The sequence below is a fragment of the Bos indicus genome, chromosome 11 (genome assembly GCF_029378745.1).
Source record: "Bos indicus isolate NIAB-ARS_2022 breed Sahiwal x Tharparkar chromosome 11, NIAB-ARS_B.indTharparkar_mat_pri_1.0, whole genome shotgun sequence".
In the NCBI taxonomy this organism is placed as follows: domain Eukaryota; kingdom Metazoa; phylum Chordata; class Mammalia; order Artiodactyla; family Bovidae; genus Bos; species Bos indicus.
The window spans coordinates 45,409,861-45,554,039 of record NC_091770.1 but is presented as its reverse complement, the minus strand read 5'-3'; the positions used below and the strand labels follow the sequence as shown (position 1 = coordinate 45,554,039).

General features: G+C 45.9%; 2 protein-coding genes and 1 non-coding gene across 5 annotated transcripts; 1 reads left to right on the top strand and 2 right to left on the bottom strand.

Moving 5' to 3' along the window:
* Positions 1-11,359: 11,359 nt before the first annotated feature.
* Positions 11,360-21,072, top strand: ECRG4 (ECRG4 augurin precursor). The gene is made up of 4 exons (XM_019970244.2): positions 11,360-11,853; positions 16,499-16,546; positions 18,464-18,621; positions 20,702-21,072. Exons 1-4 carry the CDS (start codon positions 11,430-11,432, stop codon positions 20,858-20,860), a joined length of 789 nt encoding a protein of 262 aa, XP_019825803.2. The 5' UTR covers positions 11,360-11,429; the 3' UTR covers positions 20,861-21,072.
* A 50,335-nt stretch (positions 21,073-71,407) lies between these two features.
* LOC139186027 (U5 spliceosomal RNA) lies at positions 71,408-71,519 on the bottom strand. The gene has a single exon (XR_011569596.1). It is a non-coding gene; the product is annotated as a U5 spliceosomal RNA (small nuclear RNA).
* Positions 71,520-72,140: 621 nt separating this feature from the next.
* On the bottom strand, positions 72,141-128,681 carry UXS1 (UDP-glucuronate decarboxylase 1). 3 transcript variants are annotated; one of them, XM_019970242.2, is made up of 15 exons: positions 128,516-128,680; positions 114,806-114,833; positions 113,561-113,624; positions 112,547-112,590; positions 108,542-108,602; positions 95,457-95,637; positions 88,856-88,960; positions 86,565-86,624; positions 84,877-84,998; positions 81,669-81,788; positions 81,126-81,169; positions 77,732-77,792; positions 76,084-76,141; positions 74,299-74,402; positions 72,141-72,348 (listed from the first exon to the last, which is right to left on the bottom strand). In XM_019970242.2, the coding sequence occupies exons 1-15, from the start codon at positions 128,607-128,609 to the stop codon at positions 72,217-72,219; spliced, it is 1,278 nt and encodes a 425-aa protein (XP_019825801.1). In that variant the 5' UTR covers positions 128,610-128,680; the 3' UTR covers positions 72,141-72,216. The 3 variants fall into 3 exon arrangements, with proteins under 3 accessions (XP_019825801.1, XP_019825802.1, XP_070654866.1); XM_019970243.2 differs by having other exon boundaries at positions 113,561-113,609; positions 128,516-128,679; XM_070798765.1 differs by lacking the exons at positions 72,141-72,348; positions 74,299-74,402; positions 76,084-76,141; positions 77,732-77,792 and adding an exon at positions 78,677-78,854 and having other exon boundaries at positions 128,516-128,681.
* Between the last annotated feature and the right edge of the window lie 15,498 nt (positions 128,682-144,179).

Genomic DNA, 144,179 nt, shown 5'->3' with positions numbered 1-144,179 from the left:
CTGGGAACCGGGCTCTCCCCGCAGCCTCTGCGGGGAGCACGTTCCTGCCCACACTTTGATATTGAACCAGTGAGACTAACTGAAGACTTCTGGCCCCCAGAACTGTAAGAGAGCAAGTGTGCGTTAAATTAAGCCAGTGAGTTGTGGTAATTTGTTACAGCAGGCCTAGGGAGACACACACACACACACACACACACACACACACACACACACACACTATACACAGCACTGAGAGGATCAGAGCTCACAGGTAGGATTTTCCCGTATCCCCCTTTCTCTCCACAGCCCTGGGGTGAGCGGGTGGGCATTGGGAGGGCCCCCACGCCACGGATGAGCAAAGTGTTGGCCGCTGTTCCACTGTGAGTAGCAGACAACTGGGACTTCTCCTTCCAGCCCTTTCAAGGGTCTTTCTTCATTTTAGTGATTGCTGTGTTCATGCCTTTTCCTTTCAGGAAAAAGAACAGTTGATATTTCATTTTATACTAAAGGGATGAGAATTTAATAACTGATCCTTTCTGGGAGTACTTAAATGTTTAGAAATAGCCAAACCCTCTCCACCTCCATTGCATTTCTAGGTTTCTCTTTGGTTTGCTGTTCAGTTGCTAACTTATATCCAACTCTTTGTGACCCCATGGCCTAGCAGGCCAGGCTCCCCTGTCCTTCACTATCTCCCGGAGTTTGCTCAAACTCATGTCCATTGAGTTTGTGATGCCATCCAACCACCTCATCCTCTATCATCCCTCTTTTCCTCCTGCTCTCAATCTTTCCCCGCATCAGGGTCTCTTCCAGTGAGTCAGCCCTTTGCGTCAGCTGGCTAAAGCATTGGAGCTTCAGCTTCAGCATCAGTCCTTCCACTGAATATTCAGGGTTGATTTCCTTTCAAACCTTTGACTGGTTTGATCTTGCCATCCAAGGAACTCTCAGGAGTCTTCTACAGGACCACAGTGCCCTTAAATGTCAGTTTCTTTGTAGGTTCTCTCTTAGGCACTCACCTTCCCACTTTAGGCCACCTCCCTGGGTAAATCTCTCCAGTTATGTGGAGTCAGAGACCCCTGTATACTGACAGCCCCTGAACCATCTCCAGTCTGCTCTTTCTCGAGATCCACACCTGCCATGGAGATCTGTCTACCCACTGGGCACTCCTGCTGGGTGAGTCACAGGTCTTTCAACTTCAGCACATCCACCCTCTTGCCCCTCCCTCCATCCCAACCTCCACAACCCATCACCAACTCTTGTCCATTCTCCATCCGGTATTCTGAGGTCTGTGTACATCTCTCTGTCCCTCCCAACACTACCCTCGTCTACCTCCCTCATGTCTCACCTGAAACAGCTCAGGGCTTCCTGATCAGACTCCTGTGTCTTCATCAGGAGATTCAAGACACAAAAGCCTCTGTGTGCTTATTCACTCAGTCTTGTCCAACTCTTTTCGACCCCGTGGACAGTAGCCCATCAGGCTCCTCTGTCCATGGGATTCTCCAGGCAAGAATACTGGAGTGGGTTGCCATGCCCTCCTCCAGGGAATCTTAACACAGGGATCAAATCCAGGTGTCCTGTATTGCAGGTAGATTCTTTACCATCTGAGCCACCAGGGAAGCTGCAGTGATTCTTAAAACTTACTTTCTATTTATTTATTCCTTTTTACAATAGTGGATAAGTTGTGATGTGCACAACCAAACTTGAAAATGTGCAGAATGACATCTCTGAACATGACAATTGCTTTAAATTCCTTAAAAGACTTATGAGGGGCACTTCCCTGGTGGCTCAGTGATTAGGACTCCATGCTTCCAATGCAGAGAGCACAGGCTCAATCCTTGGTCAGGGAACTAAGATCCCACATGCTGTGTGGCACAGCCAAAAAATAAAAATAAATAAAATGACAATAAGAATAATATAATAATTTTTCTAAAGAAATACTTTTTTTAAGACTCCTTTTTTTAATAACCTTTTTAAAACACCTTTTTTTAATACCTTTTAAGACTCATGGGAAGAGCATCTCTCACAGGCCATGTCCACTTGCTAGCACAGTCTGTAGGTTTCATTTCCATCCCATAAAGAGGTCTCTTGTTGAGATTTTTGTTGTTGTTTTGGGCTTTTTGGCTGTGTGTGTGTTTGTAGTAGAATCTTCATGGTGGAAGTGCACTACAGTTTCTACAGTAAGTCCCGGTAATAACAAGAGCCTGGCTGAAGCCCCCCCTCCACCCTCACCCTCCCACCCTCACCCACCACATTTGGGCTCTGTTGGCAGTGGTGAAGGTCACCGTGTTTGCAGCACTGCTTTGGTTCACTCCCAGCTGGAGCTTTGATGACCCTGCCACCCATGTTTATTTACTGATTATAGTCCTGTCCCCACTTTTCTCCTCTTGAGTCTCTGCTTTGGTTGTTTTTGTGGGTTTTTGTCTCTTGGCTCTCAACCACTACCTTGATGACAAGATTCAAGGTTGGCTGAGTTTATTTATTCACTGATCTTCACCATGAGTCCTCTTGTGTTTTTCTCCCCTGAGCTGGTCCTGGAGAAGAGGAGTATGTGGAACCCCACCCACACATCCAAGCTCTCCTCCCATGACACCCTTGTTTCTTGACCTCCGCCCTGCTGGATACCAGAATAAGCTCCCCAGCCTGGTGGGATCAGCCCTCCTAATACAGCTCCTAACAAGTCCCGCCAGGTCCTTTCTGCACAGACTTCCCAGCTCCTGGCAGCCAAGCTCAACTACTCTCCAGCCAATTCCTTCAAACTCTGATCGCACCATGGACAACCAGTGGTCCTAAAGAGGGATGACCAAGAGTGACCGAGCCTGTGGCCCTCCAGCTGTTTCATCACAGGACAGGAAGGGTCAGTGGACAAGAAGCCCAAGGAAATGAGTCTGGTCAACGTTTCGGCACTGGAAGGGGCAAAATAGTTGTTTAAGGGACTAATCTTCACCAGACGGTCTCTTTCTCCTCCTTCATCTCTGCCTTTTTCATCCTGGTAACGGATTCAGAGGACAGTCAGCTCCATGGCATTTACCAAAAGACACGTGACTTCCTTGAATGAGAGTGGTCTCTTTAACAGTACATTTAAGAGCTTAAAAGAGTAGTCCTGGGGGACTTCCCTGGTGGTGCAGTGGTTAAGACCCCACACTCCCAATGCAAGGGACGCAGGCCCTGGTCTGAGAACTAAGATCCCATATCCCTCAGCCAAAAAAAAAAAAAAAATAGAGTAACATTCAAACAACAACAGAAAAAGAGTAGTCCTGGAAGTGACTGTTTTACATTCTAAAGAATTTGTCATTCTTTTTTGATCTGGAGTTGATTCTATCAATGAACAAACTTTAAATCCTCCTGCTTCTACAGGCAGGAAGATGGCTTATCTGCAAAGCATAGCCTGCATACCTTTAATCATTGATGTTTAAGTAATCTCCTGAGTGTTTGAGCATCTAATGGGCTTGAGGAAGTGAGAGGGGTTGCCTTATTGGAAGCAATGAGACATGCAGAGCAGAGTATGAATGACTGAATCTTCTTTATGGGTATCTTCGCATTTTTGCCATCATAGGAATTTTGATGAAGGAAAAAGAGCTGACCCAGAAAAAAATGCGCATCTAAGCTTTGTAAAGATAATTAGTTTCACTTGAATTCCATTGTCAGTAGTATTTAATTGAAGTCCTTTTCACCAAAATATTTGATAATATATCTTGTGTCAACTAAATATCTAGTTGGTTTAGGTATTAGATTTCATGGTATTGAAGCAGGTTCTTTTAAACAGAGCAATTTGGGGCCAATGTGTTTTTCTCTGAAATTTCACCAAAGTTATTTAAGTCACCCTCCATACCAGAGGCAGACATGTCCCCCCACACCTTGATGATTTAGTTGTGAAATCATGTGTCTGACTCTTTCGAGACTCCGACTATAGCCCGCCAGCCTCCTCTGTCCATGGGATTCTCCAGGCAAGAATACTGGAGTGGGTTGCCATTTCCTCCTCCAGGGGATCTTTCTGACCCAGGGATCAAACCAGGGTCTCCCACATTGCAGGCGAATTCTTTACTGACTTAGCCACCAGGGAAGCCCACCCCCTGAAAGAGCTTCAAACTATGACCTCGAAACTATGTACAGTTTTACCTATACATTCTTTGAGCTGCTTGGAGCTGTAAGGAAACATTTAACCCCTAGAATTTTATTTTCTTGCAGAGTATTGGAATACTTCTGGCCCTCTTTCACGCTGTGCAAAATATGACTTGATCTGTATAAAAACCAACTAATATAAGAAATCAAAATGCTTGGTATAATCACCACTGCTGCATGTCCTTGGGAGCTTAGAAGAGATGGAACCAATCATTATAGCCAAATCCAATTTTAAAAAAAAATTTATTGGAGTAAAGTTGATTTGCAATGTTGTATTAGTTTTGAGGGTGTAAGTCCAATCTTGGAAACAGGGGTCTGGGGGTATGTGAGGGGCAGGAAAACAGTTACTAGAAAGATGTCCCCCTTCCCGGAGAGGCACAAAATGCTTTAATGTTCAAATTACATGAAGGCCCCACCATTCAGTGAGGAGCCTGGTTGTCTCTCACTAATGAGACAGGCTCCATTCCCTGGCTGGCAGCCTCAGCCCTGTCGGCTGCCTGGAGTCAGAGCATCGGAATCCTCAGTTGCTAGCCTTGTGGGGGTGAGAGAGGAAGTGCAGAGTGGTTTTGGCCCAAGTGTAACTACGTGAACCCTGAGGGAGAACGCTCTGTGGGAGGGTTCCGTGTTGAATCAGGAGCAGCCTGTCTCTGGAAATTTCTGTGCATTGTGCCACTTTGGGTCTTAAGCCCTAACTCAGCCAGGGCTTGGACTGGTGCAGTATCACACAAGCCCAGGAGGGTCATGGACCCAGCTGAGCTGTGGGGGCCTGTGTGTCACCCCTGTCTCCCTTCACGGCTGCAGGCACATGCTCCACATGGCTGATGTGGGAATTAAAACTACCTCCCTCAAGTCAAACACGTGTGCTCCCCTCCGAGGTGACCTGCTCTCAGGCCTCAGCTGGTGAACCCAGGAGTGGGCAGCGGGTTAGAGTCTTTTCTAGAGTGATGTGTGCCGGACACACAGCTGCACACATTCCTGAGACCCCTTTGACCTGCACATTAAACAGTGTGCTGTTGCTTTGACTTCAGTTTCGCCCTAGTGCAGTCAGGAGAAAACATGGATGTGATTAGCCTCTGTTTTCAGGCTTAGACAGTCAGGGGAAGCAGGGGAAAGTTGTATGTGAGTAACTCAGAAGGTATTTGTCTTTCTCTGACTTAGTTCACCTAGCGTGATCATCTCTAGGTCCATTCATGATGCTATGGCAGATACACAACTGTGTAAAATAAACAACAGGGTCCTACCGTATAGCACAGGGAACTATATTCAATAGCTTGTAATAAACCAGAATGGAAAAGAATATGAAAAATAATGGATTAGAGGTATGTGCGTAATGGAATCACTTGGCTGTTCACCAGAAATTAACACAACTTTACAAGTCAACTGTACTTTAATGAAAATATTTAAAAATAACTCAGGTTGCATGATAGGGAGTGGGGCTCTAATAAAGACTTTATGTCCACTGACTGGTGCCTGGGGCTACCGGATAGAGGGAAGGTCACAGCATGGTCACACCTGCCATGGTCTTGCAGGGGGTCATCTTATGGCTGTGCCTTGTGAATTTTGTTGTTCCCATGTGGGGCAGGGCCCTTCAAGGAGAAACATGAATAGTGAATAAGGGTAACTGGGGTCCATCCCTGTGACAAGCCCCTTCCCCTCCCCCCAGTCCTGGAGCTGCCCCAGCACTCAGGGCCACCCCACCCCTTCCTGCGCATGCAGGCAGCTCTGCAAGGGCCAGGTCCTGCTGGGCAGTAAACAGTGACTCAGGATACACATCCCCAGCTTGGAGGGTCTGACAAATGAAATACAAAAATGACTTTAAGCTGCCTCCCTCCTAGTCTGCACCACACACACACACACACACGGGAGAAAAAATAGAGCAAAGACCAAATCTCCCAAAGGAAATAGCTAAATGAGTTCAAACTAGCATGCCAAGATGATATAAACAGCTTTATACCGACCAAAGGTAAAAGGAAATTTCCTGCGTAAATATCTCAGGTGACAAGATTCTTGAGCAGAATCTTAAGATGGAGGGACAAAATTTGGCAGAAAGACTTGACCCTCACTCCAGACCATGAGTTTAAAATAAAGAACTCCATGTGAAGGTGTTGATAAACCATCAATCACTTAAATAAAGCTTTATCATTCTTGTTCCTAACAATAGTAACCTTGATGGTTTGAGGACCTTAAAATGCCCATTGGGAGATAGCTTTCAAACAGCTGCAAAATCTACCTACAGTCCGCTGCTCCTGACACTTTAGTGTGTGTCCTGCTCCCTTTGCTAGATTGACAGTGTCCTGAGGACTTGAATCTGCCCCTACACATCCCCACGCAGGGCACCCAGCACAGCCTCTTGTCTCTGGGCCGTCTGAGGATGCATAGAGACCAGAGGAGTGTCAGAGCCTGGGCTGAGTCAGCCAATTGACTGACTGGCAAGTCACAGCCTTTGAGACCCAGGTTCCTGAACTGTAAAAGGGGGAAGGGTCACTCCTGCAAGCCCCACAGGTCCTGGGAAGGACTTGGGAATCGGAAAATACCGTTTAGTTGTAGGTTCTGTTTCCAAGGGCAGCCCTTTATGCCTAACAGGTGTCTACACCCTCGGAGGTGACAGAGGCTTGCCTGTGATGGTACCATGGCTACTTCTCCATCTCTGTGAATGGAGGATATCATACTGCTATAACCTAATCAAGAATATTTGTATTTGAGCAGAGCATCTTGAAAGTATGCTGCCTTAGCAGAAGGAATGAATCCCAGATGCTCACATGGGGGCTGGAGGGAGCTGGTTTGAACCACATTTTCAATCTACCCATAAGGCACTAGGGCTTCCCTGATGGCTCAGTGGTGTAGAATCCACCTGCCAATACAGGAGACACAGGAGACACACATTCCATCCCTGGATCAGGAACATCCCCTGACAGAGAAAATGGCAACCCACTCCAGTATTCTTGCCTGGGAAATCTTATCTTCCACAGGGTAACAAAGAGTAGGACACAACTGAGTGACTAAACACACACACATATAAGGCACTTACACGGCTGTCTTAAAATTCTGTGCTCAGTAATTCACAGCATCAACAAACAATGAAATGAAATAACAGCAAGAACAAAAGGAAACTGGAAGAGCCCAAGCGGCCTGGGGGAGCTCTATGGACTATGTGGTGATAATGCTCTAACTGGGCCCCAAAGAGACCCCAGCAGTGCTCAGTCACTGCTGACCCCTGACCACGGGAGCGAGGCCACAACAAGATCTTGTCCCATCGCTCTGGGATTCAGGGTGTCTCTGTTGAAGGTAATAAGACTATTTTGAGTCATTTCTTAAGGAATGTCACACTGGCTGATGGCCCTGTGGGTCCTGTGGCCCCTGCCCCATCTGTGCCCAGTCCCTGGACACCCACTATGAGGCCTGGTATCCCCACGACCAGGTGTAAAGAGCAAATCTCTGGCTGCGGTCTTGGTACCCAAGGCTGGGACCCCCTCCTGCCTGGAGCAGCTCGCCCCCATGATGATGCCCCCACAAGGACACCATCCTTTGCCTCCAGGTCATCGAACCACTGCTCTGGTTTTATACTGAGAACGTGCATGCTCCCTTCTCCACAGGACAAAGGACTTCAGGCAAAGTGCAGGGGGCTTGCTCCACCGTGGGCAGCTGGGCTACACTCCACCTCAGTGATCTGCTCCAGGTTTCTGGGGTCTCCTCAGCTTTGGTTAAAATGCTACAAATTTAACGTAGGAAGAGACTGGAAACTGGCCCCGTTTAATGTGCAAATCTGTTTTAGTATCGTCATCTCTTTTTCACCACAGGCCCCTTAGGGATCTGAAGCCCATTTCTTCAAGATGTTGACTGTCTTTATACCACAGCTGGGGATCTCGGTTCACCTTCACTAAGGACCATGTGGCCCAAGGGGTCCCATCACTAAGGTCCACGTTCGCCTATGTTCATCTTTACTAAGAACCACGTGGCCTGAGTGGCCCCATCACTAAAGATCACATCCTCCTGAGGGGCCCCATTACTAAATACCATGTATGTTTATGAGGCGCCATCATTAAGGTCCATGTCCTCCTGAGGGGCCCCATCACTAAAGACCACGTCTGTCTATGAGGCACCATCATTAAGGTCCATGTCCTCCTGAGGGGCCCTATCGCTATGGACCATGTGGCCTTTGGAGCACCATCACTAAGGACCACGTCCACTGGAGGGGTCCCATCACGAAGGACCATATCCTCCTGAGGGGTCCCATCACTAAGGGCATCCTCCTGAGGGGCCCCATTGAGGGTCTGTCTGTGGGGTCCTTGGCCCCTCCAGAACCCTGCTAAACGAGCCTTCCCGGGAGCTGAATTGTGCATAATAAGGACTCTGTCCTTCTCAGTATTTTTTTAGGCTGAAAAGAAACTTTCCTGCATTCCCTGCCTTTGGCTTTAGTTAGTTATTTGAAATGGCAAAAGTTATTAAAATTCCAATGTGGGAATTTGCTTAATAAACAGGAAGGGAGTTTTGAGGACCCACCACTGAGTATGCAGATTAACCCTGCACTTGCCAGTTCTGGGGTGTTGGCAGTTTCTACGCTGGCCTTGGAGGAGGGTCTCTACTCAGGGGGCTTTCCTTATACTGTTCCTGGGCTGCTATGCGTTTTTGTTATATGTAACATGTACTTTTTTAATAGCAAACTTAAAATAGACAGAAACATATGAAATGATCTCATTTATACAAGACTTGAGTAACTACAGATTCACCTCTCGATGGCAACATTTATTCATTCACCAAATATTTATTGGGTGTCAGTTTTACAGGGAAATAAAGAAAACAAACAACTTGAAGAGGTCAAAGAGAAATAAAGCAGAAGGAAAAAACCTTGAGGGGAAAAATAGGCCTGGAGGAACTCAGAGGGTAGTATACTCCTGGCCCCAAGGGGAAAGCAGGAGAGACTTCCTGGAGGAGGCAGCATCTGGGCTTGGCCTTGAGAAGTGGGGAGGACAGTGGATTAAAGACGGCCACACATTCTTTGACATCCTCCCACTGAGAAATGGCACCTTTGACCCTCCCCAGAATTTCCCCAGGTGGTGGGCTCTGTGACTGCTCCCATCAACAGCATGGTAGCATTGATGCGGGTCAGTTTCCAGGCCAAGCCCTTAAGGTGTCAGCTGCTTCCTCTTCTTGTCTTTTGGAAGAGCTGATCTTAGAATGCTCTCTCTGGGACCCCTGAGCCTCCCTGCTGCCCCTACCCTAAGGCCCCCATGCTGGACAGGCCACATGTATGCATGTCAGTGGAGCAGAGGCTGAAGGTGGCAGGTGGGTTTTGGTGGGGATGGGGACCCATAACGCACCCTGAGCACTGCTTGCATGAGCATCCCCCAGAAAAACAAAGACCCTTGAGCTTCACTCAGGACAAAGTGGATCAGAATCCCAAGGAATGCAGCCCAGGAACCTGCCTTAACAAGCACCTTGGGACTTTTAGACCCAATCTGAGAAACAGTGGAATGAGGACTAGACCAGCTTCAGTAGAGGGAAGAAGGGGATGGTGGATTTAAGTAAATAGGAAGAAAAGGACTTTTCGAAGCGCTTCATTTTATAAGCAAGTGCAGTTGAATAAGTAAACAAACAGAAAGGAAGGTGGATGTTGGAACAGGCACAGCATCTCCAGCTGGGCACTTGAGCTTGGCAGACCCCAGGAAGGTGGTAGTGGGGAGAGGGTTCTGCTGCTGACACAGGGCTGTCTCCCTGTGAATGAACATGGGGGATTTCATCACACATCACACCTGAGCCTCTTACTGAAGCAGCAGTTATGGCTCCTGGGGCCATCAAAGTCATCTTCCCTCCCCTGCCCTCCTCTACAAGGGAACCCTTCTGTGTTTGTGCAGGAGAAAGAGAAAGAGAGAGAGAAAGCCCAGTCAGTAGGACCCAAGCAATCAAAGACCTGGAAACAGACAAAAGATGGAAACAGACAAAAGACAGAGAGAGAGGAGGATGCAGGGCTTTGTGCGCTGTTACTCATGTTGATAAACGGTACTAATAATGTGTAAGGCAGACGTGAACATGGGAGCCAAAGACATGTCACTCTGGAAGACTGTTTATAGGAATGTCCACTGAACATCTTGAGAAACAGATATTGATAAGGATTGAACTGAATTAAATTGGATTCAATTGACAGTAATGAATCTGATCCTCTTAATCCTTTTAATCATTAGTGTCTTCCTACTGGTAACCAAAAGTATTTATTTTGAGGTTGTTGTTGGTTCTTTTCCTCTTTAAGGAAATGAAAATAAAATACCAATGAAGTGTTTTTAAAAGAGGATTACCTAAGGGACTGCCCTGGCAGTCCAGTGGTTAAGACTTCACCTTTCAATGCAGCGGGGTTCAATCCCTGGTTGGGGAGCTAAGATTTCACATGCATCCATGCCAAAAAACCCAAAACATAACAGGAGCAATACTGTTACAAATTCAGTAAAGACTTTAAATAATCTTCCCCCCTCAAAACAAGAGGATTGCCTCAAACTAAACTGTTAAGCTACATGTTGGGGTGAGAAGCTGGGAGGAACATCAGCTCCTGCAGAAGTGGGAAGGTAGCAACATCTCTATTGTGAAGTTACATATTTGATCTGCACACTTTTCTGTATTATGTTGTTTAGTCCTGTCGGACTCTTTTCGACCCCATGGACTGTAGCCCACTAGGCCCCCTCTGTTCATGGGATTCTCCAGACAAGAATACTGGAACCAGTTGCAATTTCCTTCTCCAGGGGATCTTCCCAACCCAGGGATCGAATCCGCGTCTCTTCCACACTGGCAGGCGGATTCTTTACCTGGTGAGCACAGGCTCAGGGTGCGAAGGTGTTAAAGGAGAAGTAGCCGCAGTGTAGATGGGCTTAGAGGGGTTAGTTCCCAGAAGACGCGCCGCCCGCGGGGTCCTCGTGTGTGCACAGGTCAGGGACAGGGGAGGCCGGCTCCAGCTCCCGTGGCCTCACGCGGGTGCCGGGTGCCCCTTTAGTGTGCGTGGATGGGGCACACGATGGAGACGTGTGAACACTTGCGGGGCTCATTCTCTCCTGATTACTGAAAGGCTCGTCTGTCGGAGTCTCTTGAGCGAGATGTTTTCCTGGAATGCAGCTCTGAGCCCAGAGCGTGGAGACTTAAACAGCACGAAGCACAGAGCTGCCAAAGGCATCTTTAGAGCTGCGACGCAAAGCCAGGACATTCCGAAGGCCTGAGCGGGAGGGAGGGAGCGGGCTGGAGGGACCAGGGCGCGCGGTGCGCAGGGGAGGGGACTGTGGTCGGGAGGGCCGGTGGCGGCGAGATCCCGAGGCCTGAGCGGGGACCCTCAGAGCACCCAGCCCTTCCCCCGCTGGATGCCGCGTCCCCTCCCGAGGCAGCCGGACCTCTCTTGCCCTTCGCCCGCGGTCTTTGGCGGCCCAGGCGCCCGCAGCCCCGCAGCCTTGGAGGAGCCGCGGCCGGAGAGAGGGGCGCGGAGACTTGGCACGGACGCTTGGCCCGCGGCCCGTCGGCACAGCGCCCGTCTGCCGGGTCCCGCCCCGGCCCGGACTCGGGGACCGCCCGCGCTTCCAGTACCCTTGAGCGCAGTTCTTCAGGGCGCAGTCCGCCGGCGCCGGGTCCTCCAGAACAAGCGCCTTCCTTATCCTTCCCGCGCAGTGGCCAAGGCGCGCTCATCTCTCTCCAGCGCATCCGCTGCAACCATGGCCACCTCCTCCGCCCGGCCCGCCTTCCTGGTCATGACCGCACTGGCGCTGCTGCTGCTGCTGTGCGTGGGCCCAGGTAAGGAGGCAATTTCACGGCGCTAACGCCGAGAGGAGGGCGCGGAGACCAAGGCGTACATCCCGAGTCCTGGCAAGGGCCAAGAGTTGAAAGCGGTCTTGGGTTCTGCCCTTGCGCGGTGGGAAGTGGCAGAGTTCAGGGTCAAGGGCAGGGTTTCAGGTGTTCGCGGCAACCTTGGGAAAAGAGGCGGAGGAGCCTTGGACAGAACGCTAGAGGCAGGGCGCAGTGGGCGCTGTAGGCAGGTGGCACCCAGAACTCAGAGGAGTCAAAAGGCCTTCATCCCCAGGGTCCCTTCCAGGTGTTCCCTTTCCGGCGCCTCGTCTCAGTTAAGTTCCAGGCCTGCAAATCTGCGCGAGCAGGAGCAGGGCCTCACCTCCTCGCTGGGGAAAAGCTCTGAAAGGAAATTCTTTAACATCTCTACTTCTTGGAGGCCCTCTTGAATGGGTTGGCAATCCCAGTTCTTTCCCTAGAAAATGCGCGCATTCACGCACAGGCTGCAGATGAAGTGGGTGGGGTGTGGACTTCTGAACCCTGGGAGCCCACAGAACCCACCTTAGGGAGGTTTCACCCTGAGTGCTCACTTCCCTCTTGCCATCCTTTATGGCTCAGGAGTGGCCTCCTGCAGGCAGGGGTGCCTTTGCGGGTGTGAGAGGTGGGGTGGTGACCCCAGGTCTACTGGGAAGATTCAAGGGCTGGAAGGTGGGAGGGTGACCTGCTCAAGAACCTGAGACTGAAGTTTCTCACACCACAAAGCAGCCAAGCAAGGTGGGTGGAAAGGCAGGACCCCCTTGGTTGCTGAACGTCTGTGTTTTGTGTGGTCAGCACAAGTTGGGAAGAGCAAACATAGGCCAGAGGAGCAATGGGAGCCCTGGGGGCCATTAGCACAACAGAGGGGCTGGGGTGACTGCTTTTCTAATTTAGGACCACAAGGGAGGCCAGTCAATCACTCCCCATCACCTGATTTATCACCTCCTGCTTGTTCCTCCCATTTTAAGAACCATAACTGAATACAGCAAGTGGACATCAGCTAGAAACCCATTCTTTTCAGGATTTGTATTTTATTTCATTTATACCAAGATTGCAGTGATAGGAGTTGGTTAAAATATTATGGTCACTGAGCTGGAATGTGAAAGTTCTTATGACACCAAATAAAAATCTTTATGTAAAGTCCCCAAGGTGATTTATGACACCCAAAAGCATTTAATGGAGAAAGGACCATTGCCCTTTCTTGATCAGTTTATCATGAGCTTCAAAGGGAGCATTTTAAAATTCCAAACCCGCTGGGAGATCGAATGCCAGGGAGCTAAACTTGATCAACTCAGGAGTGCGTATGAGCACAGCCTAAAAATGGTGACCAGTGATGTTGGGGTAGAAATCCATGATGCTACAAGACAAACCCCACAGCAGCTCATTCGTTCTTTATTCCTTTCTTCAAATAAAGTTAGCGTGGTGTCCACGTTCATGCATTGATATTTACAGTTCAGTGGGCAGTAATTGGCACCATGGCATCGCTGATATTTATCATTTTAGGACTTGTTCACCCTTTTCAATTGTGTAGCTGAATCTGATGAGGCTCACCTTTCTGGGTTAGTAGTGACACAGATTTGCTAGGAGAAATTGCAGCTTTAGCACAAATGCCACTCAGATGGTAAAGAATCTGCTTGCAATGCGGAAGAGCCAGGTTCAATCACTGGGTCAGGAAGATCCCCTGCAGGAGAGCATGGTAACCCATTCCAACATTCTTGCCTGGAGAATTCCATAGACAGGAGCCTGGCAGGCTCCAGTCCAAGGGGATGCAAAGAGTTGGGCATGACTGAGCGACAAACACTTTTCACTTTTCCAACGTCTGTTTCAATTCATCAGTATTAAAGTGCTCTTACAGAATACAGACAGAGAGGTGGTACTTAATTTGGCAGGCTACTCTGAGTCATTGGAGACTCACATATATTAAGATACTAAAATATGCTCAGATTCGTGCTCTGTCCATGTTGGCAAATGTAGATTCCTTCGCTGGCTCTTGAGGTTGGGAGGGAAGCACAGACTGAAAGTGGTCCCACCCCTTGTAACTGAACCTCCTGTGCAGCAGCCTCCCCAGTGCTGACTCACAACTGATGCCCTGATACCTCTAGTGACTCTGGATGGGAAGCTTCTCTGTTGATTTGCTCCAGCCGTGGGTGGCTGTCTGGTGCTGGCAGCCTGCTGCCCACCCATAGATTTATGGCACAGTGGCATCTTAGAGCCATCTATCGCTCTGCTCCCAGAAGTTTCTTTCCTCTAGTTTAACATCTATGTGTTTGTGTGTGTGTGTGTGTGTGTTAGTCACTCAGTCATGTCCAACTTTCTACAGGGCTACAGCCTTGTAGCCCACCAGGCTCCTCTGTCCATGGGATTCTCCAGGCAAGAATACTGGGGTGGGTTGCCATGCCCTCCTCCAGGGGATCTTCCCAACCCAAGGATCGAACCTGGGTCTCCTGCATTGGCAGGCAGATTCTTTACCGTCTGAGCCACGAGGGAAGCCCCAGTTAAACATCTAAATTACTTTAATTTGTTACCATACACACACACAGGCCGTTTGTTCCTCCTGGACTTTTTCCTCTTTCTAAACCTTTTTCCTTTTGCCAGAACTCCTGTTTTTCTGTGACCATCTGAAGGTCACATGTTAGTACCTGAACCAAATAGTAAAAGAGGTGGGCTGATCAGAGACAAGCTGAAACACAGGCAGGACAAGTATTTCCTTTCTGCAAGACGCTCTCCTTTTATTTACACAGCCTAAAATTGTACCTGCTTTTTAAACAACTGCATCTCTGTAGACTGACTGGAAGTGTAGATGATAATTCTGAATTCAGACCACTGCCCACTTAGCCCACCGCCCAGAGACACCAGCCCTCCTCTGAAGACATGAGGGTGGCCCCACTGTGTTCTCCTCTTGCAGTGGGATCCCTAGAGTTCCCCCCAGACCTGGCTCCCTATTCTAAAGGCAGGTGGGAGGCACCCAAATTCAAACACCTGTGGGGGGCTTGAGAGGTAAAGTGCTGTTTACAGACCCCGGGGTCTGCCAAGTGACCTGGGTCTGGAAACATTCAAATACTAAATCCGTAAACATGGGGCACCTAAGAAAACACACTTGCAGGTCACGTTTAGCAGTGAGCAGCCAATTTGTGACTTTTGGCTACAAATGTGTTTTTTTCCTCCCCAACGACATAATAAATTTTTTAAGCAGAGTTTCTTAGTCTTCTTTGGGCCCCACACACTTCTGAAAGTTTGGCTGGAGCTCTGGCTCCTATTCCCAGAAGACCACACCTTTGCAGTTGCAAATTGGTCCACAGTTGGGGAGGGCAGGACCTGCTGAAGGATGGATACCACCATCTCAGCATCTCCATCCTTGGGCCAGACTGTGGCTCATACACCTAAGGATGCTCTGCTCAGTCTTTACAAGGCTGTGCTCTCTCCCAGAGCCTCTGGTTCCCCCTCCACAGGACAAGCCTCATTCCTGTAAGTAGCACTCAGAGACCAGAGGCTTCCACAGTCTTCGAACCAGCTCATGGGCCAGAGGGTACGTTTCATGAGATCAAACTCATCATTTCCTATTAAACGATTGGGCAGGTTATAAACACTTCTAGATCTGAATACAAACCACAGTAAATGGTACAAATGATGCCTGATTGTAAGACAGTCAGGGCAAGTAACGATACAGGGCTGAACTTTGAGAGCACTGAGGCACGTTCCTTGGCTTGTGGTAGAGAAAACCCACTTCTGCCTTCATCTTCTCACGACTGCCATCTGTGTGGTGTCACCTCTTCTTGTAAGGACATCAGTCGTTGGATTTAGAGCCCAGCCTAAACCCAGCATCATGTTACCTCCGGACCCTTAACTCATTGCATCTGCAAAGACCTTATTTTCAAATAGGTTCCCACGCTGAGGTTCTGGGTGCTATGAATTTGGGGGGACACTATTTAGTAAAGTCTGCAGGCAGGTACATATGACAGCTGCCTGAATATTATTTAATTTTTTTAAAGTTTTATACTAGAATATGGGCTTCCCAGGTGGCTCAATGATAAAGTTTCAGCCTGCCAATGCAGGATTTGATCCAGGGTTCAATCCCTGGGTGAAGAAGATCTCCTGGAGGAAGAAATGGCAACTCCTCACTCCAGTATTCTTGCCTAGAGAATCGCATGGACAGAGGAGCCTGGTAGGCTACAGTCCATGGGGTCACAAAGAGTCGGAGACGACTGAACAACTGAGCACGCATGTATACATAGCCAGTTAACAATGCTGTGATAGTTTCAGGTGAACAGAGGGACTCAGCCATGCATGCAATACACGTGTATCTCTTCTCCGCCTAACTCCTGGTGACTGCCTGAATACTATGATAGAAGGGCTCAAAGGACAATGTTACTTTTCCTGGAGAACAGTTCAGATGGTCTCCAGTGGCTCAAACCTCAGCCATAATCCTTGTCACCAGTTTGAGCAACGGGCAGCCTGAATGGCCTTTTCTACATAACAGGAAATGCAGCAAGCATTGGATACCAAGTTGCCAAAGCAGGATAGAGGCATGAAGTGAGTTTTTTCCAATGTGGATTTTTGCATGTGAGAAATTTAAGGGTTCAGTACAATCCTGAAATGATTTCTGTCTTCATTCCTTTAGGTGGCATAAGTGGAAACAAACTCAAGTTGCTGCTTCGGAAACGAGAAGGTAAATACAGCCTACATGGATAAGGGGGCATTCTTCAGCAGGTTGCAGGGAAATGGGGATGTTGATGTGTTCACTGGAGGCTTGTGTTTGGAAAATGAAAAGTGTTTACTCCTTAAAAGGTTAACAGATAGAAGGGGTGGTTCTGTGGGGATGTGGTGCGGTATTTCATCAGATAAATATTATTGCCAGTTAATGCTTCTCTGAAAGCTGTCAGTGTAGATTCAGAAATAAAAGGAACAGAGCGGCAGTGTTCAGGGAAGGCTGTTTTAGAACCCTGGTGCCCTTTAGAGCACATGCCTGAGTCTGGAGCACACACTGCCTTAGTCCTGGGGCAGCGCAGAGTGGGCTTGTGGGCATCCTCTGTATCCAGGTGGCCCTTGGGAAAGGGTTAACCAGAAAGACTTGTGTTGCTGACACCTGTTGTGAAGAACATGCCTCAGGGAGTGGTGGTAGCACATGAACAGTCTGGGAACCATGCAGGTGAGTCCTGGCCCCTGCAGCGGGTTCCGTCACCCTGTGGTCCTGTCAACACCATTCTCCCTCGGAACATGTGTCTTCACCTGGAAAACAGGAAGTTATCTGTCCCTTAGAGTGAAGACTAAATTTCTGAGGTGAACTTTTAGCCACTTATTCTTTTCCCTGAGTTAATGGGGCTCCAGGAGGTTGAATTTGAAGTCTGTTCCCTGCTGTGGGGCCCCGGTGCTTATGCAGCTACTTCCCAGGGGGTCTGCAGTGACCCCTCCACCTGACACACACCTGCTGAGCACATGTGGTTCCTCTTGGTATGAAGAGGGACTCCCAGCATCTCCCCAGCTCTTCCAGCCGCTTCTGAGGCCTTCGTCCACCCCTGACCTCCCAGGCCCCTCAGACGGCCCCTTCCCTGGGCTGAGCAGCCATCTCCCAGGGATACCAGGGCTGATGGGAGTTCTGGCAGGGCCACCTGTGCAAGGGATACCAGAGAGAAAGTGACCGAGAAAATCAGGACTCCTCTGTGTATACCTTCAGCGTTTATCCAGCTCAAGCCAAGAAACATATACTGAGCACCTACTGTGTGTGAAACAGTGTGACAGGCCCAGAGGGAAATGCCCAGACGAGCAGGTGGAGAGAATACAAACGTGCTGGTATTTACCCATGTGAGCAAGGACACAAGGGCACTTGACTTCCTTTTCCTGTGCAACCTCCATGCCAACCTCAAGGCAAAGACCATCCATCCAGCGTCACAGATGAGGGAACAGGGGCTCAGAGGCAGTCAGCAGGGCCAGCCCAGGACCCAGAGCTTCCCTGAGTGTATCTGCAGGAGTGGGGCCCTTTCAGCACTGAGCCCATGAGAGAAGGCATTCAGGGAAGCCGTGGGAAAGCAAGGGTCACCCCATTATGAGGCAGTCCAATCATCAGTGGTCACACAGTGGGACCCCAGGTGGCACCGCTTGTCCCCACAGCCCCTGCTGGACTTGCCTGGCTGGCCGGCCCAGGGCCCCTTGTTCCAGCTCTCTCTCCCCTGGACTCCTAAGCAGCCCCAGAGGGCTCTTGTTTACTTGGATAGTGAACACCCACCAGGCAGCACTGGATACACCGTGGTTTCCTGACAGCAGAGCCCACAAGGAAGCACCAGCCCCTGTCCAGGGCTGGACCTGGGTCTGGGTGTGGCCAGGGGCTGCAGAGGAGGAGCTGAATTCGGTTCCTGCCCCAACCCCAGGCCTGTGATATGGCAGTGCCCAGAGGGCAGGGCTGGCTACCCCAGAGCCCAGGGTGGGACCTAGTGAGGGAGCCCCCACTGTACCCGTGTCCTGCAGGAAGGATATGCCAGACAGAGCATCTCCTGCCAGGCAGGGTGGGAGGGGATGTGGAAGAGCAATTCACCCCAGTGAGGAAAGAAATCATCTTTGTACTTGGTGGTGGGGGTACCCCTTGTTTCAGCCCCTGCTCCCACTACGACCCCGGTGGCTGTCCAGGAGAGCAGAGCCAAGGAGTTCCTGAGCAGCCTTAGGAGGCCCAAGCGGCAGCTGTGGGACCGCTCGAGGCCAGAGGTGCAGCAATGGTACCAGCACTTCCTGTACCTGGGCTTCGATGAGGCGGTGGGTGTCCCGGCTCCCTCGGCAGGAGGGGTGGGCCTGGGAGAGTGGGGGCTGGTGCAGACGCCTGGCTTCCTCTGGTGGGGATGAGGGTTGGGGGGGCAGAGGCCTGGATCCCGTGGGGGTAGGTGGGACAGAGGGCTGGCTTCCTACAGGGCAGAGTGGAGGTGAGGGGCAGAAGCCTGGGTCTTCCTGAGGGAATGGGGGTTGGGGGGCAGAGGCCTGGATTCCCATGAGGGTTGAGGGTGGAGGGGGGGAAAGGAGGCTGGCTTTCTACAGGGCAGGGTTGGGGGGCAGAGGCCTGGCTCTCCCTGGGGGGATGAGGGTTGGGTGGGGGCGGGGGAGAGGCTTGGATTCCCACCAGATGGTGGGAGAGCATGCAGGGAAACGGGCAGAGAATGAAGTTCTGTTGTTTGCCCTGAAGTCAAAGCCAGAGCTGCCAGGTACTGGACTACGTGACCGTCAGGTGTACGGTGTTGGCTGGAATTTTCCACCCCGCTGTGCCCAATGAGATCCCTCCCATCAGGGTTTGGTAGCAGAATTCCAGAGACTTCCCTGCCCAGAGAGGCTGGGACTTAGATTCAGGGAGAGTCTGATTTTCCTAGGAACCCTCTGACCGTATCTGTATGGTTTTATCTGAGTGTGAGTAAATGTGAGGATGCAGTAAGGTTCTAACATGCACAGATGGGACTAGAAGGACATGCACCCAGACACCAGTAGGGATTGGGAGTGGAAATAGCCCCTTTCTCTTTGTCTCCCTCCCACCGTGCTTTTGTAAAATGTGAGTCTGCATTATTTCTGTATTTATAAAATATTTTTTAAGTTTTTTGAAAAAAAGTTATTTTAAGGCAAAACCTTAAACAAGATTATAAAATTAGGAAAACCAAAGAATGAGGCTACTACCCTATGTGACAAACTGCAGTATTGTGAGTCAAGCAAGCCATCTTCTTTTAAAAGCAGAGACTGGTGGGGGTGGTAAGGGTGGTGGAGGTCGCAGCCCCAGGCCAAGCAGATGAAGAAGGTGGAATTGTGCCCATGTAGTCAGTGTTTGTGGCCTGAGTTGGTGCACCAGATCTGTTTGAGCATCACTACAGTTGTGAGAGAGTCACCACCAGACACTCCCTGAGGCTGCAGTATGATTCTGTTCACCACCATTTACTAAGCCCTGTGCAGCAGCCCAGGCAGGACTGGGGGTCAGCGTCTGCCACACTAGACCCCTAGTGCTGGGGGCAGGCCCAGTTGTTACTGCATTGGGCAGATGTCCGCTTTCTGTACCAAAAAAGAGAAGAATGCTGAAGTCTGGGGTATATTCAGAACTCGCAGGTAGGGGTTCAGGGGAAGGGGTGTATATGCCTTTGGGGACTAGGCTTTCAGCAGTGCTCTCCTGCTGGTTAGAACTGACCTCTGGCCCAGGGATGCTGTAGGCAGGAGTAATTATTTTTTTAAGTACTATTTATTATTTTTTATTGAAGTACAGTTGAAAAGTACTCTCTTATTGAAGTACGCTTGAAAGTCCCTTGAACTGCAAGGGGATCAAACCAGTCAATCCTAAAGGAAATTAACCTAGAATATTCACTGGAAGGACTGATGCTGAAGCTGAAGCTCCAGTACTTTGACCACCTGATGACTCACTAGAAAAGACCCTGATGCTGGGAAAGATTGAGAGCAGGAGAAGGGGGAAACAGAGGATGAGATGGTTAGACAGTATCACTGACTCAATGGACATGACTTTGAACAAGCTCTAGGAGATAGTGAAGGTCAGGAAAAGCCTGGTGTGCTGCAGTTCACGGGGTCACAAGGAGTTGGACATGACTTAGTGACTGAACAACAGTTGATTGTTGTTAATGTTAGTTTCAGATACACACGCACATATATATATGTTATTTTTCGGGTTCTTTTCCCTTATAGTTACCACAGGATATTGAATATAGTTCCTCCTTGTACTGTACAGTAGGACCTTGTTGCAGGAGTTTCTATTAGGGGTCATTCATTGTTAAAGAAAAACACCAGAGAAACACCACCAGTAAAATGTGCTCTGGGAAGTGGTGTCCTTAATCCCATCCTTTCTCACCCTCTTCTCCAGAAATTTGAGGATGACATCAGCTATTGGCTGAATAGAAATCGGAATGGGCACGACTACTACGATTACTACCAGCGCCACTACGATGAGGACTCGGCCATTGGCCCCCGGAGTGCCCACAGCTTCCGGCACGGAGCCAGCGTGAACTACGACGACTACTGACCACCCCTTCGGGCAGGTTCAGGCCGTGGGCTCCGCACAGCTCTTGGGCTGTGTCTGCCATGTCTAGTCTTGGCCCATCTTCCCTACTCGCTTTCTATGGCCAGAAAGGAAGCATTAACACAGAGAATATAAAGGCCTTTCGAGAGTCCATGCAAGTTCCTAACACTGCATTCCATTTAAAACTATAAATAAAAGCATTTTGTTTAAAAGTCTGAGTTTGAAAGTTTGAATGAAACTTAAGCTGGCGAGAGTTTTCCTTCCCTGGATGTTTCTCAACCTCTCAGAGGCACCAAGTGTGACCCCCTCCAAGAGTCCCTACCATCCCAAGCCATGGGACAGAGCAGGGGTCTTCAGTGTGTTAGAATTCAGTCCACACTAAATGCAAACAAACAAGCAAAGCCCAGCAAGAAAATTTATTGGACATCATTTAAGATCACAGAACACAGTTTGGAGGATCTAATCATTGGTGTGGTTTTGCAAGTTTGATTGCTCTTCCATGGCCCGAGCCAGAACTGGACCTATTTAATATTATTAGGCAGGAAAAATGGGTAATATAAAAACCACTAAAGTTCGGTTGACTTCAGAGCTTCACTTACCTTAAGAAATTGAACCTTGTCTAATGAATCCAAGATTTAAGAATATACTTTGCATCGTGTTTAAGCAACCTGAGTGAATGGAAAAGTGGGGGTGGGTGAAGGGAGGGGAGGGAGATGGGGGGGGGTGACACCTGCAGAAGGGATGGGCCCTCAGCATGGCTCTTGTACTCACAGACCCTCTGACAGCCTGCTGGAAGCCTTCTCACAAAACTGCTACGTGATTTGTACATAATCTCTGAGACACCCTGATATTCACAGGCTGCAGGTAATGAACTCCTGGGCTTGGTTGTAGATACCGGCTTCAGGAGAGCAGTGTTTCTGGACAATTCTTTGGAATCCCTACAACTTTTAAAAATTGGTGGTAAAACACACACAATATAAAATCCCCCGTTTTGAGCATTTTTTGGTGCATAGTTCAGGTGCATTAAGTTCATTCACATTGTTGTGCAACTGTCACCAATCTCCATCTCCAGAGCTGTCTCATCTTCCCCAAAAAGGTACTCTGTCCATGAAACCGTAAGTCCCCAGCCCTGCTCCACTTTCTTTCTGTCTGCATGGATTGGACTCCTCTAGGGACCTCCTGTAAGTGGAATCATACAGTATTCGTCTTTTGTTACTGACTCAATATTTCACTGAGCATTATGTCCTCAAGCTTCATCCCCCTTGTAGCATACCACGTTTCTTCCCTTTTTAAGGCTGAGGAATATTCTGTGTGCAGACCACTCTTTGTTTATCTACCAACAGATACTGGGTTCCTTCCACCTCCCAGCTGGTGTGACTAATGTTGTGAACACAGTCTGTAAATACCTCTTTCTGTCCCCACTTTCAGTACTTTGGGGCACATACCCAGAAGTAGAATTATTGGATCATAAAGTAATTTGTTTTGCTTTTTGAGGAACCACCATTTGTTTTCCACATCAGCTGTACTATTTTATATTTTAATATAAAAGAGTTGTAATTTGCTGTTCAGTCGCTCAGTCATGTCCGATTCTTTGTGACCCCACGGACTGCAGCACGCCAGGCTTCCCTATCCATCACCAACTCCCAGAGCTTGCTCAAACTCATGTCCATTGAGTTGGTGATGCTGTCCAACCATCTCATCCTCTGTCATACCCTTTTCCTCTTGCCTGCAATCTTTCCCAGCATTAGGATCTTTTCTAATGAATCAGTTCTTCATATCAGGTGGCCTAACTATTGGAGCTTCAGCATCAGTCCTTCCAATGAATATTCAGGACTGATTTCCTTTAGGATTGACTAGTTTGATCTCCTTGCAGTCCAGGGGACGCTCAAGAGTCTTCTCCAATACCACAGTTCAAAAACATCAATTCTTTGGCACTCAGCTTTCTTTATAGTCCAACTCTCACATCCATATATGTCTGCTGGAAAAACTATAGCCTTGACTAGATGGACCTTTGTTAGCAAAGTAATGTCTCTGCTATTTACCATCAGGGAAGCCCAAGAGTTGTAATAGGAAAGAGCTTTTGTGTTCTGTACAAGTTAGTCACTGAAGGGATGTTGCCTTTAAGCCTATATTATACATAATGGCCCATTTTGGGCACCCCTGCCTCCCAGATAATAAGCATGAAGCTAAAACACCTTTGTTTACCTCCCAGGAAACCTCCTGACTAGGCCCACCTGTAAGTGTCTACAGGAAGATGAAATTCACATGCCCCCTCCAGAGGCTGCTGGTGGGGGAATGGGGAGGTGGAACCGGAAATGCTTGGCTGTAGTCCCTCCCCCTTAATATAAAAGGAGCCTGACTCTAACTCAGGCAAGATGGTGTTCTGGGGGCATGACTCCACCATCTCCTGCGTCTGCTGGCTTTCTGGATAAAGTCGCAATTCTTTGCCCTGGCAAGTCGTCTCTTGACTTATTGGCCTGTCCTGTAGGTACGAGATTGGACTCTGTAATAGAGTTACATTCAGACTTTTGCTTCTGTTTCTTAACCACTACGGTGCTGCTCAAACCCCAGTGCAGTGTTGGGGAGGGGGCTGGGCAGTGATGGAGAGCATGTCTTAGTTTCATTCCTAATCTTAAATGTTGCTGTGCTTCTCCATAAATTATGTTTGCTGGGCGTTTTTGGTAGATGCCTTTTCTCAAGAAAGTTACTATTCTTTTAAAAATATGCTAAGAAGAGTTTAAAATGTCATATGGGTGCTGAATCCTAGATTATCTGTTGATAAATCATCCTTTAAAATCTGTTAATTAACAATTAAATTAATAGAATTCTAATATTAAGCAATTGAATTGTGACCCCGTGGACTGTAGCTGGCCAGGCTCCTCTCTCTATGGGATTCTTCAGGCAAGAATACTGAAATGGGTTGCCATTCCCTTCTCCAGGGTATCTTCCCAACCCAGGGATTGAACTCAAGTCTCCTACATTGCAGGCAGATTCTTTATTGTCTGAGTCATCAGTAAAGTGGAATAAAACTAACTTGATCATGATTTTTTTCATTGTTGGATCTGGTTGGATAATATTAGTTCAGAATTTTTTCATCCATGTCCATGAGGAAGATTGGCCTGTAGTTTTGTTTCTGGTTCTGTTGTGGTCAGTTTGGGTGTCTGGCTTATGCTGGATTCCTAAAATGAATTATTTTCTGATATTTCTCCATATAAGGATGGAATTCTCTGTCCCAAATGGGAGCATTCTGACAAAGCCATTTGTATGGAGTGTTTTCTTCATGGTATTAATAAAATTTTTGACTATTTGAATGCATTTATTTTACAGGTAAAGCATTATTTTAATTTTGTTTCTCTCCTTGAATTTGTTTTGCAAAATTCTATCTCTCTAGGTAGTGATTGATTATATGAAAGTTTTGAAGTGTGTTGAGAATTGCTCTTAATATCCTTTAATCTTTATTTCTCTGTAGCATCTGTGGTTGTTTTTCATTCCATTTGTACCTTTAAAAACATCTTTTCAAACATTTGTGCCTTTGTTTTTAATGAATCTTTTCAAACATTCGGTTTTTGCCTTGTTGCTGTGCTCTTTTGTACGTTTCTCTATGTCACAAATTTCTGTTCACTCAATTTCCTTTCTTCTGCATCTGTGGGTCTTTGATTTAGCTCAATTTTGAGGCTTATTTTTTTTCCAAAGGCAAATACTTACTATTCTAAGTTTCCTCTTCAAGAACTGTATTCCATGAGTTTGATGTGAAAAGCTAGATGATGAAATCACCTAATTTCAATTATAATTTCTCCTTTGACCCATGAGTTGATTATAAGTGTTATTAAATTTCCAAGTGAATGAATTTTTCTAATTATCTTATTGGCTTTGTTTTCCTACTTAATTGCATTGTGTGTGTGTGTTTTTAATGTAGTCAGATCCTAATTCTTTGAAGTATACCAAGGCCAGCTTTACATCTGAGTGTGTGCCAGCCCAGCAAGGGTTCCCGTGTGCCTGAAGGGAATGTGTGTTTCCCAGACATCAAATGTAGTCAAGCCATTAGCTCAAGCCCAATTGTGACATTGTTCACATACTCTATTTTCTTACTAATTTTTTTGGTCCATTTGATCTACTGATTCTGATAGGTATGTTGAAATCCAACGATGGATTTGACTAGTTTTTTTGTTTAATTTCTGTCAATCTGGCTTCATAGAAAGCTATGGTCTTCCCAGGTGGTTCTAGTGGTAAAGAACCCGTCTTCCAATGCAGGGGACGTAAGAGATGCAGGTTCAATCCCTGGGTCTGGAAGATTCCTTGGAGGAGGGCATGGTGACCCATTCCAGTATTCTTGCCTGGAGAATCCCATGGGCAGAGGACCCTGGTGGGCTACAGTCCATAGGGTCGCAAAGAATTGGACACAAATGAAGTGACTTAACATGTATACACATATTCACATGGGATATGATAAATTTTTCCAGTGAATGGAGTCACTTATTTTTATGCATCACATTGCCTTATTTCTAATAATGCTTTTTGCCTGAATTCTCTTTTGCTATTAATATTTGCCTACTGTTGACAACTAATTGCCTGTTCTCTCTTTTCCATAGTTTGACTTTTTATCTTCCTGTGTGCTTTAGGTGTGTTTTTTGTAAAGAGTACATCGCTGAAATCTTTTTTGCTTTTTTTAAAATAGAGTATAACTTTTAAGGTCTGAACAGGAGAATTTAGCTCATTGACATGTATTAGGATTAGTGATTTTTGTCTATAACATTACACTTTGAACTTGTCCCATTTTTCCTATCCTCTCCTCCCTTTTCCTCCTGTCTTGCCATCATTTGGACTCTTTTGTTTTCCTTTACATCTTTCTTTTCCTTTCACTTCCTTTGAAGGTTATATTGGATCTGTTCTATTAGTGTTTGCCCACTTAATCCATATTTAACAAGCTATAGGCAGTCAATAGCCATAGTCATCTCCTGGAAAAATACAAGGACCCCCAAATACTTCATTTTGCGATCTTCTCTCCCAATTTATAAGCTACAATAACTCAGCATTTAAAATCTAGTCTACTGGGCACTTCCCTGGTGGCTCAGTAGTTAAGAATCTGCCTTCCAAAGCAGAGGATATGGATTCAATCCCTTGTCCAGGAAGATCCCCCATGCCATGGGGCAGCTAAGCCCGGCACCACAGATAATGAGTTCACGTGCTGCAGCTACTGAAGGCTGTGTGCCCTAGAGCCTGTGCGCCACAACAAGAGAAGCCACCGCAATGAGAAGCCTGAGTACTGCGATGAAGAGTAGCCCCCGCTTGCCTCAACTAGAGAAAAGCCCATGTGCAGCAACAAAAACCTAGCATGGCCTAAATAAATAAATAAAAATCTTGTCTGCTTTATGTCCCCATGTTAGTTACCTTTGCCTCATTTACAGTCACTAGCTTGATTAGATGTCACATATCATATCCAGCCTGGCTTACTATCTCTCCTTGAGACTCAGACCCTGCATCTGAGCTCCTCTTCATTTGACTTTAATACCATCCTCAAATCCCTTTAGTGCAGGTCCTTCGACGGGCAATTCCCAAAGTCCACACGTTCCCTTGTGTTGCTCGGTTTAGGGTTTTGGTTGAGTTAATCAGCATTTTGGAGACACTATCCTACGTGAAGGGTTTCACCATAACCTGTCATTTTAGTTAGGCAAAAATTCGTATGTGTTCTGAAATATATATATTATACATATTTTTAATATATGTATACAAGAGCTTTTATACTACACTTGTCCTCCCCACTGCCTTATATAACAGATGCACCTCTTTTACTTACATCTATATCTGCGTTTTTGTATTGCTTGGGGTTATTGGGCTTCATCTCAGGGTTGCTGTTTTTCAACAAATTTGGAAAAATTCTATTCCTTTGAATGTTACTTCTCCCCCATTCCATTATTTCTTGAACTTTATTCAGGTTATAAATTTCACTATGCTCCCTTTTAAAAATATGCTTGAAAGAAGTGAAAGTTTTAGTCACTTAGTCGTGTCTGACTCTTTGCAACCCCTATAGCCTGCCAGGCTGCTCTGTCCATGGGATTTCCTGGCAAGAATACTGGAGTGGGTTGCCATTCCATTCTCCAGGGGTTCTTTCCTACCAAGGGATTGAACCCTGGTCTCCTTCATTGCAGGCAGATTCCAGCCTCTGAAGTCTTTGCAGGTCAATTCTGGCTGCCCCCACTGCTTCTTATTCATAGTGTCTCACCTTCTTGGTGTCATGTGATTTCTTTTTTTTAAATTAAATTTATTCATTTTTAAATGAAACAAAGATGGGTATTTTTAATGATAAAAGGTACAATTCACACATAAACAACTAACAACAACAATAAAAAAGATACATAAAGCAAAAATCAGAAGAAATATAAGGGAAAAGAAAGAAGTATATCATAGTGACATCTTAACATTTCTCTGAGAATATTTTATCAAGTGCAGAAAAAATAAGAATAGGAGCATCTTGAATTATGTCATTAATAATTTAAATATAATAGATTTCTATTTATATTAATCTTATATTCTACACAAATATATTTAAAATTTTATATCTCATACATTGTTAGATATCCATAGGGCATTTAGTAAAACTGGCAAAAGGGTAAACATTACTAAATTTCAAAAAGTAGAATTCTTTATTTTGTGATTCAGTTGTACATATACACATATATTATTTTTGAAATTATTTTCCATTATATATTATTACACTTACAGACTGCAGTTCCCTGTGCTATAGTAAACATTTGTTTGCTAGTTGCATGTCTATTTTTTTAAATTAGAAATCGAGCATTCTATTCATACTAAGTCAAACAAGTGGAAACAAAATATCATAAATGTTTTAGGCAAAAATTCATAAGTTTTTCTAAAATACATATTATTTTTATATATGTATACAAGAGCTTTTGTACTATACTTGATAAAGGCTTAAGAAAGAACATCAAAAAAAGAGATGGAGAAATTGTAAAACAAACTAAACAAAATGGCAGCACTGAATATGAAATAGAAAAAGTGAAACAAACTAGATAAAAGTAAAAGATCCTCATATAATCCAGTTGTTTGTAAATGTGGCTGCTCATTAGAAACATATCTGGAGCTCTGGTGAAATAAAAGTAATACCTAGACATTTGTATTTCTCAAAAAATTCCAAGATAATTCTGATAACATCTGGGTTTTAAAAAGTTATTACAGTTTTTTCTATTAAATGGTAGTTTTGATGATATAGAATTCTGTAATTTTTCTGTTGACCAATCATGATACAATGGTATTAAGTGAGTAATGGTTACATAATCACAATAGTGAAAGATGTTTCTCAGTTTTCATAATCAATAGGCAGACCAAAAATAAAAGATAATTACAATTGCAAGCCATAATGGGAACATGATTAACCTAACAATATAAAATAATTACGTACAATTTGGGGGGTCAAGCAGAGTGATGTGGTAACTAGAAGTGCACACATGCTTCCATCCACAGCCAGTCTATGTCTCATGGTTGGTTCATTTAATCCATTTACATTTAAAATAATTATCAATATGTATAATCTTATTATCATTTTCTTAATCGTTTTGGGTTTATTTTCTGTAGGTAAGTCTTTTCCCTCTCTTGTTTCCTGCCTAGAGAAGTTCCTTTAGCATTTGTTGTAAAGCTGGTTTGGTGGTGGTGCTGAATTCACTTAACTTTTGCTTGCCTGAAAGGCTTCTGATTTCTCCATCAAATCTGAAGGAGAGTCTTGCTGGGTAGAGTATTCTTGGTTGTAGGTTCTTTCCTTTCATCACTTTAAATATATCATGCCATTCCCTTCTGGCTTGTAGAGTTTCTGTTGAGAAATCAGCTGATAGATAGCCTGATGGGAGTTCCCTTTATGTTATTTGTTGTTTTTCCTTGCTGCTTTTAATATTTTATCTCTGACTTTAATCTTTGTTGGTTTGATTACTATGTATCTTGGTGTGTTCCTCCTTGGGTTTATCCTGCCTAGAATTCTCTGTGCTTCCTGGACTTGGTTGGATGTCCTGTGATTTCTACCCATAATGTGCTCATTATTTTTGGAACTTTTTTGTTCATGAATAACTGAAGCCTGAATTAAGTTGGCCTTTTCCAGTCAGCACTTGGATTTCTTGTTGCTTGAGGCCCAGAGTGCAGGTGCCAGGGCTAGAATGTGGGCATCTGCTAACTGGGACCCCTCAGTGTAGATTAACTCCACGTGTGTATCTGCAGACCCTCCCCTTGTGGTTCCTGTTCTCCTGATGCCCTCTCCCCACCCATGCATCCACCGCCTCCCAGAGCATCCTCATTGCACGTTTCAGTATGATGGATTCAATCTCTAAAAAGATTTTTTAAAAATCATATGTGGCATTTATTTGCTCCCATTGAAGCATTGATAGCCCAGATTATCTAATCTGCCCTACCACTAGAGACTTCCAGTTGATTATCTATTTATTTAAAAAAAAATTTTTTTTTGATGTTGACTACTTTTAAAGTCCTTATTGAATTTGTTACAATGTTGCTTCTGTTTTATGTTTTTCAGGCATGTGGGATCTTAGCTCCCTAACTAGGGATCAAACAAGCACCCCTGCATTGGAAGGTGAGGTCTTAATAAATAATATTTATTTATTTTTGGTTGCACTGGGTCTTCATTGCTGCATGGGTTTTCTCTAGTTTCAGCAAGTGGGGGTACTCTCTAGTGGTGGTGCATGGGCTTCTTATCGTGGTGGCTTCTCTTGCTGTGGAGCATGGGCTCCAGGCGTATGGGCTTCAGTAGTTGCAGTGTGTGGGCTCCAGAGTTCCGTCTTAGTAGTTGTGGTGTACTAGCCAAGCTGCTCCAAGCCATGTGGGATCTTTCAGTACCAGGGATTGAACCCGTGTCCTATGCACTGGCAGGCAGATTCTCAACCACTGGACCACTAGGGATGTCCCCTGACCATTTACTTAAAATCCTATGGTCTTCACCATTTTTGTGTGTCTGGGAAATCTCTTCTAAAATTAATGCTTTTTAATGCCTAAACTAAAATGTACAAGATTACAGATGAAAACAGTTATATTGAAAGAGTGATTAACACTTTAAAACATGAATTAGTGATATAGTAACAAATGTGCTTCTGAATGATACAAATAACAAGGTCTGCTGACAGCTATGTGCTTAGTCGCTTAGTTGTGTCCAACTCTTTGTGACCCCATGGACTGTAGCCTGCCAGGCTCCTCTGTCCATGGGGATTCTCCAGGCAAGAATACTGGAGTGGGTTGCCATGCCCTCCTCCAGCGAATCTTCCCAACCCAGGGATCAAACCCAGGTGACAGGTATTCAGTTCAGTTCAGTTCAGTCGCTCAGTTGTGTCCGACTCTTTGCGACCCCATGAATCGCAGCACGCCAGGCCTCCCTGTCCATCACCAACTCCCGGAGTTCACTCAGACTCACGTCCATCAAGTCAGTGATGCCATCCAGCCATCTCATCCTCTGTCGTCCCCTTCTCCTCCTGCCCCCAATTCCTCCCAGCATCAGAGTCTTTTCCAATGAGTCAACTCTTTGCATGAGGTGGCCAAAGTACTGGAGTTTCAGCTTTAGTGTCATTCCCTCCAAAGAAATCCCAGGGCTGATCTCCTTCAGAATGGACTGGTTGGATCTCCTTGCAGTCTATGGGTCTCTCAAGAGTCTTTTCCAACACCACACTTCAAAAGCATCAATTCTTCGGCGCTTAGCCTTCTTCACAGTCCAACTCTCACATCCATACATGACCACTGGAAAAACCATAGCCTCGACTAGATGGACCTTTGTTGGCAAAGTAATGTCTCTGCTTTTGAATATGCTATCTAGGTTTTGGTCATAACTTTCCTTCCAAGGAGTAAGCGTCTTTTAATTTCATGGCTGCAGTCACCATCTGCAGTGATTTTGGAGCCCAGAAAAATAAAGTCTGACACTGTTTCCACTGTTTCCCCATCTATTTCCCATGAAGTGATGGGACCGGATGCCATGATCTTTGTTTTCTGAATGTTGAGCTTTAAGCCAACTTTTTCACTCTCCACTTTCACTTTCATCAAGAGGCTTTTTAGTTCCTCTTCACTTTCTGCCATAAGGGTGGTGTCATCTGCATATCTGAGGTTATTGATATTTCTCCCGGCAATCTTGATTCCAGCTTGTGTTTCTTCCAGCCCAGCGTTCCTCATGATGTACTCTGCATATAAGTTAAATAAGCAGGGTGACAATATACAGCCTTGACGTACCCCTTTTCTTATTTGGAACCAGTCTGTTGTTCCATGTCCAGTTCTAACTGTTGCTTCCTGACCTGCATACAGATTTCTCAAGAGGCAGGTCAGGTGGTCTGGTATTCCCACAGGTATACTAGGTGACAAACTCCCAGGTAGGAACCAATACTATTGCAGTTTGTTGTCTACCATTATAATGAACAAAAAGCTAAATTTGAGTTGAGGGTTAGTAAAAACAAATAATGGGCTCCCCTGGTGGCTCAGGGGTAAAGAAACCGCCTGCAATGTAGGAGACGCAGGTTCGATCCCTGGGTCAGGAATATTCCCTGGAGGAGGAAATGGCAACCCACTCCAGTATTCTTGCTGGGAAATCCTGTTGACAGAGGAGCCTGGCAGGCTACAGTCCATGGGGTCACAAAGAATCAGACACAACTTAGCAACTGAGCATATACACACAAAAGCAAATAATGCAGTACTTTCCCTGACCTAGGGATGGAACGCTTGTCTCAGGCATCTCCTGCATCGGCAGGCAGGTTCTTTACCATGAGCAGCACCTGGGAAGCCTCATCAATATTATGTATAATAATATGTGAGTGTCAATCTCCAACTCCTAATTTATCCCTCTACCCCCTTCCCCTTTGGTAATCATAGTTTGTTCTCTATGTCTGTGAGTCTGTTTTGTAAATAAGTTCATTTTTTGTCATATTTTAGATTCCACATGTAAGTGATATGGTATTTGTCTTTATCTGACTTACTTCACTTAGTAGGAGCATCTCTGGGTCCATCAATGTTGCTGCAAATGGCATATTTCATTCCTTTTTATGGCTGAGTAATATTTCACTTCTATATATGTACCATATCTTCTTTATCCATTTGTCTGTATACGGACATATAGATTGCTTCCATGTCCTGGCTGTTGTAAATGGAAGAACACTGAGGTTCTTATGTCTTTTCAAATTAGAGTTTTCTCTGATATAGGCCCAGGAGTGAGATTGCTGCATCATGTGGCAACTCTGCTTTTAGTTTCTTAAGGAACTCTGTACTGTTTTTCATAGAGGCTGCACTAATTTACATTCCCATCAATAGTGCAGGAGGGTTCCCTTATCTCCATGCTCTCTCCAGCATTTGTTGTTCATAGATTTTTTAATGGTGGCCATTCTGACTGGAGTAAGGTGATACCTCATGGTAGTTTTGACTTGTATTTCTCTAATTATTAGCAATCTTGAGCTTATTTTCATGTGTCTATTGGCCATTCATTTGTCTTCTTTGGATAAAAGTCTCTTTAGATCATCTGTCCACTTTTTGATTGGGTTGTTTATTTTTTTCTGCAATTGAGCTGTTTATATATTTTGGAAATTAATCCCTTGTTGGTTGCATCATTTGCAAATGATGATTTTGCAAATATTTTCTCACATTCTGTAGTTGTCTTTTCATTTGTTTACAGTTTCCTTTGCTGTGCAAAAGCTTTTATGTTTAATCAGGTCCCATTTGTTTTTCATTTTTATTTTCACTTCTCTAGGAAATGGATCCAAAAAGATATTGATTTTTGTCTTCTCTAAACTACCCAGTCTTACATTTAGGTCTTTAATCCATTCTGAGTTTATTTTTGTGTATGGTGTCAGGAAGTGTTCTAATTTCGTTCTTTTGCATGTCCAGTTTTCCCAGTGCCACTTATTGAAGAGACTTTTTCTCCGTTGTATATTCTTGCCTCCTTTGTCAATCGTAGATTGTGTGAGTTTATTTCTGGGTTTTCTGTCCTGTTCCATTGATCTATATTTCTGGTTCTGTGACAGTACCATACTGTTTTGATTACATTGTAGCTATGTAGTATAGTCTGATCCCTGAAGGGGATGGCTACCCACTCCAGTATCCTTGCCTGGAGAATTCCATGGACAGAGGAGCCTAGTGGGTTACAGTCCACGGGGTCGCAAAGAGTCGAACACAACTGTGTAACTAGCATACATACAGAGTATAGTCTGAAATCAGAGAGCCTGATTCCTCCAGCGCTGTTTTTCTCTCTCAAGATTGCTTTGGCTAGTCAAAGTCTTTTGTGTTTCCACACAAATTAAAATAATTTTGTTCTAGTTCTGTAAAAAAAAAAAAAAAAGCCATTGTTTATTTGGTAGAGATTGTATTGAATCTGTGCATTGTCTTGGGTAGTATTGTCATTCTGACAGTATTGACAGTACCGATTCTTCCCATCCAGAAACACAGTATGTCTTCCCATCTGTGTCTTCTCTGAGTTCTTTCATCAGCATCTTACAGGTTTCAGAGTACAGATCTTTTGCCTCCTTAGGTAAGTTTATTCCTAGGTAGTTTATTCTTTTTGATGGAATGACAAATGGGATTATCTCTTTGATTTCTCTTTCTGATCTTTTGTCATTAGTGTATAGAAATGCACCAGATTTCTGTGTATTAACTTTGTATTCTGCAAATTTATTGAATTCATTCCTGAGCTCTAGTTGGCATCTGTAGGATTTTCTGTGTATAGTATCATGTCATTTGCAAACAGTGGCAGTTTTACTTCTTTTCCAATTTGGATTAGTTTTATTTCTTTTTCTTTGATTTCTGTAGATAGCACTTTCTAAACTATGTTAAATAGATGTGGTGAGAGTGGACATCCTTGTCTTGTTCTTGATCTTAGAGAAAATGCTTTTAGCTTTTCATTGTTTAGAGTATGATTTTAACTGAGTGTTTGTTACACATGGCCTGTATCACGTTGAGGTAGGTTCCCTCCATACCTGCTATCTAGAGAGCTGATATCATAAACAGATGTTGACTGTTTTTTATCAAAAGTATCGAGATGATCATATGGTTTTTATTCAATTTGTTGATATGGTGTTTCACACTAATTTGTGGATATTGAAAAATTCTTGCATTCCTGTGATAAATCCTACTTGATCATGGTGTATGATCCTTTTAACGTATTGTTGGATTTGAGTTGCTAGTATTTTTTTTGAATATTTTTATATCTATGCTCATCAGTGATGCTGGCCTATAATTTTCTTTTTTTGTGTGTTACCTTTGTCTGGTTTTGATACCAGGGTGATGATGGCCTCATAGAATGAGTTTGGAAGTGTTCCTTCTTCAGCATGTTTTGGGAATAGTTTCAGAATAGGTGTTGACTCTTCTCATATTTTTAAAGCTAAGTCTCTGAGAATATGACACATGAGAGAGGATGACAAGGTCATCCAGGGGACCCCTGCTTGGGATGTCACACCCAGAGTGACCTGGTCACTCATTTACAAACAACTGAAGGCTGTATGGAGAAGGAGTCTTGTTCTTGGAGAGCCCGAGGGCACAACCAGAACCCATGCCTGGATGCTCAGTGAAGCTGAGGTTAGCTCAGAATTCCAAAATTGGAACAGGCTGCTTCACAGAGTGAAAGTGTCCCCAAAAGAGTACGTGAACCTTTGTCAAGATTGTTTATTGAAAATTCTGCACTTGCAAATGAAGATCTCTTACAGTTTGAGGTCACGGGATGGACACCCATTGGCATTCTTCATGGGCAACACACTGTCCTCCACCCCTACAGAGCCTTTGTGAAGGGACCTGGCACCTGATCCCTCTGAAACTGATGAAAAGTTTCTCTGGGATAAAATTGTAACAGTGTTCATACAAAAGGAGCACAGGCAAGACTAGATATTGGAGGAAATGTTAGGGCCAAAGGAATTCACCTCATTCAGGCTGCAAAGCAATGAGTTAAGGTTGAAGAGTCTTGTTTACAACAGGCCAGTGCTTTTCTAAAATTTTCTAATGTTTCTAACTTTTGGGTTGACCCAAAAGTTCGTTTGGGTTTTTTCACAAGATCTTACGGAAAAACTCGAATGAACCTTTGGGCCAACCCAATAGTTTGGTGATTTATCTGCTTCTCAAATCAGGCTGAAGCATTTGTTGGTGGGGAGGAACAGGTGCATAAACCCAGGGAACTGAGATTTATAAAGAGCTGTCTTTTCATGGAATGTACATTTCTTTTTCTCATTAAACAAGCACCTATCACACCTAATATAAGCTGGTCTGGGGAGAGAGCAGAGATACCACTGCTGCCACCACCAGGGGCTTGCTTCCCTGGTGGCTCAGTGATAAAGAACCTGCATGCCAGTACAGGAGACACGGGTTCAATCCCTGATCCAGGAAGATTCCACATACCATGGAGCATCTAGGCCCTTGTGCCACAACTATTGAGCCTGTGCTCCAGAGCCTGGGAGCCACAGCAAGAGAAGCCACTGCAGTGAGAAACCCTTGCTCTCTACAACTAGGGAAAAGTCCACATAGCAACAAAGACCCAACACAGCCAAAAATAAATAAATAACATTAAATTAAAAATGAAACCAAGAAGCAGCCCATGTATGAGGCAGATGTTACAGTTAATGTATTTATATATAGCTAATATAATTAGGTATATTTAATATATATTAGAAAAGACCCCAATGCCAATAAAGATTGAAGGCAGGAGAAAAAAGGGGATGACAGAGGATGAGATGCTTGGATGGCATCACTGACTCAATGGACATGAGTTTGAGTAAGCTCCAGGAGATGATAAAAGACAGGGAAGCCTGGCATGCTAAAACAAGTATATAAAATTATATATAGTTAATATAATTATATATGTATTTATATATAATTATATTCTCTATATTTTATATATAATACAATATATAATTATATGTTTTACATATATATAATAGAAGAAGGAAATATAAGTATGCATGAAGTACATGAGGGGTTTGGAGGAATTAGGTTATTTCAACACTGACATAGTACTTAAAAATCTTGACAATGTATTACAAAAAAATTTCAGGGGATAGTTTAAGCAGAATTTCAGCTTTGGTGCTGATGATGGAGCTTTAGCTTCTTACTTGAGTCTTAGGGAGATTTATTTTTCCCCTTTTTTGATTTACAAGACTGAGGTAATAAATAAACTATGCAGACTCTTCATTTTAGGAGACTTTTTTTCCATGATACTAGTTACTGGTGTTAGTACTAGAATAGGGAAAAATACAGGGTTGATGCTCACTGTCTGATCATAATGATGACCCTGTTCTGCTGCTTGTCCTCCAATTCCTGTTAGTGTTAATAGGTCTGCTATTAGAATTCGGAATAGACATGGGATAAGGGGTCAGGTAAAGAATCCACCTGCAATGCAGAAAACAAAGGAGACGTGGGTTCAATTCCTGGGTGGGGAAGATCCTCTGGAGGAGGGCATGGCAACCCACTCCAACATTCTTGCCCGGAGAATCCCATGGACAGAAGAGTCTAGCAGGCTACAGTCAATGGGGTCACAAAGAGTCAGACGTGACTGAGCGACTATGCACAAGGGGTCAGAATGTTATGCTTCATTGTTTAGATGTACAAAGCAATGATATTAGTACTGATCAGGATAGAAAAGATAAGGGCTAAAACCCTTCCTAGTTTTTTAAGGATCGATCGAAGGACTGAATATGTGAATAAGAAATACTATTCATGTTTAATATGGTGTAGTGTATTGAGGGTGTTTGCTGGGGTATAGTTATCAGGGTCTCCTAATAAGTCAGGTGAAAATAGGGCTAATATTATTAATATCAGAACTAGTAACAAGGCACCTAAAATAGCTTTAACTGTATAATATGGGTGAAATGGTTTCTTGTCTATGTCAGATGAAATTCCTTTTGAATTATTGGATCCTGTTTCATGGAGGGATAGTTAAGTGGATGGCAGCTAGTGCTGCAATAACAAAGGGAAGAATAAAGTGAAAGGCAAAGGAAGAATTGTGCAAGAGTTGCTTTATCTACTGAAAACTCATCTCAGAGTCCCTCAACAAGAACTGTGCCAATACATGGGATTGCTGAAAGGAGATTAGCAATTACTTTTGCTCTTCAGAATGAAATTTGTACTCAAGGTGGTACATAGCCTATAAATGCTGTGACTATGTGACCAGTATTAATAGAATAGCCCCAATGTTTCACGTTTCTAAGAAGGCATAGTATAGGCCGTCTTACCTGGATGAACAGGCAGATAAAGAAAAGGGGAGCCCTGTTTGCATGTATATATCAGATAATTCATCTGTAATTTACGTTTTGGCAAATGTGTGTGATTGATGAGGTGATTATTTTATCTGATGTGTAGCGTATTTCTAGGTACAAGCCTATTAAGATTTATAAAATTAAACAGATATCTAGCAGAGAATAAAAATTCCATCATGATGAGAGATGTTTGATGGAGCTGGGAGGTCAATAAATGTATTATTAATAATTTTTAGTAGTGGGTGTGATTTTCTTTTTTTTATGGTATTTTATTTCCAATTTGTTTTCAAACTGTTCAAGACATTATTATAATTTTATACAACTGATTATAGTTAAATTAGTTCACATATTTGCTGATTTATTTGGTCAACTCTTTTCTTTTTTTTGGTCTCATTTGTTCCTTCTGAGTTGAAATTTCTTCTTTCTGGAGTTTATCCTTTAGTAATTTTTCTACTGAGGTTTGCTGCTGCTGCTAAGTCACTTCAGTCATGTCCGACTCTGTGCGACCCCATAGATGGTAGCCCACCAGGCTCCCCCATCCCTGGGATTCTCCAGGCAAGAACACTGGAGTGGGTTGCCATTTCCTTCTCCAATGCATGAAAGTGAAAAGTGAAAGTGAAGTCGCTCAGTTGTGTCCGACTCTTAGCAACCCCATGGACTGCAGCCCACCAGGCTCCTCCATCCATGGGATTTTCCAGGCAAGAGTACCGGAGTGGGGTGCCATTGCCTTCTCTGAGTGAGGTTTAGTTAGTGGCAAATTCTTTCTCCTTTATATTGTCTAAGTATGCTCTCTCAATTGGATTATTGTTTACCTGAGCTTAGAATTTGGGTCAACAATCATTTTCCTTAATAATTTCGCTATTATTATGCCATTGTCTTCTGCAAGTAAGTAGTGTTAGTTGCTCAGTCATGTCCAACTCTTTGTGACCCCGTGGACTGTAGCTCAGCAGGCTCCTCTGACCATAGGATACTCCAGGCAAGAATATCGGAGTGGGTAGCCATTCCCTTCTGGGGAATCTTCCTGACTCAGGGATTGAACCTGAATCTCCTGCACTGGGAAGCAGATTCTTTACCAAGTGAGCAACTAGGGAAGCCCTTATCTTCTGGTGAGTGTGATCTTTGGATGTTGGTCATCAGTATTCTTGCAGTTGAATAATAATGATGATTTTTCATGTTATTGGTCATAGTTAGATTAATAAGAATAATGATAACATACATTTATTTATTTTAGGTACTATTTTTGTGATTGGTTTTGTGGGTTTCTCTTAAAAACTACCTATTTATGGTGGGCTTGCTTTGGTTGTATGTGGTAGTATTGGTTGTAGTATTGTATTAAATTTTGGCGGGTCATTTTTACATTTAATAGCACTTTAAATTTATTTGGTGGGGATGTTAGTGGTGAGGTTTGGGTCTCCCATAAGACTGTACTGGGGGCATTTCTTCCTGGTTTAACTATGGAATTTTCAATAGTTTTCTATGCCTTAAAGAATGAGGAGGTGGAGATTGTGTATAAATTTAATGATTTAGAGGACTGAGTAATTTATGATATAGGAGATTCTGGATTTTTTAGTGAAGAAGCTATAGGAATGATTGGTGATTGCCACTGGTTAGTCATTGTTAATTGGTGTTGTGATTATGAAAATTACTCATGGAAATAAATTAGAATCGTGCTAAGGAGAAGGGTGATGAAGAATGCAAGGAAATATAATTTAAATTAAAGCCTTTCTGATCTAATACTAACATGGAGATTTTTATTAGAATAAGGAAGGTGGCTTTTGGTAAAATATTTTCTAATCAGATTAAATCTGGAAAGGTGAATGCTGATTTTTGGTTGTTGATAGATTTAGATAGGGTGCAAGGCAGTGAATAATGATGCAGATATATCCTAAGAAATTGAAGAACTCGAATGTATTTGATGGATAACTGATTTTAGGTTTTGTGTGATGCTATTAATTTCAAGTGCTGGAGTGAAACCTAGAATGGTTACAGCAATGGCAATTAATTGTAGGTAGTAAGATATCAGTCAGTTCAGTTTAGTTCAGTCGCTCAGTCGTGTCCGACTCTTTGTGACCCCATGAACTGAAGCACGGCAGGCCTCCCTGTCCGTCACCAACTCCCAGAGTTCACTCAAACCCACGTCCATCGAGTTGGTGATGCCATCCAGCCATCTCATCCTCTGTCGTCCTCTTCTCCTCCCACCCCCAATCCCTCCCAGCATCAGAGTTTTTTCCAATGAGTCAACTCTTCGCATGAGGTGGCCAAAGTACTGGGGTTTCAGCTTTAGCATCAGTCCTTCCAAAGAAATCCCAAGTCTCATCTCCTTCAGAATTGACTGGTTGGATCTCCTTGCAGTCCATGGGACTCTCAAGAGTCTTCTCCAACACCACAGTTCAAAAGCATCAATTCTTCAGTGTTCAGCTTTCTTCACAGTCCAACTCTCATATCCATACATGACCACTGGAAAAACCATAGCCTTGACTAGACGGACCTTTTTTGGCAAAGTAATGTCTCTGCCTTTGGATATGCTGTCTATGTTGGTCATAACTTGCCTTCCAAGGAGTAAGCGTCTTTTAATTTCATGGCTGCAATCACCATCTGCAGTGATTTGGAGCCCCCAAAAACTAAGTCTGCCACTGCTTCCACTGTTTCCCCGTCTATCTGCCATAGAGTGATGGGACTGGATGCCATGATCTTAGTTTTCTGAATGTTGAGCTTTAAACCAACTTTTTCACTCTTCTCTTTTACTTTCATCAAGAGGCTCTTTAGTTCTCCTTCATTTTCTGCCATAAGCGTGGTGTCATCTGCATATCTGAAGTTATTGATATTTCTCCCGGCAATCTTGATTCCAGTTTGTGCTTCATCCAGCCCAGCATTTCTCATGACGTACTCTGCATATAAGTTAAATAAGCAGGGTGACAATATACAGCCTTGATGTACTCCTTTTCCTATTTGGAACCAGTCTGTTGTTCCATGTCCAGTTCTAACTGTTGCTTCGTGACCAGTTTTCCAAATTTGCTGGCATATTGAGTGCAGCACTTTTACAGCATCATCTTTCAGGATTTGAAATAGCTCAACTGGAATGCCATCACTTCCACTAGCTTTGTTTGTAGTGATGCTTTCTAAGGCCCACTTGACTTCACATTCCAAGATGTCTGGCTCTAGGTGAGTGATCACACCATCATGATTATCTTGGTCGTGAAGATCTTTTTTGTACAGTTCCAATCCCAAAAAAGGCAATGCCAAAGAATGCTCAAACTATCACACAATTGTACTCATCTCACACGCTAGTAAAGTAATGCTCAAAATTCTCCAAGCCAGGCTTTAGCAATACGTGAACTGTGAAATTCCAGATATTCAAGCTGGTTTTAGAAAAGGCAGAGGAACCAGAGATCAAATTGCCAACATCCACTGGATCATCGAAAAAGCAAGAGAGTTCCAGAGAAACATCTATTTCTGCTTTATTGACTATGCCAAAGCCTTTGACTGTGTGGATCATAGTAAACTGTGGAAAATTCTGAAAGAGATGGGAATACCAGACCACCTGACCTGCCTTTTGAGAAACCTATATGCAGGTCAGGAAGCAATGGTTAGAACTGGACATGGAACAACAGACTGGTTCCAAATAGGAAAAGGAGTACGTCAAGGCTGTATATTGTCACCCTGCTTATTTAACTTATATGCAGAGTACATCATGAGGAACGCTGGGCTGGAGGAAGCACAAACTGGAATCAAGATTGCCGGGAGAAATATCAATAACTTCAGATATGCAGATGACACCACCCTTATGGCAGAAAGTGAAGAGGAACTAAAAAGCCTCTTGATGAAAGTGAAAGTGCAGAGTGAAAAAGTTGGCTTAAAGCTCAACATCCAGAAAATGAAGATCATGGCATCTGGTCCCATCACTTCATGGGAAATAGATGTGGAAACAGTGGAAACAATGTCAGACTTTATGTTTTTGGGCTCCAAAATCACTGCAGATGGTGACTGCAGCCATGAAATTAAAAGACGCTTGCTCCTTGGAAGGCAAGTTATGACCAACCTAGATAGCATATTCAAAAGCAGAGACATTACTTTGCCAACAAAGGTCCGTCTAGTCAAGGCTATGGTTTTTCCAGTGGTCATGTATGGATGTGAGAGTTGGACTATGAAGAAAGCTGAACACCAAAGAATTGATGCTTTTGAACTGTAGTGTTGGAGAAGATTCTTGAGAGTCCCTTGGATTGCAAGGAGATCCAACCAGTCCATCCTAAAGGAGATCAGTCCTGGGATTTCTTTGGAAGGACTGATGCTAAAGCTAAAACTCCAGTACTTTGGCCACCTCGTGTGAAGAGTTGACTCATTGGAAAATCCTCTGATGCTGGGAGGGATTGGGGGCAGGAGGAGAAGGGGATGACAGAGGATGAGATGGCTGGAGCATCACCAACTCGATAGACGTGGGTTTGAGTGAACTCTGGGAGTTGGTGATGGACAGGGAGGCCCTGGCGTGCTGCGGTTCATGGGGTTGCAAAGAGTCGGACACGACTGAGCGATTGAACTGAACTGAAGGTATAGTTATTTGGGGAATTGTTGGAGGAATGTTGTTGAGAATAATAAAACCAGTGAAAACACTTCCAATCAGTAGGCATCTAATATAATTAATTAGGAGGGGGTTGTTTTCATTAATGATAGCTAAGGCAGAGAATCAAGGTTGCCCTAGAGGTTCAAAGAGGATAATGCGGGTATTGTAGATGGCCGTGAGGAAGGTAGTGATTAGAGTTATTAAAAGGGGTCAGGCATTAATATAAAACATGCTGGGGGTTTTGATGATTAGGTCTTTGGAATAAAATCCAGTGAGGAAAGGTACTCCTGTTGGTGCTAGGCTGCCAATAATGAGGGCTATTGTGGTAAAAGTGTTAGTCGCTCAGTCATGTCTGACTCTTTGAAATCCCATGGACTATAGCCCAACAGGCTCCTGTTTCCTATGTCCATGGGATTTCCTAGGCAAGAACACTAGAGTGGGTTACAGTGCCCTCCTCCAGGGGATCTTCCTGACCCAGGGAATTCAACCCAGATCTCCTGCATCATGGTAAATGGTATTGCCTTAAATAGATGTCCTATTTTTCTGATGTCTTATTCATTATTCAGGCTGTGGATGATAGATTCAGAGCTTATGAGTAATATAACTTTAAGAAAAGTATGAGTACAAATGTGAAGAAATGCTAGGTAAAGTTAGTTAATGCCAGTTGTTACTATTATAAGGCCTGAATGACTAGAGGTAAAGAAGGCAACGATTTTTGGATATCATTTTGGTAAGAGTACATATTGCTGTAAATAGTGTGGTAATGGCTCCTAAACATAATATAATTGTTTGAGTAAAGTTGTTATTTTCTGTCAAAGGATAAAAGTGAATGAGTAAAAAAGATGACCTGCTAAGGCAATGGCACCCCACTCCAGTACTCTTGCCTGGAAAATCCCATGGACGGAGGAGCCTGGTAGGCTGCAGTCTGTGGGGTCGCTGAGAGTCGGAAACAACTGAGCGACTTCACTTTCACTTTTCACTTTCATGCATTGGAGGAGGAAATGGCAACCCACTCCAGTGTTCTTGCCTGGAGCATCCCAGGGATGGCGGGGCCTGGTGGGCTGCCATCTGTGGGGTTGCACAGAGTCAGACACAACTGAAGCGACTTAGCAGCAGCAGCAGCAGCTACCACTAGGGTACTGGAGTGGGGTAGGGCTGAGACTGAGGTAGTGCCTTCTACTGATGAAGGTAATGGGTAGAGGCCAAACTGAGTGGATTTTCCAGTTGCAGCTAGCAGAGGTAAACTGGAGTTATTTAAGTCAATCACAAAAACTTATAAATCCCATGAATTTTTGCTGAATAGGCATCATGCTATTGCTCTGACAAATTCAATATCTCCAATAGAGTTATAAAAGATTGCTTGCAGGGCTGCTGTGTTTGCATCTGCTCGTCTTTTTCATCATCTGATAAGTAGGAAAGATAAAATTCCTACTCCTTCTCATCCCATGAAGAGCTGGAAGAGGTTATTAGCAGTAACAGGAATTAATATTGTAATAAGGAGAAGATACTTAAAGAATTGATTGATATTGGAGTCTGAGTGCCTATATCATATTAAGAATTCTGTGATTGATCATGTGACAGTGCAACTGGTATTAATATTATTGAGAAATAATCTTTTTTGAAGCTGAGTGATAATTTAAGAGTTTGGATGGATAGTAATTCAGTGTCAGTTTGAAATAATTATTTCTTGGCCTGTATGAATAAATATTATTGTTAAGATTATGCTAATAATTAAGGCCTATGAAATAGTGGTTTTTACATTTGATTGGTATATGTTAGTTTTATAGATATTGCTACTTGTCATTATGATTGGTATAATTAACGTGAATAGAGTGGCTAGTGTGAAAGAGGAGAGTAAGTTTATCACTTTTATTTGGAGTTGCACCAATTTTTTGGTTCCTAAGACCAATGGATAACTACTGTCCTTTAAAAGTTTGAAAAAGCCGTGTTATTAGACAAGGAGGCATGAGTTAGCAGTTCTTGCAGACTTTTTCGAAGGGGGATAATTTTGTGTTACTAGATTCACAATCTAGCATTTTTTAAAAACTATGTTTACAGTATAGGGACCTAAAACAATTTTGGGATCTAGTGATAGGAGTAGGAAGGGTAAGACGTGGCGTGATATGAGGTCATTTTCTCATGTAAAGGATGATGAGATATTGTTGGTACGGTGTGTATATTTAACTTGCCGTGTTATGATTAATATGTATAGGGAGTATAAGGCAGTAATTACTATATTGACTCATATTAGAATAATTGTAATGTTTGATCATGAGAAAGATACTACTATAATTAATTATCCAGTTAAATTAATGGTAGAGGGGTAGGTTGCCAGGTTTGATAATAATCACCAGGTTGCTATTAATGAGAGAAATATTTCTAGGTCCTGGGCTAGAATTATTGTTTGGCTGTAAATTTGTTCATAATTTGAATTTGCCAAACAGAATAGTATAGACAATGCAAGGCCGTGGGCAGTTATTAGAGTGGTAACCCCTATATAAGGGCTTCCCTGTGGCTCTGATGGTAAAGAATCTGCCTGCAATGCAAGAAACCCTGGTTTGATTCCTTGGTTGGGAAGATCCTCTGGAGAAGGAAATGGCAACCCACTCCAGTATTCTTAAGTGGAAATCCCATGGATAGATGAGCCTGGGAGGCTACAGTCCATGGGGTAGCAAAGAGTTGGACACAACTGTGATTAATGATTTCATTTTCACCCCGTATATAGCTGCAAGGTATTTAGATAAGGCTAGCTACAATTACTAGTGCTATATGGTTGTCAGAAGAATATGCAATGGGTGATTTTAGGTCTGTTTGACGTAAGCAAATTGAACTAGTAACGATTATACCTCAAGAAGATAATATAATAAAAGGATATCCTATGAAGTCTGTTAGTGAATTTAGTATTATTGTAATTCATAATATGCTGTAGCCTCCAAGTTTTAGTAGCACTGCTGCAAGAACAGTGGAACCTGCAATGGGGCTTCTACACGTGCTTAGGTGATCAAAGATGAAAACAGTGTAGTGGTATTTTTACCATAAAGGCTATGATGCATGCTAATCATACAAAAATGTTGGATCAAGAGTTGGATATTGTTTGGGTTCAGTATTGAAGTATTAAGAAATTCAGGAACCCTGTGGTATTTTGGATAGGGACCAGTGTTACTACAAGGGGGAGGGATCCTACTAGTGTATAAAATAAGAAATAGAAGCCTGAGTTAAGATGTTCTATTTATCTCATCGAGCAATAATAAAAAGTGCTGGGACTAGTGTTGCTTCAAATAAGATGTAGAAGAGAATTAATTCTGTAGCAATAAATTTTGTGCATAGTTATGATTAGAAATAATTGTAGGTATAACTAATATGGTATTAACTAGAATTAATGTAATATATAATTTGGGGGGTTAATGCTTCTTTTAATAGGTGATATTGGCTAGCTATTATTATCAGAGGCAATAATTATGTTGTTAAAATTAGTAGTGGTATAGATAAGGAGTCAGAGGAAAAAACTAATGAAATATTAAGAGTATTATTGAATTGCTTAAGAAGTAGGGTTGTAAGACTAATTAATAAGTTGTGAGTAGTAGTATTTTTTTTAATTTAATTTTTATTTTTAAACTTTACAATATTGTATTGGTTTTGCCAAACATCGAAATGAATCCGCCACAGGTATACATGTGTTCCCCATCCTGAACTCTCCTCCCTCCTCCCTCCCCATACCATCCCTCTGGGTCGTCCCAGTGCACCAGCCCCAAGCATCCAGTATCGTGCATTGAACCTGGACTGGTGGCTGGTTCCATATATGATATTATACGTATTTCAATGCCATTCTCCCAAATCATCCCACCCTCTCCCTCTCCCACAGAGTCCAAAAGACTGTTCTATACATCAGTGTCTCTTTTGTTGTCTCGTATACAGGGTTATTGTTATCATCTTTCTAAATTCCATATTTATGCATTAGTATACTGTATCGGTGTTTTTCTTTCTGGCTTACTTCACTCTGTATAATAGGTTCCAGTTTCATCCACCTCATTAGAACTGATTCAAATGTATTCCTTTTAATGGCTGAGTAATACTCCATTGTGTATATGTACCACAGTTTTCTTATCCATTCATTTGCTGATGGACATCTAGGTTGCTTCCATGTCCTGGCTATTATAAACAGTGCCGTGATGAACATTGGGGTACACGTGTCTCTTTCAATTCTGGTTTCCTCAGTGTGTATGCCCAGCAGTGGGATTGCTGGATCATAAGGCAGTTATATTTCCAGTTTTTTAAGGAATCTCCACACTGTTCTCCATAGTGGCTGTACTAGTTTGCATTCCCACCAACAGTGTAAGAGGGTTCCTTTTCTCCACACCCTCTCCAGGATTTATTGCTTGTAGACTTTTGGATCACAGCCATTCTGACTGGTGTGAAATGGTACCTCATAGTGGTTTTGATTTGCATTTCTCTGATAATGAGTGATGTTGAGCATCTTTTCATGTGTTGTTAGCCATCTGTATGTCTTCTTTGGAAAAATGTCTATTTAGTTCTTTAGCCCATTTTTTGTTTGGGTCATTTATTTTTCTGGAATTGAGCTGTAGGAGTTGCTTGTATATTTTTGAGATTAGTTGTTTGTCAGTTGCTTCATTTGCTATTATTTTCTCCCATTCTGAAGGCTGTCCTTTGACCTTGCTTATAGTTTCCTTTGTTGTGCAGAAGCTTTTAAGTTTAATTAGGTCCCATTTGTTTATTTTTGCTTTTATTTCCAGTATTTTGGGAGGTGGGTCATAGAGGATCCTGCTGTGATGTATGTTGGAGAGTGTTTTGCCTATGTTCTCCTCTAGGAGTTTTATAGTTTCTGGTCTTACATTTAGATCTTTAATCCATTTTGAGTTTCTTTTTGTGTATGGTGTTAGAAAGTGTTCTAGTTTCATTCTTTTACAAGTGGTTGACCAGTTTTCCCAGCACCACTTGTTAAAGAGATTGTCTTTAATCCATTGTATATTCTTGCCTCCTTTGTCAAAGATAAGGTGTCCATATGTGCGTGGATTTATCTCTGGGCTTTCTATTTTGTTCCATATTTCTGTCTTTGTGCCAGTACCATACTGTCTTGATGACTGTGGCTTTGTAGTACAGCCTGAGGTCAGGTAGGTTGATTCCTCCAGTTCCATTCTTCTTTCTCAAGATTGCTTTGGCTATTCGAGGTTTTTTGTATTTCCATACAAATTGTGAATTATTTGTTCTAGCTCTGTGAAGAATACCATTGGCAGCTTGATAGGGATTGCATTGAATCTATAAATTGCTTTGGGTAATATACTCATTTTCACTATATAGATTCTTCCAATCCATGAACATGGTATATTTCTCCATCTATTAGTGTCCTCTTTGATTTCTTTCACCAGTGTTTTATAGTTTTCTATATATAGGTCTTTAGTTTCTTTAGGTAGATATATTCCTAAGTATTTTATTCTTTCCGTTGCAATGGTGAATGGAATTGTTTCCTTAATTTCTCTTTCTGTTTTCTCATTATTATTGTATAGGAATGCAAGGGATTTCTGTGTGTTGATTTTATATCCTGCAACTTTACTATAGTCATTGATTAGTTCTAGTAATTTTCTGGTAGAGTCTTTAGGGTTTTCTATGTAGAGGATCATGTCATCTGCAAACAGTGAGAGTTTTACTTCTTCTTTTCCAATTTGGATTCCTTTTATTTCTTTTTCTGCTCTGATTGCTGTGGCCAAAACTTCCAAAATTATGTTGAATAGTAATGGTGAAAGTGGGCACCCTTGTCTTGTTCCTGACTTTAGAGGACATGCTTTCAATTTTTCACCATTGAGGATAATGTTTGCTGTGGGTTTGTCATATATAGCTTTTATTATGTTGAGGTATGTTCCTTCTATTCCTGCTTTCTGGAGAGTTTTTATCATAAATGGGTGTTGAATTTTGTCAAAGGCTTTCTCTGCATCTATTGAGATAATCATATGGTTTTTATTTTTCAATGTGTTAATGTGGTGTATTACATTGATTGATTTGCGGATATTGAAGAATCCTTGCATCCCTGGGATAAAGCCCACTTGGTCATGGTGTATGATCTTTTTAATGTGTTGTTGGATTCTGATTGCTAGAATTTTGTTAAGGATTTTTGCATCTATGTTCGTCAGTGATATTGGCCTGTAGTTTTCTTTTTTTGTGGGATCTTTGTCAGGTTTTGGTATTAGGGTGATGGTGGCCTCATAGAATGAGTTTGGAAGGTTGCCTTCCTCTGCAATTTTCTGGAAGAGTTTGAGCAGGACAGGTGTTAGCTCTTCTCTAAATTTTTGGTAGAATTCAGCTGTGAAGCCATCTGGACCTGGGCTTTTGTTTGCTGGAAGATTTTTGATTACAGTTTCAATTTCTGTGCTTGTGATGGGTCTGTTAAGATTTTCTATTTCTTCCTGGTCCAGTTTTGGAAAGTTGTACTTTTCTAAGAATTTGTCCATTTCTTCCACGTTGTCCATTTTATTGGCATATAATTGTTGATAGTAGTCTCTTATGATCCTTTGTATTTCTGTGTTGTCTGTTGTGATCTCTCCATTTTCATCTCTAATTTTATTGATTTGATTTTTCTCCCTTTGTTTCTTGATGAGTCTGGCTAATGGTTTGTCAATGTTATTTATCCTTTCAAAGAACCAGCTTTTGGCTTTGTTGATTTTTGCTATGGTCTCTTTTGTTTCTTTTGCATTTATTTCTGCCCTAATTTTTAAGATTTCTTTCCTTCTACTAACCCTGGGGTTCTTCATTTCTTCCTTTTCTAGTTGCTTTAGGTGTAGAGTTAGGTTATTTATTTGACTTTTTTCTTGTTTCTTGAGGTATGCCTGTATTGCTATGAACTTTCCCCTTAGGACTGCTTTTACAGTGTCCCACAGGTTTTGGGTTGTTGTGTTTTCATTTTCATTTGTTTCTATGCAAATTTTGATTTCTTTTTTGATTTCTTCTGTGATTTGTTGGTTATTCAGCAGCGTGTTGTTCAGCCTCCATATGTTGGAATTTTTAATAGTTTTTCTCCTGTAATTGAGATCTAATATTACTGCATTGTGGTCAGAAAAGATGCTTGGAATGATTTCAATGTTTTTGAATTTACCAAGGCTAGATTTATGGCCCAGGATGTGATCTATCCTGGAGAAGGTTCCATGTGCGCTTGAGAAAAAGGTGAAATTCATTGTTTTGGGATGAAATGTCCTGTAGATATCAATTAGGTCTAACTGGTCTATTGTATTGTTTAAAGTTTGTGTTTCCTTGTTAATTTTCTGTTTAGTTGATCTATCCATAGGTGTGAGTGGGGTATTAAAGTCTCCCACTATTATTGTGTTATTGTTAATTTCTCCTTTCATACTTGTTAGCATTTGTCTTACATATTGTGGTGCTCCCGTGTTGGGTGCATATATATTTATAATTGTTATATCTTCTTCTTGGATTGATCCTTTGATCATTATGTAGTGACCGTCTTTGTCTCTTTTCACAGCCTTTGTTTCAAAGTCTATTTTATCTGATATGAGTATTGCTACTCTTGCTTTCTTTTGGTCCCTATTTGCATGGAAAATCTTTTTCCAGTCCTTCACTTTCAGTCTGTATGTGTCCCCTGTTTTGAGGTGGGTCTCTTGTAGACAGCATATGTAGGGGTCTTGTTTTTGTATCCATTCAGCCAGTCTTTGTCTTTTGGTTGGGGCATTCAACCCATTTACGTTTAAGGTAATTATTAATAAGTATGATCCTGTTGCCATTTACTTTATTGTTTTGGGTTTGAATTTATACACTGTTTTTGTGTTTCCTGTCTAGAGAATATCCTTTAGTATTTGTTGGAGAGCTGGTTTGGTGGTGCTGAATTCTCTCAGCTTTTGCTTGTCTGTAAAGCTTTTGGTTTCTCCTTCATATTTGAATGAGATCCTTGCTGGGTACAATAATCTGGGCTGTAGCTTATTTTCTTTCATCACTTTAAGTATGTCTTGCCATTCCCTCCTGGCTTGAAGAGTTTCTATTGAAAGATCAGTTATCCTTATGGGAATTCCCTTGTGTGTTATTTGTTGTTTTTCCCTTGCTGCTTTTAATATTTGTTCTGTTTGATCTTTGTTAATTTGATTAATATGTGTCTTGGGGTGTTTTGCCTTGGGTTTATCCTGTTTGGGACTCTCTGGGTTTCTTGGACTTGAGTGATTATTTCCTTCCCCATTTTAAGGAAGTTTTCCACTATTATCTCCTCAAGTATTTTCTCATGGTCTTTCTTTTTGTCTTCTTCTTCTGGGACCCCTATGATTCGAATGTTGTAGCGTTTAATATTGTCCTGGAGGTCTCTGAGATTGTCCTCATTTCTTTTAATTCGTTTTTCTTTTATCCTCTCTGATTCATTTATTTCTACCATTCTATCTTCTAATTCACTAATCCTATCTTCTGCCTCTGTTATTCTACTATTTGTTGCCTCCAGAGTGTTTTTGATTTCATTTATTGCATTATTCATTATATATTGACTCTTTTTTATTTCTTCTAGGTCCTTGTTAAACCTTTCTTGCATCTTCTCAATCCTTGTCTCCAGGCTATTTATCTGTGATTCCACTTTGATTTCAAGATTTTGGATCAATTTCACTATCATTATTCGGAATTCTTTATCAGGTAGATTCCCTATCTCTTCCTCTTTTGTTTGGTTTGGTGGGCATTTATCCTGTTCCTTTATCTGCTGGGTATTCCTCTGTCTCTTCATCTTGTTTAAATTGCTGAGTTTGGGGTGTCCTTTCTGTATTCTGGCAGTTTGTGGAGTTCTCTTTATTGTGGCATTTCCTCGCTGTTTGTGGGTTTGTGCAGGTGGCTTGTCAAGGTTTCTTGGTTAGGGAAGCTTGTGTCGGTGTTCTGGTGGGTGGAGCTGTATTTCTTCTCTCTGGAGTGCAATGAAGTGTCCAGTAATGAGTTATGAGATGTCTATGGTTTTGGGGTGACTTTGGGCAGCCTGTATCTTGGAGCTCAGGGCTGTATTCCTGTGTTGCTGGAGAATTTGCTTGGTATGTCTTGCCCTGGAACTTGTTGGCCCTTGTGTGGTGCTTGGTTTCAGTGTAGGTATGGAGGCGTTTGATGAGCTCCTGTCAATTAATGATCCCTGGAGTCAGAAGTTCCCTGGAGTCAGGGTTTGGACTTAAGCCTCCTTCTTCCAGTTATCGGTCTTAATTTTACAGTAGTTTCAAAACTTCTCCTTCTATACAGCACCATTGATAAAATATCGACGTTAAAGATGAAAAGTTTCTCCACCGTGAGGGTCACCCAGAGAGGTTCACAGCATTACATGGAGAAGAGAAGAGGGAGGAGGGAGTTAGAGGTGACCCAAATGAGATGAGGTGGAATCAATAGAGGAGAGAGTGGGTTAGCCAGTAATCACTGCCTTATGTGCACTCCACAACTGGACCACTCAGAGATGTTCACGGAGTTATAGGAGAATAGAAGAAGGAGGAAGGAGACAGAGGTGGCCAGGATAAAAGGGGGAAATGAAAAGGAGGGAGACAGATCCAGCCAGTAATCAGTTCCTTAAGTGTTCTCCACTGTCTGGAACACACAGAAATTCACAGAGTTGGGTAGGGTAGAGAGGGGTTAGGGAGGAGATGCAGGCGACCCAGTGGGGAAAAAGGAGAGTTCAAAGGGAGAGAGAGCAGTCAAGCCAGTAATCTCGTTCCCTAGTGAAAAATGGGTACTGAAGATTGGGTTCTTAAAGGTACAAAATTGGTAACAAATACATAAAAGCAAAAATTAAAAATCTAGAGTAGAGTTTGGAATTTCAAAAATAAAATGTTAAAGAAAAGAAGAAGGAAAAGAAAGAGAAAAGAAAAACAAAAACAAACAAAGTCACAAAAATTATAAAGAAAATATAGGTACAAAATTGATAACAAATACCAAAAAGCAAAAGTTAAAAATCTAGAGTAGAGTTTGGAATTACAAAAATACAATGTTAAAAAAAAAGAATAAGAAAAGGAAAGAGAGAAGAAAAAACAAAAAACAAAAACAAAGTCACAAAAATTATAAAGAAAATATAGGTACAAAATTAATAACAAATACCAAAAAGCATAAATTAAAAATCTAGAGTAGGGTTTGGAATTTAGGTATACAACGTTATATGAAAGAAGAAGAGAAAGAAAGAGAGGGGAAAAAGAAAGTCACAAAAATTATAAAAAAAAAATAGGTACAAAATTGATAACAAATACCAAAAAGCTAAAATTAAAAATCTAGAGTAGAGATTGGAATTTAAAAAATACAATGTTCAAGAAAAGAAGAAAAAAGAAAAAAAACAAGGTCACAAAAATGATAAAAAATATATATATGTAGTTTGCTTTAAAAAAAATAGGGTCTTTTTTTTTTTTTGCAAAGTAATAGTAGGTTATAAAAGTGAAAATTAAAGGAATAATAGAGGACTTAAAATTTTTTTAAAAACTAAAAAAAAAAAAGAAAGAATGATCGTAAAAATAGTAAAAATATATCTAGGACTTTCTCTGGTTTTGTTGTGAGTATTGTGGGGTCAGTTCATTTTCGGCTAGTTCCTTGGTCCGATTTATATTTCTCAAGATCTATAGGCCCCTTTCTATGCAGTTGGTACTAACCACAGGGTGTTAATCTATTGCCTGTAGCTTCCAAGGCGGTTCCCTCTGTTATAGCTTCTTCTGTTTGCTGGTCTCTTCAGTGTCCGGTTTCTGCCCTGACACAAAGGGGATGTTGGTGGACACTTTTTTTTTTTTTTTATTAGGCTCACTTGTTCAGTTGTGCTGTGGGGAGGGAGGGACGCTGCAAACAAATAACACTAGCGTGTGCTCGCAGTGCCTCAGCCACATTGGGCCTGCCCCGCTCACGGCACGTGTAGCCTCCCTGCCCACACTGCTCAGGCTCTAGGTTGCTCTGCCAGGAACCATCCGTGGCCGACCCTGGGCGGCTTGCACCTCCCGGGTCCAAGCCGCTCAGGTTCTGGCACTAGGGTAGTCCTCAGAGGTGCAGACTCGGTTGGGCCTGTGTTTTGTGCCCTTCCAAGGTCCGAGCAGCTCTGGTGATGAGGTGTTTGGCGAGCACAATTGCTGCGACTTATTACCTCCCCGCCGCTCAGTTATCTGGGTGTACAACCGGAGCACCTTCTCAGGTGGATGTTGACCGTCCAGAGCCCCAAGAAGTCTTAGTTAGCAAGAAAGCCTGCTTACAGTTTTATAGATAATGTCTCTCTGGGGCTGCGATTGCCCCCTTCCGGTTCTGGCTGCCTGTCTCTGGAGGGGGATGGTCTGCAGCCGGCTATCTCTGTTCAGTCCTTTGTTCCATGCGCGGGCCTGGTGGTGTCTTAGGTTAGGGCTGGCTTTTTGCGTGGTAGATATCCCACAGTCTGGTTTGCTAGCCCAAATTATTTCGCTCAGATAGCGCTTGGGGTATTCAGGCCAGATCCTTACTCTAAGCGATGCAGCCCGCCCCGTGCCTCCCTGCCCAGCCCCCGCTTGCTAGTGGCATGTGCAGGCGTCTGCGCTGCTTCTCCGCTGGGGGAGTTACCATAGGGCTCGCAATCTGCAGGTTTTAATTGTTTATTTATTTTTCCTCCCTGTTATGTTGCCCTCTGTGCTTCCAAGGCTTGGCACCGATTCGGCAGTGAGAAGGTTTCCTGGTGTTTGGAAACTTCTCTCTTTTTAAGACTCCCTTCCCGGGAGGGAACTCTGTCCCTCCCTCTTTTGTCTCTTTTTTTGTCTTTTACATTTTTTCCTACCTCCTTTCGAAGACTTGGGTTGCTTTTCTGGGTGCCTGATGTCCTCTGCCGGCATTCAGAAGTTGTTTTGTGGAATTTACTCGGCGTTTAAATGTTCTTTTGATGAATATGTCAGGGAGAAAGTGTTCTCCCCGTCCTACTCCTCCACCATCTTCTGAGTAGTAGTATTAATCCAGATTATACTATTGTTTAATAACTAAATTAGAGGTATTAATATAATTTATGTTCCTGTGGGAATAACAGTTTTTAGCATTGGAGTAAATTGAGATTTTTGTACATAGTATTTGGTACTATTACTAGTATGGATAACCCAAGTATTGTATTTAGGATTATTAGGGTTCCTATAATGAAATAAGGATAATATCATGCCTTTTAAGCATAACAATAATATTAAACTAAATAGATATATTAATAGTCTTATAAGGGATACTGTACTACAATAGTATTTATATATAGTAAAGACACTTGGTAATTATCAATTTAACCATAATCTAATGAGTTGAAATAGTTTATTTTAAACTAGATACCATATTTGGCTCATTCTAGTCCTTTTTGGGAGAAGGCAATGGCACCCCACTCCAGTACTCTTGCCTGGAAAATCCCATGGACGGAGGAGCCTGGAAGGCTGCAGTCCATGGGGTCGCTAAGAGTCGGACACGACTGAGCGACTTCACTTTGACTTTTCACTTTCATGCACTGGAGAAGGAAATGGCAACTCACTCCAGTGTTCTTGCCTGGAGAATTGCAGGGATGGGGGAGCCTGGTGGGCTGCTGTCTATGGGGTCGCACAGAGTCGGACACGACTGAAGTGACTTAGCAGCAGCAGTAGCAATCCTTTTTGAGTTCATTTGTAGGCTAGGCTTAATTGCTAAGAATAAAATTCTTAGGAAAAGGGCTATATTGAGTATAGTGTTTAAATTATGTTCATGATGCTCAAGGGAGTGCTAAGAGGAGCGCAATTTCTAAACCAAAGAAAAGAGATGTAATGGCTACTAAAAATAATTTTATAGAGAAAGGAAGATGAGCTGATCCTAGGGTCAAAGCTGAGGCAGCAGCTTCGAAGCCAAAGGGGTGGTTGGATGTAAAATGGTATTTTAATTGATGTAAAAATCAGACAATAAGAGAGGTATATCCAAGAATTACATGAAGCCCACAAAATCCTGTGGCCACAAAGAAGGTTGAGACAGACAATCCATGTGAAATGGTAAATGACGTTTCATAATATTCTGAGGCTTGTAGGAGAAGCAGAGGCACGAGGCAATTGTAACGAAAGGGGGCTTCGAGTATATGTTTCCAGTTTCTTTCCATACAGCTATGATGAGCTCAGGTGATAGATACCCTGGAGGCTAATAATACACAAGAATTTAAGAGTAGGACTTCTGAGGGATTAAGAAGGAAGATGCCTGTGGGTGGTCAGCATCCACCCAGCTTGGGCAAGACTTGAGAGTGGTAAAAAGCCCAGTACTCAGTTGTGTCCAACTCCTTGTGACCCCATGGACTGTAGCCCTTCAGACTCCTCTGTCCATGGGACTTTTCAGGCAAGAATACTGGAGTGGCTTGTTGTTTCCTCCTCCAGGGGATTTTCCCAACCCAGGGATAGAACCTGTGTCTCCTGCACTGCAGGAAGATTCTCTACCACTGAGCCACTGTTGCTCAGTCACTCAGTCAGTGTCTGACTCTGCAGTCCCATGGATTGCAGCACACCAGGCCTCCCTGTCCCTCACCATCTCCCGAGGTTTGCCCAAGTTCATTTCCATTGTATTGGTGATGCCATCCAGCCATCTCATCCTCTGTTGCCCCCTTCTCCTCTTGTCCTCAATCTTTCCCAATGTCAGGGTCTTTTCCAATGAGTCATTGGGAGTCATTTTTACCACCCAAAGGAGCTGGTGAAAAAAAAAAAAAAAAGGACTTCTGAAATGATGAATAGAACTATTCCATACTAAAGTCCTTTTTGTTCAGTTGGTGTGTGGTGACCTTGAGAAGTACTCTCTCAAATGATGTCTTGTTATCATTGATATATCGTGAGGACATTAGTTAGTAGACTGAGTAGTAATAATACTGTTGAATTAAAATGAAATCATATAACTAGGCCAGATGTTATTAAAAGAGCTGAAAGGACTCCTGTGAGGGGTCAGGAGCTGGGGTTTAATATGTATATGATAGGTGTGGGTTTAGTGAAGGAAATGGCAATCCACTCCAGTGTTCTTGCCTGGAGAATTCCAGGGACGGAGGAGCCTGGTGGGTTGCTGTCTATGGGATTGCACAGAGTTGGACACGACTGAAGCGACTTAGCAGCAGTAGCAGCAGCATGCATTGTGATGTAAGTGAAGTCTTACTAATAAACACCTAGGGTTGAATTATGGCAACAGCAAACTCAAGAATAGTAAGTAAAATGAGAATAATAAATGTAATGAGGGTCATGAGGGTGCTTATGCTCATTAGTGCCAGAATGGCTCCCCCAATCAATGAATTAGTAAGTGACTTGCTGTGATATTGGCTGTTAGTCATCTGGCTAAAGCCATTGGTTGAATAAATAAGCTAATAGTTTCGATGATAATTAATACAGAAATCAGAGGAGCTGATGTTCCTTGTGGTAAAAAATGAGCTAAGCATGCTTTTGTTTTATTGCAAAAACCAGTAATGACAGTCCCTACTCATAAGGGAATTGCTATTCCCAAGTTTATTGATAGTTATGTAGCTGGTGTGAATGAGTGAAGTAATAATCCTAGTAAGTTTGTTGATCCAATAAATAAATTGAGTAATAGTATTAATGCTCTAGTCTGTCCTTTATAATCATGGATACTTATTATCATGAAGTGAATTTTTGCTCATGTGGAGTTAAGAGCATATCCTGAGAAGAGAGGAAATAAGTGTATGAAGCCTCTGATAATGGCAAATACAGCTCCTATTGAGAGTACATAGTGGAAATGGGCAACTACATAATGCATATCATGAGTACAATATCTAAAGGTGAGTCAGCCAGGACAGTTCCTCTTAGTCCTCCTACTGTAAAAAGAAAAATTAAACCCAGGGCTCATGTCATGGCCAGAGAATGTTTAATATTATCCCCATGAAACACGGCTAGTCAACTGGACACTTACTTGTGTAAGAATGGCAGCAATCATAGTGGCTGATGTAAAATATGCTCATGTGTCAGCATCTATTCCCAATGTGACTATATGGTGGGGCCATAAGATAAATCCTAAGAATCCAATTGATACCATAGCTCATACCATTCCTGTATACCTCAAAGGCTCTCTGTTCCCTGAATGATAGGTTACAATATGTGAAATTATTCCAAACCCCTGAAAAATAAAAATAAATGTTGGTACGGGATTGGGTTACCTCCTCCTGCAGGATCAAAAAAAAAAGTTGTATTTAGGTTTTGGTCTGTTAGTTATTAGTAATCAGTCAGGTCAGTTCAGTTTGGTCACTCAGTCTTGTCCGACTCTTTGTGACCCCGTGGACTGCAGCACACCAGGCATACCAGCCACTCATATAGGTAATGATAATAGTAATATGGCAGTAATTAGGACTGTTCATACAAATAATGGGCTTCCCTGGTGGCTCAGATGGTAAAGTGTCTGCCTGCAATGTGGGAGACTTGGATTTGATCCCTGGGTCGGAAAGATCCCCTGGAGAAGGAAATAGCAATCCACTCCAGCACTCTTGCCTGGAAAATCCCATGGATGGAGGAGCCTGTAGGCTACAGTCCATGGGGTCGCAAAGAGTTGGACACAACTGAGCGACTTCACTTTCACTTTCATACAAATAATGGTGTTTGATACTGGGATACGGCAGGGGTTTCATATTAATGATTGTAGTAATAAAATTGATAGCACCTCAAATTTAAGAAATGCCTGCTAGATATACATAAAAAGTGATAAGGTCTACTGAAGCTCCAGTGGAAACTACTAAGTTTCCAGCCAAGGGTGGGTAGATCGTTCACCCTGTACCAGTACCTGCTTCAACTATTGATGACGTAAGCAGAAATAAGAAAGAGGGTGGAAGAAATCAGAAGCTTAAATGTTATTTACACGGGGAAAGGCTATATCAGAAGCTCCAATTATTGGAAGAACTAGCCAGTTTCCTAAAAACCCAGTTACAATAAGCATTACTATAAAGAAAATTATTACAAATGCATGTACTTTTACAATCACATTATAGATCTGGCCATCTTCAAGCGTGGTTCCAGGTTCGCTTAACTCAGCACAGATTAATAAATTTAGGGCTGTGTCTACTATTCCAGCTCAAGCTCCAAATAGTAAATAGAAAGTACCTACATCTTCATGATTAGTTGAGAATAATCAGTGGTTAATGAACATAAGTAGAATGAGTAACCATTAGACTGTAAATCTAAAGACAGTGATCTATTCCCCTTTATACCAAGTCCTATGGTGAATTTTACATGTTGAATTGCAAACTGAAAGAAGGAGCTTTGAATCTGAATTTCCTGTGGCTGGAGTAAATTGAATCCAGTTGACTATTTAGCTGCTAACTAAAAATTTGTGGGAAAATTAGCCCACAAATCTAGAGAGGATTTAGCTTAATTAAAGTGTTTGATTTGCATTCAATTGATGTAAGATATAATCTTGCAATCCTTATTAAGCAGAAATTAAGTAAATTATTCTTGCTTAGGGCTTTGAAGGCTCTTGGTCTATTTAACCTAAATTCCTATTCCAGTACTGAGAGAACTAGTGTTAGGGGTAGGATTATTGTAGATACTACAATGGTTGGTAGAAGAATTATTTGTTTTGTGAGATCAAATCATCATTTTATTTTTATGCTGTTTGCGGAAGGAAACTTGGTTAGTGCTGTGGAGTATGTAAGTTACATATAGAAATACAGGTTGATTAGTGCTGTAAATAAGTGTAGGTAGTATAATGTTATTATTCTTTATTATTTCTTGAATGATTATTCACTTAGGTATGAATCCTGATGGTGCAGGGAGACCTTTTATTGATAGCAAAGTAACGAGGATGTGAGTTGTAATGATGGATATTTTGTTTCATATGTGTGATAATGATAATGTGGTAGTGGTTGAGTTGCATGTAAGTATTGTGAATATAGGGATTCTCTGGTGGCTCAGATGGTAAAGAATCTGCCTGCAATGTAAGAGACTCAGGTTCGATCCCTGGGTCAAGAAGATCCCCTGGAGAAGGGAATGGCAACACACTCCAGTATTCTTGCCTGGAGAATTCCTTGGACAGAGGAGCCTGGCAGGCTATAGCCCATCGGGTTGCAAATAGTCGGATATGACTGAACCACCAACACTTACCCTTCTTCATCATGAATACAGTGAAAGTTAAAATATAAATGACTAAGTTTAGTAGTGTTACAGTGGGATTATGTGATAAGATAGCTGTTATTCATCCTGGGCAACTGATGAATAGGCTATGATTTTTCATAGCTGTGTTTGGTTTAGTCCTCCTCAGCCCCCAGTTAGGATAGATCGTTTGGATACAGTTAGTATTAGGCTTAAATTAATGATGGTGAGATTTGATACAGTATGGATATGGGTGCAAGTTTTTGTCATGTTGATAAAATTCGGCCCGATGCTAACTGTGCTGTGCTAAGTTGCTTCAGTCGTGTGTGTCTGACTCTATGTGATCTCCTGAACTGTAGCCTGCCAGGCTCCTCTGTCCATGGGATTCTCCAGGCAAGAATACTGGAGTGGGTTGCCATTTCCTTCTCCAGGGGATCTTCCTGACTCAGAGATCAAACCTGTGTCTCTTAAGTCTCCTGCACTGGCAGGCAGGTTCTTTACCAATAGTGCCACCTGGGAAGCCCCAATAAGGCCCATTGTTGTTATTATTCATGCTATTGGATTAAACATTTGTGTAATAGTTCATTGACTGGAGAATAATAAGTTAATGATAGCGTCCATAATAAGTAATAGTGATTTAGCAGATTGTGTTAAAAATATTTAGCTTCTATGACTTGTGTGTTAAAATTTTTTTTATCACAATAGGAATAATGGCCAATATATTTATTTCAAAGTCAATTCAGATTAGTAGTCAGTGGAAACTAATAATTATTATAGTTTCTGAAATAATGGTTGATAAAATGAGAATAGAAATGATGGGGTTTATTAGTACAGGAAGAGTATAAACCAACATTTTCGACAGGGTATGGGCCCGATAGCTTAATTAGCTGACCTTACTTATAAAACATAGTGTAATGTAGTAGCACCAAGAATTCTGGATTCTTTGGGGTAGGTTCGTTTCCTGTAACTCTAGAAATAAGAGGATTTAAACTGCTATTATTTACTCTATCAAAGTAACTCCTTTATCAGATATATTTCTTATGTTTGTGAGGGAATACTTGATAATATAATGGGTAATGAAACATGTCATATGCATAGGGCTAGAAATTTTTTTCAGAGTAAATGTATTACTTGATCATACCAGAGTCGGGGGTACGATGCTCAAATTTATAGGAAGGAAAATTGTTAATAATAGTGGCTTTCCCTGGTAGCTCAGAGGTTAAAGCGTCTGCCTGCAATGCGGGAGACCCGGGTTGGATCCCTGGGTCGGGAAGATCCCCTGGAGAAGGAAATGGCAACCCACTCCAGTACTCTTGCCTGGAGAATCCCATGGAGGGAGGAGCCTGATACAGTCCACGGGGTCGCAAAGAGTCAGACACGACTGAGCTACTTCACTTTCACTAACAACAAAATAAATTGTATACAATGCTAGCATATGTGGGTTGTGGAATGCTCATAAGAATGACTGTTGTGAAAATACCTATTATAATAGTATCTGCATATCCTGCTGTAAATAATAAGGCAAATAGGCCTGTTGTGTATTCTACAGTAAAGCCTGGGACGAGTTCGGATTCCCCTTCTATTAGATCAAATGGGGCTCAGCTGATTTCTGCTGAAGTGGAGATGGGTCATATTATGACTAGGGGCCATGATGGAAAAATTAGTCACAGTTGTTCTTGTGTGATGATGAGGGTGTAAAGGGTCAAGAACCCATTTATTAGAAAGACTGACAGGAGAATGATTGCTAGTGTTACTTTATGTGAGACTGTGTTACTGCTCATAAGGCTCCAGTTGGTGCATATCTGAATTGGAGGCCTATCCAGATCATACAGTAGAATACATGCCTAAACTTGATGGTGGCTGGTATAAATAGAGTTTATGTCAGTGAGAGAGTCAGGTATAAGTAGGTAGGGGATTCAGAGGTCTGGGCTAACTTAAGGTTAGAATTGGTGCTGAAATGAATATAGATACTGAGGGCATGCCTGGTGTTAATGGTTCTTTAATGAACTGCTTGACTGCACTGGCAATGGGTTACAGTCATGTGGTCCTATGACATTTGGGGCTTTTAAAAATTGAATATAACCTAAAACTTTCCGTTCGACTAGTGTTAAGAATGCTATGGCTAAAAGGACAGGGACTGTAAGTATTAAAATATTAATTATGAGCATTTTGTCAAGGAGAGGATTTGAATCTCTGGTTATAAAGGTTTAAGTTTTACACAGTTGCCAGTCTCTCTCACCTTAATTAAACCCTGTTCTTGGGTAAAATTTTATGCTTATTAATTAAGATGAGATCATTGATTATTTCTAAGGTGCTTGTTTGAAGTTGGCCTTATTTCTCTTGTCCTTTCCTACTGGGAGAAATATATAATAGATAGAAACCAACCTGGATTATACTGGTCTGAATTCAGATCACATAGAACTTTAATCATCAAATGAAACTTTAATAGTGGTCACACCATTGGGGTGCCCTGATCCATCACAGAGGTCATAAAGCCTATTGCCAGTATGGACTCTAGAATAGGACTGTGTTGTTATACCTAGGGTAACTTGTTCTGCTGATCCATTTTTGGATCAATAAGTGATAATGTGATTTGACTGGTAGGTCTAGGCTTTAAAATCACTCGGAGGATTTTTTTGTTCTCCAAGGTCACCCCAACCAAAATTATTAACCTGTATAGTTTTATTCTGATCTGACTGGTGTTATTTCATCTGATCTGATTGGTGTGAGGTGATACCTCATTGCAGGATTGAATGCACTTCCTTAATATTAGCATTGTTGACATCTTTTCATGTGATTTTTTAAAAAATGTGTGAGTTAAAGATACCAATTAAAATTGGTTTTGTGATGGTCTACCCAGGTGACTTCCCTGGTGGCTCAGATGGTAAAGCGTCTGCCTACAATGTGGGAGACCCGGGTTCAATCCCTGGGTCAGGAAGATCTCGTGGAGAAGGAAATGGCAACCCACTCCAGTATTCTTGCCTGGAAAATCCCATGGACGGAGGAGCCTGTAGGCTACAGTCCATGGGGTCGCAAAGAGTTGGAGATGACTGAACTACTTCACTTTCACTTTCACCCAGTTATGAATTCTTTTTTAATGAGCACCCCTAGGAAAGTCCAGGAGATCAGTTGTTTATTTAGAACCCCCTGGATCCCATGGATGGAGGAGCCTGGTGGGCTGCAGTCCATGGGGTTGCTAAGAGTCAGACATGACTGAGCGACTTCACTGTCACTTTTCACTTTCATGCATTGGAGAAGGAAATGGCAACCCACTCCAGTGTTCTTGCCTGGAGAATCCCAGGGACGGGGGAGCCTCATGGGCTGCCGTCTATGGGGTCGCACAGAGTCGGACATGACTGAAGCGACTTAGCAGGACCTTGTGAACTACCCTGTCAACACAGCTTTTATAGTTGTAGTTACAAAACATGGCCACAAGGCAGCAGCATTTCTTCATGCCCCACTTTTTTTTTCTCTTTTTTTACCTTTTCCACTCTTCATTGTCATTTTATTTTGGAGTAGGGCTTCACTCTTGCCTGGAAAATCCCATGGACGGAGCAGCCTGGTGGGCTGCAGTCCATGGGGTCGCTAAGAGTCAGACACTACTAAGAAACTTCACTTTCACTTTCATGCATTGGAGAAGGAAATGGCAACCCACTCCAGTGTTCTTGCCTGGAGAATACCAGGGATGGGGGAGCCTGGTGGGCTGCCGTCTATGGGGTTGCACAGAGTCAGACACGACTGAAGCGATTTAGCAGCAGCAGCAGGGCTTCCCAGCTGGCACTAGTGGTAAAGACCCTGACTGCCAATGCAGGAGACATAAGAGATGTGGGTTCAATCCCTGGATCGGGAAGATGCCCTGGAGGAGGGCATGGCAACCCACTTCAGTATTCTTGCCTGGAGAATTCCATGGACAGAGGAACCTGGTGGGCTGCAGTCCACGAGGTTGCAAAGAGTCTGAACATGACTGAAGCGACTTAGCACAGAGCACATAGTTTTAGTATCCCTTGATGGCTTAATCTTGTATTTTGGGGTTAATGAATTATAGTTCCATGGGGTCTTCTCATCTTATTTGTTTATTCCCACAGTTCACGAAAAGATCAATTTCACAGATTAAAAGTAGGAGACAGTAAAACCTTTGTGTGGCCATTATATAAATGGCCACAGTTTTTAGAGTCCTTATTTAAAGAACAAATTGTTTTGTTACCTTTGTACAGTTAGGATACTATGGCCGTTGAACGATTGTCACTGGGCAGGCAGTGTCTCTAATACTACTAATGCTATTAATAGAGGTCATGTTTTTGACAAATAGGTGGGGTTTGTCATTGCAGAGCTCCTTTTACTCTTTTTAACCTTTCCTGGGTGCATACCTGTGTTGGGTTAACAGTATCGTTCATAAATAATTTCATGCTGAAGTAGTGAAAGTGTTAAGTTGCTCAGTCACGTCTGACACTTTGGGACCCTGTGGACTATAGTCCTGAAGCTCCTCTGTCCATGGAAGTGTCCAGGCAAGAATACTGGAGTGGGTTGCCATTCCTTTCTCCAGGGGAGCTTCCCGACCCAGGGATCAAACCTGGGTCTCCTGCATTGGCAAGGTGGATTCTTAACCATCTGAGATACCACGGAAGCCCAATGTAATGCTGCTGCTGTTAAGTCACTTCAGTCGTGTCCGACTCTGTGCGACCCCATGGACTGCAGCCTACCAGGCTTCTCCGTCCATGGGATTCTCCAGGCAAGAACACTGGAGTGGGTTGTCATTTCCTTCTCCAGTGCGTGAAAGTGAAGTCGCCCAGTCGTGTCTGACTCTTATCGACCCCATGGACTGCAGCCTACCAGGCTCCTCCATCCATGGGATTTTCCGGGCAACAGTACTGGAGTGGGGTGCCATTGCCTTCTCCCAATGTAATGCTAAGTTACATTTATTTATTGTTAAATAATAACAGTTGATGATATAAACTTAGGCAAGGAGAAATACTTCTTGTTACTCATTAACATTATTGCTTATATTATTTAAAAGATTAGTCCAGTAATTGAGCAATAGGTAGATTTATTTACTATTGGTATTAAGGAAATGTTGTTGAGCTTTACTGCTTTCTTAATTGAGTTGCTTTTAGGCCAACTGTGGTGGTGTTTCGGAGAAGGCAATGGCACCCCACTCCAGTACTCTTGCCTGGAAAATCCCATGGATGGAGGAGCCTGGAAGGCTGCAGTCCATGGGGTCGCTAAGAGTCAGACACGACTGGGCGACTTCACTTTGACGCATTGGAGAAGGAAATGACAACCCACTCCAGTGTTCTTGCCTGGAGAATCCCAGGGACAGGGGAGCCTGGCGGGCTGCCGTCTATGGGGTCGCACAGAGTCGGACACGACTGAAGTGACTTAGCAGTGGTGGTATTTATTTTTTACTCTCTAGTGAAGATTGTATCTGTTTGTAAAAGGCTGTGTCTTTTAAGATTAACTCCTAAAAATACATTATGATTTATGGGGTTTTGGGGCTTTTTAAAAGTTGAATTAAAATTCATTTCCTGAACAATCAGCTATCAGCAGGCTCGTTAGGCTTGTCACCTCTACCTACAAACTTCTATTCTGCCACATAGATGAGTTTGTTCTGATAAACTGTAACTCATCTGGTTTCAGATAATTTAACTTCTCTTCGTTAAAGTTTTGCTAGTTGAATCATTATGCTGAAGGTACAAAGGATAATCTGTGCTTTTTGTTACTTTTTTCTTTCATGGTTCCTTTGCAGCATTTTCTCTATAGCACCAAATATTATTCAAATTTCTATCTCCTATACTTTGAATGTTTCAGTAAATGTTTTATTTAATTTGGTTGTGCTAGTATCGTGGGGAAAGGAGTGGGATAGATTTGGTTCATGGCATTCACAAATTACGGTGCTTTATTTAAGCTATGCTGTGATTTATCCAAGCACACTCTCTGGTATGTGACCTTGTTATGACTTGTTTCCTCTCACACAGCACTTACAAATAATTTTAGGTATTTTGTTATATTATTTGAGGGAGATGACAGGTGGTGTGTGCGTGCTTCATGGCCTTATTAAGAACTCTTATCACTAAATCCTCCTTTAGTTCTTAGAGTTCGTAAGAATTTTCATATAGAGACCATATTCTTAAAAGAGAAAATGTAGCCCATTTCTTTCCATCCCAGAGTTTACATCTTGACCTAATATTTTTATGGGTAATGAGTATGCTTACTTTTATTCCTTTTTAGGGTTTGTTGAAGAGGATGTTATATGTAGATGCTTTTGAACTGTGGTGTTGGAGAAGACTCTTGAGAGTCCCTTGGACTGCAAGGAGATCCAACCAGTCCATTCTGAAGGAGATCAGCCCTGGGATTTCTTTGGAGGGAATGATGCTAAAGCTGAAACTCCAGTACTTTGGCCACCTCATGCGAAGAGTTGACTCACTGGAAAAGACTCTGATACTGGGAGGGATTGGGGGCAGGAGGAGAGGGAGACGACAGAGGATGAGATGGCTGGATGGCATCACCGACTCGATGGACATGAGTCTGAGTGAACTCTGGGAGTTGGTGATGGACAGGGAAGCCTGGCGTGCTGCGATTCATGGGGTCGCAGAGTCAGACACGACTGAGTGACTGAACTGAACTGAATTGATTGATACACATTATATAGTAATGTTTAACATATACATTATATGTTTAATATATTTAACATATTTATATATATTATTAATATAATATATAATTAAATAATGTATAATATATTATATATAAACATGGACTTCCTTGGCAGCTCAGATGGTAAAGAATCTGCCTGCAATGCAGGAGACCCAGTTCAATCCCAGGTTCGGGAAGATCCTCTGGAGAAGAGAAGTGAATGGCAACCCACTCCAGTATTCTTGCCTGGAAATCCCATGGACAGAGGAGCCTACAGTCCATGGGGTCACAAAGAATGACTAACATCATCATCATCATCTATACATAATATACATGTATATATATTACACATATACATAGTCTAAAAAGGCATGGAAATGCACTCTGCTACTCACATTGTGTGGTGAGCATCTGATGCCAACTCAGGGCTGGATTTTTATTGCTTTTAATGAAACTCTTTCATCCTATTTTCAGATTTCTAGTTCCTTTCCCTTTTTGCTGAGAAGCAAATTTTGTGAAACCAAGCCAGGAACTGTGGAAGGGAACACGTGGAGTGTCCATTAGTAAAGCCCAGATGCTGCCGGGAACACCACTGAGCTGTACTCCCGCACTGACAGCAGACAGACTCCACTTTCTGCCATTGGATCAAGGGAGCTAGGGACGAAGAATGTGATGAATTGCCCCTCAGTGACCCTCCTACTCGTCAGCCAGGTGACTCAGACCCGGTTCTGTTCTGGGAATAAAGAAATACTACCCTCACCATTTCCTCCTTACATCTGAATGTCACGTCACTGCAACCTCATCTGGCTTCCCAGGTGGCGCTAGTGGTAAAGAATCCACCTGCCAATGCAGAAGACACAGGAGACGTGGGTTTGGTCCCTGGGTTGGGAAGATCCCTGAAGGAGGAAATGGCAACACACTCCAGTGTTCTTGCCTGGGAAATTCCACGGACAGAGGTGCCTGGCAGGCTATAGCCCATGGATTTGCAAAGAGTCAGACACGACTGAATGAGCACAAGCTGTGAGTTTGTACTTTGGGCTTCCCTGGTGGCTCAGAGGTTAAAGCGTCTGCCTGCAAGGCGGGAGACCTGGGTTCAATCCCTGGGTCAGGAAGATCCCCTGGAGAAGGAAATGGCAACCCACTCCAGTGTTCTTGCCTGGAGAATCCCATGGATGGAGGAGCCTGGTAGGTTACAGTCCACAGGGTTGCAAAGAGTCAGACACGACTGAGCGACTTCACTGAGTTGGTCTATTTCATATATGTTGTCAAATCTATGTAGAATCCTTTTGATGTTTGTGTATTCCTTGTTTCATTCATAATCTTGATTATTAATGGCTTCTGTCATTTTGTAAGAAGTCTGAATTTCATATTTTCAAAGCCCTGTAGATAGCATAGTTGTGAAAGTGAAGTGAAAATCTGAGTTGTTCAGTCATGTCCAACTCTTTTTGACCCCATGGACTGTAGCCCACCAGGCTCCTCTGTCCATGGAATTCTCCAAGGAATCTTTCCAACCCAGGGATCGAACCTGAGTCTCCTACCATCTGAGCTCACTTTCTCATTTAAAAAAAATTTATTTTATATTGTAGTTGATTAACAATATTGTTAGTTTCAGGTGTACAGCAAGGTGATTCTATTGTACATATACATGTTTCTATTCTTTTTCAAATACTTTTGCCATTTAGATTTTTGCAGATTATTGAGCAAAGTTCCCTATGCTATGCAGTAGGTCCTTGTCGTCTATTTTAAATATAGCAGTGTGTACATGCCGATCTATCCCTCCTGCCCACCATTTCCTCTTGGTAACTCTAAGTTTCTGTTTTGTAAATAATTTCATTTGTATCCTTTTTTTTTTGATTCCCCATATAAGCAATAGTACATGATATTTGTCTTTAACTTGCTTCACTTAGTATGACAATCTAGGTCCATCCATGTTGCTGTATATGGCATTATTTCATTCTTTTAATGGCTGAGTAGTATTCCCATGTATATTTTGTACCACATCTTCTTTATCCATTCCTCTGTTGATGAATATTTAGGGTGCTTCCATGTCTTGACTATTGTAAACAGTGCTGCAATGAACATAGGGTTGCATATGTCCTTTTGAATCATGTTTTTCTCTGGCTATTTGTCCAGGAGTGGGATTTGCTGGGTGATATGGTAGCTCTTCTTGCCTAGAGAATCCCAGGGACGGCGGGGCCTGGTGGGCTGCCATCTATGGGGTCGCACAAAGTCGGACACGACTGAAGCGACTTAGCAGCACGGTAGATCTATTTTTAGTTTCTTAAGGAATCTCCTTACTGTTCTCCATAGTGGTTGAACCTATTTACATTACTAACAACAGTGTAGGAGGGTTCCCTTTTCTCCACATCCTCTCCAGCATTTATTATCTGTAGACTTTTTCTACAGTGTTGTGATAACTTCAGGTGAACAGCGAAGGGACTCAGCCGCACATATACATGTATCGATTCTCCTGCAAACCGCCCCCCCCCCCCCCATCCAGGCTGCCACATAACACTGAGCTGAGTTCCCTGTGCTGTACAGTAGATCCTTGTTGGTTATCCATTTTAAATACAGCAATGTGCACATGTCCATCTCAAACTCCCTATCTCTTCCCCCACCCTTCCCCTGCAGCAACCATTAAGTTACAAGTCTGTGAGTCTGTTTTATAAATAAGTTCATTTGTATCACCTCTTTTTAGGTTCTAAATATGAGATGTCATACAATATTCCTCCTTTTGTACTTACTTCACTCAGTATGACTCTCTCTAGGTCCATCCATGTTGCTGCAAATAGCATTATTTCATTCTTTTAATGGCTGAGTAATATTCCATTGTATGTATGTACCACATCTTTATCCATTCCTCTGTTGATGGACATTTAGGCTGCTTCCATGTCTTGGCTAATGTAAACAGTGCTGTAATGAACACTGGGGTATGTGTATCCTTTCAGATCATGTTTTTCTCTGGACATATCCCAGGAGTGGAATTGCAGGGTATGTTAGCTCTATTTTTAGTTTTCTACAGAACCGCCATACTATTCTCCATAGTGGCTGCACCAATTTGCGTTCTCATCAACAGTGTAGGAGGGTTCCCGTCTTCTCCAGCATTTGTTTGTGGATTTTTTGATGACAGCCATTCTGGCTGGTGTGAGGTGCTATCTTATTGCAGTTATATTTGCATTTCTCCAGTAATTAGTGATGTCGAACACCTTTTCATGAGCCTCATGGCCCTCTGTATGTCCTCTTTGGAGAAATGTCTCTTTAGGTTTTCTGCCCATTTTTGAGTGGGTCGTTTTGATGTTAAGCATCATGAGCTGTTTGTAAATTCTGGAGACTAATCCTTTTTCAGTCATATCATTTGCAAATATTTCCTCCTAATCTGTAGACGTTTTATTATTTCCTTTGCTGGGCAAAAGCATTTAAGTAGGTCCCATTTGTTTATTTTTCTATGAGATGGATCAAAAAAGATGTTGCTGTGATTAATGTCAGAGTGTTCTGCCTATATTTTCCTCTAGAAGTTTTATAGTGTTTGGTCTCACATTTAGGTCTTTAATAATTCTGAGCTTATTTTTGTGTGTGGCGTTCATATTATTTGCAGACTTTTTCATGACAGCCATTCTGATTGACGTGAGGTGATACGTTGCAGTTTTTATTCACATTTCTCTAATAATTAGCAGTGTTGGGCATCTTTTCATGTGCCCGTTGGCCCTAAGTACATCTTCTTGGAAAAATGTCTCCTCAGGTCTTCTGCCTCTTTTTGGATGGGGCTTCTCTGGTGGCTCAGACAGTAATTCTACAGTGTGGGAGACCTGGGTTCAATCCCTGGGTTGGGAAGATCCCCTGGAGAAGGAAATGGCAACCCACTCCAGTATTCTGACCTGGAGAATTCCATGGACAGAGGAGGCTGGTGGCTACAGTCCATGGGGGTGCAAAGAGTTGACATGACTGAGCAACTTTCAAGTCTTTTGCCTAAATTTTTGTTTATTTTTTTGAGCCACATGAGCTGTTTGTAAAATTTGGAGATTAATCTTTTGTCAATTACATCATTTGCAAATAGTTTCTGGCATTCTGTTGGATGTCTTTTCCTCTTGTTTATGGTTTCCTTCGCTGTGCAGAGCTTTTGAATTTAATTAGGTTCCATTTATTTAGTTTTGTTATTTCCATTACTCTAGGAGAGGGATCAAAAAAGATACTGTTGCAATTTATGTCAGAGTGTTCTGCCTATGTTTTCCTCTAAGAGTTTTATCAATACCCCATGTTACATTTAGATCTTTAATCCATTTTAAGTTTGTGTTAAAGAGTATTATATTTTATTTTTTTTACATATAGCTGTCCTGTTTTTCCAGCACCGTTTATTGAAGAGACTCTTCACTGTCCATTCTTGCCTCATTTGTCATAGATTAACTGACCATAGGTGCATGGGTTTATTTCTGGGCTTTTTCTCCTGTTCCATTGATTTATATTTCTGCTGTTGTGCCAGTACCATACTGTTTTGATTACTTTGTAGCTTTGTAGTATACATAGTGTGAAGTCAGAGCGCCTGGTTCCTCCAACTTCATTTTTCTTTCTCAAGATTGCTCTGGCTATTTGGGGTCTTTTGTGTCTCCATACATTGAAAACCACAAAACTGCTACAATTTTTGCTTCAACCATCAAAGGTCTCAGAAAACTTGAGAAGAGAAAGAAAACCTATTCCATTTACCCATGTTTTTACTTTCCATGCTCTTCCTTTCTGATGTCTCGAGGTTCCATTATTACTTCCTTCCTGTTTAGAGAGCTTTTCTTTAGTCATACTTCTAGGGTAGGTCTGCTGGTGAAAACTTCTCAGTTTTACTTCTGAGAATGTCTCAATTTCCCCTCCCTTTCTGAAGGATATTTTCATTAGAATTCTGGAATGACAGTTCTTTCAGTCCACGAGAAATGTGCCATTCACTTCCAGGCCCCCTGGTTTCTGAGGAACTTGCTGCCATTCTGTGTTAAGACATCACCACCGGGAGGAAACGAGTCTTCTGTCTGGCCCATTTTTAGGTTCTTTTCCTGCAGCTCTAGTTTTGAGTCTTACTGTGAGGTCTTGGTGTGGACTCCTTTGGTTTTACCTTATGCTCATCAGCATTTTGAATCTGAGCCTTTACATGGCTTTGCCAAAGTCAGGAAACTGTCAGCCCTTTTTCTTGGAACATTTTTTTCAGCTCCCCTTTTCTGTCCCTTGTTCTTTGAACATATTCCATGAAAATCATGGGGAAGAAAGTTGAAGGAATTAACCTCCGAGAATTCTAGATATTAGCAATAAGGAAGGTGAGAATTCTGGAGCCTGGGGCTTTGGGGTTCTCCCAAACGCACTACACAGCCAAACGCCATGGACTCCATGTCTGTGTGCTTTCCCTGGTGACCCTGGGCACTACCAGTAGTTCCCCCAAAGTGGTGTGTCACTCAGTTCAGGCCAAAATAATGACAACTGAATATAAGAAGCTATCCTCAGCCCTCTCCCTCTCACACCAAAACACTCCTACTCTGCACGACAAATACAACAAAACCACAGCTTCCCTGGTGTGAGCCCAGAGATTCTGACTGGAAAAACAGGTCTGATTAAAAAGTACACCCCAGGAGATTCTGAAGGACAGACAAGCCTAGGTCACCCTGGTAAGTATGGAAACAAGCACAGTGCCCCCTGCGTCATGCTCTGATCCCTTTGGTGTCCGTGCGGGGTATGTCACCACCATGCAGTGCCAACTGACTCAAAAATGGGTTGCTTTAACTCCCTACATGTTCTTCCATTTGTTGTAAGAGGAACTTAGAAAAACCTAACACTAAACTTTGAAAGAATTCTTAGTGAAAGCGGAAGTTCTCAGTTTCTACAGCACAGGTCGGTAATGGCACTTCCTTTTCTCCATCTGGTCTGTGCTCCCAGAGAAGGCGACACAATGATGCTAACCTTGGGTACACACAGCAGACAACACTGTGTGCAGTTTCAGCTCACATCCATGCAACAAGTTACATATTATACCAACCTGGATGTTTACAGAACTTTCTTTAAAATCAAATTCACCATTTTTTGTAGCCATTCGATCTTTAAAATTAAATTCTCTAATATTTTTCTTAACGTTCAAAGATGCACCATGCAAAGTAGAAACTGTTAAAGTGAGCTTAAATTTCTTTTCTTTTTTTTTTTTTTTAGCCTTGGAAGAGCAAGGCCTCAAAAAATTGGGTACACACTCAGAATTGTTCCTCTTAGAAAAATTAGTAAAAGGCAGAAGATTTATATAGTCTGAAGATAAACCAGAGTATGAGTTTCAATATTTTATTAAAATAGCATATTTAACCACTTGTTAACCAAGAATATTAATTTTGTCCCACCCACCCCAACCCCATATGCAGCACGACACAGTAGTGATTTCAAATATCCTTGATCGTGATAACCAACAGAAACATTTCAAAGTCAAGTTTGCAACTAAAAACTAGACCTTGGAAAAATTCTGCATTAGAAGAAACATCACAAAGCTCTCGAGCAGAATTCTTTTCTCTGCCTGAGAATTAATGCAGTATGCCACCCCCGACATTACTGCTGGTCTGCTTTTTCTCCTCTATGCATAGAATAACGTCTCATTTATAAGTACCCACTTCATAAATAAATCGGCATTTTCACCTCATTTAATGTTCCTTTTCAGCTTCACAAAGAAACCAGTAAATAAAACTGTCGACGACAGTCACGACATAGGCTCTCACAGCAAGATAAAAAACTTGAAAATATGCAGAGATGCATCGACGCTATTTTACATAAAAAGATTTTAAAAAGTGCAAGGCAAAATCTGCAGTTTTTTAGGGGAGTTTTTAGGCACATCCATTTCTTAAAGCAAGCTTCAGTATGAATTCCAGTTTTTTTCTTCATGACACCTGTTTTAGTTAGTCTTTCTTTAAAAAAAAAAAAAAAATACATCCTGTCAAGTCTGAAAAAGGGCATCTATGGTCCTGAAAGGCGAGGTTTTCAGTTATGGCGTGTCCGTCCTTTTTTTATCCTTGCCGGCTTTGGTTTGGGGATGTACTGATTATTTGCCTGGTACTCGAGTTCTTTCCGGAAGTAGTGGATGGCTTTGTTTAACCCTTCCTCCAGTGGGACCTGTTTAAAGAGAGGGTGAGGATGAGGGGCAGCCCCCGCCTGCATGGTGCACTAGACCAGCACGGTGCTCCCTTCTTCTCAGAAGTCTCCACGGAGGAAGGTGCTCAGGAAGGCAGCCAGGTAAGAGCCACACACCTGACTCTCCTGGGGACACCCACCCTTTGGACCTTCACCCCTGGGGACCTGACACCCTCTGCTCTGTCACCACCCCCGTGGGACCCAAAAGCCTCTGCATCATCACCCACCCCTCGAGGGACCTGACACCCTCTGCTCTGTCACAGCCCCCCCAACCCCCCGCCCCGGGACCTGACACCCTCTGCTCTGTCACTCCCAGGGAATCAAAACCATTGCACCTTCAACCCCAGGGAGTCTTCACCCTCCGCACAGGGACCCGGGACAACTGGGCAGCCTCATAATGTGGAGGCCGCCAGAGCAAGCACGGAGCAGGAATCACAGCAGGTGCCCACGTCGTGCAGACACCACAAAGGACAGGAAAGCAGCAGCCCAAGGGCAGCCCACCTGGAGGACAGTCAGCCCGGGGAACGGGGGACCCTTGCCCCAGGAGGAGGGCAGTTCAAGGGGCAAGGGACCCACCCCCAGGGAGGGGGGCAACCAACCCGGCAGGGACAGATGAACCCACGCTCCAGGTCGGGGCAGTGAGTCTGGGGAGAACCCAGGTCCCAAGGAGAGGACCAGTCAGCCCAGAGAGGACTCACAACAAGGAGGGGGGCAGTCAACTGGGGGGAAAGGGGATGGGGAGGGGGACCCAGGCCCAGAAAGGAGAGCAGTGAGTCCTGGTAGGACAGTCAGCCTGGGGGATAGAGGGACCACAGCCCTAAGGGGGCCAGTCAGCTTAGGGGGAGAAGGGACCCACACCCCAGGTAGACTCAGTGAACCAGGAGAGATGAGGGACCATGCCCCAAGAGAGGGGCAGTCAGCGTGGGAGGACACGGGGACCTTCGCCCGAGGAGGGAGGCAGTCAGCCTGGGGATACGCACACCTCGGAGATGGGGCACTGAGTCCCGGGGGGACAACCCATGTCCCAGGGAGAGGGGCAGTCTACCAGGAGGAGACAAGGAGAGCTTTGCCCTGGGGTGGGAAGGAGACTTTTGCCCAAGGAAGGGAGCAGTCATCCCCAAGAGGGGTGGGGGACCCAGGTCCCAGAAGGGGGGCAGTCATTCCCAGGGTGGGGGGACAGGGGATTCTTATCCCAGGAAGGGGCAGTCAGCCCGGAGAGGACCCAGGCTGCAGGGTGGTAGGCTGTCAGCCTGGGGACTGTGGGACCTTCATCACAGAAAGGGGCATTTAGCCCACAGGGTATACAGTCAGTCCGGTTGGGCCAGTCAGCCAGGGGGATAGGGGACCCATGCCTCAGGAGGTAGGCAGTCAGCCTGGGGGACCCTCATCTCAGGGGGGATGGTTGAGGGGGCCCCATGCCCTGGGGGGCGGGAGTCAGCCTCTGGAACCTGGGGACACCAGGTCCAGGGGACAGCATTCCTGGCTTGGGGAGCCACACTGGGAGGCTGAAGGCCTTTAAGAGGACGGGAAAAGCTGGGAGGTCTGCAGTTTGCAGGCTTCGGCTTCTCACTCACCCACCCTGCTTGGCCTGCGTGGGGGCCAGTTGGGATGAGGTCAGACAGGTAATGGACACCAAGGTTGGCTCTCCTCACCCATGACACCCTGGCTGAATGGACGGCCAGACCCTGCAGGGTTACTCAGTTCTAAGCCTGCACCGTCGCCCCCTCAGTGCGGCTTTCCAAGTGAAGCCAGCGAAGTGAGACCCTCGATGGCAGATGCCCCAAGAGTCCAGGTCACAACCCGTAATGGAGGAGGAAGGACACAGGCCTGGAGAGGACCCTGCCAGGGCTGCCCCACTCGGCAGTACCCGTGAAGGATAAACATGGGGAAAGGCCTTCTCCAGGGGCGGCGATAGTCCCGACCCCCTCTTACCACTGGCTCCCACCCCAGCATCAGCTTTGCTTTCTTGATGTCTGGTTTCCTTTTCTGGGGGTCATCCTGGGCTTCAGAAAGAAACTGAATTTCACTCCCACTGCCTGAATTTAAGAAAAAAAAAAAACAGAATCAGGAACCACTGAGGTGTGATTTTTATACATGAGCGTCAAGTCCCACCTGCACAGGAACACAGATGCAGACGGTGTGATATGTCCTAGTCCCCTCGCTCTGGCTCCACAGGCCTGAGCCACCCTGAGGTGGGTGAGTGGGCAGGCCCCACGCTGACCACCACCCTCAGCCAACATGGCCTTGCGCCCATTGCCCACACCGCAGATGCCCCAGTGAGCCATCCTCCAGGCATGAACACCCTACCAGAGCCCCTCGCCTGCAGTCAGGCCACCTAACGAGCAGCATGCAGGGGAGTGAATGTGGGCCAGCCCTGGTCAACACCTTACATAGGCCTGGCCACCGACACCCTACAAGAGCCACCCTGAGCCTACACAGCGATGTCCAGCCACCCTGGACAGACCACATGCAGAAGGATGGAAGCCTGGCCGGTCCAGCTTCCTTGCTGGGCCCACACCCTGCCAGTCAGCGGAATGAAGACATCCCAGTGACCTCTGGCCAGGCCTGCAGAGGGAGGCCCCACTCCAGGATCTGGAGTGAATAAAATAGCTGCTGTCTGAAGCCACTGGTGTTTGGGGCTGTGTGTCACACAGCCGTCCTCCTGGGATTTACACAAACTTCTCCACTTCAGCGTGAGCACGACCCTGAGGATCTGGTCACATGCAGACTCCACTCTGGGACATGCGGGCAGGTCTGTGGGTCTGCATTTCTCACAAGATGGTGATGAAGCTGCTGGTCGAAAGGCCTCACTCGGGGTGCCAAGGCCCAGGGTCCAAGGTGAGCTTCCCCACTGGGGAAAGGTGGACAGACCCCCAGTGGAGACGCCGGGGAAGAATGTAAACAGAGGCTGCTGAGATTTCTGTCTGAGGAAGACTATCCCCTGTCCTGTCCGACTGTCCAGGCTGGTAGCTGACAGCTCGGTGCCAGGACAGACCACCCCAGGCACTGTAGCTGGCTAAAGTGGGGGTCTGGACAGGCCCACATCTTGCTCACGCAATTTAGCCAAACCCATTCCAATCTGGTTGTGTCTGAAACTCTGATTTCCTGATCGACCGTGGGAAGCAGACATTCCTGAGACAGGATCCTGGGAGCCCCAGGACACCTGTGACAAAGGGCACAGCCCGTGGACGCCAGCAGCTCACGAACAGCTGGAAATACACAAACTGCTTGTGGCTTAAGAGCACACCCTCTCTGGAGCCACTCCCAGTGTCCACACCACCTGCCCCCTCGGCCAGGGCGGCCAGGATGGCCAGGACTGCATACGGAACCTAAAGCTGGCCACCAGACTCTGTCAGAAGCACACAGGTCAGCATTGCCCTCTTGCTTCCTGAAGTCCTGTGCTCGTCATGGCCAGCATGTGGCACCAGACAGTGGTCACCGGTGGAGAACTGCTAACCACGTCACATCTCAGGCACCAGGGACAACTGGACGTTCCCGCTGTGCAAAGACCTGATGTCACCACAGGGACCCAAGCCAGCCCCTTCCCCTTCATCTTTCCATTACTTAAAGCATCTCAAAACAGTGGGGCGCTCCTGACCCAGTTCTGCTTCCCATCCAATTCAGTCAGCGAGTGTTAACCATGCACTGTCCAGACAAAGTGTTACTAACCGACAGGCCAGCTTCGCTCAGTGAGGCCCCTGCCCCTGTTCTACTCACCAACGAGGTTTTTGATGAGCTGAGCAAATTCTAGGATGGTGTGTTCTTCCGGGTTCCCCTGAGGAGGAGAAGGTCTCTGGTTAGCAGTGTCGATGCAACAGGACGCCACCACCCACATCCCCCGGAGTGCTTGCAGGCTCACGAAGTCACTGGACGCCCACCTCCATGAGGGTTCCGCAGGAGGCACAGCACGGCTGGGGGCTGCACTATGCCTGTCCCCGCCTTGGCCTTGGTCGGGGGCAGCTAATGGGGACACATCCCCTGGTCCAGGTACAAGATGATGTCCAGGAGCAAAGGTTCTGTAACCGCAGTGTTGCTGGGCAGGAAAGCCTGGTTCTGCCAGCAGGCTCCCCCGGGACACTCGATACCCCAATGGGTAGTGAAGACCCCTGAGCTCAGACACAAAGCCCGACAGAAACGAAATGTATTCAGAGATGTGGGCTGCGGGCAGCCAACAGGAGAGACAGGACGTGGTTGAAGGACAGCTGACTTCTAGGGGGTTTGAGGAAAACCATTTTCTCCTTCTCTTCCTCCCCTACACCTTCTAGCAGCCTCAGCCCCTTCCCTTTCCAGTCCTGCTCATCCCATCATGAGAGACCACCATGAAGTCTGGCAACTGAATGTCCTAAGTACTCTTTGTTCTCAATCTCCTAATTTCCTCTGAAGCAAGATGATGACAGAGGCAGGCAGGGTTGTTTTTGTTTAACTGCTAACTCATGTCCGACTCTGCGAATCCTGGACTGCAGCCCCCCAGGCTCCTCTGTCCACGGGATTCTGCAGGCAAGAATGCTGGAGTGGGTTGTCATTTCCTTCTCTAGGGGACATTTCCGAATCAGGGATTGAACCAGCATCTCCTGCATTAGCAGGCAGGTTCTTTACCACTGAGCCACTGGGGAAGCCCAAGGTTGTACCATAAATATATGGAGAGTTTTCTGCCAGCAAGAACCAAAAACAACAAGCTGCTCTGCAGAGAAGTGTGTCCTCCAGCATAAGGGGCGAAAGGCTGGAGGAGACAGCAGGATAAACCACCTCCCAACCCTGCCAGGAGTGCCAGGGGCTACAGGAAGCCAGACACAGAGCTGCCCAAGGTGGGTCTGGGCCACCCGCAGCCCTGGCAAGGGAGGGAAACAGTCCTAATCCTTTACTTTCTATGTCCCTGGAAAGCGAGCTTTATAATGACTAGCTGCAGGAGAAGAAGGGGATGACAGAGGAGGACATGGTTGGATGACATCACTGACTCAACGGACATGAGTTTGAGCAAACTCTGAGAGACAGTGAACGACAGGGAAGCCTGGCATGCACAGCCATGGGGTCACAGAGTCAGACACGACTGAACGACTGGACAACAAAACTGCACGATATACGATGGAGAAAAGACATACAAACACCCCCACTACCAGCAGACTTTGCGAGCTCTGAGACCTAGCCTCCAGGTGGATGGAGTCAGGTTAGTGTTTACTATGCGGTTCATCCATCCTTTGCAGACACCTTACATCTTGGCGGACTCCTGTTTCAATCTGTTCTGTGATTTTTCCTCTAGTGCTGGTTAAGTGGCAAACAGGTTCATGGGCTAAGCTTGCTGACAGCAAGTGAACCACAATAGGAACCGGACTGCTAAGCAGGCAGTGGGTGGCGGGGATGGACTCACCAGGTTGACGGGGCTGCTGACGTTGCTGTTCATGAGTGCCACAAGGCCATTCACCAGGTCACTGGAAAAGAGGGGAGGCCGCTCAGGTGCCCGCTGATGCCCACAGGTGTGGTGCATCAGACATCAGCCACCTCCCGGGAGGAGAGATGGGACATCAGAATAAAATCCTGCACGCTAGAGGGCGTGGAGGATGCTCAAGTATTCTAGGAGACAAGGTGGTGTTGGGGAGCTGCCTTCTGTGGGCAGGTGTAGACAGACGACTGGACAGGATGGGAGCTGAGAGATGGGGCTGAGTTCCCTACGCTGTGTATTTCTGAAACTGTTTAACAATTAAAAAGTAAAAGTAGACACACATTCAGAAGAGATGGTGTTTATGCAAGTTTCTGAGGAAAGACGATGTTTAACATGAACCCAGGTAGTTGGCCCATGCGGAAAAGCAGATGGTTTTTAAAAAAATAAGCTCCCCTGCAAAAAAAAAAAAAAAAAAGAACTCCAGTATGTGAGTCCTATACTAACAAGTCAGATAAAGCAGATAACCCCAAGCATTAAAATGAGTTCCCTGGCCCTCCGGGCCTTACCTCCCCCCAGAGCCTGCGGCTCCCAGAGGGAACTGTCGGGGTGTCTAGATGCTGCCAATGGACTGTGAGCAACAGGGCCATGATGGGGACTGTGAGGAGGCAAACTTGCCCTAACCAAGGTTTGGTTCTTATTTATAGAACCATTAAAGGGTGGTTCTGTCAAGAAAAAAAAAGTAAACTTGTAAAAATGACACCTCAGTGCTACGTAAGCACGGGCTAAGGCATTCCCCCAGCTGTTTCTGTCGAGGTTGCCGGGGTTCTGCACACGTGGCCGCTGGGAAACTCTTTCCTCCTCCATCACAACCAGCAAGGAGCACGTTGCTGTGCTCACCTCTGAAAAAGGATCTTAGTGTTTCCTCTCCTTTTCATTGAGGGGGGGAAAAAAAAATCGGGGTGGGGGGGGTTGCTATTTAGCAAACACTGTTTTCTAGGATCTTGTTTATAACCAATGGGTGTTTTGGGAACATGCCTGAAGTCCACTCTGCTCTTGCAGATCAAGCACAGATGCAGATAAACACTCGGTGACCCAGGATGTTTCCTCTCTCCTAGAAACGAACACAGGCCCCTCCATCACTATGGCGGTAATGACCACATCCCAACTCCCCCTCTGATGACACACGTCTCTGCCTGTTTTGAATGACACTGAAAGCTCCTGTTCAGTAGCATCCATGAGTTTTTAACACTGAATGGTGGGGGGGGGGGTCCCCATACTAAGCTGGAAGGTGATAGCATCATGTAATCATTCGGAGGAGGTGGAAATGGGGCATGCATCTTTTGTGCAACAGACCTTCCACTTCTAAGGTCAGAGTTGCATAGATTATACCCATTTAACCTGAAGTTCTTTTAAAGTGTCATTCTGACAAAGCTACTTTTTAAGACAACACTGCATTGCGTCTGTGATGGGGTGAGGATGCAATCTGCCTACGAGAGGACCAGGCACAGACAGGACAGGACATCGGCGCACAGGCCACCCTGAGACCCCAACAGTCACCCAGAGACTGTGCCATGCTGCTCCTGGCCAACCATGGATTTTGGAAATGGGTAACTTAGTTCCGCAATGCAAGGCCCCCACATTGTGCATTTTGATTAGTAACTGTGAAGTAGAAGAGTCTCAGTGTCTATAAACCAGCTTATTTAAAACAGCCTAGCCCTGGTGAGCTGACCATCTTGGCCGAGCCTTGAACAAGGTAGAGTGGAGGCCAGGAAAGCTCGTTCCCCAAGTTTGGGGGAGCCTCATGTATCAGGGCCCAGTGACCATGGAAGCAAGACCAGCAGATAGCACAGCCCCATGAAGAGACATTCTGCCCAGAGGGTCCCCAGCAACACTCCAGTGACCACATCAAGGTCCCTCAGGCTGCATGTTGGTGTCTGGTGAGGGGCACATGGACTGTGCAGGGCAGGCAGCAAGGTGCGTCCTGTCCCGCTTGGGACAGAACGCAACCCATGTATCACGTGATGCTTAAAAGACTTTAACAATCAGCAAAAAAAAAGCATCTGAGAGGTTACTTTAAGTGATTTCATATCTGATTGATGCCTTTGAAATAAGAATGTGTTTTGATTGATGTCTTGTTTACTGCACAGACTCTGGAATATTCCATGAGGTGGTATGGCTGGAGGAGTCTGGGGTCCTTGATGAGGCTGTTGGAGGAGATTCAATGTGACTAAGATACCAAGATCCCCGAGAAGTACGCAGACGGGGAGGAGGGGTGGGATGGAGATGTGTCAGTAAAGCAGGCGGTACCTGAGAGACACGCCCCTCCCCCAGCACAGTCCCCACACTGACACAGACCTCGCCCACTCCCTCAGCACGCACGGCTCTGGGGTCAACTGCCCTGACCTGGAAACAGGCGGCTAGGTTGTGCTCAAATTCCTTCTCAGAATATTTGGGCAACAAAGTGGGCCAGTGACAAGATGGTCTCAGGCACTGCCCTCCTGGCCAACATACTAACAGGTGTGAGAAAAACACTGCTCATTATATACATTTACTCACAACTTTCCTCTGGACTAAATGTGAAAATTCACAAACACTTGCAGGAAAAAAAAAAACAAACTACAGTGATTACATGTTTAATTTTTTCTCTCTTTTAAGCCAGGTAAAAGTTAGGGTGACTCCCTGGGCCGGGGTGGGGCTGGGGGCTACCTGCCACCACTTCCCCCGACAGCACCCCTGGGGTGGCCACAGAGCTCCAGGAATGGCGTATTCTAGTGCACAACGTATCAAACACCCAACTAGCGTGTGCCCAGTGACTCAGGACACCACAAAACGATGCAGGATCCACCATCTCCTGGCACGTGGGAGAACGGTCTGGTAGATGTAACTGCTCACACACTAACTCTTAGAACCTAGATTGCACTGTAAAACTTGCCACCAACCAAACTGGCTGACAAAAACCTAGATTTAGGAGGATGACCGAGAAAATGTAAATATTACCTGCGAGATAATTCAACAGTTATTAAAAATGCTTTTAACTGCATGTAGTTTTGACACCACATTCCTTGACAACACGACACTTGGCCTTATCTTTCCCTCAATGAGGACGATCTCGTCCACCCAGGAGGCCGTGTCCACAGGGTCTGATTCCAGCATCTGCGAGTCTGTTGGATGCAGAGGCCAGCACCTCACCGGCCTGATCTGGAGCCCCCGGGTGACCGGCAGGGCCGGTGGGTCTGCCGACCAGACACTAGGTGGCAGCAAGGGACCAGCATGCCTGACCTCCGCTCACAGAGCTCCCAGGTACCCATGCAGGAGCAGAGCAGTCTGTCCCGCCCAAGGCTGAGCAACTCAGATGGGAGCTGCGGCCAGCCCGGGGTCTTACCTGACATACTGGAAGGCCCTCGTCTGAGATCCAGATCCGTACACCTGCAGGGAGATGACAGTGAGGGTCCTGAAACCACAGACGGGGACCTCAACCCTGATGCCCTCGGGATCCAGAGGCTGTGGCTCCAGGCCCTGCCAGGTCACGCGGGAGAGGGTCCAGCCCCCATGGATGACACCCCAGGGTTCCACTGTGGGAGGGCCTCCACCAGACCTGGAACCTCCCCCAGAGGCACCTTGAGGGGCCCTGAGTACAGAGACACCCCTCCCAGGGGAAGGGGCCCTGAACAGGGAGATGCCCCAGGGCCAAAAGCATGTAGAGAGGGGTCTTCACAGGCAGACCCTGTGCCCAAGGCAACAGGGTGTCTGTGCCTGGGGACAGAGTGACCTGAGCCCGTCCTCAGTCACAGCTCCCATAAGCTTCCTCCCTCCCTCCCTCTGAGGGCAGCGGGGACATGGGACTCAGGGCCAGCTTCCCCGGATGGGACGACCTTACTCCGAGCCCCACAGACAACATCCCCACGCCTGCCCGCTGGCCACGCACTGTGAGCGGCTCCCCCTGCAGCGCCTGCAGGATGAAGTTGCTGACCACCCGGCCATCATTCATGTGCATTCGGGGCCCGAAGGTGTTGAAGATCCTGGCCACGCGCACTTCCACGCCCTCCTGCAACAGAGAGAATGTGAGCCCTGTGCCCCACAGATGAAGGATTCACCATCACCGTGCTTCGTGGCTGCTCCTTCCAGATGCAGGGGCTTTGCCCTGCACACACGGGATGTATGTGCTCTGTAATCAAGCCTGGAGTCTGCAGAGTCACCCCAAACTCACAGGAGCCCTGGATCCCACTGCCAGGAGGCCCTGGCGTGAACACAGTGCAGAAACCCGAGGCCGTTAATCGGGGCAAGAGGAAATGATGGGTGTACATTTTTTGCCCCAGTAAATAAGTATCTATTTTCTCAACAAGCATCATGTTATGCATCTCTTTCCCAATCTCTTTCACATCGTTTTGTGTAAACTAATCACTCAACAGAGATTTAAATGTCAGTGAATGTTTAATAGCTGATTTGAAGAAAAGTAAGACAACACTTTGTCCTGGGGAATGACCACATTGTACCTACATCCCCTTCTGTTCTGCTGAAAAACTCACCTGTTTAGTGAAAAACCAGACCACCTAGCACCTGATACAGTCGATTAGCTCAATGCCTGGGAAGATACACACTTAACACTGATTACAGCAATGGAAGTCCCACGTGGTGAGACTGCGGACCTTCACTCTCTTCTGCACGTTATTTCCAACTTTCCTGTTTTCACTACAATAAACATCTATTACTTCTGTAATTGCGGAAAACACACTTTCAAACACGTAATCAGGAAAGAATGTATTTTTTAACCCCCCCAAACCTTCTGCAAACTATTAATTTCACAGGCTGCTTTGTCAGTGGTAACTGTTTCTATCACCTACTCTGAATCAGTGAACTCTTAGAGCAATCCACCAGACAACAGACATGTATCTCCTGGACCGAAGGGCTCCCCCAACCAGGAGCAGGTGAGGGCTGTGGAGAGTGGGGACCCACACATGCCCCCAAGCCCACAGGGCAGGCCTTGTGGGGGCGCGGCAGACATGAGTCTTGGGGCAGGCGTGCTGACCAGAACCCACAAGTTACTTGGCACTGTTGGCCCAGATCCCATTGTCACAAAAACTGCTGAGCCTGTGTCCACGGGCAACTCCTAGACTGGACACCATGACAGGGATCAGTCTGTACACTGTCCCCAGGGGGATGCCCACTGTCACCCTGACCACCACGTGACTTCTGCACACAGGCAACATCATCTGCTCGGGTTCTTGGTGGGCAGCCCCTGCAGGCGGCACCTGCAGCAGATGCGTTGGGCAGTGAGTGACACCTTCTGAGGGCCACCACCCAAAGGACTCCCACTAGGTACATTACTGTACAGATTTTTGAGACAGTGTGACTCTCTCAAGACCTGTGCATGGGCCACAGGTCCTGGCATACAGTCAGTGCTCAATAAATGCTGGCTATGCTGCTACTAAGTACCCTTAGTTATTATGAGCTCATACCTCATATGTACACTTACAACATTAAGTTACGCTACTAATTTTTTAACAAAAACTGAAAGTTCAACAATAATGTCCTATTTGTGCACCACCTTTATTTAGCTCCGTAAAAGCCAAGAAATACTCCCACAGTCTGAACACAAAAGAAAACAGCCTACAGTCTACAAACCTATCACACGATAAAGTGTAATTATGTACCCTCACGTGCTCAAGTTAGTGTTCTTAGGCACCAACATACACAGAGGCTGTTCCTGGGAGACCGGTTTAACATTTGGTGTCAAAATATCCTGGGCTCAAAAATGCTGCAGGTAGCACTGACATAACTACACTACCACGTGTAAAACAGACGGCCCGTGGGGAGCTGCTCTGCAGCACAGGGAGCTCGGCCTGGTGCTCTGTGCTGACCTGGAGGGGTGGGGGGTGGGGTGGTGAGGTGAGAGAGCCTCAAGAGGGAGGGGATATGTGTATACACAGGGCTGAGTCACGTCACTGTACAGCAGAAACTAACACAAGATTGTAGGGCAATTACGCTCCAATTTAAAAAAAGATGATATAGGTGTGTCTTTTCTAAAACTGATTAAAATAAATGAATAATACAAGTCATTTGCCCCAGAGAAACTTTGAAAGCGATTAGTTCGGCCAAGAAATATGAAATATGCAGAAAAATGTAAATACCTACATCAGCACAAGGTTGTTCAGTGGGTCTTCAACACTTGTGAAAGTTAAAAATATAAGGAAAAAAAGTCTCTGGTAATTGCACCCCCCGCTTAAAAAGAAACAAAGTGTTCAGGGCCTCCCAGCCCAGCCCTGAGTTCTTGGCGCTGGGTACCCAGGCAGCGCCCACCCCACCTTGCACAAAGCCCATGGACAACTGAGCTCCGACTGGGCCATGATGATGAACCTCAATCCAAGGCTGCTCCCAGGATGGATGCCTGCTAGTCTTTCAGTCCTCAGAGCTTTCAGTCTCAGAGGTCTCGTCTCTCAGTCCGAGAGAAACAGGTCTCCCTATCACAGAGGCCTGCCCTGAAAACACCTGGCCACAGTCATTTACCTACATGTCCCTCCAGTAAAGAGTATGTCAGTGAGGACCCCAGAACTGATCAAGCACAACGGATGGCCTGCACATCTCACTGGTGTCTGCACAGCCTTCAGGTGGGCGGCACAGGGCCTGTGAGCAACAGCTCCCGGCCCAGGGCAGACAGCGGGAAGCCAGGTGGGAACCCAGACCCCACCCCTCAGCTGGGAGTGAGAAGATCCATGGGCAGGCCACAGCACAGTGTGACTAAGGAGGCAGGGACTCAGAGGGTGAATAACAATCCCTGAAGATGCCCATGTGAAAGCAAAAATGAAGTATACCCACTAGATAACAGAAAGAGAAGTAAAAAGTTAAAAAAAAAAAACCGTCTACCAACCCGGAGGCCTTGGGAAAACTGAAGTACTTATTATTAACTGCTGGTGGGCAGTTAGTCATAAAGCTGATCCAGCCACGCTGGGGTCTTCAAAACCCAAGGCTTCATCCCCAGAAATCATTGTTTAAAAAAGAGACAGGGGAAAGGCTGCTGACAGCACCGTTAATTTACGACAGTGGGGAACCGGGGAACCCGACCCTGGACAGGTCAACCATGGTCAACTGTACTCGATCCAGCACAGTGACCTGTCTACACCACCAGCCCGCGATACCTGCTTCATGTAGGCATAGCACATGGTCTCAGCGACTCGCTTCCCTTCGTCATAGCAGGCTCGGGGTCCTATGGGATTCACGTGGCCCCAGTAATCCTCAGTTTGTGGGTGGACTTCAGGGTCTGCGGGAGGGCGGGGGGTGGTGGTGGAAGAGGAAGCACTTTCAGAACCTCCCTTTGTTCAAGTTCACATGTTTGACAGACAATGGATAACAATGATGCAAAACGGAGTTTGGGAAAGACCAGGATAAGCATCTCATCTGGAAAGACACCTATCAGAGGGGATTCGGGATTTCTGCTAAGGGCAGGGCAGGCTGGACACCTACAGAGAGGCCCTGAATGCCGCAGAGGACCAACAGAAAAGGGTGGACACAGACACCTGCTCCTCGGCTTGCACCATTGGGGCGGAAATGCCAGAGGTTCAGAGGGGGTGCCAGCTTCACCCCCTCACAAAGCCGCTTTGCTACTCCAACAGCGAGGGTGCAGGGGACACATCATCTCAAACCCGCCCCCCCTTCAGCATGGGGGGCCGGCAGACCAGACGGGGTTGCCTGCAGGCACCACTGTTGGAGCAGACCTGGGGACCTCTGAGAGTCACCCTAACATCACTCACAAGCTGACGTCAGAGGCGAGATGCTAAGTGAGGGTAGTAGGGGGTCATGGAAAAGACGTCCGGGGCAGGACAGGGACCATCAGGGCACTGAGACAGGAACAAGGACCTGGCCTCGCTGCTTCTAGGACACGTGACACAATGGGCCTCCTGGTACCGCGTGGGGACCTGCCAAGCTCTGCAGAGTCCAGAGGTGGGAAGCACAGGGACACAAGGTCCCCACCTCTCAATGCCCCTTCCTGGAGCTGGTGGGAGGAGGGCACTGCCTGGACGTCAGAGTTGTGGGGGTGTTCTGCCTTGCCAGTGGAGGCAAAGAGCAGAGCTGCGTCACCAGAACTGCAGCTTCTATGATTTTTTTCACTTGGTTCCCTTATTTATTTTTTTAAGAGGCATCTCTTCCCACATTGCCCTCTCACTTCCCGGCCGTGACAGCAACGCCTGGAGAAAATCACACTGCATTAGCAACTGGCTTCTGCTGCATCCACTAACTGGTTCTCCAGAACCCTGTGCCTGCGGGCAGGAGCCCCTGAGTGGACAGGGCCCTCAGCCCCCTCTGAACGCTCACATCTTCAAGGTTTGGGGCGGGGAGGGCAAAGCAGGCACCAGGGTTTTCTAGCTCCACCTACTTAAGGCTCTCTTAGAACCTACCCTAAAACAGTGGAGGCGACCAGCACACGTTTGTCCCCCCACCATCTGTCTCCTAACCCCTGAGCTTTCGGGGTTTGGAGAGTGGAGGGGGTAGGGGGGGGCTCTCTCACTAAAGAGCAAATCCTCTGGCTAAACCAGCAAAGCCTCCGTGATCTGACTCCTGAGGTGCCTCTGGAGCAAAGACACTTCTGTGGATTTTTAAGTGGCTGCTGCTTGTTGGCAAGGTGACATAACCGAGTCCTGGTGGGGGAGGTCCTGCAGCAGAAGAAAAAGGCTCATCCCACCCGGAGGAGGGAACACCTTGGTCGCTGCCCTCTGGAGAGGAATAGCCGGGAGGGCCTTTTGGAAACAAGTCTAGAGTCACTGGTCCCTTTTCCCTCCTGCTGTGACAGGAGCCAGCTGTCCAGGGGGACGGAGTGATACCCACTCACCTCCGTACACCTCTGAGGTGGAGGCCAGGAGTAGACGGGCCCCAACTCGCTTTGCCAGCCCTGTGGAAACATGACAGGACACTGTCAGCTTCAAGGGACACGGAAAACACAAGCGCACAGTCAACTGAAGGAATGTTTTAGTACAAATGGTATCTGGTCATCCATGCATTGTAAGTTATCCACTCTTGCTGCATCTACTTTGGAATCTAAATTCAAACTGTAAGAAAAGCACAAACGAACTCCCAGAAACACAGCAGTTAGCTGGACATGTGTAACTGTGAACAGGGCCAAATGCACGGTCTGTGGGCTTTATTATAAGGTATGACTTGGGGAATTTTATAACGATTCCTTCACCTGAACGTAGCAACCAGCACTCCATCAGGTAACTACCCCCACCCCCGGAGGCAGAGGGCAAGGTCCTTCAAATTCTGGCTGCCACTCTCTCCCTGATGGTCAGCCTTCTATCCTCTGCTCCCCACGTGCCCCGGGCACCTCCAACTGTGCCCAAGCGCGTCTCCTGTTCAGGCACCTCTGCCCCACTCCCTCTTTCCTTTGAGGTCCAGCTTCCGCAGGAGCTTCTGCAAAGCAACTGGCTGTGTCCGTGTCAGCTCTGACCCCTTCTCGCCTTCACCCCTCCCAGCAAGAACGGACTACTGTCACCTGCAGTGCTCAGGCCAAGCTCTAAGACAGCTGTCCCCAACCCTTCCGGCACCAGGGGCCAGCTTAATGGAAGACAATTATTCCAAAGACGCGGCGGGGGCTGGGGGATGGTTTGGGGACAATTCAAGCAGATTACATTTACTGTGCACTTTATTTCTATTATTATTACACTGTGATATACAGTAAAATAAGGACACACTTCGCCAGGTGCAGCTTAGCTGTCACTTGCCACTCACTGGCAGGGTTCTGACACGAGTCTGCAGCTCATTTATTCAGGTCTCTGCAGTCATACCTCTCTGCTCGTGATACTCTGTAACTGCAGCCACTCCCTGGCACTAGCGTCACTGCCTCAGCTCCACCTGAGATCAACAGGCAGTGGAGTCTCATAAAGGGCTCTCAACCTAGGCTCCTTGCATGTGCGCTTCACACTGGGGTTCATGATCCTACGAGAATCTAATGCTGCCCCTGACCTGACAGGAGGCAGAGCTCAAGCAGAAATGTGAGTGATGGGGAGCGGCTGTAAATACAGATGAAGCTTCACTCGAGGCTCACCGCCTGCTGTGCGGCCCGGTTCCTAACAGGTCATGGACCAGTACCTGGAGCCCCTGCTCTAAGGGCATTTCAAGGCATCAGCTTTGGGAACCTCTCCCTCCATCTCCGTGGTTGCCAAGTCCCCAACTGTAACCCTCATCTGACCTATCCCCTGTCAGCGGATAGGAGGGAGCATCCTGTAACAGGTGGGAGGAAGGTCATCTTTCTAAACACTGTGAGCATGGTAGCTGTTTCTGCACTGCCTCCAGCTCCACGTGGAGGCGGGGTGGGGGGCTGGAGAGAGTTGGGGGCAGATGTGTGCAGTGGTAAGAACAGGGGTGTCTCCACCAGGTGACCTGACAGTCAGGACACAGTGCCCTGAGTTAGAGAAAGCATCCTTCACCTTCCGCAGAGCCCACTGCCCCGAAGGTTTTGTCTAACAGACTGTGCTCCCCTCCCTGCTGCCCTTTTCTCAAATTGAAATGCAGGGCTATTTCCCAAACCCAATTACAGAATCTGCTTTAAATATTCCATAATTAAATCCACTTTTCACTTGACATTTAAAGAAGTGGTTCCCATCTTCACTTTGCACCTAATCAAAACCCTTGGTTTTTAAACCCATGGAAACAAAAGCGCCTCTGACCTCAACAACCCACATGCGTGTGGCCTACTCTCTGGATTTGTCTGTGGGCTCACACGCAGCCACCCGGGGCGGTGTTCACGCTCACCTTCCACTTTCAGGGTGAGGCCTGCAGTCAGTCTGGAGCTCATTTCTTCAACCCCACGAGGAGGCTCTCCCACCCTCAACTCTGTGGGACCAGACCATGCCCCACCTCTCATCAGAATCTTCTAGCCCCGAGGCACACATGCCACAAGTAGGTGAAGTGCAGGAGGGGCAGGCGGCCACTTGGAAGGCAGGGGATGTCACTGAGGCAACGTAGACCGATTCCCACAGTGATGGAGCCCCATGCTGAGTTGTGACGGCAAACCCAGTCACCCCGAAAGCATGCATGGGGAAGGGGGGCTGAAGAACAGAACTGTCAGGATCCAACTCCTAGTCCCAACACCCTGACTGTCTGCAGGACGAGGGGCCGACTCACCCAGCATGTTCAGGGTCCCGATGGTATTGGTCTTCAGTGTCTTGATGGGGTTGTACATGTAGTTGGGAGGAGAGGCAGGAGAGGCCAGGTGGTAGATCTGGTCCACTGTGGGGGGTGGCAGGAGGCAAAACACACCTGTTACTTCCAGGGACTACACTGGAAAACGCTGACCTCCCAGAATTGGACCATGTGAAAACGGCGCTCATGTAGTTTTCAGCGAAATTCTACTCATCACCTTTCATTCTTCTTAGAAACTAGCTTACTTATGCGACTGGAAGAACTTTGAACAGAAACAAAGTCTGATCATCTGGAACAAGAGTGTGCCGGGGCCCCTCAAGAGGCCTGTTCCCCTCTACCTGGAATCAGTCTGATAGCCGAGTGGATTGCTCTCTGAGAAGATCTATCCGGATAAAGTGCTCAGACTGGAAGGCAGACTGAGTTCTCAGACACAGAGAGAAGTGTGAATATCAAGATGAACGACATTTTAAGTTTATAAAAACAAATCTGACACAAAGGGTAGGGAAGTGTGGGAGATGAGAGCTTTTGTTCCGTTTCTACTTATCCTGCATATAAACACCAGATCTGGAGGTGGGTTTAGAGCCATGAACAGCAAAATGTCTGGATCCCACATGACTCCCCTGGTAGAGGTAACGCTTTAATATCAGTGCCCTCGACCTCAAAAAGGAATGAATAAATACAAATCTAAAACAACATTCATATGGAAACTCAAGGGTGTCCAAACAGCCATGATAACTTTGAAAAAGTGCAAAGTTGAAGGACTCACATTTCTGATTTCAAAACACAATACAAAGCTATGGTAACAGAAGGGTGTGTTACTGGCATCAAGACATAGAGACCAAAGGATCAGAGAGGACAGCTCACAAATGAACCCTCTGTGTATGATCACACGATCTCTGACAAGGGTGCTGAGCCATGCGGTGGGGAAAGGACAGTCTCTTTGCCAAGTGGTGTTGGGAAAACTGCACATCCACATGCAAAAGAACAAGCCTGGACCCTGATCTTACAGCACACAAACCCAACTCGAAGCAGACCAAGAGCCTAAACACAAGACTTAAAGGAAGAAAACGCCCAGAAGGAAACATGGGAAAAGCTGCATGACACTGAATTTAGAAAAGATTTCTTGAATCTGACACCAAAAGTAAAGGAAACAGAGCAAAAATAGACAAATGAAACTACATCAAACATTTTGCCAGGATCAAAGGACACCATCAACAGAGTGAAAAAACAGCCCACAGAATGGGAAAAAATACTTGCTAATTATATGTGATAAGCTAATATTCAGAATATATAAAGAACTCCTAAAATGAACAACACCACAAAATCAACCAACTTAAAAGATGGCAAACACTGAATATATTGAATATATCATCCAAAGATGATACACAAATGGCTAATAAGTGTATGCAAAAATGCTCAATGTCACTTATCAGAAACACGCAAATCAAGACCACACTGAGGTATTGCCTCACATGGATCAGGATGTCTACTACCAAAAACCCCCCCAAAAAGTAACAAACGCTGTCTTCAAGGATGTGGAGAAACTGGGGCCCCTGTGCACTGCTGGTGGGAATGCAAACACAGCAGCCGCCATGGGAACAGCGGGGCATTCCCTCAGAATACTAGAAATGGAATCGACACAGGGTAAGACATTTCACTCCTGGGGTTACAGCCAAGGGAGTGAAAAAGCAGAGTCTCAAAGAGGTGCTCGCGTTCCCACACGCACAGCAGCGTTAATTACAGTGGCCAAGAGGTGAGAGTCACGCAGTGTCCCTGGACAGATGACCCAATGAGCAAATGACTGCCCCCTCGCCCCTCCTGGGAGGGCTAAGGCACGCCCTGTAACACGAGACCTTGTGTTGCCTTAAGCAGTGTCTCCTTCCTACAGGGACACGTCCTGGCTGTAACAGTAAGGCCCCAGTGGCCTCCCAGTCACTGACAGTCTCCCGGAAGAATTACGGGCAGGACAGCGGGGGAAACTTCAGAACAAGCATAAAAAATCAGTCATGAGAGGTGCTAGGCAGATACCACAAGGCATTAATAACCAAGGTGAACTCTCACTACCCAGGAAAAAGTGCTCAGAGCCTGCCCACTGCATGACACACTGCACCCAAAACAAGCATGATGTTCAAACCGCTGAGCTGGGGGAGGGCGACCAGCGTGGCGATCTGTCCATGCTGGCTGCCGGCCACCAAGCGACTCTCCTGCCACCCCGTCCCGAGAACAAGGTTGCATGCCGGAACCGCAACTGGGAAAACAAGAGCCTTGAGAAATGAGCCCGAAAGAGCTCAAGTTAAAGAGTGATTAAAACAGTAAGTTCTCGAGTTCTCCTTTCTCACATAATTTCCTTAAATAGGTTCAAAGTAGTGTTCTTGGCAGGCTGTGGGCATGTTATTTTTATGCTGGGAGGAAGAGGGGCCCAGGGTGGGGTGGCCACAGTGCACTGGCCCTCCTGTGAATTCTGAAAACCCAGGCAGTCTAACCCCAAATGAATGAATTCTGCACACGTGAGACATAGATACAGAAAGAAAAAGTGCTCAAAACTAACAGCTCGTGAGATAATTCAAAATTACTGCTCAGAATCCATACAAAAAAGAAAAAATCAAGTGCTATCTCCTACCAAAGGGGAAATCCACAGAGAAACAGGCGGAATATTTACATCTTCCTGCAGTATTTTTCTTTATACCGTGTTTTTTTAACCAAGTTCCCCGCGTGACCTGTGTCAAACCTCTGCTGTGTCACGGCCACTCGTGGCCACACGGCACACACAGCCTGACCACTGCTCCCCGACACCAGCATCTATGATGGAAAACAGGCTTAAAGATACAGAACTTTTCAAAGTGTAAAGACCAAATTTCTCTTGGCACGGAAAATTAAGATTGGGATTGTGCCTTGACTTCATATCAAATAATACTGACTTAATGCCAAGGGGAGGCTGCCTGCTTCAGGTCTGGCCCAGCACCGGATCAGCCACCAGCTGGCATGCCTGCCCGACCCCCACGATAACAAGCCAACGTGCTGGCTTCCCTGGAGGAATTCCACGTTACATGGAGGGTCTCAGCCCCACAGCCTCTGCATTCGATGCTTACACTTGCACCATCACTGTAAGTGGGAAAATTTTTAAATTACTGAATATAATTCTACAGAAACATTCCAATCTGAGGGGCACTCTTCAAATGCCCACAGAAACACGGGCCCCAAGCTCTCAGCAAATGCCATTTTCAGTCCCACCTCTTACCAGCACCTGGCAGGGTTGCGGGGTGGGGGGGTAGGGTGAGGTGTTGACAACTCCCCCCACCCAGGTCTCCCCTTGGATTCCTCTGCCTGGTACAAGGCACTAACAGAAAGGGCCCAGCACCCAGGGCTAACAGCTCACCCGACACGTGTTCAGAGAACTAACCGTGTCCACCACAGAGAGGTGACAACAGTGCCCGGGACATGGCAGTGCACCTCGGGGTCGCTACTGGCAGTGGTCAGGCTGCCCGTGGCTCCGGGCTCCTGGATGTCCTCCCAGGGCACCGTCAGGGCCAGGACCCAGCTCCCCAAACACGAGGGCCTCTCTGCCTGTTTCCTTCTCTGCAGACACGCTGCCCATGAAGCGGGGGGACAAGCTCTCAGGGAAGCTCTGGGGAGTCACAGGCTACACACATCAGGAGCTCCGACACAACCCACGGTGACGACAGCAGTGACCTCACATCCATCTGGGCACTTCCCAAGCCACCACTTCCTGGATGGCCAGGTGCAGCACACAAGTCCCGCCCCCAGCAGCATGGGGTAACGAAGCTGCGCTATGTTCACGCCATGGGAAGATGCTAACAGCACAGAGTGGGGGAGATGTGTCTCTGTAAAAAGACCTGGTGCAGCTGCACAAAAGAACACGACTAAGTGCCAAAAAAGAAAATAATGATAAAATAATAATGAAGTAGCACTGCATGAATGATACAGAACGATCATCAGGATACAAAAAGCAAGGGGGAAAAAATTCAGAGCAACACAAAAAAATGCTACTTTCTCTACCGTGGGGAAGAATCATGAATACCTGCTTGTGTTAACTGGGTCACAGAAGGGAACTGCAGATGAGCGAATGTTAAGAGCAGTCTCCTAGAGTGAGGTGGCAGACAGAGGCAAGAGGAAGACTTTTTAAGGCATTTCTTTTTAATTAAAAAAAAAAAAAGTTGAACCATATAATTTATATTGCCTATTAACCATACATTTAATCTAAAAAGATCACATTTAAAGAAATTATTAGATATTAACAAGAACAGAGAGAGCATTTTTGGATATGAGGATTAATTTTCTATTTTCTTTTTTATACTTTTCCAAATTTTCTGTAGCATCTGTGTATTAGTTTTATCACTAGGAAAGAATCATCTTTTGAAAGGAGAGAAATAATTAAGATTCTCTTCTATGTAACTTTTAAAATTTTGTTTATTTTTTATTATTTCTGGCCTTTTAGTTAGTTAATTATTTCTGGTCTTTGTGGCTGCTCGGACTTAGTTGCTCTGCAGCATGTGGGAGCTCCCCAGATCAGGGCTCAAACCTGTGTCCGCTGCATAGAAAGCCAGACTCTTAACCCTTGACCACCACATTCTATCTCTCAGCCCCCGTGACCCTCCCATCTCTGCAGACTCCACTTTACCCACCCGTGTCCTCTGCACATGGATCAGAGGTATTTAAACAGTCATTCTGGTAACTCCATGTCCCTGCTACGTCTGCTCCAGGTCTGATGTTGGCTTTGCCTCTTCAGACCGAGTCCTTACTGTGGACGCGCACCATGCACCAGGCACAGTGGGGATGAACAGGCTGGACACAAGCTGCGCTCGCTGCCCTGTAGCCCTCGAGGTCAGAGCTGACCCCCTGGGACCTCGGTGTGGTCTCCCTGGTTGTCCCTGGGTTTCCCTAGAGACTCTTCCTTACCCGGGGCCCTGGGATTCCTCTGGTGCACCTGTTGTCCTCGGAGTCTCCTTGAGGGGAGGGGGGAGTGAAGTGAGGGGAGAGGGGGTCCCAGGATGGGGTCTCCTTGTTGTGAGCCTAGGCTGGGGGCATCCCTCCATGCTGGTCAGGCTGTGGGGGGAGGTCGCCCCTGAGGAGCCTTCAGGGGAGAACTGGGTGCTCTGTGTGGATTTTTAGGAGGGTTCGTTCCCCCCACCCTCTTGCCCCTTGCTGGAAACCTGTCACTGAGAACCCCTCATGGGGCTCCTGGAGGGGAAACTTAACACAAGGGCCCCCGACCCCCAGAGCTGAGGCTGGGACTTACAACCCATCCACACTGTCCCAGCCCCTGGGCAGCTCCCACTCACTTCCGCCCAGTCAGGCACACCAGGTATGCCCAGCACCATCTCAGGATCCCAGGGGGCAGTGTGCCCTGGGCCTTCTGTCCCCTGCAGGAGCAGAGATGGCTGCCGGCCATCAGTCTGCTCATCACCCAGCTGTGAGGACAGGAGGGGCTACTCCAGGCTCCCAATTGGTCAGATCAGAAACCTGAAGTCCACCCACCCATGAAGATAGCTCCTTCCTCTTCCAGCTCATCTTCCAAGGGGCTCCCCCTCCCTTCAGGAGCATCTGATCAGCTCTGAGAGCTTGGTCACCGCCTGCTGTCCTGTCCCTAGGGCCCTCTCCTGGGACAGACACCTGCCTGTGTCCAAAGTGCCGTTCCAGGCCACAGCTCAGCGACCACCATCCCGATGGCCTGGCATCCATCCCACAAACCACACACACCCTCTACTGGCCCTGGCTTCTTAGAAACTTCCCATGTCCTGAATGGGTTGTGGGGTGGGGTAGGGGGAGAATAATTCACTTTACTGCTTCCAGAGCTAGTCTGCAGGGTAGATTCAACATCAGAAACTTAACCACTGTGGTGGGTAAAATCCAGAATTCTTTTAAAGCCATAGACAATCTTATTAAGTTATTTCCGTGATTACAATTCATTCCAAAGCAACAACTTTCTTTCCCAATCCTCTAACCCCGACAATGCAGAGGCCTCTGTCACAACCCCTGTGACAATAAGGCTTCCTGTCTGACCATTTCATAATTCATCACCACAAGGGGGCCCTGAGGCCACTGTGCCCGCCCAGACCCGGAGCCAACCCAGTTATAAGCTCCTCCACCACACGGACCACCCACTCCTGAGTCCAGACAACAGCTACTTTCCCACTGGAAATAGGAAATCAGAATAAACCACAGTGGTCACACTTTGAAAATATACGATGTGTGCCGAGAAGAAGCTGGTAGAGCTCTGCTGGGGAGATGAAGATCAAGTGGTACCATTGGGACCCTGTTAAAACCCACACAGCATGCCAGCCCGGGAGACAAACAGACCAACACAGTCCCACAAAATGCTTGTTAAAACAGGAGAACATTCCTGCCCTGCTGTAAATATCAGATCGACAGCCACGTAACAGTGAATCTAGACCGTTCCCCAATCCAGTCTCCACCACAGACGCCAGGGTAGTGCCCGAGATGTGGTGAGACTGTTTCCAAAACCAGACAGGGACTCAACATGACCGAGTCAGCCACCCATCCGGGGGCCCCATCGAGCCCACACACCCACCAGACACCAACCAGCACAGCAGCCCTCGCTCACCTTCGATGTACAGTGGCTCCACCACGTCGTGGTTGATCAGCTCAAAGTTCTCGTGGCCAATCCAGTGCTCCACGTTCCTCTTCCTGCCGGTGAAGAAGTTGTCCACCACAGTCACTTCGTGACCGTCCATCATGAGTTTGTCTGTGAGATGAGAACCCACAAAGCCTGCGCCCCCGGTTACCTGTGTGGGGACAGCAGGGGAGAGCACGGTAATCACTCTGTACCAGGGATGTGTACCAGTGCAGCCCCTACTGAACAGGGGAGGTGTGTGCGGGCAGGGAAGGTTGTGTGTGGGCGGGGGTGGAGGGGGGGTGGTCTGTGCAGGCAGGGCCATGTGTGGGCGGGCAGCGGGGTGTGTGCGGGCAGGGGAGGTGTGTAGGGGCAGGGAAGGTTGTGTGTGGGCGGGGGTGTGTGTGTGCAGGCAGGGGTGTATGTGTGTGCGGGCAGGGGGGTATGTGTGGGTAGGGGAAGGTGTGTGTGGGGAAGGGGTTGTGTATGCGGGCAGGAGAGGCTGTGTGAGGGCAGGGGAGGCTGTGTGAGGGCAGGGGAGGGTGTGCGCGGGCAGGGAAGGTTGTGTGTGGGCGGGGGTGTGTGTGTGCAGGCAGGGGTGTATGTGCGGGCAGGGAAGGCTGTGTGTGGGCGGGGGGTGGTGGGGGGTTGGTGGTGGTCTGTGCAGGCAGGGCCATGTGTGGGCAGGCAGCGGGGTGTGTGCGGGCAGGGGAGGTGTGTAGGGGCAGGGAAGGTTGTGTGTGGGTAGGGGAAGGTGTGTATGGGGAAGGGGTTGTGTATGCGGGCAGGGGAGGGTGTGTGAGGGCAAGGGGGTGTGTGTGCAGGCAAGGGAAGGTGTGTGAGAGCAAGGAGGTGTATGTGCAGGTGGGGAGGGTGTGTGCAGGCAGGGGAGGGTGTGTGAGAGCAAGGGGGTGTATGTGTGGGCAGGGGAGGGTATGTGCAGGCAGGTATGTGCGGTCCTCTGACTCTAGAGCAGGGAGTTGGACCTGTATACGTCTAGGCAGCCTGGAAATCCAAACTGCCACCAGGAAGTGATATGAAAAGTAGCAGTTATGAGTTCATAGGGCACTCTTCGACGGCGAACCTTACATTACTAAAAGATCCTTGTTCTATATGGGTGGGACGCTGAGCATCACTGATGGGATTCTAAATCTTTTAGAATCACTTTTGTAAAAAGTACCAGAACATGCGTCTATTTGGTGAACTACCGAAAAGAAGGATGTCATGTTTAAACTGGACTCAGAAACCTCATAAAAAGCTATGACCTTTCAAGCTGTTCATAAGAACAAAATAAGCAGCAGCAGACACTGTGTGCAGATCAAGGCCCTGCATGAGTAACGGCACTGTTCAGCTGTGCACGGTCAGAGACCCGGCCGAGCAGAAGTGGGGCAGCTTTGAACGACCACCAGAGGCCAGAGATCACCAGGAATGTGCTTCTAAAACAACACCCAGCAAATGTGAAAAGGCAATTATGACTGAAACAATTTTAACTAATAAAAAGACTTGATCCAGATAATCTACGCAGAGGGGGCTAGATAAAGTGCATCTTGTTTTTGGAGGGTAGGAGCAAAAATAATAAACCGATGGAAAATACATTCTCTACTCATCCTGGCGACCCATCTCACCTTCTCCTTCAAAACTCACATTCCTGTCACCCTCCTGTTCCAAAGTGAAAGAATTAACAGTAAAGAAAACATGCACTCTTTTCACCTAAGGAGAAAGCACCATGACCTCTAGGTCTATGGTTGTAAAACATTTACTCTGCATGAAGCCCTCTGTTCATAGAAAGCCTGATGCGTCTTTCCAGTGTTTAACCCAGGTGTGAGCAAAGTTGCCTGGGGAGCAGGGGAGAAGGCTGACTGCGGCAGGGGCGGGGGCGCGGGGGACAACACACCTGTCCACCATCGGAGGGTGTGCTCAGATGAAAATACAAACACGAAGGTTTAGAACACGCACAACCAAGAAGCCCTGATGCCCCTCAGTCTCCCATCAGCTGCATCTGTTCTCTGTCGGGAATCCTGTTATTCTACTCCCCTTTGCTTCAGGGATGAGAACCGACATCTGGGGGCTGGAGTTTTGGGCCAGGATCCCTGGATCCCTGAGAAAGACACATCAGCCTGTCCTCCTGATTCCATAGTCTGTCTACCACCTGTCCACTTGTCTGGGGTGCGTTTTATCTTCCGTGCTCCTACATTTTCATCTATACACCTGGACAGTGATTTGAAAGAATAGTTTTTTGGAAAAATAACTAACCTCCAATCTGGCTCACCCCTAGTGCTTGCCTCAGGTGAGATTTCACTGTGTCTTACCTTTATTTAATCGCATTTTCCCACAGTTTCTACATCAGTAAAATTACATCTTTTCAGAAGAAATTTAACCCCTCTTAATGTAACTCTATATTGATATGCAAACACTTCCAAAAATAAAATGTCCCATAGCATGCCAACTTTATCTCTGCACCTAAATAACCAGGTGAGACCCGGGAGCCAGCAGAAAAGCAGGGTATTAAGTCATACAGGACAGCCCCCAACATTTCACTAGCCTCAGTGGCGACGAAAAACTGCGTGAAGCACCTGTTACTCTGTAGTTGCTAAGTCATGTCCGACTCTTTGCAACCACATGGACTGTAGCCCACCGGACTCCTTTGTGCATGGGATTTCCCAGGCAAGAATACGGTTACAGTTCAGTTGCTCAGTCCGGTCTGACTCTTTGCGACCCCATGGACTGCAGCAGGCCAGCAACCCTGCCCATCACCAACTCTCGGGGCCTGCTCAAACTCACGTCCATCGAGTCGGTGATGCCATCCAACCATCTCATACTTTGTTGTCCCCTCCTCCTCCTGCCTTCAATCTTTCCCAGCATCTTTTCCAGTGAGTCAGTTCTTCACATTAGGTAGCCAAAGTATTGGAGCTTCAGCTTCAGTCCTTCCAATGAATATTCAGGACTGATTTCCTTTAGGACTGACTAGTTTGACCTCCTTACTGTCCAAGGGACTCTCAAGAGTCTTCTCCAACACCACAGGTCAAAACAATCAATTCTTCAGTGCTCGGCTTTCTTTATGGTCCAACATACATTCATGATTGATGGAAAAATGATAGCTTTGACTAGACGGACCTTTGTTGGTAATATCTATGCTTTTTAACATGCTGTCTAGGTTGGTCATAGTTTTTCTTCCAAGCAGCAAGTGATTTTAATTTCATGGCTTCAGGAGTGGTAAAAAAAACAAAAAACAAACAAAAAAAAACACCTGCCAAAGCAGGAGATGTGGGTTCAGTTCCTGGATCAGGAAGATCCCCTGGGGAAGGAAGTACCTTAGCCTGTCTTAAAATAGATTAAAGATTTTTTCTGGAATAGTTCCTTTCTATCTAAAGTATTTAGGTTTACGTAACACAGCTACATGTGTGCATGCTAGGTTGCTTCAGTCATGTCTGACACTTTGTGATCTCATGGACTGTAGCCTGCCATGCTCCTCTGTCCATGGGATTCTCCAGGCAAGAATACTGGAGTGGGTTGCCATTTCGTTCTCCAGGGGATCTTCCCAACTCAGGGACTAAACCCACGTCTCTTACATCTCCTGAACTGGCAGGCAGATTCTTTACCACTAGTGCCACCATGTAACATAACTGGGTGTTTATAAAATGTTTCTTCTACTCAGCTTCATCCCCTCAGGCAAGCATTTTAAATGGAAACAGAATGGGCAGAAGCTTGGCACTCAGACAGCTTTCTCAGGCCTCGCCCATGGAACGGATCAGGCCCTGCACAGCTCCGCTTGCCCCTGTGGTCTGTGATCTCAGTCCCACATGCTCCTGTGGGAGCCAGCAGGGTCCAGCTCAGGTCAGCACCCAAACTTATGCCTCACAGTTCATCAGCAAAAAGAAAAAAAAAGTCTGTTGGAGCAAATCTCTTCTTTGTGCTGAGGCTTCAACAATTACTGAGAAGGCTTTAAGTTTTAGCAGCCATATGCCAGCCTTAGGCACCAAATGACTCTGAAATGTGGCTTAACCAATGAGGTGGTAAAGAGTGAAAAACACTAAGCCTATTGACTGTAATTGTACAGAAAGTGAAATTAATTCCACAGGGCTCAGCGTTGACAGGAAAACCACCCACCCTGGCAGTGACAAGAACCCTCGAGAGGCTATGCAGGGCTCATATATCAGCACAGAGTGTCAGATTTTCTGATCACTCTGACGGGTGGTAACAGGAAGATTAGGAAAATCAGCTTTTCACTGATGTGTATGGCTAAGTCACTTCTGTTATGTCTGACTCTTTGAGACCCCATGGACTGTAACCTGCCAGGCTCCTCTGTTCATGGGATTCTCCAGGCACAAATACTGGAGTGGGTTGCCAGGCCCTCACCCAGGGACTGGACCCTCTTACTGTCTTAGATCAAATGTCTCTTATGTCTAACCTGAATTGGCAGGTGGATTCTTTACCACTAACACTACCTGGGAAGCCCTCTTCACTGATGTCTCTCCTGATCTGTACCTAAAGGCTTGCACGTTTTTGACAGAAAATACCCAGAACACAAGTGTACACAGGCTTCAGAGTCTGCTCGCGGTGAGATTTAAGGAGCCACTCGAACAGGCAGGGACCTTCTGTAACTTCTAAAAGAAAAGGGAGGTTGTGTTGGGGAAGCAGTTTAACTCCGAGTCACAAGTGTCAACTCTGGTGTCCAGGACGCATGGTTCCTCAACAGAGATGTTGGCTATGAATAGACCCCCCGGCATCCTAACCTTTCATACATCAAGTCACAGGTCAATCAGATGCTCCACATAGAACCCAATATTCAAGTCTTTGGATTTTGTCCTAAGGTAATGGGAGATGAAGAAACCCTTATCCAAGAAAATCCATGAAAGTTCAGTCTGAAAATCCATGAAAATAGGAGCCCCAGCCCGCTCACTGCCTCACTGTCCACCCCCACCCTCAATCCCTACCTCCACCAGTTCAAAGCAGGTGAGAAGGTGAGATTCTCAGGAATGGCCAAAAACAGGGGCTCCCAGTGACAGGATTTGGCATCTCACTGGGGAGGGCAAACCCTGCCCCCAGCATTTCTCATTTCTGGTCCCCTTTGGTCTGGACTCCTGACCCCTGAGCCTGGTGGTCAAGTGCCCCCTTTCCCCACCCAGCTCCCACCTGCGCCTTAGAGCAGAAGCTCCTCCCCACCCCCATGAAAGGGTGTGACTGTGGGACCCTGGTCACCCCTGCTCAGCCCCCATGTGGCCTAGGGGCGAGGCAAGAAGATCAGGGGCTACTCCTCCTGCCCCACCCCCTCCTCCAGCTCCAGAGGTTTCCTGTCAGGTGGCTCAGAGACTGCTCCCTGGGGACAGAAGGAGTCAATTCAAAAAGAGAACAAAGCTCTCCTTTAAGGAGCTGACTTTATTTGGAATAAAGGGGGAAAAGTTCGAGAGTAAGGGGGACTGGGATGGAGAGCAGCGAAGAGGGGCTGGTGCCCCACGAGGACAGCTGGTTCAGCAGGCAGACCCGGGAGAGACCCTGGAGCCCCCAGGGTCAGGACAAACCTCCACAGCTTGGCTCAAAGCGCCCTCTGCAAAGGGGCGAGAATTTAACTGGGTAGGACCAAGGGACAATTTATTAGGTCCTGATGAAAGGACAGACCACAGCACAGGCCAGTTATAGGAGCCTAACAGTTGCTGTGACCCCACACAAGGGGAATGGTTCAACAGGGCCATCAGGGAAAGAAACAGTGCAAAGACTGTGCTGGGACCACCTTCCAGCGTGACCGTGTCCATGCCTGAAGCTGCAGCCACCACTCTCACACTCCAGGGGAAACATGTCAGCAACATAGACCAGCCAGGCCACTGAATAGACACAAACACACCAACAAACCAAAATACAACAGGCCTGGTGGGGAGGGGTGAACAGGATCCACAGCTGCCGCAGGGCTCACCCAAAGTGGCCAGTTTTCTACCAAAAAAGTCAAGATGCACAAAGAAACAGCTGTGTGGGAATCAGCATAGGACAGCAACCAGGCGACACACCCACCCGTGGGACCCAAACGTCAGATTCAGTGGTCGCCGAAGTAGCCACCACAAGTATACGCAAAGCACTGGAGGAAGCCAGCTGAAGAAGTGGAGAGAGACTAAAGAGAAGAAAGCTGTAAGACAGAAACAGATGGAGATTCTGTCATCAAGTGCAGTAACCAAAGAGGAGAAGGCACCAGAGTCAACAATGTGGATCCAGCAGAAGAACGAACGTGCAAATGTGAAGCCAGACCAGAGGGGGTTTAGGCAACATGCAGAACAGAGAGAACTTGTAAGGGAACATGAGCAGAGCTTCTAACAAACATGAGGTGCTGATGACCACCCCAACATGCAGGTAATGGGAAAATACCAAGGAAAGAACAGCTGAAACTCCCCGAAACTGATGCAACATGGTAATCCACACATTCAAGAAGCTCTATGAGCTCCAAGCAGGAAAATGTAAACATGGGTAGACACGTCACAGGCAGACATGTCACGTTAAAAGTGATGACGACCAGAGACAAAGGTGAACTCTGAAAGCAGCTGCGTGGGGCTGAATACTGTCCAGCAAAGTATGTCCTGTGAGCCTCAGAACGTGACGTCATTTGGAAACAGGGTCACTGCGGGTGTGATCAGTTACAGTGAGGTCACTATGGAGTAGGGTGGACCACAAGTCCAGCATGAGACACAGGGAGAGCAACATGTGACAGTGGAGGCCGAGACTGGGGTGAAGCCTCATAGAGCAGGGGGCTCAGGGACTCCTGGCCAAAGTACAGTGGAGAGAAAGGCCTGGAACGATCCCCCCCAGAACCATCAGAGAGGACAGCCCTGCCAACAACTCGGGTGTAGACATCCAGCTTCCAGAACTGGGAGCATCTGCTGGTGTAAGTTACAGTGTCGGTGGAATTGTTACTGCAGCCACAGGAAACCGAACAGGAGGAAAAGAAAATGACGCCTGAAGCACAGGGAACCCCGTGACTCACTGCTGACGTTTCATAACAAATGACAGAGGAAGCAGTAGAGAGAAACTGCAGCCAAGAATTACAAACACCAAAGATAACTTCTAGAGATAAAAAACAAAAATAAGATAAGAAACATTCATTGCTAGCAGACCGGCCATATAAGAAACACTAAATTCTTCAGGCTGAAGGCAAATGATTCTAGAAGGCAGGGGGAGAACAAAGTAATTAAGTAACTAACTATAAAAGGCAATATAATCGTACTTTTTTCTTCTCTTCTGAAATCCTTTCAATTTAAAGACCAAACTACTTAGCACAGCATTGTGGACACACTTAAAGCCAAAGAACTAAACACCTACTGGTTAAAATAAAAATGTTATGTTATGTTTTAGCACTACAACAAAAAAGAAAAAGCCAGTTGAAAACAGTATGTATATAATTGTATTATGTATCCCTATAAAAATGTATTATCCTTAAAAAACTGTGCTACTTATCCTTATAAAATATAGAAACATATTTGACAACAATAAAGCAAAGAAGGTAGGTGAGAGCAAAGTTGTTTGCAGTAAAGAAATGACACCAAAGTTAATTCAAATCCATAGGAACAAAAAAAGGCAAAGTGGACTTGGTGATAAAAAGATTAACATTCTATAAAGAAATGGCAACCCATGCCAGTACTCTTGCCTGGGAAATGCCATGGACAGAGGAGCCTGGCAGACTACGGTCCACGGGGTCACAAAGAGTCGGATACAACTAGCAACTGAGCAGCAGTGGCAGCGGCGCACATGGTCTAAAGGGGTCACTGTAGACTCAAAGGTATAAGACACTGAACGTAAAATGCAGTATCACAGAAATAGCAATAAGAAAGAGGGAGTGGCTGTAATGCTACCAGACAAATAGAGATAAAACAAAAAATGTTCACAGACAAAGAGGGGGCATTGTGTAAGGACAAGAGAGTCAATCTATCAAGTGAATACAACAGGTATAAACATTTATACACCTAACGGCAGAGATACAAAATATGTAAAGCAGAGCTGAAAGAACTGAAGAGAGAAACAGAGACTTCTACAATAACCAGAAACATCAATAACTCATTCTCAACACTGCACAGAACTATGCAGCAGAAATAAAGGAAATAAACACTCCAAAAGCACAAGCCCACTGGACCTGCCAGATGCCTCTGCAACACTCCATTCAACCGCAGTATAATACACAGTTCTTCTAACACATTACTGACCAGGGGATCTTTGTAGAAACCAACACCTGTGTCAGTAATTTGTTTTTTTTTATTTTTATTTTTTTTATTGTCACCCTGCTTATTTTATTTTTAAACTTTACAATATTGTATTAGTTTTGCCAAATATCGAAATGAATCCACCACAAGTATACCTGTGTTCCCCATCCTGAACCCTCCTCCCTCCCTCCCCATACCCTCCCTCTGGGTCGTCCCAGTGCACCAGCCCCAAGCATCCAGTATCCAGTAATTTGTTATATAAGTGAATATTGATATATCTCAGATCAATACCATTTGGGTAACAAAAGACATATTAATACATCTCTGGTCAATAAGTTGTTAAGAGAATAGGAAATATTCTCCAGGACAGACCATATTCTAGGCCACTAAACAAGCCTCAATAAATTTAAAGGGATTCAAATCATACAAAGCATGTTCTCTGAGTATAAGGGAATGAAATTAGACTTCAGTAACAAATCTGAGAAATCCCCAAGTGTTTAGGTTAATGGATCAAACAGTAAATTATAAGGTAAATTAGAAAATACTTTGACATGAATGACAAAGAAGAAACAGCACGGCCAAAACTTAGGGTATGCAGCCAAAGTAGAGAATTCCTAGAAAGATAGAAACTACCAAAACTAACTCAAGAAGAAACAGGAAACTGCACAGATTTATAACAAGAGATTGAATTACGCCCAAGTGCAGATGGCTTCTCTGGTGAACTTCACCAAACATTTAAAGAAGAATCACAGTTGACCCTCCAACAACTCAACATTCAGGGGTGCCAAACTACCACATACTGGAAAATCCAAGGTAACTTTACAGTGGGCCGTCCACATCTGTGGTTCCACATCTGCAGATTCAGTTAACCACAGACCGTGTAGTAAGTACTGTTATTGTTCAGTCACTAAGTCAAGTCCAACTCTGTGACCCCATAGACAGTAGCCTGTAGACTGCAGCCTGTAGAAGGACATGGCAACCCACTCCAGTATTCTTGCTTGGAAAATCCCAAGGACAGAGGAGTCTGGTGGGCTACAGTCTTGTATTTGTTGTTTAGTCACTAAGTTGTGTCCAACTCTTTTGCAGCCCCATGGACTGTAGCCCACCAGGCTCTTCTGTCCATGGGGTTTCCCAGGCAAGAATACTGAAGTGGGTTGCCCATTTCCTTCTCCAAGGGATCTTCCTCACTCAGGAATCAAACCCACATCTCCTGCAATCCTGGCGGATTCTTTATCCCTGAGCCATCTAGTAAGTCAAGTACTGTAGTGTGTATCTACTGAAAAAAAAAATCCACCAGTGCGGCTCAAACCCATGTTGTTCAAAGGTCAATTTAACATCAAATCTACACAAAGTCTTCCCAAAAAGTAGAAGAGGAAGAAACACTACCCCACTTATCATACAAGGCCATTACACCTCTGAGACAAAAACTAGGAAGAGACATCACAAGAAAGTTACAGACCAATAGCTCTTATAAACATAGACATAAGAATTCTCAAAATACTAGCAAATCAAATCCAGCAAGATATGAAAAAAGATTATACATGGTAATTATCCTGGGTATGCAAGATGGGTTGCAAAACAAATAAACTAGGAAGAGAAGGGAAATTTCTTAGTCTGATAAAGGCACCTCTGAAAACCCACAGGTAACACCATATTCAATGGTGAAAGGCTGAAACCTCTCGCCTGAGATCAGGAACAAGACAAGGAGGTTTGCTCCTCTCACTTCTATTCAGCATCAAGTGTTAGAGATTCCAGCAAGGACAATTAGGCAAGAAAGTGAAATACAATGCATCTATATTGAAAAGGCGGAAGCTAAGCCACCCGTATTTACAGGTAACATGACCTGCATGAAAATACTAAGGAATCCACTTAAAACTATTAGACTCATCAGTGAATTCAGCATTGCTGCAAGACATTAAGAAAATACAAAAATTAATTGTGTTTCTATTCACCAAGAGAATTTCTTTTTTGGTTTCTTTACTCATTAAGTTGTGTCCAACTCTTTGTAAACCAATGGAGTGTAGCCCACCAGGCTCCTCTGTCCATGGGCTTTTCCATGCAAAAATACTGGAGTGAATTGCCATTTCCTTTTCCATGGCATCTTTCCAACCCAGGAATGGAATCCACGTCCCCTGCATGACAGGTGGATTTTTCACCACTGAGCCACCAGGAAAGCAACAACAGAATACACAATATAAAAATGAAACTGACAATTCAATTTATACTAGCATCAAAAAGGATAAGACACTTTAGAATAAATTCAATGAAGGAAGTACAAAACTTATATTCTGAAAAACTACAAAAGAAAAAATTAAAAGAAAGTAATGAAGACCTGAATAAATATAAAGACACCCCATGTTCAAGAACTGGAATACCATTAATATGGCTATATGCCCCAAACTGACCTACAGATTCAATTCACCTCTATCAGAATCTCAGCCAGCTTCTTTGTGGAAAATGACAGGCTGATCTTAGAATTCACAAGGAACTGAAAGGGGTCCAGAACAGTCAAAACTATCTTGAAAAAGAAGAACAAAGTTGAAGAACTCACAACTCCCAATTTTAAAACTTACTACAAAGCAACAGTAATCAAAACAGTGTGGTCCTGGCACAAAGACAGACATCAGAATGGACAGAACTGAGAGTTCAGAAATAAACATTTGGGTTTATGGACAGTTCATTTTTTATAAGGGTGGCAAGACAATTTGACGGGCACTGGACCACTGGGCAGTCCAGATGCAAAAGGATGGGAGACCCTTATCTAAATCCACATATAGAAATGAACACAAAATACCTAAATGTAAGAACTAAACCTATAAAACTCTTAGGAAAAAACAGGCAAATCAGTGACCTTGGATTAGACTATGTCTGCTTCAACGTGACATCAAAGCACAAGGAACACAAGAAAAAATAAACTTCATTAATATTTAAATCTTTAGAGCTTCGAAGAATACCATCAACAAAAGACAACAAACAGAATGGTAAAAAAAGATAACTGTATATCGTGTATCTGATAAGAAACTTGTATCTAGATAAAGAACTCTTATAACACAAAAATGAAAAGAAAGAGAACCCAATTTTAAAATGGGCTAAGGGTCTGAAAAGACATTTCTCCATGGAAATAAAAGAAATGGCCAACAGGCCCATTAAAAGATGCTCAACATCATAAGCCACCAAGAAACTCAAATCAAAACCACAATGAGAGGGATGTCCCTGGTGGTGTGGTGGTGAAGACTGCGCTCCCAATGCAAGGGGCCCCGGTTTGATTCCTGGGTGGGGAACTAAGATCTCGCGCGCTGCACAGAGAGCCAATATAAATAAATGAAGAGACATTATGTGAAACAGACACACAATTAGACACCACGTGACATGACGAGGAGGGCTACCAACAGAGACATATAATGACAAATGCTGGCAGGGAAAAGGAAAGATCGGACCCCGCACACACTGAAGTCTGTAATAGGACGTGAAACGGTGCAGTCACTTCACAAAAAGGTCTGGCAGTTCCTCCAAAGGTTAAACAGAGCTGCCATGTGACTCGTAGGATAAATGGATAAAGTGTGGTCTATCCATACAATGAAATATTACTTGTAATAAAAAGATATGAAGTACAGATAAATACTGCAATGTCTGCATGTGCTCAGTCGTGTCTGACTCTTTGCAGCCCCATGGACGGTAGCCCACCACGCTCCTCTGTCCATGGGATTTCCAAGACAAGAACACTGGAGTGGGTTGGCGTTTCCTTCTCCAAGGGATCTTTTCAATCAACCCAGGGATTGAACCTGTGTCTCCTGCATTGGCAGGCGGAATCTTTAAAACTGAGCCACCTCGGAAGCCCACTGCAACATGAATAAATCTTAAAAACACACTAAGTGAAAGAAATCAGTCACAAAAGGCCAAATTGTGCATTATTCCACCTGTATAAGCACCCAGAGTTGACAAATGTCCACAGACAGAAAGTAACCCAGTGGTTGCCTTGGGGTGGCAGGGCTGGGGGAACGGGGAGTGACTGCTCATGGGCTTGGGGTGTCCTGTCTTTGGGGACAAGATGTTCTGAAGCCGGTGATGGCTGCACAACTGTGGACATGCTTGAACTACTGAAATATACACCTCAGGGCATATCACATCTCAACACGGCTGGCACTGGCTCAAAAGGCAAAGGTGCCAGTCTCTGGGAACACACTTTCCTACACAACACCCACATGGGGTTCTTTCACTGGTGAATTCGTGTTCATGTTTAACAAGGCAACCACTAGCTGGGAAAGCCCTCGACATATTCAGCAAGGTGGTCTGTGAACCAGAAAAGGTTTTTTAAGACCACTGTTCTGGGAGCCGTTTCACATTTCTTCAAAAAGTTAAACACAGGGTCACCACACAACCCGGTAAATCCTTTCCCAGGTGTATATATGCCTAGAGGAACAAGAAAGCTATGTCCACAGAGCCTTGTATCTTATGTTCACAGTAACCTTAAAGCAGAAACAATCCTAAATGCCCATCAAATGATGACTGGATAACCAAAACGTGGCCCAGCCTCACGATGGAATACTATTCAGCCAGAAAGAGGAATGGAGCCTGGACTGTCTACAGTATGGATGAACTCCGGAAACATTATTCAGCTTAAGAAAAAGACCACATATTGCAACATTTGAAATACACAAAACAGGCAAATCCAAAGAGACAGAAAGTCATTCCTGTGCTTGCTAGGAGCTTTGGGGACAGGGGGGTGGGTTAGGAGATGACTGCTGATGGGTGTGGGGTTTCTCTGAAATCAGGATGCAAACAAACCATAAACCACTGAACTGTATACACTGTACCAGTGACTTTCATGGGTTGCAAATTACACTTCCATTTAAAAAGCAAATTCCTTGATATCACAAACATAAATCAGATGTGTAAACTTACCAAAATTCTTTTACGGTCCTTTTCTGATAAAAATTTTACTGGTGGGTATTTCTGAGTGAAGCTGTAGAGCATAAAGAGATTATAAAAGAAAAAGTCAAACATCTATTTGAGTCTTTTCTTCACCTGGCCCCAAAACAAACGCGGACGTGAGAACTGCTACTGTTTGCTCCCCTCTCCTTTCCAAATGAGTGCTGTAGGAACTAAGCTCTCACTGACTAATTTGAGTTCAAGATGAACCTGCTCCCTGTCTAGGATCAAATAGGTGTAACAAGAGATGTTATCCCTGGGCGGGGAAAATTGAAGGATGAACCAGCCACTGGCAGCCAGAGCTAAACACAAACCGGAGATCATGGCATTGAGATGCTGGGCCCAGGACAGGGAGGGAGATGCTGGCTGTGTGGGGTCACAGACGCAGCCTGGCCGACTGTGCCTCTGAGAGGAAGAGAGGAAGGTGCTGACCACAACTCTGTCTGCCTATCCCCTGACTGGGCAGCTTCACGATTCCAGCCTCCCCTGCCCAGAGGCCCCGGGACAAAGTGACTGGGAATCAGTCCTTCCTACCCCCTGGGGTCCATATGATCCGGTCTTGAGTCTCGTCTTATGTTTGAATGCCTCCCACCCCCGTGAAGGCACCACTGATCCCCCAACCCATACGGATGTCCCAGGACCTGTACAGCACAAAGAGCACAGAAAGTATCAAATGAGAGTCAATACGTGCAGATTGGAAATATCCCCTTAAAGTGACTCGGTCAGAAACAAAAGCACTTTAAAGAAACGTGGACAGACCAGCTCTGGAGTCATTATTTTAACTGGAGAGACGCTGGGCGGGGGCCCAGTCTCCATCCCCTCCACCTCCCCAGCACACCCAAGATATGGAACACATCTTCCCTGTGCTGGTGGAATTGGACACAGCAGGACAGGTCCTCGGACAGACCCTGGGGCTGGGAGTTGGGCATGGCGGGGGGCGGGAGGCTTCTGACAGGGCACGTGATTCTCCCATAAGCACTTCCAGACTCTCAAGACGTCAGTTCCCTTTGCAAACACCAAACACAGGCAGGCCAGTGGGAGATGCCCAGGGGGTGGATGAGAATTCCACACTGTTAGTTCTGTGACCCCCACTCCCCCTCCTGGAGAAAGACCCCCCAGGTGCTCCAGGCACACGGGGGCTTCCTGCTCCGTGGAGCCAAGGGCAATTCACTGGCCACCTGAGCTCTGGCTGCCATGTAAGTGCTTGATGCAGTGGAGGTGGGGAGGACAGCAAAGCCAAGCCCAGCACTGGCCAGAGCACCCTCACACCTGTCCGGCCCCCTTCTCCGAGGACCCCACACCCCTTGCTCAAGTCCCAGTCTGAGCTCCCAGCAGCTTCAGGCACAGCTGACCCGACTCCGCCCACTTCCCAGGCCTGCCTGTCGGCGCCTTCTCCAGATCCTCCTGGCGCCTCCCTTCCCTCACCCATTGAGGTTCATCCCCTGCAGGGTTTATAGACAGTGTCACCGGGAGCAGACCAGGGCTGCACTTGGGGCAGAAGGGGCAGGAGGAACAGAGGGTAAGGCAGGGGTGGGGGTCGGCCCAAACGTGGACACTGAAATCGACGTTCATCCAAGTGAAGAGCTTAGAACAGTACCTGAGTAAAAACTTAACATGAAATTAGATATGCTATCTATACATGCGGCTTCTTTGGTGGCTCAGTGGTAAACAAATTTCAAATCCTGCCAATGCAGGAGACACAGAAGATGTGGGTTCAATCCCTGGGCTTGGAAGATCCCCTAGAGGAGGAAACAGCAACCCACTCCAGTATTCTTGCCCGGAGAATCCCATGGACAGATAAGCCTGGTGGGCTACAGTCCATGGGGGTTACAAAGAGTTGGACACGACTGAGCAACAATAATTTAACCCAGGCAGAAACAGCAAACATTTTTTTGCAGGAAATATACTTGAAAACTGCTTCAAAGAGTGTGTGCTACGCCTCTGGTTTACAAAACACGACACTAGCTGGGTTTCGTGCCTTGCTTCTCTTCCATGTGTAGCGACTGAGTTTCAGACTCCACATGTGTGATTGTGTGACTCAACTTTGAAAAAATGATCTCACAGCCCTCATTTCTTGCTTTCAGGACCCAGGGCACAGAGCTCCAGGAGCTAAGCAATGGCCCGCCCAGGCCACAGTGACAGAGCTGGGTGACCAAGATGGCTAGGCCCGGGGCCCCATGCTGGCAGGGCAGGGCAAGGGCAAGGTTTGGGCTTCTTCTAAGCCTGGAGACCCTTTACAACTCTGCTCAGGTGTTGGCTCAGCCACGTATCTGTGTATTCAAGCACCTTCTCCTGAGTACCTATTCTAGGCCACGCTCTGTCCTGGGGACACAGTGGCCACAGGGCAGACGTGGGAGCCCGCCCACCAGAGCCTACGTTTCTGAGTGAGAAGCAGCGAGAAGACAGGAGTTGTGAATTCAGTAAAAATGGACCTTCCGCACCCCCAAATCAATCCTGCAGTCATTACTTACCCCATTTCAGACTCGAACCTTCCTGTTTATTAGCACAGCCTCAGTACTTAGAATTTTTTTTTTTAAATCAAAGGTTTTATTTTTTTGCCTGTGCTGCACAGCATGTAGGATCTCCGTTCTTCAACCAGGGATCAAACCCATGCCTCCTGCAGCGGAAGCTCTGAGTCTTAACCACTGGACCACCAGGCAAGTCCCTAGAATTTTAATTAGCATTGAAAGTGAAAGTGTTAGTTGCTCAGCCTTTGTTTGACTCTTTACAACCCCACAGACTGTAGCCCACCAGGCGCCTCTGTCCATGCGATTTCTCAGGCAAGAATACTGGAGTGGGTTGCCATTTCCTTTTCCAGGGTATCTTATGGACCAGGGATTGAACCCAGGTCTTCTGCACTGTAGATGGATTCTTTATCGTTTGAGCTACCAGAAAAGCCCTAATTAGCTTTATTACCTGCTATCTATTCAAAGAATATTAAAAGATGGGGAGATGGAATCAAGCACATAATCAAGTTATTAGGGCGTGTGATCAAGAAGACAGAAAGACTGCAGAGTCACAACACTGTGGATCAACTATACTTCAGTAAAATTTAAAAAAGAAATAAAACTTGCCTGCATATGAGAATGACTTGGGGAAATTTGCAAACCCCTAAAGCCCAGTCTGCATGCTCAGTTACATCATAATTTCAGGGAGTAGGGCCCAGGGGGTCAGTACTCTTTTCTTGAAAGAAAAAAAGGTCCATAGAGTCCACAACCCAGGCTTCTGAGATAGCACTGATCCCTGAGTCTCCCTGTGTAAACTGGCCCTGACCTCTCAAGTGTATCCTTTCTTCTTGTGGGCCCAGTGCCCCTACGTAATGAGTTCATGTTCCCCTCAGGGACGTTCTTATGCTGCCAGGGTCAGGATGGCTGTGTGAACATTCCTAACACAAAGTCAGGAAACGTGAAACTAGACAGAGCTCCATCAGTTTCCAACACAAGGTCTCATCCACATCTGACTTTCTGACTCCAACAGTAACCTGGTCAGTGAGATGCCACCTGCCTGGCTCAACTACCTGAGGGACAGAACCCTTCAGGATGAGTCACCAGGGAAGCAGCCCCAAGTTACAGGTGACTCTCCTGTTTGATAGGAACGAGTTACCAGAAAATTCTTTAGGATGACGGTCATACGTGTGGTACCGAAAGGAGTCATGCGATTCTCATATTTCAGGAGATTCTGTGTGCAAAGCCACTGTCTTAGAAAAGTTATCCAAATGATTCACTTTTTTTTCAAAAAAGTTAATGCGAAAATGATCGCTGGTGGGCAGATTTTGTTCTCTTTCCGCCAACCTAAAACTTGTGGTGGGTTTCTTCTTAAACTATTTATTTTAAAGCTTCAATTAAAATTGCTCAAACTACGGCAGTCCTGTCAAAGGCAGAATTTCTGGATCCCACCCACTGAAATGTTATAGGCAGTATAACTTCAGCACCAAATGGTGGCAAGAAAGATTAAACCACAAGTAACAGGTACACATACCTCTTTTCCAAATCTCTGATTTTCTCCCTTAGTGGTTCAATGATCTGAAACAAAATTAACCAGAATCAGTTTTGAAGCAGAAACACAGTCCTCCAGTACTTCCACCCACTCTGATGTTCCAGGAGGATGGGACGTGACACAAAACAGATTTCCAATTACTTCTGCAATCTACCTCCAGCTTGAAATTAAGTCAGAGCCCCTAAGTCACAATTCCAGAACCAAGATGCTGAACTGCGTGCTAGAATCTCTGACTCCAGAGATGCCTGAACTCTGAGGAAATTCACCTTCTTCCTTCCAGACCACACGGGCACCGTTTGAGGTGGTGCAGGCCCACAAAAGCAGGTGAATCTCCACCCCTGCCTCTCTTCACGTGAGACCGAGAACCGCCAGGAGCCGCCTGCGTGTCACCTGCTGTCAGCGCAGCACACGGTCCACCGCACCCACATGTCAGGGCTGGGACTGCATGAACGACCAGCATGTGGCTCCAAATCCCAGTGAGCGACCCCCTCACCAAGTCCGTGTTACAACAGTCTGTCTACACAGACACTGGACTCAAACACAAGCAATTGTTCTAAACAGAAGTTGTGGAGCAGGCCAGACTTCCCGGCTCTCGTCGAGGCCCGTCCCCGACCCATGTGTCCCCACTGCCCTGTGAGCTCCAGGGTCCTGGCATCTGAGTCCAGCTGTGTTTCCATCTACACTGGCTCAGGTGAGCAGAGGCGGACCCCTGTCTCCATCCAGGTAAAGATCCTCACTGCCCTCTCTCTTCAGAACCCTGGAAAGGCTCCCCTGAAAAGTCACATAAAAGCGTGAACCTATCTTGCCGGTGGGACAGAATTTAGCATGTCGCACCGTTATAAATGGGCAAAGCTGACACAGAGGTGCATCCACAGCCTCAGACAGCACGTGGATCACGGCTGGCATGATGTGGCCACAATAAAGGTACCAGCACAGACAAAGGAACTAAGTGGAGAGAAGCAGACGGTGGGAGCAAAACACAGAGAGGAGACTCACCTCTTCAATCCTGCTCTCAATTCTGAGCTCCCTGCTCTCCTGGATGGACCTGTTGAGTAGAACACTGCAAGACTGAGATAGACTGAAAGGCTCTGTGACCGCGAGGTCTACTTCTGAACAAACCACCGCAACGTGCAGCACACCAGTGCAGACCATCACCTCCTCCCAAGCAATCAGCCCAGCCCCACCCCGAGGGGAGGCCAGGGGACCAGACAACTGCTGGGGGTGGGTCTCCAGGGATCGCAAACACCTCCAGGGTGTTTCTGCTAAACTAAGATCGCCTCACTGTCCTGTGATGCCCAACGTGCGATTTTAAATCAGAGGCAGGAAGTGTGCCTACAGCAGCACAAGTTCCTGCTGGGCTGTCCTGGGATTTAAGGCAAAGTGGAATTTTTCCAACTGAAAAGACTGAGCTCCTTTAATGGGACCTGAGCAGCCCTCCAGCCACACACAGAGGCCTCTGTTGGCAGACACACATCCGCCAAGGGGGAGGAGTCGGTCCCCACGGCCCCACCCGCCCTGCAAACCCCACTGGGCATGCCGAGCGGGTGGGGCAGAGCTACCCTCCCCACAGCCCTGCAGCCCCCGCTGTCACCACAATGTGACTGCTGTTCTTTGACTGTCACACAAGAAATACGAAGTGGAGAGGGCTGTTCTTTAAATATGAAATAGTACTCATGGCACCAAATCTGGTTTTACAGTGAATGCCTATTACTTTGACTGATCTTTTTTTTTTTTTTAATTTTAAAACAACAGTTGACACAGGATTTGATTTTTACAAGGGCCCCCCGTTCTCTGTTGAGCAGCACAAACGATGCCCACCCAGAGTGGAAGGTCCTCGGGCCTTCCCTCCCCTGTGATGGAAGGTGGTCTCAGCATCCACTGGTCTGCTCCTGGGGCGGTGGGCAGTCTCGGTTTCCCTAATGGGCTTAGGAAAGGCACCCCAGCACTCACTCTAACCACCCAGAAATGCCATTTACATCTCATGAGCCAGGAAGACGGGTGCGGACAACACCAAGGAGCCACCACTGCTGCCCAGAGATCCCTCTTCTCATCTGGGCTGACCTGGGGCAGCCTGAACACTAGCTGCGTCCTCCGGAGCATCCAGGAGAGAGATGCACATGGGTGTGTGAGCAGCAAGGAGCTCAGTTCACTTTTACACTGTCCTCAAATCGGCCTGTGCTGCCGAGGTATGTGTGTAACAGTGGTGTGTCATTTCAGCCCAAACTATTAAAAATCAATTACCTCATGTTAATCAAGTTGCCCCAAACAGCTGTAAGAGAAAGAAAAAGGAAAAGTCAATATTTAAGTTTGCAACATTCAAGGACTCCAACTAATACAACATTAATTTTTAACCTATATCTTAAAGTACACTAAGAAAACTATAGCTTACGAAGACAGTAAAATGCACACTTTTAAAATAATAAGCCCTACTAAACTTAAGTGGGAAGATGATCCTATATATCTCCTAATTTAGAATAACATTTTGGGATCTGGAGTGCAATGGTGCACGTGTGTTTTTTTTTTAAGGTTCTTTTTTTGGGGAGAAGGGGTATCTGGACCATTTTTAAAGTCTTTATTGAAATTTGAATGTTATAATATTGGTTTTGTTTTGTTTTTTTGGCCACAAGACATCTGGGATCCTAGCTCCCTGACCAGGGTTCAAACCCACACCCCCTGCATTGGAAGGTGAAGTCCCAACCACTGGACCACCAGGGAAGTCCCGGGGCAGGCATTGTGATACACAGTATGTCCAGCCTTTGGGGATGAGCCAGTCACAGAAATTAAAGAACCATGTGAATAAAAGAGATGCCAGGGCTCAGTCCCACCGCATCCATCAAACGTCAATGAGACCCAGAGAAGCTACAGGTGGCCTGACTCTGTGGCTGGCCCTCACTCATCTCCCCTACATCAGTTTCCCCTGCAGGGCTACCTCCTGGACAACAGACACCTGAATACTGTGAACCAGTTATAAATATCTCACCAGGGGTGACCACCGACACAGGAGACCGTGACACCCACTGAAGCTCCCAATCAGAGGGTTACTTCACAGAGAAACCTTCACAGAGAAGGGTGTGGCTCCCACTCTGTCCACATCCCGATGCGGGCCCCATATGGCCGTTCCAATGCTGCTCACCTTCAGGGACCAGGTGCCCCTAGGTGCTGCCAGGTGCCAGGTGCTGGGAGAGGGACAGAGCAAACACACACACCCTGGAGTCCAGGACTAGCGATTCTGTGAGTCTGGGCGGGGGGTGAGGTGAGGGGCGACCCCAGGCATGTTCTCGCTGCATCCTCAGGTACACAGCAGGGATAACATGTTCAATGGATAGCTCTCAGGGTCCAAAATAACATCCCCCCACAAGAAATTCCCACTGTTAACAAAGGGGTGTTGAAAGTATAAAAGCACAGCCCTTGTTCAAACAGAAGAAACTATGATAGTATAAGATCAGCAATAAATAACTAAAAAGTGGCAAGTAAGCATGAAATGGGAGGATTTTAAAATAGAACTGAACTATATTCACTATTTGGGCTTCCCTGGTGGCGCAGATCTGGTAAAGAATCCACCTGCAGTGCGGGAGACCTGGGTTTGAGCCCTGAGTCAGGAAGATCCCCTGGAGGAGGGCACGGCAACCCACTCCAGTATATTCTTCCCTGGAATATTCAATGGACAGAGAAGCCTACAGCCTACGGTGTTGCAAAGAGTCAGACACGACTGAGCGACTGAGCACGCAGCATATATTTTTCACTATTCACTAAAAAAAAAAGTATATATATATTTTTTTATACTTTTGGACCATGTGACCTTACTTTTGAGTATTATCCTCAGGAAATAAGTATACATATAAGAAAACTACCTTCACAAATGACGGCTTTATTTATAATGTAAAAAATGGCATAAATCAAAGTATCTTACAATTAGAGAACTATCATATAAAGTACGATATCAGTTCATCTCAGTTCAGTCACTCAGTCATGTACGACTCTTTGTGACCTCATGACTGCAGCACGCCAGGCTTCCCTGTCTACCACCAACTCCCGGAGTTTAGTCAAACTCATGTCCATTGACTCATGCCATCCAACCATCTCATCCTCTGTAGTCCCCTTTTCCTCCTGCCTTCAATCTTTCCCAGCATCAGGATCTTTTCAAATAAGTCAGTTCTTCACAGCAGGTGGCCAAAGGATTGGAGCTTCAGCTTCAACATCAGTCCTTCCAATGAATATTCAGGACTGATATCCTTTATGACAGACTGGTTGGATCTCCCTGCAGTCCAAAGGACTCTCAAGAGTCTTCTCCAGCACCAGAGTTCAAAAGCATCAATTCTTAGGCACACAGCTTTCTTTATAGTCCAACTCTCACATTCATACATGACTACTGGAAAAACCACACTTTTGACTAGACAGACCTTTGCTGGCACAGTAATGTCTCTGCTTTTTAATATGCTGTCTAGGTTGGTCATAGCTTTTCTTCCAAGGAGCGTTTTTTAATTTCATGGCTGCAGTCACCATCTGCAGTGATTTTGGAGCCTAGAAAAATAAAGTCTGTCACTGTTTTCATTGTTCCCCCATCTATTTTCCATGAAGTGATGGGACCAGATGCCATGATCTTCATTTTCTGAATGTTGAGCTTTAAGCCAACTTTTTCACTCTCCTCTTTCACTTTCATCAAGAGGCTCTTTAGTTCTTCTTCGCTTTCTGCCATAAGGGTGGGATCTGCGTATCTGAGGTTATTGATATTTCTCCCAGCAATCTTGATTCCAGCTTGTGCTTCATCCAGCCCAGCATTTCTCATGATGTACTCTGCACATGAGTTAAATAAGCAGGGTGACAATATACAGCCTTGACGTACTCCTTTCCCAATTTGGAAGTAGTCTGCTATTCCACATCCAGTTCTAACTGTTGATTTTTGACCTTTACACAGATTTCTCAGGAGGCAGGTCAGGTGGTCTGGTATTTCCATCTCGTTCAGAATTTTCCAAGTGTGTTGTGATCCACACAGTCAAAGGCTTTGGCATAGTCAATAAAGCATAAGTAGATGTTTTTCTGGAACTCTCTTGCTTTTTTGATGATCCAAGGGATGTTGGCAATTTGATCTCTGGTTCCTCTGCCTTTTCTAAATCCAGCTTGAACATCTGGAAGTTCACGGTTCACATACTGTCGAAGCCTGGCTTGGAGGATTTTGAGCATTACTTTACTAGCTTGTGAGATGAGTGCAATTGTGCAGTAGTTTGAACATCCTTTGGCATTGCCTTTCTTTGGGACTGGAATGAAAACTGACCTTTTCCAGTCCTGTGGCCACTGCTAAGTTTTCCAAAGTTGCTGGCATATTGAGTGCAGCATTTTCACAGCATCATCTTTTAGGATTTGAAAGAGCTCAACTGGAATTCCATCACCTCCACTAGCTTTGTTCAGAGTGATGCTTCCTAAGGCCCACTTGACTTTGCACTCCAGGATGTCTGGCTCTAGGTGAGTGATCACACCGTTGTGGTTATCTGGGTCATAAAGATCTTTTTTGTATAGTTCTTCTGTGTATTTTTGCCACCTCTTCTTAATATCTTCTGCTTCTGTTAGGTCCATACCATTTCTGTCCTTTATTGTGCCCATCTTTGCAGGAAATGTTCCCTTGGTATTTCAGAATGAAATGAAGAGTACAGAATGAAGCAGGGCAAAGGCTAACAGAGTTTTGCCAAGAGAACACACTGGTCATAGTAAACACCCTCTTCCAACAACACAAGACAAGACTCTACACATGGACATGACCAGATGGTCAATACCAAAATCAGATGGAGAAGCTCTATGCTGCTGCTACATCGCTTCAGTCGTGTCCGACTCTGTGTGACCCCATTGACGGCAGCCCACCAGGCTTCCCGTCCCTGGGATTCTCCAGGAAGAACACTGGAGTGGCTTGCCATTTCCTTCTCCAATGCATGAAAGTGAAAAGTGAAAGTGAAGTCGCTCAGTCATGTCTGACTCTATCGACCCCATGGACTGCAGCCTACCAGGCTCCTCCGTCCATGGGATTTTCCAGGCAAGAGTACTGGAGTGGGGTGCCATTGCCTTCTCCGGGAGAAGGTCTATACTGTCTGCAAAAACAAGACCAGGAGCTGACTGTGGCTCAGATCATGAACTCCTTACTGCAAAATGCAGACTGAAATCAAAGAAAGTAGGGAAAATCACTAGACCATTTAGCTATGACCTAAATCAAATCCCTTATGATTATAAAGTGGAAATGACTAATAGATTCAAGGGATTAGATCTGATAGACAGAGTGCCTGAACAACTATGGACAGAGGTTCATGACATTGTACAGGAGGCAGTGATTACGACCATCGCCAAGAAAAAGAAACGCAAAAAGGCAAAATGGTTGTCTGAGGAGACCTTACAAATAGCTGAGAATATGATATAGCCATTCATTTAATGAAATCATAAAGTCATTAAGTATGACTATAACTATTATCAAAAAGATAAGAGATAACAAGTGTTGGCCAGGATGTAGAGAAAAGGGAACCCTAGTTCACTCACCATGAATGGGAATACAAAGTGGTGTACTATGGAAAACAGTATGGAGGTTCCTCAAAAAATTAAATATAGGACTACCATACAACCCAGGAAATCCAATTCTGGGCATTTATCCAAAGGCAATGAAAACACTAATTCAAAAGGATACATGCACCTCTGTGCTCTTAGCAGCACTATACAATAGCCAGGACATGGAAGCAACCCAAATGTTCAAGAAATAAGGGTGGATAAAGAAGATGTGGTGAATATATGCAATGGAATAGGTTTCAGCTGTCACAAGAAGGAAATCCTGACAACTGCAGTAACATGGATGGATCTTCAGGACACTGCGCTAAGTGAAGTAAGTCAGGGAAAGACAAATGCACGATCTCACTTAGGTGTGTGCATACTAAGTCGCACAGTCGTGTGCAAGTCTTTGGAGCCCCATGGACTGCGGCCTGCCAGGCTCCTCTGTTCCTGGGATTCTCCAGGCAATCATACTGCAGAGGGTTGCCATGCCCTCCTCCAGGGGGTCTCACTTACATGTAGAATCTAAAGACAAACAACAAAAACCCAAGCTCACAGATACAGAGAACAGACTACCGGTTGCCAGAGGTGGAGGTGGGTGAAGTGGGTGAAATAGGTTAATGCAGTTAAAATAAATCCTAGGAACTTACCCACACACTACTGTATACCCAACAGAAAACTACTAAGGACTCAGTGCACAGCACACGGAAGTCTACTCAATACTTTGTAGCGACCTGTATGGGAAAAGAAGGTCAGGGCAGACCTGCTCGCAGAACCTCTGGAAGTGGACCTTCCAGTCCTGTTGTCTGAGTCCCAGCCATCATCCCAGATAACACCAAAAAGAGAACAGACTCTTCAAACTCCCACCCCCACAGAGCTGTGAGCATGGTGAACCACTGCCGCTCCATCCCACCAGGTCCTGAGGTGGTCACTTACGCAGCACAACCACCAGAACCAGAGCACGGACAGGAACCTGGCCTTTAATTCCCTGTCAACCCTGGATCTGGGCTACACTCCTCCCAGTGCCCAGCACTCACGTCGCAGGCCCCAGGTGCCCATCTGGGCAGAACACCTGGCTCCAGACTGAAGTTCTGGGGGACCCTGCACCCCAACCACACAGGCTGCCTGCCTTGTGATCAAAGCATTAAACATGCCCAGGACAGTGGTGCCCTGCTCACCCCATGAACCCCGACAACCCCGGCCCCAGAGAAGCAGACACCTGCCCGCCCTGAATAAACTCCACAGTGGCACAAAGCATCGTTAGTGTCACAAGAGAAGCATCAGAAGAGCTGTTTAAACAGATCAGAAGGTTCAAGTTGAAGATACTCTTCTAAAATTCTCCAACTACAAAATGAGGTTATCAGAGGAGGGAACCTCCCCCTCAGCTCCCCTGAAAGAATCAGGTGCTCAGGCTCAGACAGCATCACACACAGAAGAGCGGGGAGCCTTTCTGCTCCCCGACCTGGAGAGAGCTGGCCCCAAACCACACACCTGTGCCTAGCTGGCCAGGCCTGCGTTCACCCGTGTGGTTACACAGGAGGAAGCTGCCCAGGTGAGAAGGTGACCTGGGGAGCCCAGCAGGCTACCTACCAGCTGACATCCTTCACAGGCCGCATGTGGGGCGCTGTTTGTGGGGCCCTGAGAGAACCCCGCACTATCCCCGCCCCCAGGCTGGCCTCCAGGATGAGCCCCAGAACAGGCTCCGCAGTTCTCTGCTCTGTAGCCCCAGCAGTCCCCACTGGCAGGTCCGAGCTCTGGTGATAAAACACCTTTGAGTGACTCACAGATTTTCCTAAGAAAATCACACTAACATTCCCTTGGGAAAATTTTTTTTGCCCGAAGATGTTCCCCTCTTTTAAACAAAATGGTTAAGAATGCAAGAAACCGTGGGCTTTGTAGATGACATCTGTTCCTCTAAAAAGTCTTCACGTGTAAAATGTCACCAAGTGAGATGGGAAACCCAGAAGGGAAATCTCCTAGAAGCCATCTCTGCTGTCACATGAGACACATGTTTAAAATGCCAAGTGGGTATAGCTGCTCAGAGGAGCTGGGGAACACAAGGAAGAACTTTCTGGGCTCTGGCATTACTGCAATTCCCATAGCTTGCAGTGAGAGAGCTCAAAGGATGGTCCCTTGAGGTCTGCTGAGGAGCTGAGGGGTTCTGTCCACCCAAGTAGGGGAGTGCCTCACTTGCAAAGTACAGGGTGACCAATGAAATCCCCCAACTGGCCAGTTAGCAAACCCCAAACCCAACGGTTATTTGAGGAATCCCGCTGGACACCTGGACGTTTCTTAAGAACCATGAGGGAAAACCGGAAAACTGTGCTAAGGTCTGTTTCCACTCCCAGGATACAGCTGACTCCCAGAGTGTGGGTTTTCCACACTACCGACCAGCCCTCCAGCCCTTTGGACACTAACGACCTGCCCTGAGTGCAGACCCCACAGGTGAGGGGCCCAGGCCCACAGGACACCTCACTTCAGATGCCTGCCTCCAGGCCCAGGGTCACCTGTGCTTCTGACTTACCGGTCAGCTCTAAGTCAGGGCACCCACTACCACCTTCTTGGGTTTGATCATTTGCTAGATGACTCAGAGAAACAGCTTCCTTACAACGACCAGTTCATCGTGAAGGCTACAGCTCAGGAACAGAAGGTCTCGGGGGGCGAACCCAAGCCTCACCTACTGGGAAGCCATCAGATGTCAATGTTGAGGAGTTTCTTTTATTTTCCACAAAGCTCCACCTCCAGCTCCAACCCCTTCCTGGAGGTGGGTGGGTAAGGCTAACAGTGACCTGCCTCCATCCCAGGCCAACCTAGGGCCCACCCTGAGTCACCCCCTGGGCAAAAATTCAGAGTGATCAAAGGGGGCTTCTTAGGAACAATAGAAGATAACCCTATGGTTTGGGAAACCCTGAGGTTCTGGGAGATCTGTGCCACAAAGGGACCGAGACCACAGACATTTTTCCTCTGTTCCACCCAAGGCGTGAGAAAACAGTTGCGATTCACTTCACAGAGGCCAGCTGACATCCCCACTAGATGAAGAGTTCTTAAAAACGAGGCGAAAGGCGACCCAAAGTTCAACAGAAAAGTGGGTAAAAACGGAACAGTTTTCAGAAGAAGAGGTTGTTAACAGTCCTTTAACGCTTGCAAAGATGCTCAACATCACTCCTGAAGAAAGAGGCCCCTTGAAGCAGGAGGGACCATTTCTTTTTTTTTTTTAGGAGGGACCATTTCTGCCTGGTATGCCATCCACAAGCTCTGATGGTATGTGTGTGGGGGGGTGGGCACAGCTGCTCTGGGACATGGCTAGGGGACAGCAGGCACAAGCTTGCTCACTGCGGTGGTTATTTCTAAGAGCAGGGCATCTGAAATAAGCAAAGTGTCCTGCACAGGAGGTGGTCGTGGACAGTTCAGGGCACGTACGTGCGAGTGACAGACAGAGCAAGGGTGCGTTCCATTTACTGATGCCAGAGCTTTCCAGGAAACACAATGCAGGAAAAAAAGAGAACAAAATGGTCCAGGTGGGTTGATACCTTCCGGGAATGATGAATAGCATGTGCTTCTACACACGCAGATGAATGCCTGCATTTGCAAAGAGAAACCTAAGATGCATGAAACGGACTAGTAACAATGGGAAAGAGGGTGGGGCCAGCAATTGCAGCAAGACACATCTGCACATAACTTTTCATTCAGTTTGACTTTTGAACCATGTAAATGGCTTATACATTTTAACAATTGGAAAGAAAAAAGCAAATCCTAAAATAAACCGAACGGAACACAAACCAAAAAAAGGAACATGACTTGTATCAGGCACAGAAAAACACATTTCACGGAGCTTTTTCGACACAGTAACAGCACACCCCGAGCAAGACAGAGTCTAAGGACAAAAGGAATGACAGAGGAATTCTGAATTTTCTTGGTACTGGTAATGATGCAGTAATTCTGAAACTGTTTTGCCTGGTGGTACGCATCAAATGAGTTTGGACTGATGTCAGAAACAATTTTTACTGTGGGAAGAAGGAACTAGCAAGATGAGGATGAGGAGGAATAACCTCGTCATGACTTAAATTGGGGGTAGCAGCATAAACTCATGGTGGGAAAAAATCTGTACCTGGCTCCGTCCACTAAGGGCACCTCAGCCAGTGCTGAGACCCCAAGTTCTGCTCCACACTCTCCACTGGAAGGAAGCAGAATGCCTTGGAAGAGTGGCTGCTCCATCCACTAAGGGCACTTCAGTCAGCGCTGAGACTCTGAGTTTGAGTCCACACTCTCCACTGGAAGGAAGCAGGGCACCTTGGAGGAGTGGCTGATTGCAGGTCTGGGCACGGAAAACACAGGAGGAGCACAGAGCATCTGCAGATCAAGGGAGTGCTCAAAGACTGGGAGAACCTCTGAGTCCTCCGTGATTAAAAAAAAAAAAAAGACGGGTGTAAATTGATGATGTCCTCAAAACATGTCCACAACCTAATTCCTAGAACCTGGGGATTTGATTTGGAAAAAGGGTCTTAGCAGGTGTAATTACGGAGAAGGCAATGCACCCCACTCCAGTACTCTTGCCTGGAAAATCCTATGGAGGAGCCTGGAAGGCTGCAGTCCATGGGGTCGCTGAGGGTTGGACATGACTGACCGACTTCACTTTCACTTTTCACTTTCATGCATTGGAGAAGGAAATGGCAACCCACTCCAGTGTTCTTGCCTGGAGAATCCTAGGGACGGGAGAGCCTAGTGGGCTGCCATCTATGGGGTCTCACAGAGTCAGACACGACTGAAGTGACTTAGCGGCAGCAGCAGGCGTAATTAAGCATCTTGAGACCAAAAGATAACCCTAAATTATCCTGTTGGGCCCTCCATCCCCTGATCAGTGTCCTTATAAGGGACAGGGGAGACAAGACAGGGAGAAGGGGAGGAGCCCTGGGACCAGCACAGAAGAGTGGAGCACCTGCAGCCTGTGGAGGGTGCGGAAGGATCCTGCCTGGTACACCTGGAGATGGGGCACCTGCCAGCTGCAGCCCTGCCCAGTCCCATCTCTGCAGAGGGTAGGATGGAGGATCTGCAGCAGGTGAGCCCCTGTCAGCTGGGGAGATGACTAGGGTACCACTCAGCCCCACAGCTCTCCCTTGGGGCCCCTGAGATGTCCAGGCAAGCTGGCACTGCCCCTAGGGTATGCTGAGTGATCCACCAACAAGGGAGGCAGCTGAGGGTCTGGGGCAGTGGGCGGCCCTCCACTCATCTAGGATCCGCTTAAATGGAGCAGATGGCCCAGGGTCCCTCCCAGGAAAAAAGAACGCCCCAAAGGGAAGAGACCCTCCATGGGAAGAAAAGGGAGCAAAGGACCACCAGGCAGAAGACTCTGAAAGAAAGACCACATGCTTTAGTTTTTTAAATTAAGAGAAAAAAAAAAAAAGTCTCATGAGCAAAAAATAACAGCAAAAACAAATGTTTTACATCACTGAAAGAGTTCGGTTATAAAGATGACAAAGTTCCCAAAAAGTTGAGCAAAAGTCTAAAATGATAGACGTGAAGAAACAAAATGGATGACACCTGGCAACCCCACACCTGTGGGAGAATGTTCCAGGGAGGGGGGTCGCCAAAGGGCAGTTCACAAGTTTTCAGAACTGCAAAGCAAGGACCTTGGTGGCCAGGGCTTGGAGGTGCCTGGCACATGTCACCAGCATCCGTGGACTGGCAGGTGCCCCTGGTTCCCTGCCACCCCCCACCCCGGCCCCAGCACTGAGGCCTCACTCTGGGAGGAGCTCTGCATGTGAGCACCGCGGTCCTGAAGGAGGCCAGTGATCCACCACAGGGATACCGTCCACAAGGACACACTCTGGGCACACGGGCCAAGAGAGGCCACCGGAGTGAGGAGGGACCAAGCCCAAGCTGAGGTGTGTGGTGGGAGGATGGCACCAGGGCAGAAGCAGCACCTAGGATCTCCCAGGAGAAATCAAGTCGCATAGAGAGAGGGGTGCCGGCTGGAGCCTGGACCCAGGAGGGACGGAGACTTGCCTGAGAGGCTTTGAGGGGCCTTTTCTAGAATTCTGCACCACTCGCCCATCACTTAAATGTGAAGACGGAGAAGGCACGGCCAACACCTGCCAATCCTCCTCCCTGACATCAGGTGAGGTAAGTCAGGGAACAGGTGATCTCCAGGCCAACAGAGCCGGGCAGCTGAGGCCAGGGGCCTCTCCTTGGGGAAATCTTGGGGGAGATGACACAGGTGACAAGCGCTGGAGTCCAATGAGTTAACAGAGCAGAGTCATCAGCTCCAGGAAGAATAAAAGGTGATGGACATACAACCTGGCTCATGTTGATTACATTTAGTCGTACTGTGAACATCATGCTGTACTCAGTCCCTCAGTCGTGCCCGACTCTTTGTGAACCCATGGATGTAGCCTGCCAGGCTCCTCCGTCCACAGGATTCTCCAGGCAAGAGTACTGTCATTTCCTCCTCCAACATTTAGTCATATGTATAAACATGAAATGCTGACCTCCTCAAAACCACACTAAGTCTATGTGGGGGTGAGCACGGGTGGGGGGAAAGTAAAGAGAATAGTCACCTTCTAAAGGGGAAAGTCACGAGGTATACAACAGTATCTACAAACGAAAAACTAGGAAGCATAGGATGCTATGGCACAAACACCAAGATCATCAGTTCAGAGAAGAGAAGCGCCTGCCCCTGGGCAGGGAAGAGATGCCTGGGGACACCAAGAAACCAGGCAAAGGCAATCTGACTTTCTAAACTGTACTCATGTCAAAAACACTACAGGTAATTCCAGCTGAGTCTCTGCCTAGGGATTCCTAGGAGCAGGTTGGTGTGACTCTCAGACAATCAGGCCTCTGAGCTCCTCCGACCAGTGACCAGCACTGACCTGAGGGCTACAAGGACTGGAACCCCATAGGAGAAAACATGTGTAGGCAAAGAACCCAGGGCAGCACAAGCTGGCCGTGCTCAGGCCCTGGGCCCTGGACCGAAGAGTTACACTCCAGGAGGGAGGAGGATAGGCCCTCATGAGCTCAAGAAACAGAGGAAGATGGGAGAGCGCCTGAGAGGACCAGGGAGAGACTTTCCAAAAGGGGCTGTGTGTCATTTGGCAGCCAGGACAGTTTTCTCAAACAAGGAGACAAGATTATTACATTAACAAGGAGAGCCAAGGCTAGAAATCACCGCTCTCGGACAGTCAGGAGTCGCCATCTTGCTTTTCCTGTAAAGCGTCTTGGAGTTACCATCCATGCCCATTAGTGACACTGCCTGCACACCTATCTTAAACCTCACAGCTAAATTCACCCAAAGAGTGAGCTGGCACAAGGCCCGCCTGCTGCAGCCCGTCAGCCAGATCACCGCTTCATGTTTACGCTCCAACCCCCGCGCCACCCCCCCCCCACCACCATTCTCTGCATTCCTAGAACACGCCCTGCTCGGGATGCCACAGGGCGTCCCACTCTTTGCGACCCCATGGACTGTAGCCCGCCAGGCTCCTCTGTCCATGGGATTCTCCAGGCAAGAATACTGGTGTGGGTTGCCATGGCCTCCTCCAGGGAATCTTCCTGACCCAGGGATGGAAGCCAAGTCTCCAGCACTGGCAGGTGGGTTCTTTACCACTAGCGCGACCTCGGAAGCCCATTAACTCCCACACATGCCTCACTTCTCAGCTCAAGCCTCACTTCCTCGAGAAAACATGCTGGTTGCCCCTGTCAGGAGCCCTCATGCATTCCTTCCCTTCCTTCCTACCAGTTTGTAGTTTCACCCTCATTTAGGTGAGAACCTAATTTGTGGCCAACTCACAATCTAAGCCAGTGGTTCTCAAGTGGGGGGTCCCCAGAACACACCAACAGTATGTGAGGTGAAACTATTAGTTGGGCCACAGCCCAGACCTACTGAATCAGAAGCTTGAGATGGGAGGCAGCAGCCTGTGTTTGGAAAGCCCTCCAGGTGATTCCGATGCACACAGCAGGTTGAGAACCACTGCCCAGGTGTTCTGCAAGCCTTGGGGATCCCTGGGACCTAGCACAGGGACAAAGACAAGGGCTTGGCAGACAAAAGTAAGGACGCAGGAGGATTTCCTTATCTGCAGAATGGTGAATGACATTCCACGACCTCTGACCTGCAGAAGCCTCAAAATCCACATGGAGCCTGCGGGCAGACCTGGGTTCCAGTCCCAGGTCCCCAGCCCTTCTGGGCTCAAAATTTTGGTCTTTGTAGCTTCTCACCTGTGTGTTCATCATTTGCCTAATTTCTCTTGGTCTTAACAGACTCACCTCTAGAATGGGAATAATGATGGGAACTATTTCCTAGGACTGCTGAGATACTTAAATGAGACAAGGAAACAGACTCACCACACATGGGGAAACTGGAAACAAGTTTGAACATTGTTACTATAGTCCTAACAGGAATTACACAACTTGAAGCAGTCTTCCCCCTGGGGGTCTCCGCTTCCTAACTCAAGACTGGCATACACTTCAGAAGCCATCTTCCTCCTCCGCATACTTGCATCTAACAGCCCCCAGCTGGGCTGCAGACAGGCCAGGTCTCAGTGACTGCGCATCTGCCTAGAGCTCAACTGAAGCCATGTCTGGAGGTCCCCCTCAACTAGGAAGTCAGACCTCAGTAACTTAACCGGTGAGCAGGTGTTTCGTCTCAGCGTGGATCGGCCTCGTGGCTAGGATTCAAACGAGCTCACACTTGGTCCAATTTTGGTACTTGGGGAAATATTAATAGCATCAAGGAAAACACATTCCCATCCAATAGGTTTTTTTTTTTTTTTTTAAAGGGACGGCTTCTGCCTCTAAGACACAGGGTGTACCACCTGCCAACAAAGTGTCCCCTCCTGCCCTCTGTCCCGCAGCCTCCGGGAATGATGACAGGGGAACCACACAAAATGGAGCGGCGCCGAGACACCCCCACCCCCCGCGGTGCGCCTCGGCACTGGGTCGACCCGCACCCTCAAAACACAGGCGCGGGGAACCCCTGGGGCGTGCGGAGACCTGGGCTCCGGGACCCCCCCACTTGACGCCAGTAGCCCTGGAGCGGACAACTCGGCGCGGGGACCCCCCCTTGGCGCCAGGACACCCCCCCCCGCCAAGAGACCCCCCCGGGCGTACAGACACTTGGGCGCCAGGACCCCGGGGCATCAGACCCGTGGGCTCCAGGACCCCTGGGCTCGGCCGCGGGCCGGCGGGGTCGGGCGACACACTGGGCTCCCAGAAGCCAAACGCTCAGTAATTTTCCTGGGAGCAGACAGCCGCGATGGGGGCTCTGCCAGCAGACAGTCCTCACAGCCCCGCGTCCCGCCCGGCGGCGCCGCACGCTCGGGAGCCGTGGACCGCAGCCCGGTGTGCGGCGGGGCCGAGGGCCGAGGGTCCGCTGTTCGGCTGGCGGCCGCGCGCGGAGCGGGAGGGAGAAGGCCGCGGGCGGGAATGAATGGCCGAAGCACTCACAGGCCACGTAGGCGAGCAGCGCGATGCCCAGCAGCAGCTTCATCCTCCTGCGGCTGACGGCGGACACTAGACGAAGCAGCGGCTGGCTCAGCATCCCGGGCCGCGCGCTGCGGCCGCCCGACTCCGAGCGCGGCGGCGGGGGCGGCCCGGAGGCCCCGCCCCGCCCCACGCGCGCTTCCTGCCGGCGGGGTCCGCGCGCATGCTCAGCGTTCGCCCCGCCCCACTCCGCAGGCGCAGTGAGGTGGCCCCAGCTGGCGGCGCGTGCGCATGCGCAAGCGAAAGCGTGGACGCCGCGGTGGGCGGTGCGCCTCAGACCTGGGTACCAGAGCGCCAGGAGGTTGCCGGGCTGATTTGTGCTATATTTGGGCAGGTGTTTGGAGTTCTTTACCAGCTCACTCTGAAAGTTACCTGTTTTCCCGGCTTGTTTAGCTGAAACAGCGGCAACGATTAGTGCCCTACATATCACTGATGTCCAGACTCCGTGCGTTTTACCCTCTGATCAGCTAGGACGTCTTTTTTTTAAAAATAAGGCGTTTATTATTATTTTAAAAAGTAGTGCTAGTGTTGTACAGTGAGGACAGACTAGGAAGGAAAGGGTGGACCGCGCTGTCTGCCTGCAGAAAAACGGATGCCTCATTACAGGAGAGTGAGTGCACTAGCCATAGCTATGCGCCGAGAGCACACGGTTGCACGCGCTGTCCCGGCTCAATTCTTCCATAAGCGGGTATTGCATGTCTGCTCCCGGCGAGGAGCTGTGCCCAAGGAAGCACAGATGCCGAAGGAGTCCTGGACCCGCGGGGAGCTGGGCCCCTGGCGGGGGAAGACAGGTGCGCTCGGACCTTAGCCAAACCTGGACTGGAGCGACCCGGAGGGAGACCCAAAGTGCGGGGGCTGCAGGCTGACCTTATAGACCTTTCAGAGCGGCCCGCAGCGCTTCTAACCTCTGTGAACGCCGGGCTGTTTTGCTAAACAGTCGAATGCCCTTCTTCGACTTTGTTATAAACCTCCGAGAAAAATAACCATCACAATTAGCAATAAATCAAAGCAGTAATTGGTTACATCTTTCTAGCTACTCAGCACAAATGCCATGACTCTGTGATTGTAAGACAACCTTCCCCGTTCCAGGCCTCCCCATTAACCTTGAGAAATGTGGAACAAGAGGAAAATCGTTAAGCCCTTTCCCAGAGGAGGATTCTCACATCTGAAGCGGCCTCCTGTCAGGACGCCCACTCCTCAACACGCTCGCAACCCATTCCAGTATCCAAGAAGGCTGCCAGGTGACACTTTCTTTGGAGCCAGACAGAGACCCCCCCTGGGTGGGCTTCCAGGTAAGCACACCAGCCAAGGACAAATTTCTCTTTGTCTGGGAGTCTTTTTTCCTTGTTGACTCCATAATAATGAATCCACCTGCCAAGTAGAAAACCCCAATTCCGTCCCTGAGTGGGGAAGATCCCCTGGAGAAGGAAATGGCAACCCACTCCAGTGTTCTTGCCTGGGAAATCCCATGGACTGAGGAGCCTGGCAGGCTCCAGTCCATGGGGTCAAAAGAGTACAATGCAACTTAGTGCCTAAACAACAACAGTAGCAACTTTATTTCCTCATCGTCAACATTTTAAGTTTGGGTTAAACCTCTAATTTTTGAAAAGATGTATCTAGAACATGTAGTGCCCTGAGCTCCTCTGATCCTATGATTTCATGATTTTTATTTTACTTTTTTTATTTACCATGATCACTTTATTCTTCTAATTTTTTATTTTATATTGGAGTATAGTTGACTTACAATGCTGTTTTAGTTTCAGGTGTACAGCCAAGATTTAGCTATACATAGACATGTATCTAGGGCTTCCTGGTGGCTCAGTGGTGAAGAATCCACTTGCAATGCAGGAGACATGGGTTCAATCCCTGAGTCAGGAGGATCTCCTGGAGGAGGAAATGGCAACCCACTCCAGTATTCTTGTCTGGAAAAGCCCATAGACAGAGAAGCCTGGCAGGGTACAGTCCATGAGGTCGTAAAGAGTCAGACACAACTAAGTAACTAAACCACCACCAGACATATATCCATTCTTTTTCAGATTCTTTTCCCATTTAGATTATTAAGAATATTGAGTAGAGTTCCCTGTCCTAAGCAGTAGGAATTCCATGATTTTTAGATAAAAGATGAGCAGCAGATATATGAGAAAAGATTAACATTTGCCCTAAGGCAAGATTAGATAGAAGCTGTAGGTGGATTCCAAGCTTTTTGGGTGTAGGTGGTATTTCACTGATATATATTTATCTGTTCAAGCAGGCCAGAAATTGTGAAACACATGCTACCTATGCACAAAAGTCCCTAAATCCAGCTTTCTTACCTAAGCCTCCTTTCTACCACCAGACACTGCTGCCAAGGTCTCCTGCCCCAAGGGATGAAGTGTATGGGAACACCATCAACAACTACATGTAGATGAGCCACCGCTGTCCTTATGACCCCTCAGGAGGTTGTGGGTGGCCCTGACCCTGATTTTCAGCTCAACCAAAGCCAGAATTTGGGAGTAAGCAGCAGTAAGTGCTTGCCCAGCAGATATGAGAAGGCTCCAGGGAAGGAGGTGCCACCTCGGACTCTTCAGGGAAACTGTGGGCTTGGGCAGGTCACTTCCCTGAGCTTCTCTTCCCTCTTCTGGCTGCCCACGCCCTCTGCCCCAGTGAGTTCTGTGCTCAGGTCCCCTTCCTGCCTCAACCTTGCTATCAGCTACTCCTTTTTTTCAGTGGATACATCAACAAGAATATTTTGACGGTGACTACTTAGTTACAAGGCAGTGTTCTTAACGCTTGGGATGATTAAAAAATGAATCATAATAGGACTCCTGTCCTAGAGTGTTAAGGGCCTAAGAAGAGGGGACTTCCCTGGTGGCTCAGTGGTAAAGGTGAGGGGCATGCATTTGATTCCTTTTGCAGGAAGATTAAACATGCCTCAGAGCAACTCAGCCCATGCACCACAACTCCTGAGCCTATGTACCTAGAGCTGGTGATGCTCAAAATGAGAAGCCTGCACACTGGAACTAGAGAGTAACCCTTGCTCACTGCAACCAGAGAAAGCCTGTACAAAGCAAGGAAGATTCAGTGCAGCAAAAAAAAAAAAAAAAAAAAAAACACTAAGAAGAGTAGGGCTTCCCTGCTGGCTCAGATGGTAAAGAATCTGCCTGTAATGCAGGAGACCCAGGTTTGATCCCTGAGTCGGGAAGAAACCGTGGAGAAGGGAATGGCTACCCACTCTAGTATTCTTGCCTGGGAAATCCATGGACAGAGGAACCTGGCAGGCTATAGCTCATGGGATCGCAAAGTCGGACATGACTGAGCAACCAACACTTTTCAAGAAGAGTAGAAAACCTCCGTCTATTCTGTGTCCACCAGGAGCCAGGCAGGGACTGTGATGTGAGATGCTCACACGTGTCACCTCACCCGAGTTCTGTAACAGCCCCAAGACACAGGGTTGCTGATGGGACTGTGCTTAATAGACAGAAAACAGGCTCTGAAAGTTGTCAGTGTCCACACAGCTGGGGTGGGAGGGGGGCAGGGGGATGCTTTTGGGGAGGAGAGCGAAGGCATGCAGAATCCATCATACTTCATGGTAGAAAGTGGTGAGGACCAGGACAATGCAGATGAATGGCCAAGGCATTCACAAGAAAGAGACATCACTCCCTGGGAGTGTGGTTTGCCCAGTTAATTGGCTGAACAGCTTCCCGGCTCCAAAAGCTGAGTGTTCACAACTCTTCTGTGGTGTGCTCATTCCCATGTGAATGAGCAATTGCTACAGATCAGGGCTTTTCCTGTTTTTTGACCAGCGCACCTCCCCTTCCAGGTGAGAACAGCAAGAGGGAGGCTGTGCAGAGCCAGGGCTACATGGGCTGAATTTGAAATCACATGTAAGGTTTTTGCTCACACACATCAGGCAGGGGCGTTGGGGAGGGAAAGGACTCTATAGGACATAGTGGAACCTGTTTGGCCGGAGGAACAGGAAAAAAAGGTGCAGATAATGTTGGATAAGAAAGCCTCTAGCAATGTATCTGAGAGTGCAGAAGCCAGGCCTCCAACCCTTGTGCACTTCACCTGCTTTTTCTTCCTGCTACTTTTCTTATTAAGCCAATGCTTCCCTGATGGCTCAATGAGTGGTGAAGAACCCGCCTGCCAATGCAGGAGATGTGGGTTCCATCCCTGGGTTGGGAAGATCCCCTAGAGTAGGAAATGGAAACCCACTCCAGTCGGTTTTCCACTTACCTGGGAAATTCCATGGACAAAGGAGCCTGGTAGGCTACAGTCCATGGGGTCACAGAGTCAGACACAACTGAGCGAGTAACACTTTTTTTTTCTTTTTATATCCAAAAGATTGGTTGTTGCAAACAGATACAAAGGTTAAGGTAAAAGGATACAAAGGTTAAGGTAAAAGAAACAGATCTGAAAGGGAGTCAGATGTGTTCTTCCTGTTACAATGTGACAGCTTTTCCCCTCTGCACCTCCCTTCTCCATCTGGCTTATGTGCCCCAGAGCATCTGAGCAGAGGGTTTTGCCGACAATCAGCCAAGATCAGGTTGAGAAGTAGATAATGCTGCTGGGACTAGTCATTTTTAAAGTGCTTAATTGTAAACTTCTGTAGAACGTGAAGGATCTGCTGAAGGAACTACTGAGCTCTTGTTGCTGAGGGGAGGGAAGAAAGACACTGCCTTTGGGGTCTCCTTAAGGTTCTCCCTCTGCGTCCTTTGGGAAACATAAACTGTGATTTGTATATCTGACTGGTAATATCGTCTCTCCACTAGAGCCAGGTTTCTGATGAGCAAGTAATAAATTCTGGTTGTTAATGTGCGTGCCAGCTGTAGTGTGAATGCCCAGTGAATACTTACCAACCAATGGACTTGGGGGAAGTGCCAGATACAGGCAAATTACATTTTTTACTTGTTATTTTCTGAAGTTTGCATTGGCTATTAAAGAAGATGATTTCTCTGGGGTGTGTTAAGTAATTAACTTCCCATCAGCGAAGATAAAAAGCAGTCATCAAACATACATCACAATTCACAAAGTCCGCTTTTGACGATAATTATGTGCCGTTGAGAGGCAGATACCTTGCCTTTTCAACAGGCACCTTATCTACTGTGAATCTGTTCACTATTAGAAGTCCAATTAATTTTTAAGCACTCTAACTACATGGTTATATAGTGATACCAGATGATTTTGAGTGAAAATTCAAAAGCCTTGCAAAAAAAGGGTGGGGTTTAAAAACCCATCTTTGTTTTTTTCTTTCCCAGAAGAGGTGAAACCTGTTTGAAATGGAAAGGAGATCTCCTAACTGTTTGGAAAAGATGATCCATTCCCAACTGCTTAATTAGTATCTAAATCGCAAATTAGTATCCTATATCACCCTTTACGGGGGAGGACAGCCTTGTAAAATATGCTTGGTCAAGTGGGTTTGCGTAATATCCAACTCTCTTCATTCCTTTGGCGGAATACCAATGATGTTCTGAGTGGGCTGCTGAAAATGTACCACAGGACGTCACTTTGGCTCACCTAGACGTAAGTTTGCTCTCTAAATTATAAACAAGTTTTCAAACAGAAATGCAGTTGGGAAGTTTACTAGTGCAATACTTTCAATACTTCCCTCAGGAGTAGGTAAAAAGGACACTGTGGTTTTCTTTAATGATCCTCTCAGCATTTTAAAACAAGACAGAGCACTTTGATGAGCCATCAGAGATCACACATCCGTAAGCAGACTGCTTAAAGTGGAATATGAATGGTCCCCACTTGCCCATGATTGTGCAGGAACTGGCATCAGAATGGCTTTCCTGTTGTGTCCTACTTAACCCATCTTGGTCACCCTGGGGTGATGCAGGGAAAGCAGCCTCCTATCCAGGAAAACCTGCACTCACTGGGCAGGCCCACCTGGAAAAAGCACAAAACCTCAACACAAGGAAATGTATCCTGTAAACTAGGCATCTGAGAACTGGAGGGGGTCATCCTCAAGTAGGGATTAACCTGGAAGGACCAATCCTATAAGGTTTCTTTAGGAGATGAATTTTGAGTTGGAATTTTTAAAAAAATTACAGGACACAGTCTGACTGAAAGAACAAGGGGAGGAAAGAAGAGCCACTTTAACTTTTTTGTTTGGTTCAGTTCAGTTCAGTTCAGTTCAGTCACTCAGTCGTGTCCAACTCTTTGCGACCCCATGAATTGCAGCACACCAGGCCTCCCTGTCCATCACCAACTCCCGGAGTTCACTCAAACTCTTGTCCATCGAGTCAGTGATGCCATCCAGCCATCTCATCCTCTGTCGTCCTCTTCTCCTTCTGCCCCCAATCCCTCCCAGCATCAGAGTCTTTTTGTTTGGTTGGTTAGTTATTTTGGCTGAGCGGTGCTGCTTTCAGGATCCCAGTTCCCCAACCAGCGTTTGAACCTGGACACTCAGCGGTGAAAGCGTGGAGTCCTAACCACTGGACCACTAGGAAGTTCCATGGGGACTTTAGGGATACAATGCATGCTATGTATGCACGCACATTAAGTCGCTTCAGTTGTGTCTCTTTGCGACCCCATGTAGCCCCCCAGGCTCCTCTGTCCATGGGATTCTCCAGGCAAGAATACTGGAGTGGGTTGCCCTCCTTCAGAGGATCTTCCTGACCCAGGGATCGAACCCATGCCTCTTTCATCTCCAGCATTGACAAGAGGGTTCTATACCACTAGCCCAATACAAAGCTACACAGAGCTGGAATGCAGGCTGGCTTTTGTTTGCCTAGGACCTCTGTTAAAGAAAATTTGCAGATAATGTTAGACCTTTAAACCAAATCCTTTGAAACAATTCTGCTCAGGAGTCATCCATCAACTTCCAGGAGGACCCCTTTACTTGTTCTGTCAGCTTCTTTCTCAGTTCTCCTGTGCGGATGTTTGTATCTTGGGGCACGCAGAGGTACCTTGTCTCCTAGTTTTGTTGTAAATGTTTTCTGAGGGTTTCTCATTTTGCTGTCTAGTTGTTCTGTGTCTGAGCACCACTGATCTTCCCCCACCCTCCCTTCACTTAAGGGATCAGCACACCACTGCACCCATACTCCATTTAAGGGAGTAGGTAGGGTTAGGGTTAGTTGTTAACTTGTTACTTGTTTTTGCTCCCTCCTCCTGCTCCAGCACAAGTCCCAATAAAGCATGAATTTCCATCTGGCCTCAATTCTTATGGATTAAAGGGTCCAAGAACCCACGTCGGTAATACTTGCTTTGTACTGAGAAATGTAAGTCCTCCTACTTTGCTCTTCTTTTAAAAGATTATTTTGACTATTCTGGATCAATTGCAATTTCATAAGAATTTTAGAATCAGTTTATCAATTTCTACAAAGAAGTTGGCCAAGATTCTGATTGTTGTTGTTCTGTTGCTCAGTCATCTCTGACTCTTTGTGACCCCATGGACTGCAGCAAGCCAGCCTTCCCTGTCCTTCACTTTCTCCTGGGGTTAGCTCTAACTGATGTCCATTGACCCACTCAGTACTCTTGCCTGGAAAATCCCATGGACGGAGGAGCCTGGTAGGCTGCAGTCCATGGGGTCCCTAAGAGTCGGACACGACTGAGCAACTTCACTTTCACTTTTCCATTTCATGCATTGGAGAAGGAAATGGCAACCCACTCCAGTGTTCTTGCCTGGAGAATCCCAGGGATGGGGGAGCCTAGTGGGCTGCCGTCTATGGGGTCGCACAGAGTCGGACACGACTGAAGTGACTTAGCAGCAGTAGCAGCCTCATGTCCATTGAGTCAGTGATGCCATCCAACCAATAGGAATTGATTTAATCTGTAAATCAGTCTGGGGAATATTGCCATCATAGCAGTAAATCTTTAGATCCATGATCATGTGATCCTTCCCCAGTTATGTAGATGAAATTATTTGTTTCATAGTTTTGAGGTTTAAGATTGTACTTCTTTTAAAAAATTTACTCCTATGTTTTCTTTCTGTTATTCTTTTTGATGTTATTGCAGATGAAAGTGTATTGTAAAATTTTATTTTTGGATTGTCCTGAAAGTTTTCAAAAGTACTTTTTGTTATTGAAAATTTCAAACATATGCAAAAGTTCATTGCTATCAGCTTCATTAATTATCAAGTCACAGCTGATCTGATTTCATTTTTATTCCACCCACTGTTTCCACCCTGAATTTTTGAACAAATTTCAGACACTAGCATTTCACTTATAAATATTTCAGAAATTATCTTCAAATATAAAGGTCTTAAATCACTACAATATTATTATTGCATGCATGCTAAGTCAGTTCAGTCATATCTGACTTTGTGATCCCATGGACTGTAGCCCACCAGGCTGCTCTGTCTATGGGATTCTCCAGGCAAGAATACTAGAGTGGGGTGCCATGCCCTCCTCCAAGAGATCCTCCCAATCCAGGGATTGAACCCGCATTTCTTTTGTCTCCTGCATTGACAGATGAGTTCTTTATCACTAGAACCGCCAGGGAAGCCCCGTTATTATTATGCTTACCATATTAACATGAATCTCTTTATATCATCATAAATCTAAGTTATTTCTCTCTGCTCAAGGAAAAGTATTGTGTGATTAAATGTGTTGATAGAATGCTTTGCAGAGTTTTCATCCACTTTTGAAGATTTCTTAGAATTAACCAACAACCAATCAACCAGCAGTGTTAACAGTGCTCATGCTTAGTTGCTCAGTCATGTCCAACTCTTTTGTGACTCCATGGACTGTGGCCCCCCAGACCCTTCTGTCCATGCAATTTTTCAGGCAAGAATACAGGAGTGGGTTGCCATTTCCTTCTCCAGAGGATCTTTCCAACCCAGGGACTGAACCAGTGTCTCCCACATTGCAGTCAGATTCTTTACTGCTGAGCCATCAGGTAAGGCCCCTATTAACAGTATAAAGAGTGAAAGAAAACAGTAATGTGATTGGTAACATCTATTTCAGCTTGAAACATTTTGTGACAAATTCCATCAGATTCACTGCCCAAAATATAAAAGAAAGCATGGCTGTTAATAAATTGGTCTAACCTTTTCAAACAAAACTCTCACATATTTATTGCTGAAGCAGCCTATAATTGTGGAAGCATAAAAGCAAAAAAAAAAAAAAATCAATAAGATCAATAAAAACTAATAAAATATGTCCATCTGTTCAAAGAGTAGCCGCTTTTCCAGCTTGCTCTGGGAAGATCCTAGTGACCCAAGCCTTGAAAATGTGCCCCGCCAGTCATGAAATTCCTTATGGACCCAACGTGGCTGATTTCCTGATTTCATTACCGGCTTCTTTTCAAATCCATTGAGGATGGATTAAAGTTAGCGACTAGTCCTAATATGACAGAATGGAAATATCGGTTATCATGATGATTTAACTGAGGAACAGAGATGAGCTTAAGAAGGCGGCAAGTCTAGATTTTAATGTGACCTCATGCTCCCATTAAATTTCACTTCTGAGGAGAGGAAGGGGCTTCCCTGGTGATCAGCAATAAAGAGTCCACCTGCAATGCAGGAGATGCAAGTGGCTCGGATTCAGTCCTTGGGTGGGGAAGATCCCCTGGAGGAGGGAATGGCAATGCACTCCAGTATTCTTGCCTGAAGAATCCCATGGACAGAGGAGCCTGGCAGCCTACATTCATGGGGTCGCAAAGAGTTGGACACGACTGAAGCAACTGAGCATGCGAGGATGCCCAGGGTCATAATTAAGGATTCTAATAAGAGCAGCTGCTATCAAGTAAGACAGTTTGGGATGCCAGTAATCCCAGGTCCATTAATGGAAAGCAGCAGACATCAAATGTCCACTGTCCTGCAGAGAAGGGCAAGCGCGGCACTCCATTCTAACTTTAGGCACCAGGAGCCTTGTCCCCCCTGCGATGCCCTCAGCCTGGCTTCTTCCCACACTGCTTCACCATGAAGATGGCTGTCTGGGTGCCACATCCAGGTAGGACGAGATCTGCTGAGAGGTGAGATGCTGTCCTGCCTGGCTCCTTGGATGACTGAGGGAAACCTTTTTGAGAGGAACCCACAACCTCCTTCAAGTCCCTCAAGGTTCCTTGGGCCGCCTGGAATGATTCCTGAAGAGAGAATACCTTAGCTCAGTCAAATTCACCCAAGTCTTAGAGCAAAGCTGGGCTCTGCTATGAGACTTCCCTGGTGGTCCACTGGTTAAAGCTCCTGACTTCCAATGTTCAATCCCTGGTTGGGGGACTGAGGCCCCACATGCTGCTCTTGTGGCCAATAAACAAATAATGTAAACAACAACAACAAGAACAAACTGGTCTCTGCTATCCTAGGACCGGGAAGTGGCATTACAGGCAGTAAATCTGCCTGCCTCCATGTTCTGGATTCAGAAGCAAGAGATAGAAGAGTGAGACATATGGTAACCTGAAGGTGAGCCCCTGTGCATCTTTCTTGGAGAGAAAATGGCAAATGAAGTGCATTGCTTTTCTCCATCATAAATCTCTACAAGAGGCACTTATCATCGCCTGTGAGCAGCTGTCAGTGGGCTTTTAATGACTCATTTGAATAGATGCCCATCACTTTGCTAGAATCTATTTCTGTTCAAATGAAAATAAAGAGAGGCTAATTAACAGGAACTGTGGTCATATTCTCAGTGGTTGTGTTAAAGGCAATGTCTTCCCCAGTGGATGTGCCGTGTGGGGGATTGGATGAACCCCAGGAGTGATCCAGGTGGTGACAGCATTTGTAAGTAGGGGCCACACGTTCAGATTCTGACCTTATGAAGGTACTGGGTGAATCCGGACAGGTGCCTGGTGGGGCTGTGGGCGGCCACTGGCACTGTCATCCACCCACCTGAGGTTGGGATGCTGCCCTACCTGTGTGACTCTGGGTCACAGTCAGAGAATGAGGGTATGTGTGAGGTGTGGGAGGGGAAGACCCCACTCGAGGAGGGCTGCTGGTAGGACGGGACTGTTTGTGGGTCTCTCCCTGGGTGCTGACGTGGTGGGCACACAGCCCTGCAGAAGCTCCCGCCTGATGGAGGCAGTAGAATTCTGGTTCTCCCCCTGACACCTGCCCCTGACACTTTCACTGATGTTTCCACCTTCAGCTTCTCTGACCTTCACTGGCAGCCTCCTGACATGCTCTTCTCCTGCTCTTCCCAGAGTCAGGAAGCCCCGCTAATGCTGTGAACACAGAATGTAGAGAGTGGAGACTGTTTCCTCATCAGACCCGGACAGGTCAGGTCCTCTGACATTTCTCTTCCCAAATCCACCTCTACACACACACACACACACACACACACACACACACAAGCACATATGTGCGTACACATGTAAACACACACACACATAAACACTCATATTCACACACAAACACTATACACATACACCTACACATGTATGTACACACACATACAAAGTACATACACACAGATCTACACAAATATACATACACACATAAACACACAATATACATACAGGTCTATCACTTCAGTTCAGTAGCTCAGTCGTGTCCGACTCTTTGCGACCCCATGAATCGCAGCACGCCAGGCCTCCCTGTCCGTCACCAACTCCTGGAGTTCACTCAGACTCACATCCATCGAGTCAGTGATGCCATCCAGCCATCTCATTCTCTGTCGTCCCCTTCTCCTCCTGCCCCCAATCCCTCCCAGCATCAGAGTCTTTTCCAATGAGTCAACTCTTCGCATGAGGCGGCCAAAGGACTGGAGTTTCAGCTTTAGCATCATTCCTTCCAAAGAAATCCCAGGGCTGATCTCCTTCAGAATGGACTGGTTGGATTTCCTTGCAGTCCAAGGGACTCTCAAGAGTCTTCGGTATATACAAATATACATATACACTTAAACACACACATAAACACAATATACATACATCTACATATATATACACAGGTAAACACACATAAACACACCATACACATACACGTCTAATACATCCAGGAAAAGCCTGCCGGGAGATGGGTTGGGATGATACTGAGTCTCTAGATCAATTTGGGAAGAATTTTCATTCGAACGGTACTGATGCTTCCAGCCCCCGAGCATGCTCTGTCTCTTTTTGGAAAGTAGCCGCTGTAGCATTTATTAGTTAAAAGGCAAGTGAGGGCTCTGGCATGTCTACCTTACTACCCTGTTTTTGCTACAGGGCGGCAACTCTCAGAACAAATGCTACAACCCAATCCATAATTGTCAGGTAGCATAAAGCCGTCCTGTCTGGTCTCTGAGTCTCTCCTTGTAGTTCATTAGAAGCACACACCGCAGCCCTCTCTGTTGGTTAATTCCTGATTTCTCCCTGCTGATGCCATATAACTGCTACTTCACTCGCTGTGGGCTTCCTTTTAAGGCTCTGGGCTTCAGCTCCTGGCCTCATCTAGCTTTTCTTTGATCCCATTTAAAAAATGTTTCCTGCAGTCCCATTGTTTCCTGCTTGGCTATGTTTGATCCACTGTGCATGGTGGCGTATTCTTACTGATGCAGCATCGAAATGCTTGTACCAGCAGGGTCCTGCTGGGGGGCTTCCCTTGGAAAATACTGCCTTTGTTGTTTTTGCTATAAATGAGATCTGTCTGCAGCCACTGGACTCAATTCATTGGGGTTGCACTTTGTCCAAGCTGAACATTTCAAAGAAAAGGAAATGGTAGATAACTTAATTAATACTTGTTAACAGTCAAATTAGTGGTAATAGTACTGCTTGTAAACCAGTAAATAAGTCCCTTTGAAAAAACTCTTAATGATTGATTACTTATCTTTCTAAAAACTCCCAACAGTCAAAGATATTATAATGCAAGGGAATTTGTTTACTCTTGTGGAAATCTATAATTTAGTCATCAACAGGTAAAAATTCAGTGTGATAGCATGATTATAACGTGTGTCAATTTGCTTGGCTAATTACTAAGTTTTCCTACAATCAGAATGCATTTTTAAGGGCAAAGCAGTTCATCTTAAAGTTGATTGCTAACTGTAATCTTTCAGTGAATTCTTTTTTTTTTTCATTTTTAAGTTTATTTTTGGCTGTGCTAGGTCTTTACTGCTGCGTGGGCTTTTCTCTAGTTGAGGTGAGAGGGGACTATGTGGTTGGTGTGCAGGCTTCTCATTGTGGTGGCTTCTCTTGTTGAAAAGCATGGTTCTAGTGTGGGCAGGCTTCTGTGGTTGCAGTGCCCAGGCTTAGTTGCTTGGCAGCACGTGGGATCTTCCCAGACCAGGGATCAAACCCCTGTCTCCTGGATTGGCAGATGATTCTTTACCACTGAGCCACCAGAGAAGCCCTCAGTGAATTCTTAACACCTGTGAAAGGGAACAGACTATGCCACCCCAAATATGCCATTTTGGCATATTGATTATTTTGAATTAAAGTTACTTAAGAAACAGCTGATACATTCTGATCTCCCTCTGTCCCCCTGAACACAGAAGATAAATCTCTCGGGTGAAGGTGCCCTCCTTGGACAGGAGGAAGAAGCCTCCTTACTCCCGGAGACCAGACTTTAAGGGCCGAGAAGGTTGTACAAACAGACCTTGTTACTTCCTCTCTAATTCACTAACCCAGCCCAAACCCCTTTTGTCGGGTCAGTTCTTCAAAAATGTGCAGTTTCTTTGTCTGAAAAGTATCAAAGCTGCCTGCTTTGGTCACTTCTTTGAATCCCCTATTTTATGAGATCCCCTGGAGTAAGAAATGGCAACCCATTCCACTATTCTTGCCTGGAGAATTCCAGGGACGGAAGAGCCTAAGGGACTATAGTCCATGGGGGTCACATAAGAGTCAGACATGGCTGAGCAACTCAGCATGCACGTATGGACAAAATTAAATTTGTTTTTTGTTCTGTTAGTCTGTCTTCTGTCAATTTCATTATTAGACCAGCCAATGAACCAAGAAGGGAAGAGGGCAAAGTTTTTCTTCCCTCTGCCTGTGATTAGGGGACCATGTGTTTCATCTTTCGGTTTCCCTGGTGGCTCAGATGGTAAAGAATATGCCTGTAATGCAAGAGCTGCAGGAAATGTGGGTTTGATACCTGGATGGGGGAAGATTCCCTGGAGGAGGGCATGGCAACCTGCTCCAGTCTTCTTGCCTGGAGAATGCCATGAACAGCGGAGCCTGGCATGCTACAGTCCATGGGGTCCCAAGAAGTCAGACATGACTGAAGTGACTTAGCACACATGTGCTGAGGTGCTGCTGGGTCAGCCTCCATGGAATGACAGTGTTCTTGGTGACATTTGACAACAGCCAGCTTCGGGGGCGTTTAGTTTTTGACCCTTCAGGGTGCCTGATCAAGGACACTGGTTCTGGAGACATCTTTCCCTGGCAGAGTCAGGAGGGGTCAGCTGGCATCTGTGAGCAGACACCAGAGATGCCACTGAGTCCTCTACAGAGCCCAGCATACCCCCCTCCCATCCCAACACAACAGAGAATTTCTGGTCCTGATGCTGGGAACTGAGTTGGATGCAGTGCTTTTTGCTTTCCTGGAGGCTGCACGGGCCTCTCAGGCCCACACTGCCCAGCCTCCCAGAAGCCAGGTGAATACAGCACAGCAGCTGGTGTGTGGAAACGGCAGTTCCCACTGGCATCTGCTTTGCTCCTCCACGCGGCCCCACCTGGACATCCTTACTGGGCTGTGTTCCAGTCTCCAGGAAACCAGGTCAGAAAGTTAAATGCTTTAGGGTTGTTTGCTTTTAATTAGTTCTGAAAGGTCAAATATGTATGTATACATGTATAATTTTATTAAAATATGTAAAATTAATTTGTATATTAAATTTTAAATAATAAATAGATGTAAATGTTATATATAAATATATATTTAAGCTGATTTAAAGTCAAGGAAGTATTTCCTTTGGGAGTTTTAAGAAATTTCCTGTCCTTTTTTCCTTCTTTTTCTTTTTAAACAAATTTCTTAGTGTCTGCCATTGTCCATTGTGTTATAGATAAAAGAAAACAGGTTGGGACAGTGGGAAGTCTTTTTTCCAGTAGAGAAACACTTCACTGGGATAAGCCTCCAAAGGAAGTAATAGCTATCTAAATGAGCAAACTGCAGGCACAGAGAAACACCCCCCCCCCCAACCCCGCCCGTGCAAGCTCCTCGCTTGTTTAGAGGAAGATGTGAAGAGGGGCAGACCCACCACCAGGGAGGAGCCCACCAAGGCTGGGCTGTGGGATGCAGAGCTGTGTCTCTTATTGACTTTGAACAGGTTGGCTTGCCTACTCACCTCTTCTGTCTGCTGCCTTTAAAACTCTGCATCAGAGACGTGAAAATCAATAAGAAGACATTTGCAAAGCACTTTGGGCTCCTTGGAGGAAGCCTAGAGGCAGAAGCTGTACCATTATCTGCATGAGGGTCAGCACAGCCATAAACCAGAGGGATGGACTGACCCAAGTGCTCTGTACTGACCTCATCTTTTTCAGAGCTTATTAGCAGCTCATATAGGTCCATATGGAACGCTTGTCACGTAGCTCATATTACCAGCCTGATGCTTTGTCTGGGCCCCTCTTTGTGAGGCTCCAACAGAAAAGACAGGCAAATAAATTTTTAAAAGGCAAGGCATGAGCCTCCAGTAAATGCCAGGCAAATTTTCAGCTTGATACACTTTGCTCAGTGTTCAGCATTCGTTTCATCGGTAACACAGGGTTCAGGGTTTGTTCAGGGTTTGTTTTGTCTTAGCACAGATGTCACTGGTTGTAAAAAGGCGTCAGAATACAAAAGGCAGATATAAACCTAGAATGGTACAGTTTG

Excerpts from the sequence above, each read along its gene's own strand:
- ECRG4 (XM_019970244.2), top strand. The coding sequence starts at position 11,430 with ATGCCGCGTCCCCTCCCGAGGCAGCCGGACCTCTCTTGCCCTTCGCCC. Across the intron at positions 16,547-18,463 it reads GCTGCTTCGGAAACGAGAAG|CCCCTGCTCCCACTACGACC; the intron begins GTAAATACAGCC and ends CCCTTGTTTCAG. Across the intron at positions 18,622-20,701 it reads ACCTGGGCTTCGATGAGGCG|AAATTTGAGGATGACATCAG; the intron begins GTGGGTGTCCCG and ends CCTCTTCTCCAG.
- UXS1 (XM_019970242.2), bottom strand. The coding sequence starts at position 128,609 with ATGCTGAGCCAGCCGCTGCTTCGTCTAGTGTCCGCCGTCAGCCGCAGG. Across the intron at positions 81,789-84,876 it reads GCTATGCCTACATGAAGCAG|GAGGGCGTGGAAGTGCGCGT; the intron begins GTATCGCGGGCT and ends TCTCTGTTGCAG. Across the intron at positions 72,349-74,298 it reads TGCTGGGGTGGGAGCCAGTG|GTCCCACTGGAGGAAGGGTT; the intron begins GTAAGAGGGGGT and ends CTCTTTAAACAG.